At 44.8% G+C, this 142,187-nt stretch overlaps 6 protein-coding genes across 7 annotated transcripts; 3 read left to right on the top strand and 3 right to left on the bottom strand.

Annotated features, from left to right (window-relative positions):
- The first annotated feature begins 4,734 nt into the window (after positions 1-4,734).
- MAPK1IP1L (mitogen-activated protein kinase 1 interacting protein 1 like) lies at positions 4,735-16,378 on the top strand. Its single transcript, XM_082485380.1, has 4 exons — positions 4,735-4,833; positions 11,856-11,883; positions 12,427-13,140; positions 13,603-16,378. Exons 2-4 carry the CDS (start codon positions 11,860-11,862, stop codon positions 13,612-13,614), a joined length of 750 nt encoding a protein of 249 aa, XP_082341506.1. The 5' UTR covers positions 4,735-4,833; positions 11,856-11,859; the 3' UTR covers positions 13,615-16,378.
- An 11,699-nt stretch (positions 16,379-28,077) lies between these two features.
- LGALS3 (galectin 3) lies at positions 28,078-34,422 on the top strand. The gene is made up of 7 exons (XM_082484738.1): positions 28,078-28,143; positions 30,751-30,804; positions 30,934-30,956; positions 31,289-31,669; positions 33,025-33,113; positions 33,305-33,473; positions 34,167-34,422. Exons 3-7 carry the CDS (start codon positions 30,939-30,941, stop codon positions 34,320-34,322), a joined length of 813 nt encoding a protein of 270 aa, XP_082340864.1. The 5' UTR covers positions 28,078-28,143; positions 30,751-30,804; positions 30,934-30,938; the 3' UTR covers positions 34,323-34,422.
- A 1,980-nt stretch (positions 34,423-36,402) lies between these two features.
- On the bottom strand, positions 36,403-55,579 carry DLGAP5 (DLG associated protein 5; the record flags this gene model as incomplete). The annotated part of the gene is made up of 18 exons (XM_082485846.1): positions 36,403-36,905; positions 37,963-38,012; positions 38,422-38,590; positions 39,954-40,002; positions 40,356-40,605; positions 41,775-41,994; positions 43,191-43,283; positions 44,789-44,949; positions 45,557-45,642; positions 46,036-46,165; positions 46,247-46,368; positions 46,779-47,074; positions 48,737-48,807; positions 49,993-50,100; positions 52,178-52,262; positions 53,238-53,330; positions 53,815-54,023; positions 55,339-55,579. The coding sequence occupies 18 exons, from the start codon at positions 55,577-55,579 to the stop codon at positions 36,783-36,785; spliced, it is 2,556 nt and encodes an 851-aa protein (XP_082341972.1). The 3' UTR covers positions 36,403-36,782.
- A 9,509-nt stretch (positions 55,580-65,088) lies between these two features.
- Positions 65,089-104,716, top strand: FBXO34 (F-box protein 34). 2 transcript variants are annotated; one of them, XM_082485151.1, is made up of 4 exons: positions 65,120-65,149; positions 78,821-78,899; positions 92,958-93,157; positions 101,990-104,716. In XM_082485151.1, the coding sequence occupies exons 3-4, from the start codon at positions 93,081-93,083 to the stop codon at positions 104,175-104,177; spliced, it is 2,265 nt and encodes a 754-aa protein (XP_082341277.1). In that variant the 5' UTR covers positions 65,120-65,149; positions 78,821-78,899; positions 92,958-93,080; the 3' UTR covers positions 104,178-104,716. The 2 variants fall into 2 exon arrangements, with proteins under 2 accessions (XP_082341278.1, XP_082341277.1); XM_082485152.1 differs by lacking the exon at positions 78,821-78,899 and having other exon boundaries at positions 65,089-65,149.
- A 5,351-nt stretch (positions 104,717-110,067) lies between these two features.
- ATG14 (autophagy related 14) lies at positions 110,068-128,728 on the bottom strand (the record flags this gene model as incomplete). The annotated part of the gene is made up of 10 exons (XM_082485722.1): positions 110,068-111,533; positions 114,138-114,223; positions 114,333-114,419; positions 115,521-115,642; positions 116,103-116,332; positions 116,737-116,974; positions 122,455-122,536; positions 122,948-122,990; positions 123,126-123,188; positions 128,457-128,728. 10 exons carry the CDS (start codon positions 128,726-128,728, stop codon positions 111,227-111,229), a joined length of 1,530 nt encoding a protein of 509 aa, XP_082341848.1. The 3' UTR covers positions 110,068-111,226.
- Positions 128,729-131,965: 3,237 nt separating this feature from the next.
- On the bottom strand, positions 131,966-141,758 carry TBPL2 (TATA-box binding protein like 2; the record flags this gene model as incomplete). Its single annotated transcript, XM_082484948.1, has 7 exons — positions 131,966-132,045; positions 133,837-133,931; positions 135,381-135,548; positions 136,453-136,544; positions 137,235-137,322; positions 138,355-138,758; positions 141,708-141,758. The coding sequence occupies 7 exons, from the start codon at positions 141,756-141,758 to the stop codon at positions 131,966-131,968; spliced, it is 978 nt and encodes a 325-aa protein (XP_082341074.1).
- Positions 141,759-142,187: the final 429 nt, after the last annotated feature.

Genomic DNA, 142,187 nt, shown 5'->3' with positions numbered 1-142,187 from the left:
GGGCTGTGTGTGTGCCTGTGCGTGTTTAAATGCGTTAGAGAATCTGGGCTACAGGAAAATCAACTCTGCCCTCATTGCCAGGCCAAAGCCTCCACAAGCCAGCTACTCCTCACCTCCTTCTCCAGACAAAGAGCTTCATCTACAATTGCAAAATAAGAGTGAAATAAAATAAGGGGTCCTTTTATTTGCCTTTTGCTCTTCGAGCTTTTGAAAAAAAAAAAAAAAGACATTTTCCAGCTTGTCTCCACAGCAGTGAGCACTTGAAAACATGATCCTTCAGAGAACTAAGGGCCATAATTTCATATTATCATCTGCCCGTTGGAGCTGTGGCTGTAAGCCAAACAGCAAATGTCACAAAACTCATTGAGAGGCTGTGAGGATTGCAACACTGCACCAGGAGCCACAGTTTGGGACCGGGCATGTGGAGGAAGGGGGAAGGGGAGGGCAGAAAGGGGGCTATAAAGGTTTGGATCCCTCAGGGGAACCGTGGTTCTCTCGTTGGGGATGGAGAGAAGGTGGGCGCCTCTCTTGAAAGGACAGATGATGAGGTGGGTTTCACTGGTGGTACACAGAGAGGAATTTTCTGCTTCTTATTCACGAAAGAACAAGTGAAGCGAGCTCTGCCTTCTGCTGCCAGACATAATCACTAGCTCCAAAACCTGAAAACAAACTCGCGCAGTAGCTTGACACAAGATCAAGGCTCTACATATCCACCGCCATGGAAAGAAAATGTACCCAAAAAATTCACTCCTTGTCACAGAAAACCTGTGTATTAGTACCTAAGTGACTGTCAAAGTGTCTTTAATGACAGCTCACCTGCTCATAGTTTCACAACAAGCAGACAGCCATGCTTCCTTCCCAGTTCAATCCAGTTTATCTCATCTCCTCGATAGGGCGCATTTGCCATCCCAATGCACTTTGAACCAGTTTTATGATTTTATCTTCACGGCAACAAGCCTCTGCCTTGAGAAAGAGCACTTATTAACTAGAGACAGCGTCATTTGCAAAGTGATTTATTTTATGAGGGTTTTGAAATAAATTATCAGTCAGTGATTGGCCATAGGGGAAAAGCATATAAAAGCTTGCCACATGCATCGAACATACCATCTGGTATGCTTTAAAATCTAGCTTCAGGGTGGCTCAGCTAATTCTTCCGAGCGCATGATGTTCACAGTGCACAGTGAAGCATGAACATAAAAGCTGAGTGACATCGCCCAGTAAGAATCAACACTGTAACTGAAAATATCTTATACCTCACTGTTCTAGCCCATTGTCAGACTGGCATTTTCTTAACTAAAACTGACATTACATTCCACAATTTTAATCTTGTTAAAAAAAAATAAACCCTAATCCTTTTATTTTCCGGTTGGATAGAAAAGGGATGCCTCCACTGTGTCTCAGATTTTCTTCTTCTCACTAGCTGATGTAAATGCGGGAGGTGCAAAAAAAGACAGTGGTATTGTTCCTCTGAATTTATTGTTTGTGGCATGCACAGCCCTCTGGGTGTGATAAAGTTTCCTGACTCTGATGCATGTCACATTTCAAGATCTGTGTTATTGTCCCTGAAAAGTACTAAATCGGACAATTTAAGTATTGTCTTGTCCTGGTTTGAGCAACACAGGACTAATTTCTCTTTCAGTAATTTTACTTTGCACTAAGGTCTCTTCTAATACTTGGGAAAATTGCACTTTCAGAAGACTCTAGTGTCTGAATTGGTGAAAATATTTGCTTTACAGCCAGCTATGGTGTGCGGGTTTCAAGGTCTCAGTGTTTTCGAGCTCGCCAGGTGCGGGGACGAGGAGGAGCGAGACCCGGGCACTTGACCCACGCTGGCCAGCAGGGTTATTTCATACCGTCAACGTCACATTCAACATAAATTAGAAAGTTTGCTGGGGAGTGCTCTCTCTCCCGTGACGGCTGCCATCCTGAGAACTCCTTGCCCCGGTGCCGGAGCCCTGAGCCCTTCCCGTCCTCCCGAAGCCGCAGCGCTGGCAGTGTCCCACACTGGCTGTCCCCCGCTGGGAGTGCACAGCCTCCTGCTGATGGCATGGGCTGAGTGTAATCCTCATGTATTTCATATTGCTATCGGGGTCGATACTGGTTCTTTAGTGTTATTAATTATCTAGTCTTATTCTATGAAATCTGTTTATATTTCAACCCCTGGGTTTCCTTGTCTTTTCCCGATTCCCCTTCGCGGGTGGGGAGGGGTCATCAGGCGAGAGAATAATTGTCTAAACGACAACAAATTGTTGTGGGTTCCTCAAACCATAACATGTCTGTTGGTGTTTTAACCCCAAATAAAGGCTAAGGCAGGCAATTATGCCAAATTTTGCCACCAAAAGGCAAGAGAGATGTTGACGAACTGGAGGGATTCAGAGGGGGGCCACCGGCATGGCTGGGCGGCTGGAGCACATGGCGTATGAAGAGAGGCTGTGGAAATGGTGTTTTGGGGCTAGGAAAGAGGGGAGGAGGAATCTCACTGAAGCCTCCAGATGCCCAGAGTGGGGTCACAGAGCAGGCAGATGCTTCACAGAGGTACGTGGCGAAAGGACAAGCAGCAACAGTCGCTAGTCACAGCAAAGGCAAGTCTGACGAGACACAAGGAATAATGGTAGTATTGACAGTGACCATATTTAGGGACTGGACTGAATGTCCAGAGAGGTTGTGCAATCTCCGTCTTTGGAGACACTCAAAAATCAGCCAGACAAGGTTCAAAGCTAGCCCTGTTTTGAGCCGGAGGTTAGACCAGAGCTTCTGTCCAACCCAAATATTTCTATGATGCTCCAGAAAAGACAAAGTGGCCTATACTTGAAACATAGAGGCAACGGCACAGCCCCTGCAAGGTGGACCTGTAATGAAGAATTGTCTTCACATTATCACACCAAACAGCCTTACTGAATAATTTAAACAATACCATCGCAGGTCCTACAATGGAGGCATGGAAAATAATGCCTCTTACTAATTGGAAGCCAAATTTCTTTCACACAGCTTCCCTTGTCTTCCTTAAGAGCTGCACACAAGCTCTAGATTTGCCATTTCATCCCAACTTTTTTTTCCATTACATAATTTAGAGTGCAAAATAATGTCTTCCAATAGGATGTGGCCAGGGCTCGGTGTTAGGGCCCTCGAGCCCTATTCCTGGCACTAAGATGGATCAATTGCACAAAAATTATATAAAGTCTGCAGCTCTTTTTACAACCTTCAGCATATATATATACACACAGATGAAGAGCTACGTGTGCCTAAAGCAGGGGAAGGCTGTGTATACAAATAAATATTTGTACAAAACCTCATCATCCTTTCTGCTTCTGCAGAAAGGGGGGTATATTTATTACACATCGGGGGATCCTAATGTCAAGGTTGGCGAGGTTGGCTGGTAAGGATGTGGATTAAAAATGCTATCGCAGCCCCAGTTTGGTATTTAAGATGAGACACCATCACTGTCATCGGCCACATGTGTGCTCATCAATTAAGGTTTTTAACCACCAGATTGCTCAGGAAGAAACGTCACGCTCTGGGGACTCCTGCTGTCACCCCTGGCAGTCCAGGACGCAGCAGCAACGGCCCACGGCGAGGCTTTTCGAGCGTGGAAACGCGAAGGTGAACTGAACCGTTGCGCCCGGCTGGGAGGAAGATTGATTTCACTCTTACTTGCCCATTTCTCCCAAGGAGGCCACGCCAGAAGCGCCGTTTCTACACCAACTCCCAGCGACTGCCGTACTTGGAAAGGCAATTGTGAAAGAACCGTGAAGTCAGCCTAAATTTTCCCTGGAGTTTAATGAAATTCAGAGCGAGCAGATTAACCGAGTCATCGTGCCACGACGGGACTGGGTCTGTAGCAAATACCTTTTTTGTTTTGGTAGCAATGATTTGCGCAAATCAGTAAAAATATTGTGGGTTTATGCCTGTTGCAGCTACCGTAGCGCCTGTGGCCTGCTCCTGCCGCTGTTTTTTTCCCAGTCGCTCCAAAAAACGCCCAAATAACGACCGTGAAAAGTGCAAATAGATGGGGCACTCGCCAGGGGAAGGGGCAGGACCATCGGCATGTGCGCGCCATCGCCCGCCCCCGCCTTTCTGCTGAGTTTAACGGAATTATCTGTGTAGGCAAATACTTGCAGGATTAGTGCCATAGCTCGGAGGGGCAGGGCAGGAAAATGGCGCTATATATTTAGTCCTCCTTACCGCGAGGACAGATGAAGGTACGCGGGGGAGACGGAGCTCTCCCTTCTGAGAAAAGCCTGCCAAGTTTTCAGGCGTTCCGCCCATCCTTTAGCTGGGGACGGTGGCAACTGGCCGGTTTGGGTAACTCTGAAGTAAAATTTGGTGGGATTTTGTGCTGGTTGAGAGGGAAAACCAGCGCGGCAAGACGGCAAAGGTCTACGGGTCACCCTCCCGCTGCTGAAAAACACCCTTCGGGTGGGCGGCGGGTCGAACGTTCCCGAGTATTCGCGGCGGGCCCGGCACAAGGCCCCGGGCCCGGCACAAGGCCCCGGGCCCGGCGGATCCTGTCAGCGCCGCCACCGCCCCCCGCGCGCGGGGCGGGAAAGTACCACGTAACCACGCGGCGGCGGCGGCGGCGAAGGGAGGGGAGAAGGACGCCACACGCTGTCACGTGGCTGGCAGCAGTGTGGGCGGGGAGAGGGGCGTGGCGTTCCTCCTCGGTGAGGGTGGAGCCAAGCGCGTGACCTTCCGGGAGAGTGCGGGAGAGGGGAAGGTGGGGTTGTGTGACGCAGTTCCGCTTCCGCCTTGGGCGTCGGGGTGGCGGTGGTGCTGCGGGCCGCCGCCTCGCTCCGGGCCTGCGCCGCGCCGGGCCGCGCTCCTCCTCCCACCCAGGTACCCGGTCTGCCGCCCGGCCGGCCCGTCAGCCACAGGGAGGGAAGGAGGGCGGGCGGGCGGGCCTGACCGCTGCGGGGTTGGGGGGAAAGGGAGGGAAGGAGGGGTTCCATCCCCCACCGCCCCCGGGGACCGCCGGGCCGCAGCTGGCTTTTCCCCCTTCAGACCTCCGGGAGAGGCGCCGCCGGGCTCTGCCAGCACCCCATCAGCGGAGGAGTGGTACCGGGGGTCGCTGGCCTCGAGTGAGTGGTGGGCGGCGGCCTGCCTCCACCCGGAGACCCGCCGCCTGGGGAGGGGCGTGTGGCTTCGGGGTGCCGGGGGCGGCCTGATGGCTGGTGCCGCTTTGGGTTACTGGGGGGGAAGGGGGCGGCTTTGCTGATATCCGTAGAGCGAAGAGGGCTCGTTTGTCGTGGATCCCGTTTGACTTGGTGTAACGGTGGTAGCTGCTGTGTCTTGACTGGGTAAAACCTTTTGTCGGCTTACGTATGTGCTATATGGCTGTAATGTATAAATGGCTGTATAAATGAACAAGGATTTGGTATAAGTGGCTGTTTAACTCGAATATCCTTCACTAAGAAGGCCTCGGGCAAGTCAATCTTTCATGGTTTATGAGAAGTTGATTCATTTTATCAAATGTTAGTATGCTTGAGGTAGCTGACTTACTGGGAACGCCAGCACTGTGTGGTATCAAAGGGCACGTTTTCTGGAGAAAGAACCTACTTATCTGACAGGTTTTATGACTGAGAGAGAACTTGTTCCTAGGTGGATTCTGTGAAAAACTCTGTTAATCTGATGCTGTTCAACCTTATTGTCAGTGGACGTAAGAACAAAGGTAGCTTGCTTTTTTTTTTTTAAATAAAACTGACACACCCTGAAACTGCCCTCCCCAAGACCTGTGGCTGATCCAAAAATTTGTCATATTTGTCATAAATATCAAGCCAGTCCTAGAAAACACTTTTGATATTCTTGAAGTTTGAGTTTATTCAAGTACATCTTAACAGTGCCAAATGTGAAAGATGCCAGCTGTATCCGTGCAGTGAGACTGTATCCCGAAAAGCAGTTATCCTGGAAAAGTGCCTTTGTAAAGGATCGGAAAGGCGTGTGGTTTTGTTTGTCACTGATGAGGCCAGGACTGGAATATGACACATGGTTTTGATGTTTTTACTGTGGTGGAGGGAACCCAAAAACCTCCAGTGAAGATGTTTGATAGTTGCTCATGCTCAGGGTTAGTATGTTTATTTTGTCCAAAACAAATAAAAATAACTAAGCTGATAATTTCTGAGTATATAGCTTTGCTAGGAGGAGAACACAGGTATTCTTCAAATAGCTTTTACAGCTAGTTGCGGAAGACTTCTGAAGAATTGATAATTAGAACCTAAAGTTGTAATGAGAAACAAAGCACGCTTTTAAAAATGAGGGTAACATGATGAAAGCTCCATAGCTCTTAAGAAAGTTCAGAGGCAACTATGGAAGATATGTCTTAATTATTTGGAGCTGCTGGACTAATGTATCTTTTGCCAGATTCACAGGGTAGGATGGTGTGGAGAGGACTAATCTTTGGCAGTGGAGGCTCGCTGATCTCGACTGGGTTTGCATCACAGCTGGCACACAAACAAGCCACCTCAGAAGTGATATATGTCTGCTGTGTTTGGAACCATCTGCTTGTGATGTGCTGACCATCTGAAGTGATTAGGTCTGGTCTTGCTGGGGAGGCAGCTGTGAAACTGAATGGCCTGTCATGGGTGGAAAACTGGAACAGATTACAGTTCCTTAGGGCTTTATTTTACAGGTCTTGGAAACTGATACGACCTCTATTTTGAAGAATTATTTTTTTCTGGTAGTTATTACCTTATAGCAAATGCAATGTTTGATTGCCAGTCTTAATTAAATCTGTCCTGAAAATCTGAAAACTAAAAATCTGACTTCTATCCTTTCTGTCAGTCAAAACAGACATGGGAAGGGGCAAAAAGATCACCAGTTCTCAAGTAGGTATTAATGATGTAACTGTGGGGTTTTTCCCTTCAGTCTGTTTACCAATTGTTTTTATTCTCCCAATGAATAAACACGCAGGTCAGCCTAAACAATTGCAGGGTACGCAAGTGCATCAGTGTGACTTTTGAGAAGGAATTAAAGATGGGGAAAGGCCAGCTATAAAATGTTGATGCTTAATGCCTGTAGGTAGAAGCTGCAGAAATTTGCATATTTTAGAAAACATTTAGAAGCTGTCAGAGATTTGGTCTCTCTTCCATTTTATCTGTATAGCTATGTTGGGTAGTTATACTTATGTGGGCAGAAATCTTGTTGTAGATGAGGTTATGCTGGTAGGTATTAGTCATGTTACAGTGACAAAAGAACCTCTTTGCTGATAGAGCCATGCCACCCAGTGGAAATGCAGCAGAGTCTGTTGCGCATCTAGAAAGCGTTTTTCTTGTTTGAAAGATGATCTTGGAGACAGGAACTAAATCTGGCACATCAAGTGTTTGAAAAATGTCATACAACTAAAAAAAATATGAAAGCAGTTGATGCTTAGTTTTGGATAGCTTTAGTCAAAGAAAGAAAAAGCGTTTTGGACAGCTCTTTCTAATGGGGGTCCCTAGGGACTGGTGATGAATAAAAGCCAGGGAAGGCAAGAGCATGGGAAAAGAATGCTACTACATCCATCAGTTTCACTTGGGCTGGATGTGGTCAGAGAGGGTCTGGAGCATAAAAAACACTGTGGAGCTGTTTTCTTGTGGAAGCTGATGGATTTAATATGCCACACGTCGTACCACGCTTCCAGAAACAGGGTTTTCACAGACTTCTCTGAAAATCGCCGCTTGGTCTTGAACGCTGTGGATAGAATTAGCCTACCAGTGCTGTGTGATAGTGCTTCTCTACCTTCTTCCAGGCTGCCATGTGGAGCCCAGCAGGATTGCTTGTCTCACCTACCTGCTGTTAATTTTTGGGAGCAGCTCGTGGGTGTCTGGGAAGCCTTGGACCGTGGTCTGAAGATTTTGCTGCGTATGGTTTCTGAGTAGGTGTGATGGAAGTCCTCCATGCCCTCCCATCACTCTTCAGGATAAAGGATGAGAAAGAGCTCCTCCTGGGTGCTTTTTTTGTTTGGTTTTGTTTTTTTTTTCAGGTATTGGTCATCTCTCTCTTTCCCTCTCTAGTTTTGCACTTCTGGCCATGTGTGCTCTCAGAGGTGGCTGAGAAACAATGCCCTGACCAACAGATCTGGATCTGGTAGGCTCTGTGCTTCTGGGAAAGCAGGGGACGTTTCGAGGTTTGGCAGCCTTCAGAAAACAAATGAAATCTTACTTTACAGCACAGTGGATACAAGCAGGACTTCAGTTTGAATGCTGCCTGTTCTGTAATCTTTCTACTCCCCGCCAAATTGCTTAAATTCCTGAACTTTTCTTCTTCCATTCACTCTTTCTTCCTCCCAACTCCAGGAAAGAATAATTTGAATTATAGTTTAAGTGTGGCAAAATGGACCTCTGTTACATGAATCGGCTTTTCTCTACTTGTATCAGTGCTTGTGCCGTGCTCTTCTAGGAAAGCTTCAAGAGAAAATGAGAGTCCATTTGTTAACTCTACCGACTCTAAAAATCTAGTCAAGGCACCATTCAGTACATTTTTTCTAAAATCTTGAGCCCACGCCTGACCAGTGGGGACTTTAATTGAATTACTTGGAGGTCTTCTGTCTGACAGTGTCTCTGGCTCTAATCTGTGAGCGTGTGAGTGCCTCGGGCAATGCTCTTAAAAATATAATTGATATTTCTGTAAGGTTTTGATTGAAATTCTTTATGCCAGTGTTGAATGACTTGAATGGAATATAGATTCTAGATTTAAGTACAGATTAGTTCATATGTTGTCTGAATGTGTCTAACAGTAATTTCGATTTCTTTTTTATTAAATGAAGGTGGCAGTACCCAGATTAAACGTATGTTTAAAAAACGTCCCTGAAGTAGGCCATCCTGTCTGCAAGAGGATCCTTGACATCCTTGGCATTGACTCAGTTATGCCAAATGTTGCCAACAAATGTGCTCTAGTCTGCTTGCCAAAGTAAAAAAGCCACTAAATCTCATTATAAGCTGTGCTTAGCTACACTTTTTTTTTTTCATAAGTCATGCAGCAGAATTGTTTCCATAATTTTCATGGCACAGAAATATTTTGAAATTATTTGCTGACAAATATTGGGGATATTTGTTGATATTTTGTAAGCAGGCCTGTTTCAACTGTATTCATCCGGTGCTTTGACTTGAATTTCCTACTCCGTCACTTTTTTGACACATCATGGGATTTTCTTCTGAGTTCTCCTTTAGGGCTCTTTCCTTTCTTCCTTCTCTTGCTTGTAGCATATGTTCTAACTTCTTCTGTGGGCTTTTTTCAATCTCTTGTAGATCTGTTTTGGTTGGTCTTATCCCATCTCTCCATCTGCCTAAAGAAAGGATGGTTCTCTTGGCCTGTTTTGGTGTTGTTTTTTGTAACGTGGTTGGTTGGGTTTTTTTTTGCTTATGAGTACATTACAAGTGCACTTATGTAAAAAGTTATTTTTGTCCTTTTGTCTATATTAATGATTGATTTCCTGTATTTTGTTGGTTGTGTCAAATAGTTTCTGTGTCTTTATAGGTAAATGGCACTGCAGTGCCAGTAAAAAGCACATATCAACTTCTGATTATTATTGAACATGGTTCATTGCAAAAACTAACAACTCTTTTAACAGAAGAGCTATCTACTGAAGACCAATTAAGATTTTTCTGGTAGATGTCTCTTGAACAGCTGAGCTGTTAATAATGAGAGCGAAAACCGCTTTCCTGATGTAGCTCAGTTGGTTTTTTCAACTTTAAACAAATTGATGAGGTGCACTGTTCAGATCAATGACTGATACAAGGATTCAGGTATTTGTACTTACTTGAAAGAGCTACTGCTGTTACAAGCTAATGTTGGAGGTTTAACAAACCTTCAGATTCATGCAGATAGGCACTGACTTCCACCTGGTGCTAACTTTGTAGACAGGTTTATTTAAATTATTAGGTATCTCTTAAAGGGTTTATTTAAATTATTAGGTGTAACTTGAGAAGTTCACTGTGATTCCACAGGGGTCTGGGTTGCTCGGTGTGGTCATTAATAACTTGGGAAACGAGATGAACAGCATCTTGTTGATATGAAGCCATTCTGGAAAGTAAGGATTAGGTAATAAAATGGCAGATATAATTCAATGTCGATAAATCTGATGTCATTCAGAGTAGGTGGATGTAGAGTGGTGCATATAATTTCGTATATAAAATGATGGGCTGACCCTTAACACTGAGGAGTGAAATATTGCTGCAAAAGTGTCAGCTCTGTAGTGATCAAAGTGCAGATGAAACATTAAGAAGTATTAGGAAGGAAATAGAGGACAAACCAGAACATAATTATGAAACTGTATAAATCAGTGGTTATCCCGCATCTTGAATTCTGTGTGTTTCTTTTTTGTCTTTCATCTGAAAAGATACAAAAGACTTGGCAAAGCCTGAAAGAGAGGCAGTGAGAATAATCAAAGGTATGGAATAGCTGTTGCACAAGGGTCAAGGAAATAAGCTAGAGCTCAGCCTGGAGAAGGAACAGCTAAAAGAAAATGGTAAAAATCTGTAGAATAATGAGCAGCATAGGCAGAGTGGATAAGAATAGATTTGCTGGTTTCCTCAGGTGCAAGAATGGAGGAACAACAACTGAATCTAGTAAGAAGGTGCTTTTTTGTGTAACAAATAGCAGTCCTGTGGAGTTCCTTGCCAATGGATGTTGTAGGTACAAGCAGGGAAACTAGATGTGTTTGTGAAAAAATAAATTCTTTTGAGGGTTGTTATTCCATAGAAATTGCCTACAACTTAGGAAATCTCAGAGCTTGGAATCATTGAAGTATTGGTGTGAGCATCATCCCTGTTCTTATTCTTCCCTGCTGTCACAGCTGAAGATAAAATGGGATGGTGAGCTAAACGGCCCCTTGTTCTGATCAGTACTGTCTTGAGATTAGGAAATTGTGTAGCTAGTAATAAACTTACAATACAGCTTCAGAGAAGACCCTAGTTTATATGTGCATTATTTGCATTACGTAATTTATAATCTTAATGGAGTTCATAAACCGATTTGTTGGAGGCTACCTATACAAACCTCCATCCTCAAGACCAGTCTCTGTGTTAGAACTCAGGTCTTCACCATCAACAAGGAAAAACAAGGATTGGTTTTTGTGGGGGTCAACTTGGCAGTAGTATTTGTACTCTTGACTTCTATTTTGCATTTTTCCTCCTCTTATCTTCCTCTCTGTCTCCTACTCTCTCCCCTAAAACCTGGTTGCGCTGAGGCATGATATCCACCTATCTCCCCTGCTCTTGGACATCCTTTCAAGAGTAACTCTTCACTTCTAGTCAAGTGTTTGTTGTCAGTCAGTCAAACTGAATATAATTTCAGGTTTGTGACAGCTGCCCTTTTGTATGGCTAATAAAGATTGACAAAGCCAGTCAGTTTTCATTGTGGTGAAGCTCTGGAATAATTGGACGATAAAGCATCAGTAAACTATATTCTTTTATTTCTGACAATAGGATCTGCGTGGGGTTTTAATCATGTTTTGTTTTAGAAGCATTAACTTCACCTGCAAACAGCCTGCCATAACTTTTCTGAGTCCCAGTTTAGAAAAGACCTTGAATACTTTACAGGCATCACTGTCTGGGTAGGCTGCCTGCTCGCCATGAATATCTGAAGTATTTCTTTCTTAGCATAATGTGACCCATTTACACTATGTGTTGGTCCTGTCTGAGATGTGGCAGGTAGAGGCTGAAGGCTTTCCTTTTCACGCAAACTTTATCAAGACAAGAGTATTTGGGCAGCACGTGTCTTTATGGGCCAGAGTCATTAAAACAAAGCCGTTCCTAAGAAGTGCTACCAGTTCAACGCTTACTGTGGTTTGCATGAGGCAAGCGTAGAATTTGTCTCATGAACTCTTGCTTGAAATACTTTTATTATTTTCAACAAATTTCACTTTATCTTACCTTACTTTTCAGCAAAATGTCTGGAACTGATGATTTTTCGGTAAGTAACAGTTTTTCTTTCCTGAAGATCAGCCAGTTGTTACTTCATTCTAAAAGCTGACATACTTTTTCAAGAAGAAGGGGAGCTTACAGTTGAGAGGCGACTTCCTCTGTATTGCAGTTGTGCTGTTTTCCTTTTGGGTGGATGTAGCAATCTGTGGACTAAACGTATGAAGCCGCTAGGTGCCTTGTGGGTTCTCTTCTGCTGTGATAGTAACAAAGGAGTTGTGTTTTAATAGTGTCAGAATACCTATAATGGAAACCTACGAAAAGCTTTTCTTTTCGGATTTGCGCTGAAATTGCTTATTGCTATGTGTGGTAGGTCGCCTTTTATCTTTGGTTTTCTAACTGCAGCATGTCAGAATGCCTCTTCTACCTTAATGATAGAAGCTGCACAAAAATGAATGTAATCATCTCTGTGCAGCAACAAAGAGCTCTCTTCCTCCCTTTTTGGCAACTGAAACGTGTATGTGTAGCGGGTGAATGTCTGCAACTAGTGAGTCCAGTAGGCATTTTACATTCTCACTGATGCTTTATCTTTTAGTTGGCAGATGCTTTACCAGATCAGTCGCCTGCTAAAACCTCCAAAGTGAGCAGTACAAAACCCGGTCAACAGCCTGGTCAGCCACCGCAGGGTTGGCCAGCTTCCAATCCTTGGAACAACCCAAGCGCTCCCCCTACGGCGCCAACCGGACTGCCACCAAATACGTCCGCTTCCAGCGTGCCATTCGGACCTCCACCAACAGGAATGTATCCTTCAATGCCCCCTGGACCGCCTGCTCCATTTCCTCCTCCTCCTACTGGACCCTCTTGCCCTCCTCCTGGTGGTCCATATCCACCCCCAACTGTGCCAGGTCCTGTCCCACCAGGGCAATATCCTCCACCAAATATGCCCTTTCCAGAGCTTCCAAGACCTTATGGTGGTCCAACAGAGCCAGCTGCACCTCCTGCTCCTGTTGGGCCATGGGGATCCATGCCCTCTGGAGCATGGGGACCAACAATGGGAGGGCAGTATCCTGCACCTAGCATGCCATATCCACCCCCAGGGCCATATTCCACTCCTACCCAGACTCCAGGGGCTGCGCCAACAGTACCATGGGGTACGGTTCCACCTGGAACATGGGGACCTTCACCGCCAGGTCCATTTCCTCCACCCACAGGATCATATCCAGCTCCAGGACTATATCCTACGCCCCCTAATCCTTTTCAAGTGCCATCTGGTCCTGCTGGTGCTCCATCAATGCCTGGTGGTCCCCATGTGAGTATTTGATTTTGGTCTTGAATTAGTCTAAAATGTTATACTCTTAAGCACGGAAATTCAGTAGCATAAGACTGAAGCATAAGCATAGTGCACGTAAGGAATTTCAGCACATCGGTCTTATTTCTGTAGTAAGTGAATAACAGCCAACTTCTTCTTAAATGCTTAACTAATACTAGGACAGTGAAATTGTATCAAGTTGGAGTGTGTCTGAGCATCACATTGTAATGAGCTTCTGCTACTTGGAAGGCCTTCTCTAAAAGGCAAAAAAGGAAAGTCTGGTAATTTCTGAAAGAGAAAATATTCTAGTCTCTGTAATCTAGAGAAATTGCTTCTAGTGCACATAGGGAGGGAATAACAAATTATAAGGATGATCTTGTTTTTTAATTAAGAATTTTTGTGACTGTGAATTAACTGCTTTGTGAAAAGCCTGTATTGACCATGAATTATTGTCTTTTGCAGCCTTACCGTTGAATACGTTCTGGGCAACAAAATACTGTAGCTTTCCACCTTCATCCACTACTTACAGAGATTTTTAAAGTTTTTGTTTCAGTAATGTTTGGGGCTATGAAGAATACTCGCCTCTCTTGTATGTGCATTTGAGGTATGAAGGAGCAGTTTGCATAAATATACCTTGCTCATACGCTGGCATAATTGTTTGGTTTAATAAAACGAATTACAAAGAGCAGAAATAAAACTAACATCTGTGGTTCTTACTTTGGCAAGTATTCCTTGGAAAAATGGGAGTTGCCAAGTAAGGATTGTAAAGAATCAGGCCCAAGGACTAGAAAAACAGAAGTTAGTTCTTAAATTTCCATGAATGCTTTAAGTCTTGTTGCCAGACTTGCGCTGGTCACTGAATGGATGAATAGTCATATTTTGTCTATTTTCAGGTTATTCTAAAATGTCAATAAAAAGTGTTTCAAGATATTTGTCAAGAAACCTAATTTTTGAACATGCTACAGTAACTCAAACTAAAGAGACAGAGCATGTGAACTTGAAGGTTTTCTCAGCGTTTTGTATATACTCAAAACAATTGCTCAGTCTGGGACTACGGAAGAGAAGATACGCGTTTGAAACACTCGGTCTGACTTGTCAGCACACTGTTTGTGTTCACAAACAGGCATTTGTGTGCAAATTAAATAACCTGGATGTGCAGTTAACTTTGGATCAACAAATGTGAGTTTTATGCATGCAAATGAGGACATCATTTTGCCAGTTCTCATTCTGTGGTGGTTGGAAGTTTGGCTTGGTCTATGTAAAGAGAAACTGATTCCCACTTAGGTAAGGTACTTCCCTATTTCGAACCTGGATTCTAGTCATTTGAAATTTGACTTTGCTGCTGGGTTGTGTAAACTCGGCGGACTTTTTCCAGGGACCCTGGAAACTGAACTTGAGCTTAAAAGATCAAAAAAAAAAAAAAACCCAACCTGACAAATCCCTTCCCAGCAGTTTTTGGCATGGCATTTAGTTCTATCAGCTACAAAGATCCTTTGTATCATCCCTATTGTCACAGTTGAGAATGAGGAGGTCTCATCAGGGCTCCGCTGAATATTGTGATGGGGAGAAGTCCTCTGTTCTCGGCTAGGCGAATGCATACCTCACTGAGTAAGTGTAATTGGGATTAATTGAATGTCTAGAAGCCTGTGCGCTGCTGTGTAGCTGTCCCTTCTCTGAAGGGCCACTGCAGTAAGTTTTCACATTCTTGCCATATCTGCGCAAAGAGCATGCAAGGGGTTTGCTGCACTGCTGGTTTAGCATTACCGAGGCACGCAGCCGCGTGTCAGTGAGGAGTTCTGGCGCTCTTTCTGGTACTTCGTAGCCTAGGCTGTGACTGCGGACAGTTTGTTTCATCCCCAGCTGGCGATGTCCCAACTTAGCCTCTGTAGGTAGAATGGGGAACAAATTTTGCTTAACATGGTAGCTCGTTAGGGAGTCTTTGTATCACGGAACTGTGAAAGTGATTTAATTCTCTTCCAGTACCTTATTGTGGCGTCCTGCATGCATGTGATGGACTTCTTAAAAACAAGTGGGGTGACCTGGTGCTGATGCTTGCTAGTAGTCTTAGCCTTTATGGCAAAGTCTTGCGATATTTTTTGCAGAAGAAAGCGGTCAGCTTAGCCGTGGCCGTTTTACTCTAACGTCATGAAAGCTGATAGCAAAGGTACATGTATTTTTTTGTTTCAGGAAGGCAATACTGGAGGTGAACAAAAATATGTAACACTTAATCTTAAATATGTAACATTTAATCTTAAAACCTAACAAAAACATGTCGCACTTCAGCTTAAAACCTAGCATCTGTAACCCTAGAAATAGGAGCCAAAAGTGCACCTCTTACTAACTTTAAACAAGCCTCAGCTGCCCCTCCAAATGACAGACTTGGCTTAGATCTTGGCAAGACCCATTAAAAATAAACATAGGAGAAAACTGACTACATTTGCTCAAGTGCTTTTTTTTTTTTTTTGATACCTGCAGCCTTAGATTATAAATTGATGTAATGGAAAAAAAAAAAAAAAAAACACAACATTTATTTCAAATGAACAGATCATGCAGTAGCAGCACTCCAATTTGAAATTGCACTGGCCGTATGTCTTTGCGGGGAACGGGAAGAGGTAGGAAAGGATAAAGCAAACGTAGCAAGTGATGATTTTTGGAAAGGGGATTTGTAAAAGTAACTAGACTTCTAGGTTCTTCCGGAAATAGGCAGGATTTATTACTGGAACATTTAGGCTAAAATTCAGTATATATGGGATGTTTTTCAATGTATATTCGTATTTCTTGAGGTCATGAAAACTGTTTCATAACCCCTTTGTTTTTGTGAGCAAAGTTCTTTGCATAGCAGTGAAAAGGGTATACCTGTTAATCTATTGTGTAAAAACTCAAGTTGTCACTATATACCGTGTAGTAACTTTATCACATGTTATGTCAAGTGTGAGCAACTTCTGGCCTGAAGCTTTTGCAATGGAATTTGTACATTTCTATGCATCATTTGAGTTAAATTGCTGAGAAGTTCGTTTTGACTTGTGCTTCGAGATTGACATACTGCATTTGTTTACAATATGAAATATAAGCAATCACATCTTTAAAGTATAGATTATCACCTGCTGCTGTATTTTCTTTAGATGAAACAAATATTGCTGTATGATAGTGAGAAGCTATAAATACAGGATTTGATATTTTTTTGAAAATGCTGTCACTTTTGTATAAGATTAGACATTAAACGTATTTTCAAGACTGTCGTGTTTACTGTTTTTCAATTACTGCTTTTGACATGCTTGTGTAGACTTTTGCCTTGAATGAATAGTGAAAATAGGACATCCTTGATTTGCAAAGACTGAATATAAAATCAGAATTGTTTGACTTCTGTGAGTGTTTTTCCTCTTCCTTTTGTGATTTTTGCAGCCTGTGCATAAGGCATATTAAGTGTGGATGCGACCTTTGCCATATTGTAGCACATCAGTCTCGGGTATTGCCTGTTTGCAAACGGCCTTTTTAATTAGGGGGAAAAAGATCTGATCTTGCTTATTCTAGAGGAGGAGTGGGACTTACTTTTTACCTGTGCGGAGTGTGGTGTGGGTTTTTTCCTGGCTCTGAACAATTCCAGTGCTAGATTGACACAAGTGGATGTGGTAAGTGACCCACAAACCAATGTTTTTATATGTTTATCAGGAGTTTGATGGGATAGGGGGTTTAATGAGAAACTCCAGGGCTTGGCAGTGGTGTGAACTACAAAATTTGGGCCTCGCTCGTCACCATATTTAGATTCTGCCTATATAGTGGCTTGCAGAACAGCTCACACTGAGCTGGCCAATGCTGCTGCCTTTGTTCACACCTTCACCCTTTCAGGAAGGTAAAAAAAAAAATGGCAGCAGCGAAGAGTGGAAACAAAAATATACTTATCCGCTTTAAGGCTTAGAAAACACTCTTTTCTCAGACCATGCATCAAATGTAATCCTTACATCTGTTAATAAAACAATACAATGTGTGGCCAATGCTTTGTCTTGACAGAGTTCAGCTCTGGGATTGTCCGCTCCTCTGGATTCCTCAGATGAATTGTCTCTTGTAACTTTTTCTTTTTGCATTGGTAGAGATGAAGACATGGGTATGCTGATCCAATTATGCTAATTGCTGACTTCCCTCCAGGCCCAGAAAACTTTAATTGCTTTTTTGGGGAGCATCTGGCCAGTGATGCTTACCCTACATAACTCTTAGGGGAGTGTAGTTAGTTTGGGAAAAAAACTATGCTAGGGGTCTTGCAAAGTGCTGAGTATGTGCCTGGTTGGATCCGCGATGTAGGATGTGTTAGTTCGGGTCTACAGTTGTGAAGGCAAACGGCTGAACTCTCTCCAGGCAAGTTCAGACCCGTTTCTGTGCACGGGCATTGATTCACTGACTGGCCTGTGTAAAAACTGCCTCCGGGCTGGCCCAAGGCTGGGATGTTGATGTGAAGCTTCTCTTTAGCCTCTGTCTAGCAAGAGCCTCTTGACGTTTAAGTAAGGACAAAACCTTTCATACCTATTTTTCTTAATAGTGGCTTTCCTATTTCTGAAGTTAAGCACACAATTGCATTCTAGTAATTGGAATTTTATACACTTCAAACAGCCGTTACTCACCAGGCGTGTAATAGTTATGTTACAGGTATGTTAAGTGTCATCTGGCAAATCAAGAAATGCAAGTTTCAACTTCTGATCATCTAGTACGTGCTGCGAGCTTAACTGTCACCGCATTACGCAATGTATTGCGCTTACCCCTGGGACGTCAGGAGCGGACTTGGATCGGGCCGTGCTCCGTGGGTGGATATCGGTATTTGTGACGCGGGGAGCAGCGAGCTGTGCGCTGCCTGGGCTGCGCCTGGCAGTCACGGGCGCTTCTGCACGGGCAGAGGTTGCACTACTAAAGGCGGTGGTCCAAAGAGGGATGACGGCTTGATAGATGTGGCGTTTGCATACTTCATCGTGGGTCTCGTTTTCCCAAATATATTTTCAAGGTGATTGTAGTTGGAGGATCAACTATAACTTTTCCTCTGCCCCTCACAGTTCAGCAGAATTTGAGTCAACTTGGTCTAAAAATGTGCGCACACCTGCTAAGCTCATAACAGCAAAGTACAATTTTCTTTTTTTTGGTTACTTTTGCCTGCGGAATCTCTCAGGTATGTGGGAAATCTGTGTGCACCAAGACGGTGTGCTGTTGAAAGCAGGTACTCATTTTGGAGATCTGCTGATGAGGTCGACCCAGTTGATGACAGTGAAGACAGAAGAATGGGGACTTTGCATCCCTGTGCAGCAGCTCTTAAGTCACGGTAAAGTTACAAGTTACACCTAGCTAAATAAAAAGGGGTAGTCAATGTAATAGTGCAAGTCGCATCACTTTCTAAAGGGTACCCTCCCTGTTAAATGAGAGATTGAGAGATAAAATAGCCATGACCGTGTTTCTGTCCTCTTCCCAGTTTTCTCATGACGCTCAGCAGGGAAAGGCTGTGCTGTGCAGCCCCTTGACACGCCTTCGGGTTTAATTTCAGGCCCTGGTTCTGTTGTCTGCACAAGATCTTACCTGCTCTTGCAGGTTCCTGTTCTTGTGGTGGAGATTAGGGGAGGGATCTCCTGGAGCCCTTAACCCTGAAACTCCTGCATCAAGCTGTCCCATCAACCACTCAACTCGTTTCACTTGGCAGTAATGATGGCTTAATAGGCATCTCTCCATCTCTTCCCTCTGCCACCACCCCAGTTATCTTTAAACCAGTTAATTCGCTGGTAGAATCCCACGTACATCCCACAGGCTCCTCTACTGAATGGGGCAGAGCAGTGGAAATGGGGCTGTGGCCTCAGTGAGGAGACACTTGTGTTGGGCTGTTTGTCAGGGGGAGGAAGCTCATCCAGAAGAGGAGCTGGAGCACATGTCCACTGCATGCATAAGTCTCTTCTCTTTCATCCTTTTCTTCCTGGAGGGAGATGCTCTCCCTTCTCTGAAGGAGAGAGAAGTAAAAGAGAACATGTCCTTCATTTTAGTGGCCAGTCCAGCCCAAACTGCGGCAGAGAGTCAGACCGCCAGCAACAAGGAGAAACTTTTTCACCATGAGGGCAGTCACGTGTTGAAGCGGGTTGTCCAAATTCTCTATCCTTGGAAGTGTTGAAAACCAGCCTGGATGAAGCCCTGGGCAGCCTGGGCTGAGCTCGGAGCTGGCCCCGTTCTGAGCATAGAGTAGGAACCTCCTGATGTCCCTTCCCACCAGAGTCACCCCATGATTCATAAGAAATTTGTGCTGTTCCGTGTCTGATAAAAAGCAAACATGGAATTTATCCCTTATTTAAACAAATTCCGAAGGTGAGAAATGTCAGCAGATTTCATTTGTGACTTCGTGGGCTTATTCTGGCTCACTAACACAGTGTAGTTCTGGGGTAGATCTGTGGCTTCTGGTGGGAACCCAGTACGTGCTAACCAGGGGTGATCTGTCAGGATGCTCCATTTTACCAAGCTGTAAGTGGATAATGAAAAGTAAAACTGTATTATGGTGCCTTTTCACAAGAATGTGCTTAATTTGCATGACGTGAAAAGCTTTATATAGTGCTTTGTAGGATAGGAATTGTTCAGAGGGGGTTTGAATCCCGTGCTTTCCCATTTTGCCTGTATTCTCCTCAGTTACAGGGCAACACCCTCTGGCACAGAGAAGGTGGCAGGATAACCTATTTTAAGTTTGCTTAGAAGTGGGAAGAATGGATGCTTTAATATCCCGGTGCTGCTTCTCTCTGCGTGTGGGGCTGCGTAACGCTGGAATTTGTCACTGCTCCTCAAGGAGACAACATCAGAGTTGAAAGATCTTGAAAGCTTATCAACGCAGGCGCTTCAGCTTCCACTTCACGCTTTCACGTCTGCAGTTCAACCTTGATGCTCTCCCTGTTTTCTCACTCGGAAAGCCGAGCGTGAGCAACGCCGGGTCACCTGGAACATGGGGATGATCCCATGAGTAGGTCTGAGCTGACGCTGCCATCGTCCTCGCCTTGGTGCTCTCCTGTTGGTCTCTACTGGCTGTCAGAGTAAGTAGTTGCTAAGAATAGCGGCACCGAGCAAAAACCGCTCCGAGTCGGTCAAAGAAAAGTCATGTGCTGGAAAAAAACGAGCTCATGGCTGGTGTGTGTACAAGCAAAGCCTGGTGGGTCCCTCTGGTTTGCTGCTCTGTGCGCTGGTGGCTGCAGCTCCAGTGTCCTGCTGCCATCAGCAGAGGGCAGCGGTGCTGCTCTGAGTCCCCCTGGCTGCTCTCTCCTCGCCAATCCTCCCTGGCAGGGAAGGCCGAGTCTGGTTTGATTATTTTTAACATTGAACTTGATAAAAAAATGGGGAAAAGCAACAACATTTGAGTGACTTACAGTGCTGTTTGGGAGACGGCGTTATCACTTGCATCCTTGCACCGACTGCGTTAGGTTTGACTTCTACAGGAAGAACACAAACACATACATGAGATTTAATTCTGTTTAGTGTACGGTTTCACAGGAGAATGTGCTCGGCACAAATCTAGTCTCAAAAGCGGTGCAGCAGAGAAGGGAATTCTGCTAACCTGCCTGGGACTTTCCCACCTCCTCTGGTTTCCTGCGCTCTGGTAAAAGCCACCCACTGCGGTTGGACTCGATGATTTTCAAGGTCTTTTCCAACCTAAACGATTCTATGATTGCTATTGCAATAAAGTTATTTTGAAGTGAACTCTTCAGCGTGGTTGGCATTGCAGCTGCCTTTCTGCTGGATCAGGCTGAACTGTCCTGTCTTTCTTTGGCCTTCACCTTCCCTTTCCACATGTTCGGTGTGGTGGTGTCACACGGGGCTTTTACTCTCCTTACCGAGCATCTTTCCCGTGGCAAACCTGTGCCTGGGCCAGCTAGGGGCAAGAAGCCCCCAGGGTCAGGTTGGCTACCTGAGTCCTCCACCTGCCTCCTCCTGGATCTCCTGGTGACACCAGGTGTCCCACCCTGGCTTTGGTGGGGGTGGGCTTGGACTGATTCAACCCACTCCTGCAAGACAACACTCTCCCTTTCGGCTTTTTAGGCTGGATTAGCTTTCTGTAAGGTTGAATGAGTTGGCTGCATGTTTGGGCAAGCACAGAACAGGGCCAAGAAAAGCACCAGGACCTCATCTTTTTGATGGCAAGAAGCCATGGGGGTCTTTCACCCCATCTGCACAGGCGTTTGGGATCCCTGTAGGGATTTCCAACCCAGTTATTTCATAACGTTGGGACAAAGGACCAAGGCGTGCTGCGCAGCGCTTGGTGCGGCAGAGGAGGTAGTTACTATTAAGTTTGAAGCCAGGGGAGGTTTGAGGACTTCTGTAAATCTCTATTGACACAAATTGCTACGGGACTCGTTTAAGGATCAGAAAGCAACTTCGTGCTCAGACCGGCCCGTTAAGTGCAAAGTGCTTCTCATTTATTCATCTTCAATAATATAAAAGCTTCAAACTAGCGCGGTTTCGCTCATCTACAGCACTGGTGGTAGAAGCTGTGCGAAGCTTTCTGGAGGTGGACTTACCGCTCTCCCGGCACTGTCGGAGCAGGAGGGAACCGGAGGAGCTGCGCTTTCGCACCAGTGCTGTCTTTTCTGAGGTTCAACAAGGCCAAGTGTCGGGTCCTGCACTTGGGTCACAACAACCCCATGCAGCGCTACAGACTGGGGGCGGAGTGGCTGGAAAGCTGCCTGGCAGAAAAGGACCTGGGGGTGTTGGTGGACAGCCGGCTGAGCATGAGCCAGCAGTGTGCCCAGGCAGCCAAGAAGGCCAACAGCATCCTGGCCTGCATCAGGAATAGTGTGGTGAGCCGGACTAGGGAAGTAATCATCCCCCTGTACTCGGCACTGGTGAGGCCTCACCTCGAGTACTGTGTTCAGTTTTGGGCCCCTCACTACAAGAAGGACATTGAGGTGTTGGAGCGTGTCCAGAGAAGGGCTACAAAGCTGGTGAAGGGTCTGGAGGACAAACCTTATGAGGAACGACTGAGGGATCTGGGGTTGTTTAGCCTGGAGAAGAGGAGGCTGAGGGGAGACCTTATCACCCTCTACAACTACCTGAAAGGAGGTTTTAGAGAGATGGGAGCTGACCTCTTCTCCCTGGTGACAAGTGATAGGACAAGAGGAAATGGGTTCAAGTTATGTCAGGGCAGGTTTAGATTGGATATTAGGAAGCATTTTTTCACTGAAAGGGTTATTAAACATTGGAATAAGCTGCCCAGAGAGGTGGTGGATTCACCATCCCTGGAGGTGTTTAAGAAAAGGGTAGATGAGGTGCTTAGGGACATGGTTTAGGAGTGGTGGTGTTTTTATCAGGGTAGGTTAATGGTTGGACTTGATGATCTTAAAGGTCCCTTCCAACCTCACTGATTCTATGATTCTATGATTCTAGGAGAAGGAAGGTGCAAAGGCGGGGGTTTTGCTTTGTGCTTTATAAAGAGAGAATAAAAGGGAGCTGCTACAGGACAAAGACAGCGAGTCCAGTCTTGCTGGTGCTTGTGAAGGTACACGAGAGCAGCAGGGATGGTGCTGCGAGCATCCGTGCTCTGTGTCCGCTGCTTTTGCTTGCTTTACCATCCAACTGGAGTTGTTGAAGTTCTCAACGTTCCTCTGCATTGAATTTTCCACCAGCGCTAGAGTGGGGTGATGGGGGTGGTGGTGGTGAGTAATGCGGCCAAGGGAGCTCTTGAGTGAGCCATCTCCCCAAAAAGGGCTGGATGAGGATGGAGGAGGAGGAGCGGGGCTGGCTGATTCTCCGCAGGAGGCGGTTTTTCTGAAGTCCTGGGAGGACACCGCAGAAGCCTGAAAGGCTGTGGAAGGCAGTCCCGTTGCCTGCTTTCGCTGCGCTGCCCTTTTTTATTGCATTGCAGGGCTGCAACGGCAGTGACACCTCGGGGGAGGCGCAGCCGGGGGCTCCGCAAAGGCGGCTGTGGCACTCAGGATCCCATTCCTGTGACTTGAGGAAGGAGGTGACGTTGCGGCGGTTCCCGTTCCCCAGCCTGGGAGGTTGCACGGAGGAGGAAGGAGAGATGAGGGTTGAATTTAGCCCCTTGGGATTGAGCCGAGCACGGCCCCGGGGGTAGATCTGCAGCCCAAACGTTGCACGTGGTGGTTGCTGCCCACTCCACGCACCAGTCGGGCTACAGAAATCACGAGACTGATAAAATCACCGCGTGAGTGTGCGCTGTTCTCCTTTGCAAAGGGGAGCGGATGCCTCATGCCATCAACCTTCTTGCCCTCTAGATTCATTTCCTTCCCGTTAATTTACTGTCAAGAAGACAAGAGGGAAGCAGCTTTCTGTTAATTTCCAATAAGCGGTTTGAAATTACTGCTTTAAAGTTATTGGACTTTGTAGAGAGAGATCACCCATTGGGGTGGGGTCTTTTGCCTCTGGGAGACTCAGTATCCACAAGAACAGAAGATGCAGAGGACTTAAACTCCTGATGTAAGTCAGCGTAGAGTAAAGGATACTGGGTTGACAATTCTGAGTTGTAATTGCAAACTGTAATTTCTCTCTATATTTTTTTTTTATGTGTGTGTATCATAGAATCATAGAATGGTTTAGGTTGGAAGGGACCTTCAAGATCACCCAGTTCCAACCCCCCTGCCCCGGGCAGGGACACCTCCCCCCAGCCCAGGTTGCTCCAAGCCCCGTCCAACCTGGCCTTGAACACCTCCAGGGATGGGGCAGCCACAGCTTCTCTGGGCAACCTGCGCCAGGGGCTCACCGCCCGCACAGTGAAACATTTCTTCCTCATATCTCATCTAAATCTCCCCTTTTCCAGTTTAAAACCGTTCCCCCTCGTCCTGTCGCTCCCCTCCCTGATCCAGAGTCCCTCCCCAGCTCTCCTGGAGCCCCTTTAGGCACTGGAAGGGGCTCTAAGGTCTCCCCAGAGCCTTCTCTTCTCCAGGCTGAACACCCCCAACTCTCTCAGCCTGTCCTCCCAGCAGAGGGGCTTCAGCCCTTGGGTCATCTTCATGGCCTCCTCTGGCCCTGCTCCAACAAGTCCAGCAGATAAATATTTACATGTATGTATTTATATTATGTATAAAAAGGTATACATATATTTTTTAAACTGTTCTTCAAAACAAACCAACCCTCAAGCCTTATTAAGCAGCTGAATTCGGCATCCTCCTGCCTCTCTCCAGCAGAGGACAGGGGCTGCCTGAGCCGCTGGTGCGACACAGCCGGCCACCTCCTCCGGTCCCTGCCCTGTGGTGGCACGAGGTGGCCGCCGCTCCAGCCTCCTGCTCTCCCATCGCCTCTGCTCACTCTCCTGGCTTCTGGCAGCCAGTCTCCATTAATTACATTTTTTTATCTGCTCAGTCTTGTGCTGTTCTTCAGCTGAAATGGCTTCTTTTAAACTACTGTAGTATGTAGTTAATTAACCCAATGATAAACATGGCTGTGACACAATGGCAGGCAATCACCAGCACTCGGTGGCACTTGGGAATTATTGCAGAGCAGCCTGTCAAAGGTTATTGCTAGAGGAAAAGGTTTAGTAATGTACAGTGCCTGAGTGTCTTGGGAACCCACAGTTGGTGGGTGAGTTCCTCCCCGTCCTGGACCGACCCTGAGCCCGTTGTGGAACTGAGCTGGGGAAAGGCAGGGTGCTGCTACTGGGGAGGAATAACCCCCTGCACCAGCACAGGTTGGGGGCTGACCTCCTGGAGAGCAGCTCTGTGGAAAGGGACCTGGGAGTCCTGGGGGACAACAGGATGACCATGAGCCAGCAATGTGCCCTGGCGGCCAAGAGGGCCAATGGCATCCTGGGGTGCATCAAGAAGAGTGTGGCCAGCAGGTGGAGGGAGGTCATCCTTCCCCTCTACTCTGCCCTGGTGAGGCCACATCTGGAGTACTGTGTCCGGTTCTGGGCTCCCCAGTTCAAGAAGGACAGGGAACTGCTGGAGAGGGGCCAGCAAAGGGCTACAAAGATGATGAGGGGATTGGAACATCTCTCTTATGAGGAAAGGCTGAGGAACTTGGGGCTCTTTAGTCTAGAGAAAAGAAGACAGGGGGGATCTTATCAATGCTTACAAATACTTAAAGGGAAGGTGCCAGGGGGATGGGAACAGTCTTTTTTCAGTGGTGCCCAGTGATAGGACAAGAGGTAACGGGCACAAACTTGGCCATAGGAAGTTCCATCTAAACATGAGGAGGAACTTCTTTCCTGTGCGGGCGGCAGAGCACTGGCACAGCTGCCCAGAGGTGGGGCAGTCTCCCACTCTGGAACCATTCCAAACCCGCCTGGACACCATCCTGTGCCACTGCTGTAGGTGACCCTACTCTGGCGGGGGGGTTGGACGTGATGATCTCCAAAGGTCACTTCCAACCCTGAGCATTCTGTGATTCTGTGATTCTGTCTCTCCCACCCCTTGGGTTTGCACTTCGGGGCTTTAAATTGCACCCTGTACCTGTTACATTAAGAGTCTCTAAAGCAAATTGGATGTGTATGAGAGCTGAAAGAAAAAAAAAAAAAAAAAAAAACCAACAAATCTGTGCCTACTTTTGGGAGACAACTATTTTTTCATCCGCTCTTGCCCGGCCACGCATCACCGGGCGTTGCAACGCTGCGGGCAAGAGACCGTGATGGCTCCGACGAGAGACGTGAGGTCTCCTGCAGAGCCGGTGCCTTCCTGCGCTGCCCTCCTGGCTTGGTGCTCCGGCAGGAAACCCAGCCGCTCTCTGCTCTCCATTGCCAGGAGACAAAGCTCCGAACCCGCAGCCACCGCTCCTGCGTGCGTGACCGTGTGAGTCACAACGCCGTGACTCAGACGGAGCAAAGAAGAATGTGGCCGTTTAGTGGCTCTGCGTGCAAAGGGCTCTCGGCACCCACCCCGTGAGCGCTGGAGGGATGCTCAGTCATCGTCCTCGCTTGCTCCTTGGTTTACTGAAGTGAAGAAATTCGCTCGGGTTTTGATTTGTATTTTCCATTTTGGTCAAGCATTTTTTTTAACACCGTGCTGGAAGCACAAAGCTGGTGGCACTGGAGCTGGAAAAAACCAGGCAGACCTCTTCGGTAAATGTTTGGAGCCTTCGAGTGTAATCCTGAGAATGGCAATACAGGTTTTTAATGAAAATAGGTCTTGCCAAAGACATTTTGGGAGGAGTCTTAGGGAGGAAGGGAAAAAGCGGTGCACAAATGAGTTCATACAGCCTTATCTGGGAAGGCAGAAGTCACCGGTACCTGCTTAGAAAACACTTAGTGCATGTCACTTTAATCAGCTTTATGAACATGTGCACCTATTCATTAATACACTCCCAGAAAGGCCGTGTTTTAGAACAACGCTGGAGGAAGGACTTGAAGTGTTATGAAAAGCAGCGATCTCTTTCCACTTGTGTCACAGACCCGGGAAGCTGCAGATACTCACGCAACGTGCCAGGGATTCTTTACCTTTACTGGTTTAAATCTTCTCCAGGTCCCTTTGCCCTAAAACATCCCCAAAGGTACAGCAGTGTCTATTTAGTGCGGTGAGGTTTGGATGCTGTGAAACACAAGTGAAGCTGCACTCCCAGTTTAGAGAAGCAGAGATGAACTGGAAGGAATTATACTAAAATTCATTCAAACCTAACTCAACAGATTTTGCCTTTTTTTTCAGTATCAGCGGCACCCTTTAGTTCAGCCACTGCCCTAAAGAAGTAGTTTATGTCTTTAATGATACCAATTAAAATGTGTGTCCCTTTGGTCAGCCCTGAAGTGGTTAGGCATTTGGAAGAGATGATCCAATAGAAGATAGGACAAGGGGGAATAGCTTCAAACTGGAAGAAGACAGATTTAGATGAGATATTAGGAAGAAATTTTTCATTCTGAGGGTGGTGAGCCCCTGGTGCAGGTTGCCCAGAGAAGCTGTGGCTGCCCCATCCCTGGAGGTGTTCAAGGCCAGGTTGGACGGGGCTTGGAGCTGGTGGGAGGTGTCTCTGCCCATGGCAGGGTGCTGGAACTGGGTGATCTTTAAGGTCTCTTCCAACCTAAACCATTCCATGGTTCTATGATTCTATGATCATTGTTGGTTCCTTCCAACTGAAATAATCTCTTCTCTTCTCTTCTCTTCTCTTCTCTTCTCTTCTCTTCTCTTCTCTTCTCTTCTCTTCTCTTCTCTTCTCTTCTCTTCTCTTCTCTTCTCTTCTCTTCTCTTCTCTTCTCTTCTCTTCTCTCCTCTCCTCTCCTCTCCTCTCCTCTCCTCTCCTCTCCTCTCCTCTCCTCTCCTCTCCTCTCCTCTCCTCTCCTCTCCTCTCCTCTCCTCTCCTCTCCTCTCCTCTCCTCTCCTCTCCTCTCTCCTCTCCTCTCCCAGCAGCACCATACAGCAGATCAGACTTTCAGCCTTAAATCTTGCCTTTTTCTTCTCTGTTGCTTTAAGCTGTGAAGCCAGCTGAGCATCAGGAGATGATTCACCCTTAACCTGCATTAGTACTGCGCTTGTTGAAATTGTAGCTGCCGCTAACAGCTTTCCAGCGCCAGTCCTTGCTGCAGCGGGTGGAAACCAAAGTTTTCAGCTTTTTTTTTTTTTTTTTCTTGGCAGCCTCCGGACAGAAGCAGAAGACGTTTAAAATTTAAAAGCAAATTTGTATTTTACTGAGCTTCTGGGGAAAAAGAAAACCTCTGAAGCGTGGAAAAAGCCCCAGAGCGTGGACATAGACCCAACTCGAGACATAAAACATGAGAAGCCCAAATTTTTCCCCGTGTAGTTTTGCCCCTGGGTGGCGTCACCACTTAATAAAGGGAAAGAAAATGATGTTCTTTGTGCTGCTAGTGACTTTTCCAGCCGAGGGGGGATCCCCCCGGGAATCCCCCCGAGCTGCATCTCCCGCAGCATCCCCGAGGTCCGTCCCCGCCCCCCCCCGCTGCCTCTCCCGGAGCATCCCCCGGGATCCCCGTGGGCGGCAGCTCCCGGAGCATCCTCGAAGTTCCCGCCCCGTCCCCGCCCCGAGCAGGCGGGGTCCCCGCTGCCGTGTCCGGGCCACCCTGTTCCCGTGGGTTCCCAGTCCCAGGAGCCGCCGTCGAGAGCCGCCGCACCGTAGGTGAGTGGATGCAGCCACCCACGAGGGTCCCGAGTGGGAGCAGGGGGAGCAACAGTGGGGTTAGGGCACGTATTGCCTCGCCAAGAAAGGGTTAATTAAGGGTGGGCTCGTCCCCACAGCGCATCACCCGTGGGGGGTCCCGAGTGGGAGCAGGGGGGGATAAGGCCCATATTTCCTTGCAAAGGGAAGGTTAAGGCTGCGCTCATCCCCTTCTGGGTGGGAGCGGGAGGTGGGACGCACTCCCAGGGCAGCTGTGCCGCGGGCTCTGCGGTTAATAACAGCAGCCGGACCGTATATAAGGCACTCGCTGGCTTTAGGGTGAATATTCAGGAGCTATAAGGCTGTTTGTAACTCGCAGGGTGCCAGGGTAGCCCTGCCCGTGCCCCAAAAACCACGCGGAGGGCTGGGAGTGAGCGTCGGTGCGCGGGAGGCTGGAGACGTCCCGGAAAGTCACTGCAGAAATAGCGCCGAGGGGAAGAAAACTTCTATTTCTTTACCGAACAGAAGTTTTTCCACTTTGCGTGAATGTAGGAAATACTTGGGGTGCTTTATAGACGTCTGCCCTGGGGTGTTCCCCGCAGCCGATCCTCCGTCGGGTCGGTGAGAGCTCGGAGAGCTGCCGGGGAGAGATGAAGGGAGTTCAAGTTTGGCAGCCCAAATGGGGTTGGCAATGCCCCGTGGAGGTGCCACTGAAGAGCAGAGCTGCCCGGGGCTGTGGGTGGGAGAAAACCCCTTCCCACGCCCGTGACAGCCCGGCACCCGGCAGGTCACCCACTGGAGCATTTCCAGAGGGGGACATGTCCCAGAGCTACAACACTGCAGTGACAGAGAGAGGACGGGGTGACCACCAGGCTCCAAGCTTGGTGACACCAGGAATAGTGGGGTTTTTTTCAAGACTTTGGTTACAAATATCAAGTCAGTCATCGCAGTACCCGCGGGGAGACTCCGGCCACACTGTCCCACCGGGGCTGAGGCACTAAAAAAACCCGTGCAAGGGAGCAAAATTACTCCAGGGTGAAGATTCGGGGTTGTCCCTTGGCTGTGCCTTGTGGGAGCAGACGTTGCCCCTCGCCGGAGCACCACAAGCCGTCGGCAGCCACTTACCTGTGGCTCCACCAAAGCCGACCCGGCTGGACGTGGCCCCGGGGAAGCTGCAGGAGCTGCGTGCGCACCCTCGGCTTCACCCTGCAAACAAACGGCAAAGCCTTAAAAATACCCCAGAAGGCAAATAAAAGCTTTGCGAAACGCAGGCTGCTCACCCAATCTGGGCTTTTGGATGCTGGTTGAGAGATTGGCTTAAAAATCACGCGGGCGCAGGTGGATGAAGGTTTGTTGCTTGTGAAAACTTCTGGGGGGGGGGGGGTGTTGTTATTCCTTAAGGCAGCCAGGTTTGCCGTGACCTTTGTGCATTCGAATATTTCTTTCAAAGACAATTTTCCTTCTCTGTTTTCAATTTGGAATTTTCCTTTTCTTTCCTCGTTTCTGCCTCTCTCCCTTTTTTTTGGGGTTTTTTTTTTTTTGTTTTTTTTTTTCCTTTCCCTCTTTTATGAATGCTCTCATTGATGGGAGGAATCCAGCTCCGGGCCGCGGCTATTCCTGCACGCCGGCGGGTCTGCGGCGTTTGGCCCTGCCTCAGCAGAGCCGCTCGCTGTGGACTCATAAAACTTGCAAAGCAGCTTTTATCCGCTGGCCCGGGGTGGCCGGTGGCACCGGCATCCCTCCGGCGGTGCCCTCCGGCCCACGTGGGGCGAGCAGGGACGTGTCGGGGGGGAGAAAAGGGACCTCCACCCACGGGTGCCACCCTTCTCCCACCTTTCCAGGCTCGCTGCAAGCGTCCGTCCTACGTGTCGTGGGGTGGCCGCGTGTCCCCCGACGTGCTCTGATGGTTTTGTGGCCCCCTTGTGCAGCTCGTGTTCGCTGCTGCGACCCCCCCCCCCGAAACTCAGGGATTTTATTTGTTTGTGGTTTTTTGGGTTTTTTTTTATTGAAATCTTCTCGGGGATAGGGAAGTGAGTAACGCCAGCCGGCGTGTGGGACAGAACCGCTGCGTGGGTGTGGGTGTCACCCGGAACCCCGCAGCCGGGGCAGGGAGGTGGCTGTGTGTGTGCTGCAGGCAGAAAGAAGAGCTCACCGCGCTGTTCTTATAGTTGGTTTTGGGTTTTTTTTTCCTTTGTAAAAAGTGTTTTGAGGCTGGAATAAATCTTCCTGACGCCTGAGCACAGCAGACCTGTCACAGGCATTTTTTTTTGGGGGGGGGGGGAGGGTATATGAAGTGCAGAGCTCCACACTGAGCCGTGCTTCTCGGAGGATGAGGGTGCTCACATGGTTGGTGATGACATGCGGTGCTTCCCTGTGAGCAAAAAGAGCAAAAACCCGCTGAAAACCCATCGAGAGGCTGTAGGGAGCCCAGAGCTCTTGGGGCAGAGCAGCACCAGGTCCCCGCGGTCCGGTGTCCCCTCTCCACTTGGCACCAGGAATGTTGTAAGGTCAACGCTGGCATTGCACCAACATGAACCCCACAGCGGCCGATTTCACCCGGGGGGTGTTTGGGCTGGATTCCCACTTGGCGCCATTCGGGCTGTTCGTGACCCTCAATTTCTCCCGCAGGTATCAGACGAGGGTTTGTTCTGCCGTACCGGAGCTGTCGGCTCTGCCTGGCAGGTACGTGACGGGGACTTACCGATTTCCAGCCCGTTGCCACTGTAAACTGTAACTTTTCTCAAAAATCTCTATTTTTTGGATGGTGTACGTTCAAAAATGACTTAAGCATCCTTTGTCTTTTTGTTTTAGGAAAAATGTCAAACGGTTTCTCTGTAAGTATGGCTTTATTTAAAAAAAAAAAAAAAAACAAACCATGGGGGCTGTGATTGTTCGATTGTCTTAGAGCGGGGACCTTCGGTGGGGGTGGGAGCACGGCTTCGCCAACCTGCGTAACTCCCCAAATCCACTCCAGTTGCATCGGCACTTACTGATTTTCTGGAAACTTCAGCCCGGGCACTCATACCTCCCCACCCCCCCGCTGCTGGGGAGCAGTTGAGCTCTCGGCACACGCTGTAGGCGACCAAAGATGGGTGTTGGGGGACTCAGCCTGACCCCAGGATCAATGCCACCCACCTAACCCTCCTCTTCTCCCCTCTCTCCCCAGTTATCCGATGCACTGCCCGCCAGCAACAACCCCAACCCCTCTGCCCCCCCACCCCAAGGCTGGCCCTCCTGGGGGAACCAGCCGCCGGCTCCTGGGGCGTTCCCGGCGTACCCCGGTCCTCCGGGGACCTATCCTGGCTCACCACCGGCACCGGGCACCTATCCTGGAGCACCGGGACCATACCCTGGAGCACCGGGGCCATACCCTGGAGCACCGGGACCATATCCTGGAGCACCAGGGACGTTTCCTGGAGGACCAGCAGGACAGGGACCGTATCCGGGAGCACCAGCAGGACCAGGGCCGTATCCTGCCCCAGGACAACCTCCCAGTGGCCCTGGATTTGGGCCCCCCCCTCCGCAGGGGGGACCGGCTGCTCCCTTGGTAAGGGCTCCATCATAGAATCATAGAATAGTTTAGGTTGGAAGGGACCTTGAAGATCATCGAGTTCCAACCCCCCTGCCATGGGCAGGGACACCTCCCACCAGGCCAGGTTGCCCAAGGCCACGTCCAGCCTGGCCTTGAACACCTCCAGGGATGGGGCCTCAACAACCTCTCTGGGCAACCTGGGCCAGTGCCTCACCACCCTCACAGTGAAAAACTTCTTCCTAATGTTCAATCTGAACCTGCCCTCTTCCAGTTTAAAGCCATTCCCCCTCGTCCGATCGCTACATGCCCCAGTAAAAAGCCCTTCCCCAGCTCTCCTGTAGGTTCCCTTTAGGTACTGGAAGGCCACAATAAGATCTCCCCGGAGCCTTCTCTTCTCCAGGCTGAACAGCCCCAACTCTCTCAGCCTCTCCTCATAGGAGAGGTGCTCCAGCCCTTCGATTATCCTCATGGCTCTCCTCTGGACATGCTCCAGTAGGTCTACGTCCTTCTTATGTTGGGGACTCCAGAGCTGGATGCAGTGCTCCAGGTGGGGTCTCAGGAGAGTGGAGTAGAGGGGCAGAATCCCCTCCTTTGACCTGCTGGCCACACATCATATTGTAAGGGTTTCTGTGTCTCCACTGCCTGACTTTGCTTGGCCACAGGAGGGACCTGGGGCTGGTTGTCCTTGGGGGGGGTTGGGGGTGTTGGCATGGGTGTCACTGTGTCACGGGGCTGTTGTCACACTGAGACCCAGCCCACGTCTGTTTACCCCTGTACTCGGCACTGGTGAGGCCCCATCTTGAGTACTGTGTTCAGTTTTGGGCCCCTCACCACAAGAAGGACGTTGAGGCGCTGGAGCGTGGCCAAAGAAGGACAATGAAACTGGTGAAGGGTCTGGAGCACATGTCTTATGAGGAGCGGCTGAGGGAACTGGGGTTGCTCAGCCTGGAGAAAAGGAGGCTGAAGGGAGACCTTATCGCTCTCTACAACTACCTGAAAGGAGGTTGCAGAGAGGTGGGAGTTGACCTCTTCTGTCAAGTAACGGGATAGAACAAGAGAAAATGGCTTCAGGTTGTGCCAAGGGAAGTTCAGATTGGGTATCAGGAAGAATTTCTTTACTGAAGGGGTCATCAGGCATTGGAACGCGTTACCCAGGGTAGTGGTGGAGTCCCCATCCCTGGAGGTGTTTAAGGGTCATGTAGATAGAGTGCTGAGGGACATGGTTTAGTGGTGAGCTTGTCAGTGTTAGGTTAATCATTGGACTAGATGATCTTACAGGGCTTTTCCAGTCTATGAGATTCTGTGATTCCGTGTCCATATGGCTTTTGACCTGCTTTTTTTGCTAACACCAAATCCCTGTCATCTTCCAGAAAGTTCCCTTTGAGCTGCCCCTGCAGGCAGGACTCATCCCGCGGATGCTCATAACCATCACGGGGACTGTCAACCCCAACCCCAACAGGTACCGGGGGCATCCAGCACAGAGGGAGGGTGGGTGGGGGGTCCACAGGGTTCGGGATCTGCTGGATAGCAGCCTGGAATTTGCTTTCCATTCCTGAATAACACCTGCCTGGTGTAAAATCAAATATTACACTAAATAAGTGTGTAAATGCCCTATCTTTGCCTAACAGGGTCTGTGGGGTATTTTTGCAGGTTTTCATTGGATTTCAAGAAAGGGAATGACATCGCCTTCCACTTCAATCCCCGCTTCAAGGAAGAGAACAGGAAAGTCATCGTGTGTAATTCGATGTTCCAGAATAACTGGGGAAAGGAGGAGAGGACAGCTCCTCGGTTTCCATTTGAAGCTGGAAAACCCTTCAAGGTAACAACCCCCCCTCCCCCCCCCCAAAACTCAGTCCTAATGTGCCAACAGCACCTGCACTGCGGGGGGTCGGTCAGGGCTGCGTAACGAGACTCGCTATTAGGACCTTGATGCTTTTACACAGGAATCGGGTCCCGGAGGTGCTTTTGGGGCTTCCAGCACAGCAGGTCCTACCGCACCTTCCCCGCGCTTCTCACCCCTTCCCGCAGGTCCAGCTGCCCGGGCTATGACATCTCTCCACTTCTGTTATTCCCGTTTATTATTAAACCCTCCTTATTTACACCGCAAGTGCAGTGGTTGGGCAGGTTTCTATACCGCATTTTCCCCGTTAGCAGCCACGTTCTCTCCACAAGCTTTTTTCTTCCCCTGCAAAATATGTTCACGTTTGGTGGGAACGACGGTCTCGCTGCGTGAACCGGGGGGCACTGCTTCTTGAAAGCGCTGTCACAGTCACGAGGAAGCAGAAACCGTGGGCTAAAAGACGAAGGAGAAAGAGTAGAGCCGGGCTTTGGGGAAGGCAGAGGTCACCCGTGTGTTTGCAGCTGGGAGTTGCTGCGCCAGCTTGTCCACATGCCACCGGGCTGGACTCAGCTGGAGGCAGCCTTTGGCCAGTGCCAGCCTGCTCGAACGCGGGGCTTAAAACGTCTTCCCAGAACAAATCCGATGGTTATCTTCTGGGGGTTTGTATTCCAGCTCCAGATCCTTTGTGAGGTGGATCACTTCAAGGTAGCGGTCGACGACGCTCACTTGCTGCAGTACAGCTTCCGCGAGAAGAAGCTGAATGAGATCACCAAACTGTGCGTTGCTGGGGACGTCACCCTCACCAGCGTCACACCGACCATGATCTAACGATGGCCGTGTCATTTTAATGCAAACTGCACGCTCTTAATGTGGCTGTAACAGAAGTGCGTTCTCACAGGAGTACTTTGAGGTAATAAAACATACTTTCAACAAGACAAATTTGTTTTCAGTAAGATCTCAAAAGCCACGACATCCTCCAGCAAGCTGAGTTCACATGCGGACTTGGCTGAATTCTTGCTGTAGAGAATCTCCTTGTCGAAGGATGATGACTAGGAGCCGTTGGATTTGCACGGAGAGGCGCACTGGGCAAAGCAGCCTGTGGCGTACTGCTGCCGGTACTGCGAACTAGGGCAGCAACCTTCAACCCCATCTTCTCGAAGTAGCAGTCAGGAACTTGGCATTTTTAGCCTCGGTTGCTCTGCTAGGTAGAGCAGTTATTCCTTTTTCACTAAGAGAATCAAAATAGCACAAGCAAAGGACTTAAGTTCACCCCCCCGGGGAGGAGAAGGAGCACGGTCAGGCTGCGAATTGGTTGTGCATAACTCACAGAAGCGTCACCGCACTGGAGTTGTCCTCTAGGAAACACTGGATAACAGGGAAAACAAGAGCCTGTGAGAAGCTGGAGGAAGTAAAACCTCTTCCCCCAGACCGTGGCTAGAAAAGTCACCCCTCTCCTTTATTTCAAAGGCCCTTTCTGCCCATTTGGTGGCCCAAATCAGCATGTCCTGAACACACTTCCCCTCCTGAGGGAGATCCAATTTATACAGGTGTTACATACTCCATGGAACAGGTCACGAGCCTTGTGCTTCTCTCCGCTTATCGCTCCTGTGTGAGTCAAGACCGGTTTCAAGGGTGGGGAGGTTTATTGGCAAGTTCACCTCATGAGTCAGGCTGGTAAAAAAGTAAAAAAAAAAATAAAAGTATGTTCCCTTCGCTGTGAGTCATTCTCCTGGTCTTGTCTGCAAAACAAGAACAGCGCAACAGCATCTCTTTGACGTGGCTCATACTCTTTTATAACAGTCGCTTCATTTATACTGGGGGATGCCAAGTTCCAACAAGCAGAGTGTTGAAATTTCCAGCAGATGCAGTAGCTTAGATCAGCACACCGCTGACATAAATATTTAAACCCATGTTACATGTCAGAAATCCCTCGTTAACTATTATTTATCGCACAGAGTTGAAGGCTGAACAGAGCAGGCGAGTCACTAAGAGCTATCGGTTTGAAACTATCCATGTAACTGGAGTTTGGTAACGAAGAAAGTTGATTCCAGCACAAGTAACACCAAGTCACATTAGCTTCCTCTATTTATTTCAGTGTAACCAGTACACAGTTTCCAGGTTAAAACTTAAGTCTGATGAGCTCCCCCAGCTGTAGTGACAACGCCTTCTGCTGAGGGATTTGAATTACCTTTGCCTGGTTTAAAATAAAGGGTAGTGGAAGAATGTGCCCGTTACACGAAGGTCACCATTACAAGAAGCCGCCCAGTCAGGTACTTGTTAAAAATATAACAACTGGAGGTACTCTAATACCACTACTCAAATATAGAGTATATATATAATAACTGGCATGCTCCATACGCTGAAATATATTACAGTTCCAGTAAGAGAATGCAGAGGAACAAGATGCGAGAAGAGGCTGAGGTTAACGCGTCAAGTGGTCAGAGAAAGAGGGTGAGAGATTCTCGCATGAAAAAGCAATGAGAAAATAGGTTTTTGGCTTGAAGGTACTTAAGGTATTCAATAGATAACTGTGTCCTTAAAGGAAATAATAACCAATGCCTATTTTAATACACTGCCAGGAAAAGACAGCATCCGACTCCGAAATCCTTGTTCGGAGATAGCTTCTGCTATTACAAAGCAAGTGGTTGTTAAAGACAGGGAAGGCTCCCACGGGAAAGAATTTGCACGCATCAAACCCTGCTGCAGCTGCGCACCACGCAGAGTTGTTAATGCACAGAACACTGGAGCCCAAGGGGGGGTGTAACAGTCCCCTCCCAACAGCGACGGAGTATGGAACAGCGCTTCGGGGGGGGGGGGGCAACAGGCTGAGTCTCCCCCCCCACCCCGAAGGTGCCCTCGCATCAGAAATAGGGCAGAGGTAAAGCTAGTCTGATAGGCATCTCGTTATAGTAATCATAATTCACGAGGTAAGTAAGGCCAGGACAGAAAAGCTTAAAGATTAATAGTTTTACAACTCAAAGTAGACAGGAAGTACATGAAATTATACAAAAATAAAAATATTTCAGGTTGTAGTAAGAACATGCAATCATCAGATACAGCAGGTAAAACCAAACACTCCACTACTAATATAGAGCGGTACTTACAGTGCATAATGAATGACTGCACCGTAAAACCTTACAAAATATTTTAATAAGTTCTACTACAAAATACTACAGGTATTCATTCACTCAGAACACAGTTCAAAAGTAGCAGAGCGTATTCCAGATATTCTCTCTGGGCTTTTTTTTTTTGTTAATATATTACACACTTTGAATTTCCAGTCACTCTTCATTTTTCCCCAGAGGGTGAAAGGGGAGAAAATACAATAAGGTCACTGAATGCTTCAGCTGCTGCAAACTTCTGGGCTTGGCTCTTGACGGGAGTGAAGGGAAGCTCAGCATCCAGCATTGGCTGCGGGAGAAAACAGAGCAGGAAGTAAGTGTCTGAGGAACAATTAACTGCTCTGCAAAACACCACTGCAATGAGACAAGAAATAAGCTAAGAAGCAAATTCCCCTTTCTCTAATGACATCTGTATAAACACCAGACCAACAGCGGTTACTGACATGCTCACCCATGTATGTCAGGCGCCTGCCTACTTCAGAGGCCGCTGAAATATCATGGGACAAAAAACTAGCAGAAAATGCTTTTGACAAGGGAACCGGAGGAGCACGCCATTCTCTTGCCTCTCACTCAGCACTGTGGGCACATGGCGGCATTGGAATAAGCAAAGCACCACTCTGTCAGGCAGATCTGAAACCTGCAGAGATTCCGTAGATGTACAGAGTATGTTAAGATGTGCTTGCCTATACACGACACTGTTGCAAAGCAAGAGCCGCTGTTCAAAATCATGTACTGCTGTGAGTACCATGACTTTCCTACAAGAAATTTTGCAAGCTTGTTTCCAAACATAAAATAAGAAGTGAATCTGTGGTCCATTTCAAGCAGTAATCCATATTTTAAAGACGACTTTTCACATGAGACCAAAGAAACTGCACACCCCAGTTCTTTTAACAATTTGCAAGTTCTTGCACACCTGCTTCTCCCTGTTGAATCTTACTTCCAGCTCTGAAAGATACAGCTGTAAGAACAAAGGGATGGGACAGACCTAGAAAACTCCAAGGAAGTGGAAGGAGAAGACCGGGCCATTCATTATGTCAGTAAATATTTACTAAGAAATCCACCAGAAACATAATTTAAAGGATCAATCTGATACGAATCAGACATTCTTCTGTTACAAAATGTCTTGATTGATCCTACACTCATCATGTGCAATAAGGAATAACAGCATGAGCCCGAGCAGGGAGAAGGGAATTTGGGCTTGTATTTAGAGTAAGCTATAGGAACTGTCTTGGTAACATCTTACAGAGTTTAATTTACTTTTTGCAGTAACTGATTCTGTAGGAAAGGTTAACAGTACCGGAACACATAGATTGGTCTTAGTCAAATAAACCTGAAGGTCAACTTACCGTATCAACAGGATTTTTGCCCGTGGGTGTCAAATCACTACATGAAACATCTGAAAAATAAGAATATTTCATTTTTTAAAGGTTAGTCTGATGCTGCCAAAGCTGAAAAACAGTATTGCTTTCTGCATTTATTGGGGGAAAAAAAAAAAAAACACACAAAAAACCACCCAAACCAAACACTAAACTGTCTGTATTTACTTCTATTTCAAGCCTTTTATATTAGCTTTCTCCTTCACATATAACATGGAAACTATACAGAAAAATCTGAGGGGCACTGTTTGCTCATGGGCAACGTGCCATACCAGCTGAAGCAGGTTTCGTTAACAGCATACACAGATTAACCAAGCTACAATGACAGCGATTTCAAAGAGCAATATTTAGATTATCATAAAACTTAGAATAATTGTAAGACTGCAGCAATACCACACAAACAATACGAAGCAGCTTCAAGGTGTTCACCTGTCTGATGTATCTGTGGTTTTCCTGAATGAGCAAAGTCAGTCTCTGTGCAGGTCTCCTTTTCTGGACTGCACATGACAATATCTTGTCCTTGCTGTTCTACAGCAGATAATTCCATCTCTTCCATGCCTTCCATTACTTTTAATTCACTGCTAGAATTTTCCAGCACCTGAAAAAGAGGAATTTTCACTGTTCCTAGTCCTCTGAGAAGCTAAAATTTCTGCATTTGCTTCCCAGAGAGCCAAAAGGAAAGCATCAAGTGAAATCAGGCAGACATGAGGCAGCGCCAACGATGCTAAGAACCTTTCTTATTTTCTGTTTTGCCTGCAATAAAAGGAAGTTTGTCAGCTTTTGATGCAGAAAGCACAAAGGTGAAAAGGCAGCCGGGACATCGAAGGGATGCGAGTTTACGGAAACTTGTTATGTCAAACCGAACCCCTACATCTGCAGTTTTTATAGACAATCCAGGAGAGGTGGGGTTTGAACTCCAGACACTGCCCAAAGGACAGGCAGGACAAGGCTCGCAGCTTAACACAGTGATCCATTTCACATTAAGTATTTCCCAAACACCCTTGTAAGCTTGATAATCTCTTAAGAGAGCAATAAAGGAAGTTCTTCCACATGAAAGAAGATTTATAACTTAAAGTGCCAAAAACGTTCTGAGGATGTTCTCTAATGAGACTTTACCTCAAGGAAAACCTATCAGCAATACTGAAAGTTAAAGATTATGACAGTTTTCTCCAGAGAGCAACATCACCAACAAGCAATTTCTCACTTGATAGGGAAAGGATGAAGTAAAAGGCATAAGAAGAAATTAGTAACCAAGATTATTATTATTTTTTAAATATATATAATATATATGGGGAGGCGGGGGGAGGAAACGACTGCTGTGGTCACGCACAGATCCAAGCAGTAACAAATAAAATTAAGATACTCCATTTGCAGTGAAAGGCACTAAAGGGTGATTAACTACAAAGCACTAGCTTTCCCTGAGTAGCGCAGTACCATCTAAACTATGGAGGCCACATTCCTGTTTTTTAAGGCTTCTCAAACATAGGGATGTCACCAAGTCCTCAGACATTTCAGGGCATGGATTTCTGAACTCCGATACTTGTATTAACAAGACTGCTCTTGCTGTACCTTTAAACAGTAGCATGAGGACTCAGAGAGCTAAATACTACTGTTGCCTTTTGTCATGGTACCCAACTGCAAGAGTATTTAAAAAAAATTCACACCAGAAAACAGGTAGTGGACTTTAAAGAAACATTGCTTGTCCAAGTGACAAGTGTTGGCATACAGCAGCCAACAAAAGATAGCCCCTAAAGAGCTAGACAAGGTCCCCAAACTGCAGCAGTCCCTATCTGTGTTACTACTGAGAAGGAAAGAGCACCAGCCTGAGGAATACAGAAGACACCTCAATGAGGACTTTATCAGAAATCCAAGTGTCTGGGGCTACCAAAAAGAACTTTTTTTTTTTTTGTTAAGAATAAATAAAATATTTAAAGCACATAAATGAACCACGCATGACTCACGTTAGCTCCCTCTGCTGTGCCAGAAACAGGACTGTGTTCTACAGAAATGCTGAAAGAGAGAAAGAGAGATCAAAATGTTTCCATTCTTCTCAATCACCTTCAATCATCTTTTGACTTACCCAATGATCTTATAATTTGTTCTGCAATTACGCTTGCTTGTTTGGCACTGATGAGTTATATCGAATTTTCTGGGTGCAAACAAACTTCTACCCCAGCAGCAAAATTACATTTGGGCAAAGCTCTTAATATTTGATTGAGGGAATGAAAAGACACAAGGACTCAGCAACCTTTATCACAGTCAAATTGGAAGGTACGTTTAATGGGTATTAATATTAATTCTTTCAGTTAAAACTATAAAATTCTTTGTACAGAGTTAATTAAAAGCTGCCTTAACATGTCTACCTTTGTTCAAGAAAATCACCAGGGAGTTCTTCCAGTGGGGGAGTTTTTCCAGTGGGAGATGGATGCATTTTCAAATTCTGTGCTGGGTGGAAGCCTTTGAGCACTGGTGTTGCTTGTTTTGCAGCTGTATCCTCAGGGTTACGAAGCAAAGAAGGAATGCTCTGAAGCAAAGCTCTACTGGATGATCTTGGAGTGGCCTGTTTTTCAGAAGTCCGCTGGGAAGATCTGCGAGGTGTCTTTGAAAGCAAGCCTGAAAAAAGCGTATTTAATGTTTCATTACTACAGCCGTTTCCAGAAGATGAAATGAACAGTTTGTTTGGATTCTAGCTAGGAACACTATTGCTTTCCACTTGCGGAATTGTTTTATAAATATATTATATTGAAATCTTCTATACACTGCAAGGAGAAATTGAAAAAAGGTGACAAGAGTAGGTCAATAAGTTACAAAAATACCATAACTCCAGCTAAACAATTTAGTAATGGCTATCCCTTCACAAAGAACCTGAAATAGAGAGACTTGCTGTTCTTATTAAAAAGTTCATCTGGTGAAAGCTGTCACTAATTTTCATCTTCCACACTAGATAATCTTAATAGAATTAATATTACACAGATTCAGAATTGATTCTTATAAGAGATTCTCTGCTAGAACTTGCTTAAACCCAGTGTTGCTCAAAGCTTTACAAACTCTCCTCCGCTAACAAGAGGCATATGAAAAATTGCTGGTCTTGTGATAAGGAAAGAGATCTACGTAAAGAAAAACACAAACTGGGAAATTCAAAGTCAACTTAGGAGCTAGAAATAGGAGAGAAACCAAATGGCTCCCAAAGAATCGTGGACTACTGAAAATACCGATTTCACATAGATTACAATAAGATAGATACTGAAAATAAAGTTGTATTTTGAGCATCTGCTCAAAAAACCCTAAGAAACAGCTTTTCCAGCTGACTGAAATTACATTACAAACTTGTTGAACATGAATACAGATTACAGGCATACTTTATTTGCAGCTTTGAAGATGGCAGTGCAAGAGACTTAGTTTTTTAAAAAAAAATAAAAAATTGCAATTCCTGTCTTACAAGGAGAGGATATTAGCCTGCACTGACATTGAACGGGTTCGCCAGTTAGGTCTGGGAACTCTCAGATTAAAACTTCATTGCTAAACACATGCTGAAAAATCACAAACCAGCCACTTTTACCTCTCTAAGCAGAGATTTCATGCTGCCATAATCAATCAAATCAGTACATTCACATAGAACAGTTTACTTTGGAGCCCTGACGTAATTAACCACGAGTTGAAATACTGTGTCCAGTACTAAAGTTGTAGCCATTACAAACAGCCTAATTCCTCTCCTCAGCGAGACTGGTTAAACTCTCTTCAATACTTGCAGGTCACAGAAATTGCGATTAAGCTTCACCCACCTGGAAAGGCTTTCACAGGGCTTTCAATTCTGAAAAATCCCGCATCAAAAATCACTTTTTCTACTTCTGGTACTTTCTCCTGATGTGTACACTCAGCTGCTCCGTCCTGCTTCATTTTATCCCTCATAGCTGCTTTTATAGCAGCAAGCCGGTTTCGGGCAGCAGTTCTTCCAGCCGCTCCCAGCTTTGGTTTAGACACTCCATTTGGAAGAGTCTTTTTCTGAAATTGTAAGAAAGTCTAGGTCACATCTGGAAGCTTTGGACAGAAGCAATTGCCCAGAACAGCTGCTGGTCACGCAGAGAGACAGCGATAGGCAAAAGACATGCTGGAGACAATACGTCCATTCATCTCCCGAATCTCTTGGCCTGCCATTCAAGCTATTATGGTTAGTTTGAGATGACAATATTAAGGATTTTTCATATTAAGTCTGCAGTTCAGAAATACTCAGTACAGCTTTTTCTAACAAACCCAGCCAACATTTTTAAAACAGTGGGATACAGGGACTCCTAGTGGCACGGAGATAAAGTAACCGCAGAACCGACACCAGTCAGCCAGTGAAATCTCTCCTGGCATTCAATTTTTCAAAGGAAGTTGTGTGTCTTGTACCATCTGTAGGGTTCTGACATTTATGGACAGCTCACATAGACTACATTCCCTCCAGTTTCCTGTGCCTGGAGTTTCTTTCCGGCCTTCATATCATTTTTATGATTAGTTGAGCAGTCTCAAGGAACCGAATGGAGTTTAGGCAATGTGAATATGAGTTGATATTCAGTCATTGGAAGCAGTTATATATTCCAAACCAAAGAGTAGATAAAACAGCTTACGTTAAAGCTTATTTTGCAATAAGCAATAACTTACTTTGAATAGTGTCAGATCTATTTATGCTTAGAGAATGAGTAGTTTAATGCTACCCACGGTGCTGTCTTAAATGGGACCCCATTATAATTTAGCACTCGACTCAAAACTGGCAGTCGCTGCCAAACTCCTGTGTAGTTTCGTTTTCCATTAAGTCAGCGCCAACACCAGCAGCCCAGTGAAGATATTTTACATCTGACAGGTAAGTCTCTCTCCTAAATTTAACAGATTTGCCTTACTAGCAAAGAATCCAATTACTCCAAAAGCATCATTGTTAATTCTTAGTTATAATCTTCACAGCCGAAAGAAGCAGCTAACGTTACAAACACCAGCTAATACAAGTGCACTTGGGAGATGCGAGGGAGAAGGGTGCATCTTGAGAGGAATTTCACTGAACTTTTAAACGTTAACATCCAAAGAAGCCAGATGAGTAGGGCTTTAGAAGGAACTGCCATTTAAGAACAGTATTCATTACTGCAATAGCAGCTTACTAGTTATTTTAGGTAACACACTGTTGCATTCTGATGCCTTAGTAGACAGGCTTTAGGGGCTATTCATACCTTGACAATTGCTTTGCTTGGGACATCAAGTGGTTGCCATTCATTGTCTTGAAGCTTCTTCAGATTATCAAATTTTTTATTCACATCTTCTATCTATTGGAAATCCCAGAAAAGTCCAGGCTTAATTTTCAAGACTTACCAAATTTACAATAGAACAGCGTTTCATAAAATCAGGTAACAAATTTAAGCATAGTTACGGATTTAAGTACTTCAACCAATATTAAGCATCAAACATTCTCATACAGTTGACATGAAGCTAACATACACAAGCTTCACGTTAAATGACAAGACAGGTCTCATTTCTGTAGTCTAAAGATTAGTAGGGGAGGGATAGAATTCTTCAATAAGACTTAACATCTAAAGCGAAGGAGCTGGTGTACAACCTGTTCTTGTGCTGAACTTCAGCACTTTGACAATGGCTGCATTTAAGGAATGCAAAAGAACACATTGCATAATAGTCTTTATGCCAAAAAAGCATGAGTCTTCCATTGTGTAGGAAACACATCATGCAAGATTGTTTGCTCTTTTAAACCGCTGGCCTGAACAGCTTCCTGATGTAGCCTGTACTCATTCGTGACCAACTAGCTCTGCAGCATTACCTCCTCCCTGACTGACACTCAACGCAACAGCCTTGTTCTCCTCAGGCTTTGTAATGGAGACACTTGCCTCATTTGCTAGTGAGGCCATACAAGGCTTAGTTATGCACAGCAGACCAGCCACTGAAGTGACAAGTCCTTTACATCCTCCCTGAAACTCAGAGGACACAAAAAAAAAACCAAAACCCAACCACAAATGCAAAAAGGGGCAGAGTTAGTAATCCTGCTACTCCAAGTTTATCTAAAGGAAAACGTGGAGATGCTCAGGAGAAACTTGAGCTGCTCCCAGATACATAGTAAGCGTAGGTAAACCCTGTTTTTCAAGTTACTGGTTCTAGCAAAGTTCTCCTCAAATATCTCTAATGTATAAGGAGGTCAAACCCGTACGCTTTCTGGAGGGATTTAAAGACCTATGTCTAGGGCTTTAACAATGAATCTATCTTTGCATACGATTTAACTAGTTGTAGGTCCCTTTGTTGAATGCTGATTTACAAATACTGTCGAGAGCAATTTTGATAATTTAGAATATTATGTTTCGTTCTGAAACCAACAAAAGCACCAACAGGGAGAGATGAAGATTTTCTACCACCTCAGCTCACCCCTAATAAGGTTATTGTAGTTTCTGCATTATTCTCATACTGAAGCCTGGAACCCCTGCTTTTCAGGTGAGGTCCAGGAATTTTGGTCCAGGTAGACATTGCGACTGTATCCTCACTCCAAAACAGAGTAAGACTTGACTACACGCCTTCATTCCAGAGAAAATACAAGATACAGAGGCAACAAGAAGACACGAGATGAACAGGTCCATGAATTATAAATTGTAGCATACCAGCTGGCACTACTCACTATCAGTAAGCATTAAATGAGGACTTGTCTTTTTTATTTAAAAAAAATACAATATCAGAATCTGAATAGTCAAAACCCCAAAGAATAGTTTCAAATCCATTACTCGCAAATAAACTCATCAACTTTATTCTAGTAGGTTAATATGCAAGTACATACCTGAAAATTAACCATGTCCCAAAATCCATCTAAGTCTCCACATGTCGTTTCTTTTTCACCCCGTTTAAATTCACAGTTATCCACCAGCCCTTCAAACTGTTTAAACCTTTCTGCTATGAGCAGTCTTGTCTGACCAATTGTGGTGCGAATAAGATCTTTAGCTGATAGCAACAAGAAAACAATAATGAAAGTACATCTTTGAATAATCCATTGTTTCACAACTTAAATTATTTGAAGAGCCTGGAATTTGTTTATTCGTTGCACCATGTTCATCTATTGGAGATCTGCAATACAATTCAGATGGAGCACACCTATCCGTTGAACTGTTCTAAACTTGCTTCTTTCAAAAAAACAAATGTTACTATCTCTTTAAGTCTTTAAGATAAGCATTGATGAGTCATCTTCCCAGCTAAGGACACTTATTCTACATTAAAATCTAATTTTATTTTTTCAAATCAGCTTGGTTAAAGGTCATACATTTAAATACACTTAAAACTGACAGCAGAAAAACTATTTCTATATGCACTTAGTTCACTTTAGTGTCAATCACTATCGTGTCAAGTACTGCACCTAAGTTTTTAGTATTAGGAGATGAAGCACGCCTTTTTGTCTTGAGTCAGGTATAATTCTAAACTTCTTCTAATACAATTTTCTAATAAGTGCTGTACACAGTGCTAATTTGCAAACATATTCAGATACACCTACTTCCCTCTGACCCCTTCAGTTACCATAACACCCCTTACAGTGCTTATTACAGTTTAGTCTTACCATCCTCTGGGATGTCCAGCTCAAATTTTCCATCCCACTGGAGGCACTGAGACATCAGCCTCTCTGTTTCAGACTGAAGAATATTTCTAAAAATAAAGGGAGAGTGAAAAAATAAGTTTTTGGAGAATATTCTAATTGCTGTCACTGCTTGTGACTGTTAATGATTATCCTCTTGCTTTCAGAGAAGGTACACTGTCTTTGAGGGGAAGCCATTAGACTTAAGTTTGCTGACTAGCTGAGATGCAATTTCTTTTCTACTGCTTTCAAGCTTGTGTTCCTTAGGATAAGGTGTTAGTCTCCAAAAACTTTATATTTTTTACTTGCACTAAAAATACAAAAGGGAAGATAGGAATGTGTGCCTACTCAGGTCACTGCTGACAGACACCAACCATCATAAGTTAATCTTTACAAGATGTCTCATAACTCGTGTTAAGGACCTCTGAACAGACAACAGGGAAGTGAAACAAACGAACACAAACCTGAAATAAGGCACATCATGCTCTTCCTCTCTTACATCATCTGACCTCATTTCAAGCTCTGTTAAATCTGTAGAGACAGGAATTGTTTCATTTGATCTCTGAATGGAGGTTTTCTCATCTGCTTCACTTGCTGAAAAATAGGAAAGGCATTTGTTCAGAATCTGGTGAAACTAAAAACAGTAGAACCTTAAATTAGATGTGACCTTCCTACCTTTTTCTCCTTTCAGATTTGTAGTGCTTTGCTGTTCTTGAATGCCTTTACCAGCAGGTGAAACTTGACTTTTAAAATTAGGCTCTTGTGCCTTAGTTTCAATGGACTTTTCAGTTATATTACTGGAAACAAACAAAATGTACATTTAGAGTTAAAACACATTGAGACACTGACAGCAAATACAGCCAGATACACAAAAATGCCCCATTTGGTAGGCTCTCTTACATTCAACACTACAGAACGCAAGCAATTCGTATTAAAATTAATAATTCTGTGTATAGATATATATGGCAAAAGTCCCCGATATATGGAGCTGCTTTACTTTAAAGCATAGACAGGATTATATAGATTATACAGCTTGCTTTGCTGTTGTATTAAGTCCACATTTGATTAAGGAATGATAACCACATTCAGGTGTTTCAATGTCACAACAGTTTGTTACAAAGGGAATCTCTCTATAGAAAGATGATGTTTTCTGTATCATCACAGAGAGTTTTCACTTGCATTTTAGGCCATTAAAAGAAAATCTTACACTGGAGATTTCGAAAAATCCCAGAAGGCATCAGGTGTCAAAAATGCATTTGCCCTAGAAGGAGTCATGGGTGTAACTTTATAAGTTGCTAATCCGTTTAATGGCTGAAATACAAAGTTTTGAGGTGCAAAAGAGCGTGTTCTGGGTCTCCCTGGAACAGAATTGGTTTTTTCTTCCACTGAGGTTTGTTCCTGTTGAAGTTCTACCAACACTGAATGTTTAGAATCAGCTGCAGAATCTTCCATCGCTGGGTCCAGTTGAGCATTTTCACCCACTTCATGTCTAGAAGGAATTACCTGCAACAGCACAAATAGACAAAGCAAACGCTACATTATCATACCAGTGTTTACTACAACATGAACTACAACATGACTGTCCGAAAACCATCAGGAAGGGAACAGTTTCAGGTTCCATATATGGCACAGAAGTCCATGATTTACCAATAAGCCCAACTGGGTTTGACATCTGTGAATCATTCTAGCAACAGGGAAAGCACTTCACTGTGAGGAATGCAACAACCCACTGAAGGGGATAAAGTAGCAGAACACCTCACCTACCAAAACAGTAATTAAAATCAGCAAACGTTTGCTCACACTGCTAGAAAAAAAAAAGCTCTAAGGTGATAAGAGCAGAGTTGCTGGCTCCAAATCGAACTCAGCCTGTTGAATAATTAGTTTATACACATACTGTAATCCAAAAACAGAAGAACAAGCAAAAATAAGCTGATAACTGAGGAATGTGGCCCAAGACAAGGAGAATACAAGTGCAGTTAGGACAACAGAATGTTGTTCAAAGAGGAGAAAAAGTTAATCAATACATTGAGTCCACATTCTTATGAGATGAGTTACTAGATAGGAGTTCTGTAGGACTTTCTGAGATACCTGTATAGAGATACTGTTAGCTCAAACCAGCCAAAAGAGCTTAGAATGTTTTTCCAGAAAATATGCATCTTCAGTCCACTGAAAGTCTTGTTAAAGTTTAGATATCCCTGCTTGGAATGCAACCCTTGAATTCAACTTTTAACACAGTTGGAATGAGATGACTGGGGTTACAGCAAGAGTTCAGCAACTGGCAGCACAAAGCAACTCCTGCCTGTGAAGAGGTACTTATCTAAGCGAAGATAAAGTGCCTCTTACCTCCTGTCAGTGTTCATGTGACTGCACCAGTTTTGAGAGAACACTAGAGCACCGCTGCAGTTATGGAAACAGGAGTGGAGATGGAAGGTGTGAGGGAGACATGAGGTGAGAGGGAATAGTGGAATGCAAAGAAGGAGAAAAATCATCGATGGTTCTTGCACAGGACCGTCAGCACACGAATGCATACGCAAATCGTTTAGGAACCTGGGTTGGAGGGCTACAAGGAGTTCACATACTGCTGTCTCTATATAGAGGTAGAAAAGTTTTGTAACAGCAGTGACACTAACAAGCCCAATGACTGGCTTTAATTATGAGAAATCATGTCTACCTTTGCAGAGAGAATATTGCCAGCTTTATTTTTTGGTGGTTCAAAACCTAAAAATGCATTTATTTCTTAGCTTCTAGAGTCTCATATCATTATCTCAGCAGGAAAAGGACACTTTCAGAGGAAGTTTCAAAAAGGAACAAACCACACAAAGTTTACAAACACTAGATAAAACCAGCAAACTAAGCAGGCCTTTTAACTAGTTGAACATCAGACATAAGATACATCGCCTAACAACTTCTTGTCTAATATAAGTCATTATCCAGATCTTGAGAAGTAATCATCATCCATATAAGCAAACTAAATTTGATCTTAATTTTAAAAATATGGGAATATAAATACATACAATTTCTTCCCCAAAATTCTAGCTTATTAGCGAACTCTTATTACTTCTACGCTTGAACACAACTATATTTGAGCTACAATTACACTACCATTTGGTTTTGGCTCTTAAATCAGTTTTATTACTTTTCCATTTCAAACATTAAGTGACCCACCTCCATGACATCAGGTTTGACTGCTTTCTTCTGCTTTCCTGTATTCGCCATCTTTCTCTGTGACTGGTTACCTAGAATGACAGAAACTCCCAAAGGTCAAAAAGGCATCTTTTAAGACGATCTTTCACCAAAAGATTGCCATAAAAGCCCAGTGGCTAAAGACAGGGAGAGACTGTTTTGTTTCTTGAGTGGGAGGTGGCTAGAGGGCAGACACCAAATTGCAAAAGTTCATTCAAAAGAAAACCTGGCCTAGGATTTAACATCCTATTAACATATCTATCACCAAGAAAAGAAAACAGATTCATGAAGTCATTAATCTTTAGATGTTGTTATATACTAAAAATAAAAGTAATCTTACTTCCTTAAAGGCTTAAAGAGATAAGCGCAAAGCCAAATTGAGTTCAGATTTTCAATTTCTGCATGGCATAGGATTTCTATGGGCGAGTTGAAACCAATACTAATGCAGCTGTGCTTTCAGCCTAGTGGTTAAATTCTGTCACATATAATAAAAGGGAGACTGTAAAACATTCTAGAGAATCCCGAGAACAAGAATATATACTAAAAATCTCCCTTTCAGTATCCATTCCCCTATTCTAGTAAATTCTAGCAAACAGAGAAACATGGATGAAGAGAAATTCTGGACCTGAAGAACATAGGCTCTCATCTCCTCCAGAGGTATCTGTTCCTGATCACAGACTTAATAATCATTTGTCCTCAAACAGTGGTACACCAAACTGGCAAATCTTTACCAGTTCTGGTTTTGTTCTCTCAGTTTATAATTACCATATGGATATTGATGCTCCACACTGATGGATTTTGTGGGAAGCCGTCCAATATCGTTTTCAACATCTTGATTTAAATATTGCAATAGAGTTCCAGATGACAGTCTAAGTGATACAGTGTTTAGTCCTTTTCTTACATGACAATTTGGCATCATTTACATACAGTCTATCTATCCGAAGGAAATAGTTACACAGCAGTACGTAGTGTGCTAAGACAGTTCAGAACAAGCTGATCGGTATCTCTACAGCACAACAGAGTGCCTGAGATACAATCAAGATCCTAAAGACAACAGAGCTGTCTCAGTGTATCGTTTGACAGTGGGTCTCACAGCAGCAGCATATAAATGTATACGTGTTGTTTCGAGTGCTCCTTTATCCAGTACCAGACCATATCTCTTTACAGCACACTATTCCAAATACTTACATATGAGGCTTGAGCTACACAAGCAGGACTATATTCACTGCCTCACTTACCAGGAAGAGCAGCAGCAGCAGCTGTTGTTTTCAGCATCTGCCTAGCTGCAGAGGCGGCTGCTCTGGTGGTTCTGACATTTGAAGTTGTCTGGACTACAGTCTGCAACACTGTAAGAAATGTTAATTCCCGAGATCTCAAAGCCCAATAAGAAGCTGTATTCAAATAATATAATTGAAAGTTTAGGTTTTGTAGAAAGCAGAAGGTGCACTAGCAATTATTAGTTGGATTAGCTGCCCAGAATCAATGTTTGTTGGGTTTTTTTTGTCAGTTCAGTGCAAGCAGTGCTAAACATGGACAGCACAGCTCAGCCTTGGCATCCAGGCAGTGCTCTGAAGGACTGTGATTGAAGACGGTTTTGTTGTACAGTAGTACCTCCAGGACCTAATAACGTCAAGGTACCAGTGTGCTAGACACCACGTACAAAGCTTAAGGGACCTTTCTCAACATCCCCTGCAGAGTCAACATCATCCCCATCTTGCAGATGAAGCTTTCTGGAGTAAAAACTTGCCATGGTTATTTGCACAGCTGGAAGGTTAAGCAAACCATCTGTATAACAGTGATATCATAATCATCATATTAAAGTATTCTAAGGTCTGAATATAATGTAATCTAATAAAGTGTAATTAAGAGGAATCCCACCTGACATATTTTATAAAATTACTCAAGTCCATGCACTGTATTACACACCTTAATAATTTTCATCTTTGTATTTTAGTACTGTTTTTAATTTCCTTCAGAAAATGATAGCATTCTCCTGCACAGAAAAATTTAACAAAAGCTCTTTATTTCATACCCTCCCTTTCTATATCTGCCTGAAATCTATTATCCCCACTTAGTTACTGTTAATGCCATTTGTGCTTTTAATGTCATTCTAGCTTCCCCAGAAATGCAGATTGACAAGTTGGGAAAAAATTACTAAATAAATAACATTTGATTTATCCAAACATTCACTTCCCTAACATTTTTATATGACTGTTAAAATACATACAACATATATTCTTGATTCAGCAAAAAGTCTTATCAAGTTTTGTTTTATCAAACATCAATAATAGATCTTTTCAGTATTCATTGAAGGTATGACAGAAATTGATTTAAATAAAGGTCTACTGCTTGCTGGTTTAATTAAGTTAGCAATGCAAGAATCATTTCACTCTGAATTACTAAATATCTTCCATTAACATCAGTATTTCACCTCACTTAGCCTTATCTGGTTAAGGCATGGACATCACTGTGCTATCAGCAAGAATTTCTAGTCAGAGGTAATTTACTCCCTTAAACAAAGGTGGCATGGGTCGTGTTTTTTGTATGTTTTGTTTTCTTAAGAAACATATACAATTGTCACATAGAAAGTCCAATAACTGGACAGATACAGATGGGGCTGTTGTGAAATATGAGAGTATAAGATTGTACTTGTCATTTATTAAAGACAATCACACATTTGCTCAGTTGCATCAGAAGTTCAGGGTCCTATCTCCCATATTAAATATATATGCTAATGTGCTTTACCAGAAGGCTATTCTGTTCCAAACCTTTTTCAATGCTGAATTACACAAGCAGTTTTATTTAGAGACCACAGATATCGTATCTGCTGATAGACAGAAGAAAGACTTCAGTGAAAATATTTACAGCTGATTCAGTCAGCTGTTTTCCAGGTTACCCACAACACCACGGAAAATCCATATTTTACTTATATCACCTATTCTTCATCATTCCAGGTGAAGTCGCATGCTCTTCTGTAATAGCAGCAGCTACTACACATGATATTCTTCTTAGAGATGAACACGCAGTTCTGCACAGCTCCAAATGCTGAAGCAGCAGCCATGCAATTCTGCTTACTGACTTTTTTCTTTTCCCCTCTTCTAGGGTGAATAACCAGTAACCAGGACGGCATTAAGTATCCTGCATTCCATTTTCCCAGCCTATAAAGGCAACAAGTACATGCAAAACCCAGAGAATTGATAACCTGCCAGATGCTGCCCTTGTCATAGTTGGTAGGAATGGCCATCCTAAAACCTCCTCTTTGTTTCCTAAACCCAGAAGTATACTGCGGATCTCTCCCCAAGATGTTCCTTGCCTCCCTCCCATAATGTTCCAACCACTGACTCAGGAAAAAAAAAAAAAACAAAAAAACAAACCAGCAGCATCCTTTCAGTTTCAGATGTAGGAATCGTACTACTTTCATACCTTTCTTCTTTTCAGTCGCTTTGTCTGTATTCATCTGTTTACTTCCTGCTTGTGTAGGGCGCATGCTATGACCGTTGGCACAGACCTACAAGAGAATACTTTTTTGTGACGTATCAGATTTCCAGAAACAAAGCAGCCTAATTTCTTCCCTCATCTTTCTAGCCTAGGCTTCAGTAAAACAAATGGTCAAATAATTTGGCACAAAAGGCTTTAAAAAGCAAAGAGAAATTAAGGATAACTTAAATAGCTCATTTTGGGCATGTATTAACATGCATTATCCAACTAATTAAGAATTTGTCAGAAAAAGAATGAAGAAAAATACTTAAGAAACAGTTTCAGTTTACTATGAAACTAGGTGTCAACTACTGCTGCATCTCAGTACATATTACATGTTTTAAAAATCAGATTTCAGAAAAAAAAAAATCAATATTAACTTAGTAAAGTTATGACTGGAAATCCTTTAAATGCATTTAAGTTCTGTAAGGCAAGATTGCTAGATTCGAAATATAGCTTCTTTTACAGATTACTGCTAGTAAAATTCCTCAAAAAAGCCCACTTTATTCAAGTAATAGCAGAAGGAACTGCCAAGATTCACAGTAAAAAATATGCCAACATTGACGTGATTTTTGAGTGAAGGAACCAACACTTTATAATCTGCATTCATGACAGACTTTCTGCATTCAAGGTTCTCCAAGCCAAAACCAAAGTATGTAAAATTCAATCTCACTACTACCTCTACTCTACTACAGTGTACTCTACAGTCCTTGCTAACTACAATTATTTTGTATTGAAAAATTGACCCGGAAGATCTGTGTTTTTTCTGTTTGTACTGACCTAATCAAAGTCTCTGTAGTTCAGTTCAGCACACTGTTCAAACCAGCGTAATAAGGTCTACGAGCTTGCTGAAAGCTTTTCTTATCTAATTTGTCTTTCTCACCAGGAAAACCTCCTTCGAGGCAGCACTCAACTTGTTGGCATACAACCCTGAGTCATGGTCTGAAGGATAATTTCATCGTTTTCTCTAAATTTACACGCTGAAGTTTTATATAAAAAAACAAACCGTAGCATGCTTGGATGCAGTTGGTATCACAGTTTTTTCTTCTTGGTTCTTGGCCTTTGATCGAGTAATCCTCCCAGAGTAAGCAGGAGCTGCCTGGAAACATCCCCAATGAAAGAAGAGTTAAGATATTCCTTTTCCCTGCCCTGTCACTGTTAAGAGTGAGCAAGAAGCCTAAGTGTTAAAAGCAACACGCCCATGCAAAATGGGTCAAGTGTGGAATTTGAAAAACTTTCATAGTCAAGTGGCCCAAATAGGAACAAGTTACCAGTTCTGAAAAAACTTAGCTGCTTCGTTTGTGGCTGAATCATTCCAGTTTTTGAACTGAGAACATAGTCATAAATACAGAAATCAACATATCATTACTACGTATAGTACTATTTGCAGCTTTGTTTAAAAAAAAAAAAAAGAGCCAATTTACTACCTTATTGTTCCTTATTATAAAACAAATATTTGTAAAATGTTTACAAAATAAACTGTTTATTTGGAGTAACAGACACATAATTTTGTATACAAATAGACATTTTAATATCATACACTACATATTCTTCATTGAGAGATTTAATATTACTCTTATTACCTTCTCTCTTGGCTTCACTATCACAGGTTCTTCAGGTACAAGTGAAAGAAATCCAGGTGCAGTCGGTCTATATAACCCAACTTTAAACACACCCTTTTTTGCTTTCTCTCTCTGCTCTCTCAGTTTTCGAAGTTCCTTTTCTTCTTTATAGCGCTGGAGCATTTCCTTGCGTTCATTAATTCTCTTGGTGGCTGCATCTGTAGATTGTTCTGAAGCAAAGATGGCAGACAGACATGTCATAAAACATTAAAGATATTTTTCAGCCAACAAAAAGCAAGTCAGAAAATTTAAAAAAATCTTTTTGACGATAGAAGGGGAACATACTATGTCAAAGAGCAAAAGACTGTCTGAAATCTGTGCCTGCAAGTTTCAAATAAAATCTTACAATGTAAATACATGTAATATATTAGCTTGCTAAAAGCTTAAATTCTCTTAATTGTTTTAACCCTGACCACTAAAAGACTATTCAATGGTAAATTTCAACTTGCAAATACACCTCCCCAAATCTGCACCTGAGGAATACTGTAAATTCATATCCATTTTACAGCATACAAGCTGTTCCTGCAAGGTTACTAATATTAAAGTTAACACTTTAACTACTTAGTTTATTTATATCAGTTTCTCTAATCAAACACATGTAATGTCATTGAAAGCTGAAGTCTAGGTGAGCTTTCGATACCAAAGTCTGCCTCAGGCTGAGAATAAATGAGGCAGAAGTTATATGAAGGAATAAAACCGTAAGATGACGCCAAACTTGAATGACATGTCTATCTGAAAAATTAGTATCTACTTAAAGTAAAAATTTATAGAAAATAATCAAGATATAAATTTCTCAAATTTAATATTTTATGATTACATAGGGATTGCACTCCTTCCTCCAATAGTCTTCTGCTATCAAAATACTGAAGCTGAAAATATTTCTAAAAAAATAATCTGTTAATGTTTTAAAAGATTAACTTAATTCCCCAGGCCATAAGAATCCAGGAGAGCCAGGGTAGCACAATTCAGTACATATGCAGGCCCTATTTTCTGGAAGGAAATACAAGTCATTAAAAACTAGCAACTTAATAAATAAAATTATACCATGCACTTACCCATTTATATAATTAGACGCCATTTTAATATACAATTACCCCTTTCTAAGCGTACTTTAAACACATGACAGATACCAGTTATATGCTAGATGAGATTTTAGATCAGGGTTTTTCACTTTTTGAATGACAAAGATATTAAGAGATTTCCCATTGAATATTAATAGCAAAATGCATTCTTCCTTTAGCTGCTGCAGACAAATCAGAGCAAAGCCTCATTCATACCACCGCAGCAGTAAGGAGGATAAAGCTGTAATAAGACTTCATTTTCTCAATTTTCTTAACAGTTAGAACTAGTAGTCATTGTTTTTTAAATCTTAAACCTTTTCTTCAAATTAAAACGTTGATCAAAATTAGGTTCCTGTAATGCTGTTACTAAACCTAAAGACATTTTAAAAAATTTTAAAAAGCTTTATAACCAGACTTTACTTACTCTGTTTCACACTGCTGTTCTCCCGAGAGCACATTTCACTTGTCTCATTTAGCTGAGAAATTCCCCTCTCTTTTGGGAGCTGAACGTTGACATCTGCCAATCCAAACTGTCTGCCCTTTTCAAATAACTTGTGTCTGTTCTCCTTCTGAAGCATTGATTTTCTCCGAGCAACTTTCGCTCTGAGGGTTTCTGTACTCAAATCCTTTTTGTATCGACTGGCAAACTGGGAGGTAGCAGCCATCTTGATGACCCTAGACAAAAATCATCATGATTAGGCAAAAAGCTGTCATGTTTTGTTTTGCCCTTTTCATTACAGTTTATGTGGTAGGAACAAAGAAAGCTCTAGCTTCTTCATTTCTGTATGTGTACCTGAGAAAATGCAAATGACAACTTCACTAATAAGTTTTCATTATTTCTCTTTATTTTATGCATTCAAGGGGATAGTTTGCTTGTTAATGGTCAACAAGTCTGACACAGAATTAAGTAGGGGACGCTGCGTCACTGCCAGGGATTGTCCTGCTGGTCTGTTTTCAACACAGATGTTTTTCTTGTTAAGACAAGCAAGTAAACGACAAGGTTGTAGGACAATACTTGGAAGCGACATTGCCACTGAGCATTTAGATTATACCCTATCTGATGGCAAGGCATTTTTGTCCTGCATCAGAGTACTTGGCACCATTTCCCAACTGAGTTTCCAGGATGCAACTGCAATACAATAGCATTTATTTCAAGCAGGATTTCTCCCTATTTTTTTACCCTGAGGAAGACCTAGTACAAACGTCAGTTGGTCTGTACGTGCTGTGCTAACCGCAATGTAAAAAGCTCCATCCTTTGCATCCCACTGAAACCGGTCTTGTCCGGGGTTTTCATGCTTTCTTCCCAGAGAGAGGTCAGGACCAATTCTTGCAATTGGCCTTACTCTCTCTGCCACCTCAACTCGGGTCTTTTAGAAATCTCATCTTCCATTACTCATAGAAAACAGCTTTACGGTAAGGAGGGTAATAGAGCTAAACTGGTCATTTACTGAGGTTCTTAATTTCAAGACAGCAAGCTTTGATCAAGGTAAAGGAATCATCAGTAAACTGGACTGCAAAGATCAGCCTTGACTAGCGGTGTAGAGGATTTCTTAAAGTCTATCTCCTCTCCTTCCATTTACTACTGAAAGCCAAAAACAACACAGCAGCCTAGCAGAAAACCCCAAATGTCAGAAGAAAAGACTACCAAAATAAACAGAAAGAGTACAGAAATAAATATCAATGTACTCTTAAGCTGGATATACTTATGGAAAAAGCAAGCAAGAACCTGAGCTACCATAAGAAGGAATACAAAGTCTGTTCAGATACCACCACTGCTGTCAGTGGCAGCTCCTTGAATCCCAGTTCACAGCAGTATTCATGTACTGAGTAACTTGCACAGCACCAACAGTACCTGCACAACCATCTGGAAGTGCTTGGAATAGATACTGGAGATAGCATATGCGTCAGAAATCTAAATGGGTATATGTCACTTCTTTTTCCCCCAATACGTTCTGTGCTGCAGGAGAGCAAAGCGATCAATGGAAGCGTAAATGAGCAAATGGGAATCAAAAGCTAAACTCAGCTTAAAGCACTCAAATCAGAGACTGGGTCTCTTCCACAGAATCCAGGAAGAGCTGGTGCGTATCAGCACCACCTGATTTGTGAACATCTTGTCTTTCATTCTGCACCTCACATTCCAACTTTCAGAAATCGATTAAAGATGCCAGTTAATTAGTAATGATTGCAAATGATTAGACTAACTCTACCGTAGTTCATAGGTCATATTTGCCTTGCTTTACATTTAAGTGATTAAGGAAGCTTAATTCATTAGCATCTCCAATAATCACCTTTGAACTGATCTTGCCAATAATTCCCACAGTATTACAGAAAGCCATGGAAAAAAACAGTTAGTGGAAAAAGATCTATACTATTTAGCTCCTAGAAGTAGGCTTTTTTGAGTCCAGTGGATGAAAATAATTCCCAAAAGCAGCAGCTAGCATCAAGTCTCTATACCCATCCTTTGTGGACTTGCAAGACAAATTCCCAAAATTTACCTTAAATGTGTTTTTTAAACACAGCAATGGTCCTTTCAGAGTACATGCACAATTTTTCAGTCAGTGCCTTGATGGAAAGTAACATATCCTATATCCGCCGAATATATATTGTTATCTATTAGGCAAGCTTACAGAAAGCTGCATTTGCCTTACACTGATAAAGATTTAACACATTTAAAGGATTTTTATGCTCTACCTTCTACTTTGAACAGTATTTTCCAGTTATTGCAGTATAAGTCCACTTAAGGCCTCCTCCCATGAACAAGCCTCAAGAGCAAGTGGTCTACCTTTCAATAAGTAATCCTACAGCAGAATTTGTCTGAAACTTGAAGAAGGCACATAAAATGTAAGCAAAGATACAGAGAGAGCTTCCCACAAAGGTATTATCAACTCATATTCCAGCTCAGCAAAAGCAATGCAACAGATTACCCACGATCTCTTTGGGCTCATTAAAAATGTATGGCATGCTCAATGTCCTAAGCATCTCTGTGGGACAAAAATACCTGTGTCCTTTTCTTTCTGGGTTCTGGTTTCTGAGTAGTACTTTGCACACACAGGAATCTAGAAGATTGACTGAAATTTAAATTCGCATAAATTCAAGTAAAGTCTAACAGCAGGAAAGGCACAAAGGGCTTAAATTAAAGACTGGGACAGGGTAATATATACTACCAAAATTAACGTTGTAAACGTATAGGATTATTTTTTATTAAAAAAAAATCAACCAGAAACAATGATGGAAAAGAACCACTTTTGACCAGCAACGCCACAAGAACCAAAGGAATAACATGGACAGGAAAAACATTTAGGTGCACAGTTCGCATTTTTAGCCCGAATAGTGACAAAGCACAGCAGGAACTGCAAACACCGCTGTTTTTAAGGCGGGAACCCGGCAAGTTTAGGGCCTGAGTAAGGCCTAGACTCGCTGGTTCCGCGCCGGGGCCCAGACGATAAGCTGAACCCCACATTCCAGTCCCCCCCTTCCCATGGTGGCTCTGAAGGGCCGCCACAGGCGCGGCCCCGCGGCCCCTTCTCCGCCAGCGCACAGAGGAGGCCCCGCTGCCACGGCCGCAGGACCAGACCGCCGTTACCGGGCCCCCAAGCCCCCCGGGCGCCGCCAGCCCCGCCATACCTGTACCGACACTACCGTCTCCTCAAGCCACTCAGCGCGGCCCGCCTCGGCTGACTTTCAAATCTCACCCGCCAACGCTCATTGGCCACTCGCGGCCCGCCCGCAGGCTCTCATTGGTCCGCTCCCGGCCGATCGTTGATGGCCAGAGCCGAAATCGCGGAGAGGGCTGTTTATTGGTCGCCCATGTCGCCACGCTTGATTCCTATTGGCTGCGCTGAGCGTTTTCCCCCTTCTCATTGGCCGGCGGGGTGCGGAAGGTGAGGTTCGCCGGGCGTGGAGGACTGTGCGGGGGCGAGGCTATGCCCTGGCGTCCTGGCCGCCGTTGGGGCGCCGCTCTAAGATGGCGGCGGGGGGACCTCCTCTAGCCGCGGCCCGGCCTACACCTCAGACCGCGGAGCCCTCACGGCCCACGGGGACTCTGGAGCAGGGCGAGAGGACCACGGGCCCCCCGGCGCCCAGGCAGGCCTATGTCTGTACCTCAGTGACAGCCCAGTGCCGCCTCCTGAGGAACCGAAGCCGGGTTTACACAGGACTGGGGTTATGGCGAGGTTTGCTGCCCATATGTTCCCGCCTCTGTTTGCATCGTAGCGACCCTCCGGTTTGCTGGGGGGGGTGGTGTTTAATGCGATTCTCATCTGCAAATCAGTTCGTTCTGCGTTTGTTTATAAAAAAAAAAATCTGCAAAATTAAAATGCAAAAAATGCTAATGAAGAGCCCAGCCGCTTGGTGGCACTGCAAAAATGTAGACGGCTTTTGAAAAAAAGAGTGTTGCCACCCAGGAAACGGCTGAGCGGCAGGCATGATGGTAAACGGCGGAGGACAACCATACCTTGCAAACAACCTAAAAATGCAGGACCTCCGTGCGGCATTATGGTAAAAAGTCGGTACGTTTTTATATAAACGGGATAACAGTGGATGAAGACAGCAATAAATGGGTTAAATGCCCTTCGTGCAGAGCGGTTGCCCACAGCAATGATCAGTGTTGCGTCATTGGAGATGAAGCAGTCAGAAAAACATCACCCCCCAGTTCCCTGCGCAGACTGCCAGGGGTTACAGCAAAGACTGGCAAACTTCGAACAGCTGGACTAATCCTAAAATCATTGATTTACTATAAGATAATAAAAAATTTGTGTGGAGGTTATCGACTGCTGCCAGGTTCCCCAATGGTATGAAAAAGATCCAGTTAAACAGCAAAGCTGTAGGAGTTTGCGTTTGTCGACTCTGCCCACAGAGTGCAATCCAATGCAGTCCTCAGTGTTTGCTGATTTTGGCTACTCCTGTTTTCCTCCCAAATCAGTGGAATTTGAGGGCATTCAGCAGTTCTACCTTGTGATACCACGTTATAGCGCAATGAGGTGAGCCATGCTGAACTACTGAAGGGAAAAAAATAAGTTTAGGAGTGTCTTCCTTCCAATCAAAAATCATTTTTTCTTCCTGTATACTTGCATCTGAAGGATCCCTTCATGCTGAAACAATACTCGTTTGCTCCTTGGAGCAGCTAGACTGGCGCATTTGCTAATTCCCACTCATGGATATTGATACTGAATTTAGGAAGCGAGGCTGCACTTCAGCCGGGGCTTTAATCTCATTAGTTCAAATAACATCATCAGTGATAACGCAGCGATATGTGCTTCAAGGCCGATCAGTAAACCGAGTACCTAACTCGAGTCCTTGGCAGGCTCAGGCTCTGCCATGCACCTTTGCTGGCTGTTACCTGAGCTAGCTAGGTTAAAGCCAGAATGGGTTTCCTTAACGCGCTGCGGTGACACCTTCCACCGACAGTATCTAGGTCACCGCAAGGGTCTTGATGGATTTGAATAATGCCACGATCTGAAAGTATTGCAATGTGGCGTTAAGATAAAACAGTAATATTTTTTTTTCAGCCGAATTCCTAATTGCTGCTAATTTTATTGTGTTAAGAGGAATAAATGTAGCACCTTTTAATAGAGAGAAACAAGAAATACGAATACATAAACTCATTATCCTTTACAGATATTATACATGCCTGAAGGATTAACTGTGTCATTCTCATACAGATTTTATGATAATGTGCCTACATTTTAGTCACTGAAGCTTTGAAAACCAATTTGAATTTATCTATTTCTTGACAACACAACTGTCATTATTTGATACGCTTTGTACTGAGGAGACCATTATGTGGAAATCTGCTAACTTGCTCTTTCTACTTTTCATTTGTTCATGTGGGATAGTGCTCTTTGTGAGGGTAATTCTTCCCACCCTTGCATAAATGCACCTTACTGAAGAGCAATATGGAGCACGTAGGGAAATCTATCTCCAAATTTAGCCCTGAAATAATTACAATTTCTGAGTCTATTTTTGGTGAAAGTTCAGGCAAATGGGGTTATAAGGCTGTAGCCCACAACGCCACATACTTGCCATTTGCATGGAATCAAAGAAAAGCCTCTGTAGGCAAACCACTGTATGGGGAGCCCAGCACAATGCTGCAGAGGGCAGAGAGTAGTCCTCCTGCCAAATTTAATTGATAACCTCTTAAACAAGTGTTGCGCAGCAAAACAATTACAGCGCATTGGCTGTCGTTCCCACTTCTGCTTACACTTTTCATCTGCTAGTTTGAAAACCAGAACAAATTATAGGAGCAGAAAATAGAAGCTAAATTCCCGCCTTACAACAATGAGGAAACGGAAACACAGTTAACACCTTCTGCTACATTTTCTGCCTCTATTCTTTGCATTTCGTTTTGCACAGCAGCACGTTTTTAACAGGGGTGTGAGACAGCCATCAACCAAACCGTAATGCCCCAGCCTGTAACCTGGGAGGAGGGTATGGTCCGAGCAGGTAGGAGAGAGAGACATTTGGACACCAGGATGAGCTTGGAGAGCGTCTTCCCTTTCCTGGGTATTTGCTCTACCACCTAGGTTAGCACATACAACCAAAGACACGCAACAGCCCACGGTGTTAAAAAGAAATTGGTCACCTTGCTCTGTTCCTTCAGACTCCTAAACCCCAGATGTGTGGGCCTGGGATCCTGAGCTGACCGAAACACCTACACGCCGGCCATGCAAAGCAAGTCTCACAACCCGTGTTTGATGTTTCCTGCCAGCAGGTCCCTCTGCTCAGGAGGTGGGAGGTTCCACTCGCCCTTGGGAAGTGTCTAACACTCTCCAGGCTATAAATAGAAAGACGAGGTACCGGACTCTGGGTCTTATGTTGCACTCTGGCAGCCTGATACCTAATAGCTGCATGCAGTAGCACATTTATAAGCTCCCAACTTTCACTGGAGCTAGTCTAAAATGCAAACTAGCAATCTTCTAATGCAAGGTGCAGTTGGAAACAAAACCTGAGTAGTTTTCCTCACAGCATATCTTTACATCCTCTGTTATTTACGGTGCGTTTACACTAAATGTTCCTTGCTGTTACAGATTTCAGTCAAAAACCCGCTCTAGCAGTACAGGTGAAAGCATCCTGCAGCTGATTTTGTCCTCCAAGGCCCAAAGCCATGTTCTTAAGGAAATCACATTTCTTTCCAAACAGACTCAAACCTTGTTGGTTTTCTTCCATGGGGAAGAGGGAAGCGGGAAATAACCCAAGAACAAATGCTGGATTCAACCATAAGCCACTGCTGAGTTGAGACCAAACGTTTTGTTGTTTCCAGGGACTTTGGAGTGAGTTACTTTGGGTGAAGTGCACTTTTATCCCCTTTAGCAAAAGCAGATGAAGAAACCACTTAGTGTGGTGGTATTAGACAATGCTTCAGCAGCATTAAGTAGGCTTCTAGTTGAGTCAGGCCAGGACCATTGCGTTTTCATTTGAAAAGAGCATTCTTTTCCCTAGCTTAGACAAGACTTCTGGTAATTTTTTTTTATTCGGGGGGGGGGGGGGAGGGGGAGTGGGTTAAAACCTGTCTGTATTTTTTTCTCAGCATGTGTCTCTTTTGTGTCTCCGTTGCCCAGAAGCAGAACATCTCATAGAATCATAGAATCATTTAGGTTGGAAGGGACCTTTAAGATCATCGAGTCCAACCATCAACCTAACACTGCCAAAACCACCACTAAACCATGTCCCTCAGCACCATGTCTATCCATCTTTTAAATACCTCAGGGATGGCGACTCCACCACCTCCCTGGGCAGCCTGTTCCAATGCTTGACAACCCTTTTGGTGAAGAACTTTTTCCTAATATCCAATCTCGTATGGAAGTTGGATGTGAATGCTGGAGTTAAACGTTTCACAGCTAAAGCAAATATAAAGGCGATAAGGAACAGCCTGGTTTAGAGAGTACAACGCAAAGCTTTGAGGACTATGACTGTTAATTAAGATGGAAACAATAAAAGAGCTATAACGACTTGGTTAATCCAATGTATTCTGACAGAGTTAAACTTCTCCAGGTCTCCGATAAGATAGGACTGGTTTCTTTATCTATTGTTTTCTTAATGTTCAAGGCTACTGAAATGCAAAAGTGCCAGATGGCCATGTAAGCTAAACAATGTGCAAAATCTTTCTTATATTATCACTAAATGCCCTGTGGGGGGGGTGGGGGGGGCAGGGGGAGAAAGGTTATTTAATCATTAGAAGTCACTTAGCAGCAAATGGCATTTAGCCATCTTTATCAACTTAAAACAAAAGATCGGGTCTGTACCCTTGTGGGGCCTTTTTCTAATATGACAGAGCACATATTTCAGTCCCCTTTAAGTCATCTGGTGATATCTTGTGTGTCAGTGTGTGGTACCAAGCTAATAAACAGGGTCGTTTTTTTTCCACGTGCACAAAAAAAAATCACCATGGTCCTATACCAAAACAGAGACTTTTACCCTGGAACACAAGAAACTACTGTGTCAGCAGCAGCTAAATCCCGGTGTTGTTCTGGGGTTTTGTTACAGTCCAGAGGAGAAAGTACTGGAGGGATGAGGAACTGTAGGTTCTGCTTGCTGTCCTGTCACTGATCTGATATTTGACCTTCAGCAACTCATTTTAAATCTATCTTCCCTCCCGTCCTGGCTTTGTCTTTGTATACAGTGGCCGTAGTCAACAGGGACTCCAGAGACTTTGGGAGATTCATCTCAGCCATCTGAGACACCATGTTAATGTGATCCTGTGCCTTGGCTAATTGGCTCTGCCCCTCCTCAGGACTACTGCGGCACAGTGCAGTGCTGACACACTTATATTGGTTTTTAGCTTGAGAACGGTCTCAAGGATCTTCTCACAGTATTGCGTTACACAGAATAAGTGGTGTCTCCACTGCTGTCCTCCTGCAGGTCAGAAAAAACAAGGCCTTTTCGGTTTGCTAGCCCTGCTGTCACCCTGGGTCATCTGTGGTCCCCTGCGGGGACCCGCATCCCTCTAAGCAGAAACAAACTGCCGAAATCTTCTTTTGAGGAGGGGGGAGGCTCTTTCTTGCAGGAATCCCTTAGGCTCGAGCTACCATCTGGTGCCACCACTTAATTCCCCTTTTCCCACTGCCTTCCTTTTGCATTTCACTCTTGTTCTCAATACCTTTGGTTTCAGAAGGCTTCTCCGGTGCCTGTCTCTCTCTCCCTGCAGGCTGAGGGCTTCATGAGGATGGCACAGAGAAGATGTCTGGGGTGATGCTCGCGTGACAAACCACCACCCAGGCTCTGCGGAGCCGTGCATCCTAGGATACATCTACACCGGGAACAGCAGCTCGTGTTTTCCTCTGCGAGGGCAGCGACTGCACAGATGATGGCAAAGGGTTTTATTTAGCGATTGTGCCGGGGAGACAACGTTGGCGAAACAAGCTGGCTGGTAAGGCTGGCACCACGCTGGTGGGGCTACAGTACCCTGCGGGACCACCCCTTCACCGTCCCAGTAACCTCCCAGCAGCTCCTTTGGCCCTGCAGTCAGGAGTTAAGTCGATTTTAAAGTCAGGTCTATCAAATGGGTTTCTTTGGCCTCCTGCAGAGGTTTTTAGCTTGTTATCACCCTGTTAAATCCACCCCCTAAGCTGCCGGTGCCAGGCAGTGGGCTGGGTGCCGGCACCCCCGTGGCTTTCAGTGCCACGTTGATCGTTAAACCTCACAGCAACCGGCACAGCGACATGAAGCTCCCAGCCTGGAGACGCCATGGCGAGCCAGGCTGTAGGTGCCACACGCCTGCCAGCGCCGGGGACAACGAGGGGGGGGGCCCGACCCTGCCGCTCCCCAGCCTTGAAACAGCCCTGGCCTTGAACCTGCCGGCCGGGACCCCACGGGCCCGGCCCGGCTCTGAGGCGACCGCTGAGGCCCTGAGGAGAGCTCTGGTGGCGGGAAGAGAGCTCCGGGACCCTAAGGAGAGCTGCGGGCCCTGAGGAGACCCGAGAGGCCCCGAGACGCCCCCCCCCGGTGCCCGCCCGGCGCTGCCTGGCGGGGCGGCCGGTGCCTGGCACGGCGCGGGGGGCGGTCGGCGGTGCCGCGGCCCTTCCCCGGCGGCCCCGGGCCCGTCCCGCCCCGTCCCGCCCCGGGCGCCGATTGGCGCGGCCGCCGCGGCCCCTCCCGCCGCCGCGGCTGAGGCGCAGGGGGGGGATCCGGCCGCGCCGCACCGAGCCCAGCACGGCGGCTCCGCGCAGCTCGCCGCCACCGGGACTCACCGTTTCCCCCCCCTCCCGCCCCGCCACCTCCTCCGGCCGGCCCCGCTCCGGGTAGGCTTCTCGCGGGGCGGTGGGGCCGCGACACCGGGGGCGGGGGCGGGTGAGTGGGGCGGCCGCTGGGTTCGGCGCGGGGCCGCGGGCAGGTGGGCGGCGAGCAAGGCCCCGCACGCACCGCCCGCTCTCCCGGCCGGCCATGGCGGCTGCGGGGGCCGCCGAGGGGCCGCTGGCCGCCCGCCGCACCGGGGCTGCGCCGCGCCGGGCCCTGCGCGGAGGGCAGCGGGCCTTCACGCTCCCTCGCCGCCTCCTCCTCTCGGGTTTATTTTATTTTATTTCATTTCTTTTCATTTCATTGCCGGTGCTCTCCTCGGTGCCGTCTCTGGGGCCGGGGGGGGGGCCTCCCTGGGGATGGGGGGGGGTGGGGTGGGTTTATCGCGGTTCCCCCCGATGTGCCGCCTCCGCTGGCAGCGCTCCCGTGGCCTTCCCGCCTCCGGCCCGTCTGACAGCGGGGGCGGGGGGGGGGGGGAGCGGGGCTCCTCCGCACCGTACCCCCCCCCCCCCCCCCCCCCCGCCGCCTGCGGGGCTCCTCGTGGGCCCGCGGGCACCCGCGCAGGGGTCTTCTTAAAGGAAAAAAAAAAACCACAACAAACCACCACCCAAAATAACCAACAAAACAAAATCCCTACGTGTTTTTTTTTTTTTTTTCTCCCAAATTTTGATCTTCCGAGTACTGTCACTTCCTGATGGTGTTTTTCTGCACGGCTTACCCCGCGCTTCGTGCACCTCTTGGCCCTTCGGAGGAAAGGTTGTGGGGTTAGGTAGGCAGTGATCCGAAAAGAAAGCTTTAATCGTTATTAGATATTGTAGGTAATACTTCTAATAATGTGTTCACGTGGGGATGGTGTAAGAAGCTAAGGGAAGGTTAAAAGTACAGTGACGGTGGAAGTGATTTCTTCGCAAAATTACTTCCTCCGAGGCCTTATGCGAAACAATAAGCGTAGCTTTTAATTCCTTTGGTAAACTGAGGTTACTGACTTGCACCGTGTAGCTTCCAATTGGAAAAAAACTCTCCTTGTATTGGCCAGAAAAGTGGGTCTGACACTTGTCCTGCGAGGTGCTTTGTACAACGCCCAACAGCAGCGTCCGTCTCTCTGCTCTGCTTTTAAATAACCGGCTTGGATGGGGCTGTAAAGCACAGCCACAGCAGCTCAGGGTTCGTTGCGGGCTGTAAAACCCGCCTGCGAAGCTGTGTAAATACTCAAGTGGTTAACCCTGCTGCGCTGCATGCTATCTTGGCTGTGCCATAGCTCTCAGTATCCAGTTTTGGTAGCTTGAGATATCCAGGCTAGCTTTGAAACTGGCTAACATGCAGCACAGACTCGAGTCGCAAGTCTTAATGAGTGTTTGCGTAGTGCTTCGCGTTTTCTCGGATGAAGGGTTTTACATAATTGGCCATTATAATTGTCTGTCACCCCTACAGAAGAGCCCCCAAAAAATAATAAGCGTGGAGGTAGGCAGTTGTTTTGGAAGTCTGAAGTCCAAACCCCTAAATGCCTGTAGGTTGTTAATGTTGTTACTACTTAATGTGGATGCAGCAAAATGACTAAAAAAAAAATAATAATCTAGTTCTCTTCTCCTTTTGAGCCATTTGATCAGCATCGTCCGGACAAATGACATACTGCTTATGTTTCAGCTATTTGTTCTTCAGTGCCCACAAGAATTCCTAATGCGACTTCAGTTGTACCAGAGTTGCGGGTTTTTTTTTTACCCTTGAAATCTTAACTGGAAGCCTTTTACAGTGTTTTGATTCCTTTTTAATAAATGGCTAATCCCTTGCTGCAGGGGATGGGAGTGTTTTCAATGAGGCGTTTTTGGGTCCTGAGGGGAGGGGGAAGGGAGCGACTTGTATTGCTTTCCAGCAGCCACCCGCCTTCCCCGGCCCGAGTGAAAGAGCCTTATTGACTGGTTTTGAAGGTAACGTGTCCAATTCTCCTCTTACATGCTAAAACCATAAATTTTGCTGTAGCGCAGAGCCTTTGAGGGAAAGAAATGGAATGTCAAGGAGCCTGGGCTTCATCAGGAGCAGCCTGGTAACAAAGGCAATGTCTGTTAATTGCATCATGCTTATCAAAATCTCCCCTTCTAATGACAAAGTTCCATTTTAATAGGTGTGAGAAATTGTGGGATTTTATTTAATGCCAGTGTCTTAAAATCATCTTGCACACTCTGTATGACTAAGTTGTCTCTTTCGTATTTAATTGGAGAACGAGCAGAGATTGAGGAGGAAGCTGTGTACGTTTCACTTGCACTAAATGCTCTTTAAAATCTTTTCTCCACTTAGTTAAGGATTGTGAAGAAGCGTGAGTGACTTGTCAAGCGCTAAGCTGCAACTAATTTTCTTATAGGCGTATGAAACATCTTTCTGTGTCCCTTAAAATCGAAGCTTATCTTGTAGCATGCTGAGGACGTGTACCACGGCATTGGTGAGCTCTCCGCTGGCTTGAATAGCAGTGAAAACGTGTGTCCATAGAGACCGGCCTGTAGTCCCTGTGCCAGGAAGGGCTGTGGTTTTAGGGTACAGAGGTGCCAAGGTGGAATTCTGGTGCTGTGAAGTTGAATACTGTGTAGTAGATGCATGAATACTACCTACCAACTGTCCCTGAGGTTCCAGGTGTCAACATACTCATCATAACATGTTATTTTAGCTTCTCGTTGCCCTGTAGCATAAAAAACCAAGCAATTCAGTATAATCCTCAAGCACCGGTTGCTTTATTACCAGTGGATATGGCATATTTCAGTATTCCTCTTGCAGGCTTGATACCTGGTTTCAGAGAAGATAGCAGCTTTTCTTGTACACGGTAGTCGAGTCTGTAAGGAAAACATAGGACTGGTCTTAAGCCTATTATTAAAGAGAATGTAGCTTTGGAAGCATACGTCCCTGTCTGCTGCTTTTTTTGGCTCTTGTGGGTTATTTGGTCATTGGATGTGTTACTAGATGTTCCTATCTGTACATTTAAGCTTTTGAAGGATCTTAGTTTGGTGAAAGTTACTGGTTGGAGGTCAACTTCCCAGTTTTGTAAGCTCTGCAGTAAGGAGGGCACAGGGATGCTGCTTTGGTACGCGTGGCTGCTCGTTTTTTATTTGTACCATGCTTTACTGGGTTTGTTGTTTAAGCTATTTTGATTCTATTAGCTTATTAAAGTTAGAATCTGTTAAAGTCAGTATGATGGACTTTTTTTGATGTGTGAATGTTGTGGTTTTTTTTTTTTTTTTTAAATGTCATCCGCCCCCCCCCCCCCCCCCCAATATGAATCGGGATAACTGCCCATAGTGCAGATACAAATCCCACAACTACAGCCAATATTTGGAATTTGTAGTTGTGGAATTTGTGTTTGTTCCCCAAATGACTAAATAACTTTTCCTTTTTGTCTTGTTGTGGAAGGGGAATATCTGCTGTATCAGTTGCTAATCCTGCTGTTGCAGTCTTGCGCCTAGAGTATAACTGGAGATGTATTTATCACTGTAGCCATGGTGGTTAGTTTTAATCTAGCTATTTTGGGTATCAAACAGAGAAATCACAGCAGGAGTGGCTTTGGTATGGGGTAGGCTTGTGCGACACCCTTAGATGGTACTCGCTTGGACAGCCAGTTCGTGGTAAAACCTAGGTGTCTGCAGCGTCGTTGCAATGAGTATGAGAGGCAGATAGATTAAATATAGCTCAGGTATGCCTAAACATCCTGCAGTTGCACCTCCTGTTGCAGTACAGGCGTAATATGAATGTTTACATAGATCACCCTCCTACACATCGGAGGTTCAACTACATCTGATAGTGAGTTCCTGCTGGGCAACCACATGACTGCTTGATACTGTTTTGAGAGTAAAAATATACTACAGAGGGGTGCATAAATGGCTGTTAAGAAAATGTCAGCTTTTAAAAAAAATAAATATATCATTAAGAAATGGCTGACTGGTATCTCGGGGTGCAGAAAGTTGTGTTACTTTCTGTGTGATTTAAAAAAAAAAAAATCCTTGCTATGTCTGCAGTTCATAGCAAGGTAATGGCATTTAGGTAGCATGGAGGCTGAATTTCTGCCGGTTAAAATCTTGCTGTCCTAATGTGCCATTCTGTACAGTGCTTGGAAGCTAAGATACAATGTTCTTCTGCCTTGCAGCAAAACAACTAGTGATTAAAAATTCAGCAGATGTTGTGGTTCACTTAACTACTTGTTCTTGCATCATTCAGGTCATATCACACAATTAATGTTGCTAATGTTCAATCTAGCTTTTTTTGTTCTAAGAATGGAAATTATCTGAACTACCATGGGATTTACGGAACTGTTTTGGCAGGAACTGGGCTATGCAAAGTAAATTATTCAGAACTGTTTTTTTATCCTTCCCCTAACTTGGAGAATCTCATTTTGATTTCTCAGATATTATTTGTTCGTGCCAGACAGGGCTTTCTTTTTTTGGAGCTTTTCTCACTGTAAAAATTGAAGTGTTTTCTTTTGATTGCTTTGAGATAAATGAGACTCCCTGGTTGGGGGGGGGGGAGAACATGATAGGTATAAGTGCTTCCTTTCTTACTTAAACTCACTATTTTGTTTGGCCACAGAAGTATTTTTGTATGAGAATTCTCATTTTGTTTTGGGCAAGGTTTCTACTGTTTTCCATACATCTACTTTTAATTTGCACAATTTTGGTTAATAGTATTCAGTCCAGTGTGTCACTTACTTGATTTTTAAATTAGAGTTAAACTTTACTTTCCCCTTCCTATGCTTCTTTAATTATTTAGGTTTTTGGTTCTTTTTGTAGCACGTGCAGGTTCTGGAAACCTTACTTGGAGCTACAAAGGAATGTCCATATAGCAAGACTTGTGTCTTATTTTCAGTTCTTTCACCAGTTTTCTGTTTGGAAGCTGGTGCCTGTACGACACAAGAAGAAGCCTATCCTCTCTGCATGATCAGTACAGTGACTGGTTTTGGTTGACCTCCCTGCACCTTCTCAAGACTCGTCTGCTGGTGCTCGCAGTAGGAGATTGAACGCTCCTAGGTGGGTGCCCCCTGAACTGGATGCATGCATTGGCGTACATCTTTATGGATCGTGCTGTTATAAGCACAGTAAAGGCAGGCTAACAATGGAGAAAAGTTGCCGGGTCTTTCAACATCTTTGGGAGTAACTTGCTGTACTGGGGCAGCTCTTGGCTCGAGCGCTTAAGAGAAACTAAATTCAGAATGTAGAACGCAGGTGGAGTATTTTGGTCAAGGGCACACGCGAGGTTCAGCCATTGCTCAGTGCATTGCTGCAGGTAGCTTGAGAATGACAGGGCTTAGGAGAAGGCTGTGTCTTTTTAAGCATGAAGTAAGTGACAAATCGGTAATAGTAATGGAAAAGTTGGATTTCTGCATTACAGTATATGATATACAATATATGATGGAAGTGCCTGTAAACCAGGTTTTGGAGAAGTAATGGGCAGAAACTGGAGACTTTCAGTTTATGCATGTTGTTTGAACTTGCAATTTGGATGACTTTTTGTGATATGTCAATTAGCACTTCAAGAGGATGTATTTTTAGTCAAGGCAGACATTTTTCTTTGGAAAAACCTGTTTGGACTATTAATGCTAATGTACTTTTGGAGAACTTGTTTCAGCTAAATTGTCAGCAGATAGTCAATCGGTTTGAAAAATGAAGTCTTGAATATGTAAACCCTCCCCCAGCCTCCTTAGTGTCCTGTTTAGAATGATGGAAAAGAAGGATTCAAATTGGATTTTGCATACTCCTGATGGCATGTATGCATGTACCCAATATGCTGTACTCGCAGAACTGATATTCAGGATAAAGTGTTTAATCTCCAATTGCAAAAAATAACTTCACACGCAGCTAATTCCATCTGCTGGAAAAATAAGAGCGAGGCTAACTTCATCACTTATTTGGGACCTGCTTTTTGCTGTGCTAATTACTATGTATGAACTTTGGAAATTTACATAATTTTTTGGCAAACCTAAGCGGCAGCCATTTAATTTAGAATTTTATTAACTTTAAACATCCCTAGCAACTCCTAAGCTACTTCTGGTTCATTTTGTGCTTTTGGTGTTTTACAAGCTTTGATTTAGTAAGCTTCAGTTACTTTTTTTTTTCTCCTTGCAATGACTTTATATATATATCAGCATCTTGCTGCCATTTCCAGTAACTTTCAACCTGCAATCTAATGCAAAATTCCTTCTGTCATTCAAATATAAAAAGTGTTGAAATTAAATTCTCATAAAGCGAATGCTAAAACAGTAAAATTAGAAGTTGGGTTTTGGTTGTTCTTCTGCAGTGTAAGAGGAGCACTTGAAATATTTCAAGTGTAGATGGTTTTCAAAAAGTAACCTTGGGGAAACTGGGGCATGTCAAGTCTGGTCCTAATTCTGCTAAAAGCTGGTCTCATGATGTGAATTCTTAAGCTCCCAAAAGTTTGGATATAAAATCATCGTTGCAGATAGCTACTAAATATTCTGTCTTACTAAAATGCTGGGGTTTGACACATTTGCAGCTTCTCAAGGTATCTAGCAATGCCTTTTCCACTTGGCTTGGTTTTGTTCTTGTGACCTCCTCCTCTTACTGATTTTGCTGGTTGGCAGTTAGTGGAGGAGTATAATCTGTAAAATATTAAAATGGTTGGAATTTTATAGTAAAAATATTGTCTGCTGTTATTTACTGGCTAGTTTTCTTTTGGATGCATGGACTGAATTAATTTTAAAGTTTGAACTATTTTTTTCTGTGTTACGGTCTTAGCCCGCTTTCTGTCTCAGTACTGGAAGAAACTTCCTATATTGCTATGTGGAGCTGCAGTCCCGTGTCTTTGTCCCTCTTTCCTCCTCCCTCTTACTCTGTTGATCGCTTAAGAATGCAGTTTCTTCCTTGGGATGAACAGGGTTATATTGCTAGGCTCTTTAATTCCTCTCTAATTGGCAGAAAGCCAAGCATAAAATCTTGTTCATAAGTCCCTCTAGAGATTTCTTTGTACATGCTATTATTTTCTTTGCATGCTAACATCAACATCACTGAAAAGATTTCTTTTTTTTTTTTTTTTTTCCCAAGTCTAGACCAGGCATAATTATGTTCGTGTGTATGTGTAGGCTTGGGTGTTGCCGCTCTGCAGCCCAGTGAGCAATTTGAAGTCCTTGGGCAGTTTAGAACAAAATTTCTTGTAGCATCAAAGGCAGCAACTATCCCTTTGCATCTAGGTAGGTGAAATAATTTTCTGCTGTATCTAAACTTCAAAGACTAACTCATGGCTTGTGCCTGTGGTTTTGCTTTCTGCAATGTGTCATACTGGAGGCTATATTTTAAAAAAGAGTTTGGACACTAGGTTCAAACAAGACTTGCTGTGTATTGAGGGGCAGGAGCTAGTGTTAAACTGGGGTTTGTGTTTACTGGCTCATGTACTTCCAGAGGCAACCCTGTTCCCTTTTGATTTATAAGGCTTTTAATTGAGGTCTTTGTCCTGAACTTTGCCTCACCTAAGTCTTTATTGCAAAGTGTAAAAATCCTTTCCATCATGAAGCGTCTGCTCCGGCATTGGGACTGCAGTCTTAATGTATTTATGTCTTCAAACATTTTGTGCTTCCTCCTGCCCTGACTGCTGAGGTTGAGAGAAGCTCCCTGTAAACACGTATGCAGAGCTGCCCCTTAGCCTTCTGCTGCTGCTAGGCTGCTCTTGCTTTGGTATGGTGCTGCCTGTCGCCGTGACTGCGATTTTCTCATTCAGTTGCTTTCCTGACCGCCTGCACGCGTCCCTGTCCTGGGGAGAGGAGGGCTGTCCCTGCGCAGGGTGCTTGCACCCCCGGCAGTCCACTGCTGAACAGCCAGGGCGTGCAAGGCAAACCAAAACCCAACCTTTAAGGAAAGCGTGTCCTGAGGAAATGGGTTTCTAGACCTCGGTTTAACCATCAGGGCACCAGAGCTTGCCATCAAGTGTGGGACAGGCTATTGGTTTCTCACTTCTTTTCATTTAATTTCCTTTCTAAATCAGGATGGTACTCTACTGTAATTTTAGTGAGGTAACTTTATCTTAATAAACACGTGAATGAAGCAATGCAAAGAGTGCTTGTTTATGCATCTGAAATGTAAGTAAATCTGTTACCGATTCTGAAATTTGGGCTGTGGGAAGCTTACTGATAGCAATGTGTCCATTTAAGAAAAAATCCCTGTGTTTCTCGTAAAATGCATATGATTATTTTTTTTTTTTTTTAGATGCAGTATGACTGCAGATGTAGTCAAAATATATAATAACTTGATTTGAATTGGTGTCGCAGCAGAAGTAGTTGGAGATGTGGCTTTGGTACAATTTACTGGGAATTCTCTACTAACGCAGCTTTACAGTCTGTCCTGCGAACAGGAGCTCAGAGCTCTTTGGGTCACGCTCCTTCCACGGACGGTGCATGGGATGCCAACAACAGTGGACTAAACCAGTTTTCCTAATGATTGCTTTGTTGGGCTTTAACAGCTTATGGGATTGTTAAAATGGTGTCCGATGATGTGTCAGCTGTAGGCTTGAGGGTAGATTGTAGGATAAGTAGTAGTAGTTTACATACCTTTGTAGCAAATGTCTTTGCAGCATTCTGCATATTCTTCTTGCCTTAAAAGGTTGATTTTTTTTTTTTTTTTTTTTTTCCACCCCTCCCCTTTTTCCTCTTTTAGATCAGTAGATGTAGCCAGTAAGGAAAGGGTTGTATATGAATTTTGTGAAGTTAACACAACTTCATCCCTGGCCTGACTGAATCCAAGGAAGTGAAGGCACCAGAGTATCCTGCAGGGATGGCCCATTCGTCTTTGGGAAAACATTTTTAAGAGGGTGGGAAGAACTTAATTTGGAAAAAAGTCAAGGAACTTAATCTGAGTGTAAAATTGTTGCCTCCATAGTGGAGCTATACAGAGTAAGTTCATTGATGTTGCTAGTTGCACTAATACTGGTTGTAAATTTTTGTTTGTTTTAAATTATTTTTTTAGGGCTGAGGGAATCCCTCCTGTCCCCCAGCCCTCCCTTCTGTTTCTTGGGTCACAGTGCACCAGCAAGGAATTGTTTTTCATCAGGTGGCTGTCCAAGCAGAACGAAGGCAGTTAAGGACCGAGGAGTCTGTCAAACAGCTTTCCATTTGAAGAAGCGTGGAGATATTTTTTTTTTTTAAAAAAAAAAAAAAAAGTAAATGTAGAAGTCGGTGATCACAGAGAAACTTTACTGGGGAATACGTGAGGCAGGGGCTGTTGGGAGAAGGCATGTCTTTAATTAGACCAACTGGTATTGCTGGGGTGGAGGGGAGGATGGATGAGCTTTTGAGCATGAATAAATGTCGACATATATTTTATCAAAATTGCAGTTTGGCAGGGATTTACTGTGAGTTGCCATTTGGCTTTGGGGTGTCTGGGGCCTCTCTGCCTCTTCCATATATTAGCTGCAGTTATGGAAGAAGCGGTGTATGTCACTTTACAAACATAAAGCACGACTCTTTAAGGGGAGGTAGGGTGCAAATTGCCCAGGTAAAATGAGCCAGCGTTTTCGGGCTGCAGTCAGTAAAGCTAGACAGAGTGCCAGCAAGCGATACCTGTGTCCCGAGTTTAACATATTCACTTCACAGTGGTTGTGCCCAGGAGGATTAGCGAGAAATGCTTTAACTTAAAGCTAGTAGGAACAGCAGTGCTTTTTTTCCCTCTGAAAAGTGGTGTGCTTTCACTGGAATAGCTAAATGCAGGCATGTTAAGCTTAAATGTGTGCGTCTGGGGCTACCTGAGAAAACATCCCATTAAGTAAACCAGTAGCTTTCTTCTGGGGAGATGCTGAGAATATCACCTTTGCTGCCAGTCAGGGCCAAGCCAGGCTTGTTAGCAGCTTGTAAGCGACAGCTCTGCTTTGCTTTATAGGTATTTTAAGTGATGAGGGTATCCGAGCCAGAGGGAGAGGTGATAACGTCTGTGCTGGGGTTTGTTTTTTTGTTTTTCTTTTTAGGGGGAGGAGGAGGAGGAGATGGGACTAATTGCATACCTTCCAATTCCAGTTACTTCATTACTGAATAATCATTGGAGCAGCCCAGCAATCTGCTCTGATAGCAGACAAGTGGCGTGGCTTGCAGCACTTTAATCTGAATAAAACTTAAATGCTTTTTCTTTTTTCCCTGGAGTGAAACTGTAATTTTGGTATGTGAATGTTAGCCAGGACAAAGTTGTTTTTGCAGCTGTCATGATGCGTCTCAGGGCTACGTGCGTGTTAAAGGTGTGTCCCCAGTCTATGTTGCAAAAATATCTGAAAATACTGCATTCCCTTACCTGGCAGCTTCAGCTGAAGGTTCTCCAAGTAGTTTGCCAGGTGAAGATCTGTTTAGCTTTGACGTTAGATGTCTCAAAGGGTTTAGATATAAACCAATGAACATTTAAGACTATATTTCCTTCCCGTAGCGATACATGTTAATTAGTTTCTCGGTATGCATTAAGCCCTGAATAGGCAAGTAAAACAGCCCAAGCGCACCTCTGCTACCAAGTCTGCTGCTTCAGAATACAAATCCCTATGGTGAGAGTGGTCACATTGATGAGGCTGTAGCAGAATTGCGTAGTTTTGGTTCCCCGGTGTAGAAATGGTGTTCTATGCAACCCATATGATGCAAAAGAAAATTACTGGGCAGAGCTTCAGAGAGGTGTTCTGTCTCTCTTTGAAAGAGGATAAAAGTGCATTTGTGCATCAAGTTCAATCCTGATAAAATGCCTTCTTGGAGCTGATATTTCTGAAAGATGATGATTTTGAGGTACTGGCTTAAGGCCGTGAGAATACCACAGATGAGTGCCTGGATTTTGCATAGTGTAATGCTGGGCAAAGCTTAAACTTGTCAGGCTGACTTTCTCTGGTCTGCCATAGAACTGTTAAATCTGATCTGTTCCTAAAAAGACAGCTGACTGTGCAGTCTGAGCTGCATACATTGTCTCTGCTTTTCACTTGAATGAAAAAGTAGTTTGTTTTCGCATTAAATCGAACTCGACTGTCGCTGCCCCAGAGGGGGTCTGCTCTTGCAGGCTGGGCTTGGACTCCAGGCAGAGTGCTCTTGGCTCTCGCAGCTTGTTGCTGTAAGCACAGTAACTCAAGGCAGGGTGACGGGAGCATGGTAACCCACTAAGAGAGATGGATGTTGACAGGTGAAACACCTTGGGAGAGAAAACTTGGGGTCTTGCGTTTATAGAGTGGTTTTCAGAAGGAAAGACCCAAACACGCTTTGCGAACTAGCCTGTGCATCATGCACTGGAGTGGATCCATGCTTTGATAAGAACAATATGGGTTCTTTTAATGAGATGAACTGCATCACCTTTTTTAAGGAGGTACTTATTTATTCATACAGAGGGAAAATATTTTATTCTTGTGAAAATCTGTAGCTGATCAGAGGAAGGGTCTACAGGGCACAGCTCCTTCCTATGAGTAGGCAGAACTCCTCCACCTGTATGCCTATGGTGAAGGTAACCACTGCTGCTTAGAGCAAGAGCTTTGCATCTCCTGTGCTGGGGTGGACTGCCGGCTGATGAAATGGGGTCTCTCACAGATGTCTCAAACCCACAGTGATGGATTCTGCTTTGTTGTTGAATGGTTGTGTGTGGTTGTATTCTTTTTCTCCAGCAAAAAAGCTAATCCTATATCTCAAAATGGTCTGTTTGCCTTTTCAGCGCTGTTGTTTTGGAATTGCCTCGGTGTCTGTGCAGGTTGACAAGGCTCTTGTGGCCATTTGGGATGGTGAAGTTGCCTTCCCCGTGCTCCGCTTCTCCTCTTGAAGTTTGTTAGCCAAGCTTCCGCGACAGCCACCCAGCCTTGGCTCTTTTCCAGGCTTTATTTACCTCTTAATGCTTGAAGTGTGCCTCAGTACTTCCTTCCTCTCTTTCTTATGTTTGGCTTGGGGGTTTGATCATCCCTCTGAAGCAACGTACGGTTTCTTGAATTGGCACATGTGACTGGGAGGGTTGATGAGTGTCTGCAGGTCTTCACATTGGTGTGTTCATGAGCTGGGATGGGTGCACTGGGGCTACTGGTGTGCTTCAATATCCAGTACTTAGTTACGATCCATCTTGACTGTAGAAAATGAATTGAAGGCAAATTATCCAGTATTGGAGACTTATTCTGGGAAAAAAGTTTAATGAGTACCTCAAGGGCCACAATCCTGTAGATTGTGTGGTGTCATGTAGCTGTGAACAAGTTTTCCTTATTGCAGAAGCTGGATTGATTCTTCAGGGCTGGATAGCGTCTGATCTTTATGCGGAGGGAGGGGGGGAAAAAGCTGTCTGACTTTAATCTGAATTTACTAGGTAGTTAATAAGAAAGACCTCTGCCCTGAGTAACTTGTTCAGCCTATGTTATGTTGCAGGAGCTCCATGGAGATGAAGCCTGCTGGCTTTATTTGGCTCTGAAATCCATTTGGCTTAAAGTTGCCTCCAGAATCACAGCCCCTGGGGTACTTCAGACTTGCAACCAGGTCACCTGCTGGGTGTTTCAAGGGCTGAGGTTGGGGTAAAGCCAGGATGCTTTGGTGGTTGAGAGGTGACATTGGCACGTGGAACTTGTCATTCAGTTGTCCTCATGCTGAGAGCAGTGTGCCTCTTGCCTGTTTCTTCTTCCCTTTATAATTTGCAATTTGTATTTAAAAGTAGAGGGATGTAATTTTTGTTTTCTGTGCAGTTGTGGTCCATAGAAGCAATTAGCTGTCGTGATGTTTGGCACTGGAGCTGCCTATGGTGGCTGATTGCGTAAGTTGGTATTGCTAAAGCGACCAGGGAGCAAGTGGAGGTATTTGCACTAGTCATTTAGAAACTGGTATAATTCAGGTCTCAATCAAGCTCAGGCTCAAACAGGTTGTGGAATTTATTTATACAACGCCATTGGGGTGTGTGGCAATGCAGAGACAAATAAACAATGGTTCCCAGCCCCAAGGCTTGTGTTCGGTATTAGATAACGAGGCATGGGATAATTATAGCCAGGGACCTGGGTGGAGGGGTTAGGAGAGGGTGAGGGTAACATCCGCGTAGAGAACATGAAATGTTCCTTGTTGTGCCTGCAGCTTGTTAATGGCACTGTTAAGAAATTGTGGGTGCGTCTGGGGTTATAGGAAGGATGAAGGTCAGCTTTGCAGAAGGAAGTGTTGAGTGAGTTATAGGAGACGCGTGGATTAATAAGAGAAAGCGGAAGGAGATGAACTGAAACTAGTCAAGCGTACAGGGAGTGGCTGGGTTTACTGGAGGCTGAACATGTAGAAGCAATGGCACTCAAGGGTCTTGAGGAGTCCAGGTGTTAGAGCAGCAACTGGGAATCCTCACCCAGACCCCTAAGCACGTGTGTTTGATGAGAATGGAGGAACAGGTAAAGAAAGGGGTCCAGCGTGACTACTGAGAGCTTTGTGGTCTTTGCTCTTTGCTGTCCCTGCAGCCTGGGCTCCCACGATGTCAAAGCAGATTCTGCTCAGTCACCCAGCAGCAGGACTTCTCCTTGTGGCAGGGCAGCCACCTTCGACTGTAGTTGCTGGACTCTTTTTAAGGTGTACTCGGTCAGTCAGCACTGAAGATCTGCTCGAATTGGTGGTGCACCGCATGTCAGCTATGCATTGATTGTTCCCGCATATGCTTTGCACTGGGCAAACCGGATCTTTTGGGTTTTAAGAGCTGATTAGTAGTTGTAACACCGTTACTGTGTCACTAATTCCTTTTTCCTTCCCTTTTGCTCTTCAGAAATGCCATTCTCGTGAGTGTGCAAGGAACCCACAGAACTGTAATGTCTAACCCTACTTGGAATAACAACTCTTTGAAGGTACTACCCTTTTTTAACTACGTGGCTTTGTTATAGGTTGGGTTAATGATGCACTGATCTTTGCTTCAAAGCTTGAAATGGAAGAACTGTGTCTTATGTAATGCTGTCTCTTCCAAAGGGGTGACAGTGCTGTGACATTCCGGTCTCTGATTTCCAGAAAAACTGTGTGCAACCCAGCACTTGATCCAGGGTGCCAAGGGGCCATCCCTGTTCCTTTGTGAACGATCCCTTTAGGCAGGTCTGGTGTTGCCTTAGGAACAGATGGTGGTTTCTATTCAGAGAGCTGAGCTAAGCTTTCTTCATACTTGGTGGCCATCCTTGGAAACATATTGCCCGTCTTTTTAGTGATGCATGATGGCTTGCCTGTTTGTCTTCAACTTAATGACCTTCTGGATCGTCTTTCCTGACGAGAGGCTTCTAGCCGTATTTATGAAGAATATAATGATAAAGTGCAGTTACACTTTAACATTTAGATTGAAATGTCTTAGCTGTTTGTGCTGCATTAGCCAGCTCTCAGGCGTTGGCTTGCTCTGCTGTCTGATCCTGCAGTGATGCCATAATACTGAATTTTGGACTGCCCTGTACATTACCATGGCAACAGACTGATGTCACAGACTCAAGGACATGACTTCAGTGTATGATCATGCGGAGGCACGATCAGATTTGTGAAGGAGAAAGCTGACTAATGCACATCTCAAAAGCAAACAAGGGGAATGCAGGTTACAGCTGACCAAGCAAGGTGCTTCAGTATGAAAATTGCCCTCTTAGAGGAGGGGCCGATCATGTCTTTAAGACAAGAGCAGTTGACGTGATGAGCTTCTCTTTACCGTGGATAAACAGACATCTTGCAGGTATCCTCTGTCTTTTAAGCAGGTGGTGTTTTGGGGTGGGGAAACTTGCTCTCTGTTTTCAGAGCTTTGAAAGGGCACTTTCTTGTTTTAATTTTAAAGAACTTCTCAGTGGTCTTGTAAGCACACTGAGAACACTTCGACTTGCTTAATGTTGTTCAAACAGTTTAATTGGTTTTCCAAAGCTTTTATTTTATCCATAACATTGGAAGGTGAAAGGGGAACTCTGCATCTGCATTATGGTCACATTTTCCTATATCCTATTAGCAGATTCCAAGATTGTTTAATGTGATCTCCACCCATTTCATTTGGCTGCAACCTTTGCTCCCATGAAAACAAGGCTGATTGTTCTGAATTGCTGTGTGTATGTGCTTTGGCACGGCATGAAGGTACCTATAATAACACAACCATTGTCTGGAAAAAAAAAAAAGGCAGTTTGCAGTAATAACTACAAATAAAAGGGTGCAGTACTGGGGCAAGACAGATAATGTTCGTTTTCCCACCCATTATGTAGAGCAGATTCTCAACATGGTGACCCCTCGGCATGACAGGGATGCGGGCTTTAGCGTTGTATGTGAATATTGGGAATAAGGGACTGAAATACTTGCATTTTGTTCCAAGTTTGTCTTTCCTGGATGCAGTTCCATTGCTCATATCTATGGATGGGGAAACTGAATGACTTTTGCACAATGCGGTATTTTATTTGCATGCTGTGAGCAGTTTAACAAGTGTGTGTGCGCTAAATGAAGCATTCCCGCTTTCAGTTAGCAGCTGACGTGCCCTTAAAATAAAAAAAAAAAAAGTGCCTTTAGGTTGAACAGTGGGGTTTTGAGGGGTGACATTGTGCTGTGTGTTTGAGCGGATGGTCGGTTGTGCCAAGCCTGAATGTTAACTTGAAATGCTGTGGGATTCAGCAAATAACCAAGTAAAACTCCTTCATGCTGAAGTAATTTTTGCTCATCTCTGCACTTTGTGGAATAAAAGCTTTTACAGCTCAAGATTTGGAAGTAACGTAATTGTTTTAAATGTTCAGTGTCACAGGAATCGAGGATATTTAACAGAAACTGGCATTTCTTGTAGCAGTTTGGTTGCCTCCCAGGACAGGAAGCTGTAGAGTGTTAAAAAAAGAGGCAGGGAAGGAGTTTAACAACCCTCTCTCTAAATCAGGATGCTTGAATTGGGTTCCTGGCCTTGAGCTGAAAGGGCTGGAAGCTTTGCAAGATTCAGTGATTCACACTGCTCTGCATCGAACAAGATGATAATGGTGATGGACTATCAAGAAGGCAGCCTTGCTAAAAAGAGAGGCTTTGTGATATGGTAAAGGGGAAGGAAGTCTGGAGAACTTAGAAAAGGAACAGATGTTTTTGGAGGTAGGGAAAAACTTAACTATCCATGTAGTTTGCTCTTGCAGCAGAGCCAGAAGGAGGAACTTGATACCAAACAAAAGTAGGCACACCCAGTATTTAGCACAGGGATCCTGGAAAGCTGCTCTTCGGTACCGCGATGTTTTTCTGTTGGACAACTATGCTGTACAGTGACATCTCACGGAGGCAGAAGTGAATAATATAAGCACCTGTGAGTTTGTGCAAGGGTATGTATAAAGAGGCTGGAGGTGTTTGATGCTTCTCTTTAACAACAATAAAAAAAAAAGCCATAATGGATGTATAAAATGATACTGAAAGCAAGAAGCCAAGAGGAATGCTGTTCCCTGAGAAGGAAACAATGACAGAAGATGCATTAAAAAAGAGGGAGAGGTTGCTTGTAGGGTGTGTTTATGGATTGCGATGACTGGAAGTGTGATAAAACAGATTGCTGATCCTGTATATCAAAGTACAAATGGCAATGATTTTTCAAGTTGTTGAAACTTGCACCCCAAAAAAATATATTTTGCTCTTATTAATAGGTTAATCCACTGTAATTGACTGTGAAATAAACCTGGGGGAATTTTCCCATCTCTATGTGATGCACAGCCTCTTTCCTGTTTATTTGGCAGCTGTACCTTCAGATAATTAAAAGCTGTTTTTTAAATCCACTCTTCTTTCAACTGTTTTGTGGTGGGGTGTTTTTTTTTTTTTGTGGGGTTTTCTTTTTTTTTTTTTTTAAATCGTGCTACTTCTGTGGGAGCCATCAGTCACTCTTCTGGCTAAGGTGTAAAAAAACAAGATACTGTGGTTTTAGGAAAGGAAAACTGCAGGTGAATCTTTTTACTTTTTTTTTTTTAAAAACAAACAAACAAACAAACAAAACCACAACAGAACACACAACCTACAAAACTAGGTGAATGTGTGAGGCTTTTTAACATGCACGTCACTGCTACATTTCTAAAAATAACTGAACTTGTCCAGAATGGAAATCTGTAAGTTCACTTTGGCTTTCTAAGATCTCATGCCACTTGCCCCTCTAAAATCAAACCTCCATGGCTGCCTTTGCTGAGGAAGCAGTTGTAATTACCCAGAAATTACAGGAGTTGTTCAGCACAGGGATCCTCTGGTTTCAGCACATAGTTTCATCGCTCTGTAGTGTTTTGAGAGGCCGAAGGGTGGGATGCAGCTACAATGAGTTTCCAGATTCCTAACAGTGTGAGGGACTGTTTTTAATAGTGATGATAAAAACAGCTATTCCCAGTTGGAGGTTAGTCAGTGGTACAATTATCAGAGCTATGAAATAGTGCAGGGATGGCTCAGAATGGAAAAAACAAGGCTTGAAACTTATTTTCTTGAGGGAGTTGTTTGAAACTATTTCCTGCGAGCTCGTGGAGAATTAGTAAGAGATGTTAAATGGTGAGAGATCAAGCTGATGGGGCTTGGTTGTTACTTCGGTAATTTAGTTTTCAGGCTGGAAACTTCAGCTGGCTTTTGGGAGAGGGATTTGGTAGCAATTTGTTGATGAAAACCAGCATGGTGAGTAGGAGCTCTGGAGCTGGCGTGTTTGATTTGTAAGGTTATGGTCTTCTGCTGTATGGTGTGGTCACACCAGCTGCTCCGCTGAGGAGCCTAAAAACATGCTGAGTATTTTCACAGTAAAGTAGCAATCTCCAGCTCAAAATCTGGTTCGCCTAAACCATCCTTTTTAAAACACCGTTGTGGGTACCTTATTTTCTGCTTAGTTTCCTGCTGATTTGGTTCTTCTCATTCATATTTTTCTCTGTTTTGTCCAAGAGGAAGAAACCCTGAAAAGAGTATATTGATAGTACTGGGGGTGGGCGGCAGGGAATGCTGAGTTAAATAGCAATATATATTTTTTTTCCTTGTCTGTCTTGCTTATAAAGCTGTTTTTGCATTAATAAGTGTAAAAGTAGTGTGAAACAAACCCGAATCTGATGTTTTCATATGAACTATTAGGAAAGTTCATACTTCTAAAGCAGTCATTAACCTGGAAGGAATTGCACCAGAATTATTTCTAATGCCCTGTTGTAGGTCTATGCTACTGAATTTTGAAGATGAAATGTGAAAAGGTAAAGATTTGCAGCAAAAGTTCTCACAGTTAACAAGGCGCTTGAGCATGTAGAACCTATCCTTTACTGAAATTTAGATGCTATTTTGGTGCCTTTCTTTTTTCTTTTAAGAATGAATTACAGCAGAATTCGTGCTATGCTTGCAATTTCTGAAAATTTAATTGTGTTAGCTGCTAGGCGTATCAAATACAAAGCTCTCAAAACATAGAACTATTTTTTACTTCAAGTAACTCTGAGTTATTAATGGAAAAAAATCTTTAAAAATGTAGCCAGAAAAAGATTAAAGAGCCGAATTGGTAGGTTTCAAAATTAGCTTATTTTTTAAACAGTCTTTTGAAACAGTCATGCAAAAAGATACTGTATTAAATGTGGGTCTGTACAGCAGTTTACCTGCCAAAAACCGAAGCTTATCTCTAGCTGAGTTAGTTCAGCAGAAGACGTTCTGTGTATGTTCTTCTTTTAAGAAATTGTATAAAACCAAGCAGATACTTTGGCTGGGAAAGATTTTTAGCATGTACTTCTGCCTTCTATCGTCATCTTAAGCAATTTAGCCTTAGCATGTTGCTGGTCACACGCCTGTGATTTGAGTGTCCCAAAGCCTTTCTGGTCTCTTTGAGCAGGTTCTGTGGTTTGCAGGCTGCAAAGCAGTTTAGTGGTGAGAAACATCCTCCCTATCCAGATGCTGTTTCCTGGGTCGTTCACCTGCATTTGTGTGGCCCCAGCTCCGCTCACCGATGCGCTGTTTCCTCCCTCTGCCTGCTCCTGCTGAGCTGGATGTGCTTGGACGAGCTCTGCCGTGTGATGGCTGCAAGTGCCTAGTTTTATATGACGGATAAGTAGGGGATCCACTTTGGTTGCGGCGTCGTGCCAAGTGCCGTTATGAGCCTCATCTGCATTGCTGTGTTATTCCTTCTGTCACTGGTTTGGATTACATCTTTATTTTGCTGGTTTTGACACCCTGCTGTCCTGTTTCCTTGCCACGCACGTGTATGACTTCATGCTGCAGGCCTGGAGCTGTTGGAGCGATGCTCGCACAATGCACGACGGTAGGCAAAAAATATGCTGCTGGATTGAAATGACGGGGCCTCATCCTGCCTGTAGTGAGCAAATGTCTCCGTCACCGTGACAGATTAATCTTCTAATGAAGAGTGAAGATGGGCAGCCTTTGATGTGCAGTCTAATTGAAAACGTACGATTCTTGGGTGTAGTGTCAGTTAAACAGCACCAGCACTTAACAGCAGTCTCGGAATAACTTTAATTTCTTTAGATTTTGTGAAAAGCTGTATGGTGGGTTAGCCTCGGCCAACAGCCGAATACCCACCCAGCTGCTCGCTCGCTCCTCAGCCACACAGGTGGGAATAGGCTTTGAGATCTTAAGGGTCGAGATAAAGTCAGGGAGATTACCGATTACGGTTGTGGGTAGAACAGAAAAATTGGTTTATTGCCAGTTAGAATAGATTTGGGTAGTGAGAAATAAAAAGATAAACATTAAACCAAGACCTTTCCTCTACCCTTTTGCTGCAGGGGAATACCTGCCCTGCCGCGGAGCACCACCTCCCTGTCTGTCTCTGACCTTGGCGGGTTTTTCCCCCCTTCCTCTCTCTGTGGAGTGTTTTTTGCCCTTTCTTAAATATGTTTCTGCAGTAGTGCCAATCGCTTGGCTGATGGGTTCAGCTGTGTCCTGCGATGGGTCATAGTGGAGCTGAATGGAAAGGGCCCAGGGCAGCCATGACCACCTCCTGCAGAAACCACTAATCACTAAATTAGTGATTTAGGGGTTGGCTTTTTTTGGTCTTAGACTGTAACCTGTTCTTCGGGGGCTTTTCGTTTTGTTTTGTAAGATACCACTGGAAAGACCAGTGAATCCAAAGCTTGTTGAGAGGGTGTGGGTGGTGGTGTGTCTTGTTTGTTTGTGGGTGTGTGTGTGTTGTTTTTAGATGCTCCTAATGAATGTCTTCTGTTGGAAGTTTTCTGTCCTCAGCTGATGTAATGATGCACTTTGTAAAATGTTCTGTGGAAAATAGTTTGAGCTTCCTTTCACATGAAGCCTGTCCTGAAGTTGGGTATACTTAGTATAACACTTTTCCTAAGTTTGCAGAGCAGATTTTTTTTTGTAAACTGCTGACCTATAAATTTGAAATTTCGGAGTTCAGCATTTTTACATTATCCTCGCAAGATGCAAGATCGTTTTCTGTGAAAGCATGACATTGGGGGACCAGCAGTGTCCTAGTTTAAACAAAAATTTGAAAGGATTTAAGATTTCATGACAAATCATGACACATTGATGCAAAAACCTGTGGAAGATGCTAGTATGTGAAAACAGGGTGGATTCCGGAGTATGATAGAAGAATTCGGGCGTTTTGAACTACAGCAGTACTTGCAACTAATGGCACAGTTACTTCTAAAACTTTTTTTTTTTTTTTTTGCATACTGTTATATTTAATCAAGTGTTTGTGTTTCTGAGCAAGGTTTCTGTTTGTTGAGTTTGGTTTTGGAGACCGTTAGGAAAAATTTGGATGCTTTAGAGGTGCACAGTGAATATTGTGTGTCAACTCTGCAATAGATTGGTGGAATGAATCCATGTGGACAAAATTACGTTGTTCTGCTTTGAGTCTTTTTGTGTGTTGGCTTTTGTTTGTGTTTTTTTTTTGGGGGTGTGTGTGTGTTATTTTTTGTGCCTGTGTTTTGTTGAGAAGGTATATACAGTGTTATAGGACAGAGAAATCCACAACATAACCTTTTGGTTAAAGGGTGAGATTCCACAGAAATAAAAAAAAATTAATTACCCCTTATTCTGCTAAACTATTTAGGGCTGAACCTGTGATCAGGGTGGATGGGACAATCTCTTGTGAAAACAGAACTATCAGCCCAAAGGCTGATCCAAACCAGTTGGAGCCATATAAACCAGTTAAAGCCATATTTATTTCAATGAATTCAGTTTCAAAGCTGATAAATTTAGTGTTTAACACTGAGTCACTTGCTGTGGGGTTTTCCTTATCGGCAAAGTTCTAAAGAAGGAACTGTATTTATTTATTTATTTACTGGATATTTAGAAGTTAGCTGTAGTTTTGCTCTTCTACTTCAGAAGCCATTTAATACTCTATGGAGAGATGTATAGAAACAATTATTACTGTGCATTGTGTGCCATGGTGCAGGGGGACTTCTTGCCTATATAGTGTCAAGTATAAGATTTTTGGTTTTCTGCTGGCATTTTACTTTGTCAGTACATGCCAATAAAATGGCCAGTCCTGTGCTGAAGTACATAGATTCAAAGATACACTTGTAATCCGAGGAATATTGCAAAAGGTTTATTTTCACTGTGTTATAAGAGCTGCCACAAAACGGGCCAAGGGAACGTTAATTTTAAGAACTCGAGTGGGTTGTTATGCCATACTGCCGGATCACTAACACACTTTTACAGGCAAACTAGTGAACAATTACTGTCAGGCAGGCCATGTGACGGTCAGTTTATTAGCTGTCGCAGCAAAACTGAATTTACCAAATGTGTGCCAAAATGAGTCAAGTGGACCTCTCCAGCCAGGATCCCTAACATCCACAGGCGAAACAGGGTGATGAAATTATTGTTGACAATCCTAATCTGCCACACCAGTGTTGTAATAATAATCAGGATCTTCTTTAGCAAACTAACGTTGTGTTCTTGAAAAAGATGGGGTTCTTCTTCTTGCTGGTTTTAAATGGCTTTCTCTAAAGGGTGGCAGGTTGGCTTTCTGTTGGCATTCAAGCTGATTTCTTCCATGTAGCCTGTCTGGACTTCTGTCTGTGGTGTTTGTCCTAAAACTCCCCTTTAAGGTCAGTTCTGCATCTTGCAGTCGTTTCTGCCGTTCTTTGCATGTACAGGAGCAATCCGGCGAGACCTCAGACTTACAAAAACGGGGGCACAATGTCTCCAGAGCTCTGGGAGTGCTTCTCTACTATTTTTGGAACCAGCTCTATTGCTTCTATAATAGGAAGGCTTCTGGAAGCTTTCTCCTTCCCCTCGCCCCAAGAAAGTAGCCTTTCAGCTGAGCTTTCATTAATGCAGAATCTGCATGGCAAAACAAATCTAGTTTTATACGCTAAATAATTCAGCCATGGCTCATGGATCACGTGGCCTCGCGTGTGCCGCGTTACAGCGAGTGTCTTTGCCCATACCTCGTAACCCGAGGACGTGGCAGCTGTAGCCCCGCTCAGGGGTGTTTAGCTACCCCCTATTTATCATTCGGGGCACAGGGTAGATTATGTGGTGACAAGGAGTGCCAAAGTAGGTGGTAGCTTTCTAGAAAGCAGAGTAATGTGTGATCTGGGTGCGTTTGTCACCAGCGCTGCAGCAGCATTGGCAAGTAAGGGATTTACTGGTTTTGTTTTCCTCTTGGATCGGGCAGAACAAATCTAATGAGCCAGTTCTTAACTTCTTCCCAGTTGAGCAACGGATAATGTCCTTACCCAAATTGTGCAAGACAGCTGAAACCTTTCAGGAATAGTTGAACAAGGGAAACAGTTGTGGTATTTTTTTCCCCAATATTAAAATACAAGGTTAACAAGGTGCAGCAGAGCTTCTCTTTTCTTTCTTTTCTTTTTCCCTTCTGAGATTTTCCTTTGGGGAGGGGAGAGGGGACCACTTAGTCCTTCCAACACTAACCACACCTAGAGGAGAGAAAGAGTGAGAGCTGCAAATTTGAAGCCTTTCATTCTTTATTGACGTGATCTTGGAAGGAAGACAGGTTCTCCCTGTAGTGCTTCATTAGAATAAGCATTTTGTATGCTTATCGGTACAGCAAGTAGCGCTGTTTGACAGCAGTGAAGAGTCAAACGTTGCCTTGGAGCCCTACACGCTTGTTTCCCCACTTTTGAAACACTCTGTATTTTGCACACTGTGCATTCAAAAATGTTCCTTTACACCAACTTGAAAGAAGCTAAAAATCACTTTGTGGCAGACACCTTTCCCAGCACAATTCAAGGTGCAGCTTTGAGACAGCGCAGTCCAGACTGAGTTGCTGAGAACTTTGTCCTGCTGGGCTTTGCTAGCTCCTGCCAGGTCCGAGGGTAAGTGAGTTCAGGGAGCTGACCTCTTCTGGGTTAATTTTCTCCTAGTTCAGCTCCTTGAGCTCCTTCAGGTGAGAAATGAGACAGCAGTCAGTGCTGATGGGGGTGGGAAAGGGTTGGGAGGAAGAGAGGGGTGAGACCCCAGCGCAGCAGGAGTTACACTGACAGAAACAGCTGTGGGGCTGCGCAGTGTTTCGGAGCATCCGCGTGCTCCCTGCTGACATGGATGCCCAAGCGCAAATTTATGTGGGAATTTTCAGATTTCAGTTAAGTAACTGCTCCATCTGGTGTTATGCAGGGTACAGAGTATAGGTGGGAGCTTGGTGGAGCTTTGGGAAGGGCTGGAGTGAATTTGGTGGGGAAATGAGCCAAGGGCAGTGGTAATGAGGTGCTGCAGCTTGGCCAGCTCTGATTCCCGGTGCCTAGAAGAAGTGTCAGCACGTTCTGGTGTGTAAGTACACACAGGAAGCTCCCCCTGTTTATTCCAGCTGGAGCTCCTGTAGCAGTTTTATTGCTTTTAGATTAGATAACAGGTCTATGCAAAGTTAGACCTTTTGACCGTCAAACAGAGGGGAAGCTGAGCACGCACAGTTTCACAAGTGGAATGATATCTGGTGGCTCCCGTAGCCTCCTGCTGCAAGTGAAAAGACCAAACTGCAGTTCAGCAGGACTTGGAGAATCTCATCGGATTGTAGGTGTTAATCTTTGCATCTCTTAATGCTCGTAAGTTGGATACAGTGTCTTTACTAAATACCTAATTTCATGTGAGGGTTTGTTGCCAGCTGCAGGTGGATGGAAACAAAAATGCGAGGTCACTCGGGAACTCTTTGTAAGATAGCTTGAGTTAGAACGTGCTTGTTTTCTCTTCTTTTGCCTAACACCGTTCTACTACATAAAGAAGCAAAACCTAGCTGGTGAACTTAGTCTTAAAATGTAGTTCTTTAAGGCGTTTAAAATAGGTAGATATTACATGAAGAACAGTTAAAAAGAAAGGGTTGTGTTCCTGTAGGTGTCTAAGAGGCTGAGTATGAGGACCCGGTGTGTCCTCTCACTGTCCTACCTAGTCTGGGAGCTGCTGCGGATCGCTGGTTGTTACCATGAAATGTGAATGTTGGGATTAGGGAAAGCTTTCTGGGAAAGCCTCTCTGGTGCTGTTATAGGTGTCTCGGGGTGGGTGTTTGGGGAGGGAGGGGGAGAGGGCTGGAGGGATGGCTAGGCTGGGAAATGGCAGAATTGCATGTCTGGTAGAATATGCTTTTAGAAACAAGTATCATGTAACAACCTAAACTTGAGCTGAGTGGTGGGGGGATGGATGTGCAACTCTGTTCATGCAAGAAAACAAATAAAAACCCACGTGGTGTTCTCTGTTATAAGGCCTCAGCACTGGCATTTTCTTATTTTTAAAAGATTAACCTCTCCTTCGTAGTGACTGGTTTTTGGTACTAACTCTTCTGAGTTCCCCTCTGAAATACTTGCCGCTGTTTTCTTCTGTGTCCTGGGTGTGCTGGTGCTCTTTGCCCAGCTGATGCCGCGCGATGGCCCTGCAGAGCATCCTAAAGCTAGCCCTGCGTGGAGGTGGGCTGGTCAGATGTGTTTTTACCAACAGTGTGATTGCTGCTCAGACCCAGTCCTGAGGCCACGGCCTCCTTCCTAGAAAGCAAATTTTCTGAAAGGATGAGCCCATCCTTTGGACCCATTCGTTTATCAGTTACTGTTGCTACTGTTTAAAACACACTTGCTCCTGTGGTAAAGCTTCGGCTATCAAAATATCAAAAGCTGTAGAGTATTGCTGCATAGATGAAGAGACCTTGACCCCACATCATCCACACTAGTTGAGTTAAAACATTTGTTTTCCTAAACAGCAGCACTGTTCAAAACCACTGATAAGATGGAGAGTTTTTGTGGGACTGTTCAGTGAACTGCTGTCCATTGCTGAGAGGACGCGATGCTTACTGCTGCCAAAATCTGAGTCCTTCCCACATCGTATGCGTAAAGGCATATGTTTAGGGGTGGTTTCAGAAAGGGAGAAAAACAGGATTAGGTCTTTAACTTTCTCTTTTGTTTCTCTGTGCATCTGTATTTCAGTTCTTGGGCTCTACCCAACTCTGTGCAAAACTAACACATTGGCTGAAGCACCTACTGATAAGGATCAGCCTTGGTAAAGAACCTCACTGTGGTAGTTAAAAGGCAGTAAGTACCTCTGTTGCTAGCTTGGATGCTGATTTTTTCTTCTTTTTTTTTTTTTTAAATTCGCAAGCACAGCTTTTTACTAGTTACACAGTAGGAATTTGTCAGTAGCTTGCTGGCATTAATAGTCTATTTCAGCTCTTTTCTATAGCCCAGCAGCTCTAGAGGAGGGGAAAAAGCGTGCTTTGTATGGAGCTGTGTTTGAATCTGTGCTGCAGTGCCCATCTGAACTTGTCTGTGTCTATTTTGTCAGCTTTTGCTTTCCTCTAGTAGGTGCTAGTCCCTTCTTAAACACATGACATTCCACCATGGGATGCCTGTGCTTGGATTGGGGTTGTGGCTGACCCTGACCTGAATGAGTTTGCTTGATGGTTTTGCTTCTCAAGCTCTTTTACTGCAAACAAACTGCCCTTTTTTTTTTTTTTTTTTTTTTTGTCTGGCTTTTTATCATTTACTTCTCAATTAATCTGCAAAAGAGTAGGACTAGGACAAAACATCTGGTGTTCCTAACCAGGAATACATGGAGAGACTTTTAGCTATTGAAAAAGTGATGGGCATTCTTAAAATGGTATGGTTGCATTTATTTGGGTGTGGATATAATCATATTTCTGTGATACAGTTCCTGCTGAGTCTAAAATGCTAGTGTCAGTAAAGCCAGAAGGAGAAGCCAGACAAAAGATTGGATAAAAGTCAGGATTTCAGTGCCTCTTACTGATGGTTCATGGGAAAGTAATGATTTTGTGTTTAACTTTTGATTTTCATAAAGCATTAGGCATATGCTTTTTTTTCTCTGAATTGCTGTTTGTGAATATGTATTTTGCAGCCCGCAAAACATCAGAAATGGCTGATTTTTGTGCCTAGGTTTCACTCTTGCAGGTAGATCCTTGTTATACTCTGGGCAGTCTAACGAAAATGGTGTTTAACTACAAAGCTCTTCTTTTTTCTGCTGCTGTTAACCACGGCAGCCTAACTCCTTGTCTTTCTGAGCTCATGGAGCAGAGGGCATCCTCTCATCCTCCAGCTCTGCCAGTATAATGCTTCCGTCTTCTCCATCCAACACATTTCTTTGCCTTGTGTAGAGCTCAGCGGAGATTTCTTCATGGAGACTGGAATGTGTTTATATAATATTTTATATATTATTTTAGGCTCCTGCTTACTCAAATGTAGGCAAATGATTAACCTCTCATTCACCATCACTACAGGAATTGTGAAATTGCTATAGCAGATATCAAGTCAGCTGGATCTGAACCAGTTTCTGTTTTCCCTGCCTGGAAAGTTATCCTTTGTTACTTTCTTGGTGAGTGTGGCTACCAAGTTAGGGTGGGCTTTCCAGGCCAGGATTGTTTAGTGGCAGCGTTGAGTTGTAAACCACATTGGTCAAGCACTGATTGGTTAACTGAGATGTGCATAGGTAAGAGACTCTTTTGCATCGGAGTTTTTTCCTCTGGCAGGCGTTACAAACGGGGTGATGTGAGAGGCTCCATCCCTGCGAGAGCTTGGGTGCCGGCAAGCAGAAACCGCCAGCGAGTGCCTCTGCCAGGCTGCACTGTGGAAATGCCCCTGTAGGAATAGGGCAGTGGTAGGAACACTGGACAAAGCTGCTGAAAAGGAGAGAACAACCTGCTGCGCTAAATCACAAATCCCCTGGGGACGCAGTAGTAGTAGCAGTAGTAGTTAGCATCTTCAAATGGCATTCCTTTATTACGGCATCATTGTGCATGGTCCTCTAGAGAGGAAGAAAACGATCTTTAAAACAATCTGCTGGCAACTCGGGCTTGAGTATTTGAGCTTTTCCAGGGCTCTTTTGCTGTGTCACTCTTTCCTTTTATGTTCCAACTGGAAGGTGGTTGTTCTTTCACCATTGAAGTACGTTAAAGCGTTGGTAATAGTGTCTGCTCCAAGGACAAGGCAGCAGCCTAGTGCGAATGAGAGATAGTGCAGAACAGTGTTGTTTTGGTGAAATCTGCTGTCTTATCTGTCTGTGATGCAAAGACGGGGCAGTTTTCACAAGGCTTGGAGGCTGCGTGGTGGCATGTTTTTTGTCCTTTTTGAAATACGCCACGTTATTTTGATTAGAATGCTAACGTAACTCCTGGCAGCATCAAATCTTACTGCTAGCAGCGATTTCCCTCCAAAGCTTGATGTGGTGCTAACAAGCAGAAAGGTCTTGTGCGTCCTGTTTGCACGGAGCTTGGAGGACAGCGTGTTCCACGGGAGGTGCCAAGGTAGTGCTGCAATCGTATATAAGGTGAAAAAACATTGTGTGTGCAGGCAGGCTGTTGTGGGGGGCATTAATTTGTATTTTAATGCTGTTCAGAAACTCCAGCTGCAATAATGGCATGATGATGTTAAGTTATTTTATATTTTTATAGATAACTTATATATAATATGTATGTGTATGCATATATGTATGTGTGTATGTATGTATTTTCTCTCTCTTGGGAAAGAGTCCTTGTCCCGATCATCTGTGCTGCAGTCACTGCTGTACTTGAACGCGATCTTATTATGTACCTCTTGTTTGTTCAGTTTCTAGGTGGCAGAGACAGAGTGAAGCTCCGTGTGGGGCGAGGAAAGCTGATGGGGGAGCCTTGTGCGTAACCCAGGATGGACTGGCTGTGACGGCGTGCCTTAGCTGGAGAGGTAGTTACGATGAAGAGTTCCTGCAGAGCTGGCCTCCACAGGGAACCGCTCAATTCCACATCCTCCACCTTCCATCAAGTCAAACGGTATGAACAGACCAGCTGGTCTGCCTATAGTTAAGTATTTAGCACCAATTTAGCCCTCTCCTTACTCTCCCTATTGTCTTGCGTGTCACTCAAATGTGTGGTCTAAATTCTTACTTTTGGATAGTGTTTAAGTGAAATGTTGTAATGGCTTAAGGGTAGAAATGTTCTTTGACGCTTTTATTTGATAATGACAATTACAAATTCACTACAGTTGCTACTGTACTTGGAGAAATCTTTGGGTTTTTTAGCAACAGCTGTAAATTAATTTGGGAACATGGCTTTGAAGTAAAACTTTATTGGAGAACGGCTTGTCATAGTAGGCTTTAAAACATGCAGTCAGCTTAAAGCAAGTAGAAATACTGGCAATCATTGTTGCGGTTTGTCTTACTATGCAGTAAGTAATTAGATTAGTTTAAGCTCAGATTTTGTATTGCTCACTCTCCTGTGTCTCTTATTAAGAAGAAATGCACGATTGATTTCAAACACTTGTGCTTATGTGACAATTAAGTGAACGCCTCTCACTGTGTCTCGTTATAGGAACACCGTACAGAACAACTTGTCCTTATGCAAATGCAAGAACATGCCAGTTTGTTCGAGTTCAAGCTACTTGAAAATATATGTATCTCTTTCTTTTTTTTTTCTTTTTCTGAAACCAAGACTCTTAAACTTCCTTAATCTGGAGGAAGAGAGCCAGCTTTCTGGTTTCCAAAAGCTGTGTGGGTTTAAAGCAAACTTAAACCTTTGTTCTTTGTGGTTGTGTAGACAGCATATACTTGCTATGTTAGTCTCATGGTAATTTATCGCTGGAAAAGACTTCCTGGGTCATCTGGCTCCTTGCTTTCCCAAGCAGTGTCTTATAATCCCTTTTGTAAATTTAGAAGTCCAGCCTAAGAACAATTACATCTTTTCTTCTTTTCCTCCTGTAGATTAATCCATTACTGAAGATGACACATTTATCTGTGTGATTAGGAACTTTCTTTTGATTCCGAGCTTATATACTTGTTTGAGCTTGTGTTCCTTTTTTTTTTTTTTTTTTTTTTGCATAAGGGATGCTGCTTATTTTCAGCAGTTTACCTCTTTTGCTGTATTCTGTAAGATGGGGTTGTGTACCCTCACCTCTGGTTTCGCTATGCTAAATGACCCAAGTGTTACCTAGTAGCTTTTTTGAATAACTGCTGTTGCCATCGTTCTGAGTCTTGTTGAATCTCTTCTGAAGAGTCGTGACAAAAAGTGTATGCTGCACTCCAGAGCAGATCTGGCAGGAGGGCTTTTCACTGCTGCCTTGATTATATCACAGAATCGCCTCCACTTGCCTCTTTTTCATAGATGTGTTTGTAGTGGCCAATGCACCTTTCTTTGTTACCTCCAAAACCTCTTGGTGTTCAGCTTGCTGGTGCATCACCATCTGTACTTCAGAACTCTCCTCCATTTCTGTTACTTGGTGCTTTGTGCCTCGGCTGTTTTGGAAATGCCTTCAGTTGTGAGTGCACCTGTAGGATTTGTGCTGAGGTCATTCCTAACAAAATCGGAGTGTTCCCAAGGCTGATTCTTGAGGCATGTCTGTGGTTTCCAGGCTGGTATATTCTTATTTGGCATCACCTGGGGCTGTCTGCTGCTAAGCCAACTTCTTTGTCTATTTTCCCATTCCTCTGTCAATCTGTCTTCACCAGTAAATCTCCTTGTGCCTTCTGAAATCTGTGTGAGTAAGATACAGTACATTTGTCTACAAAGATCGCTTTTTTGAGAACTTTTAGGTTAGTCTGGTTTATTGAACTATTCCCTCTTCTCCCTTTTTCTCTGTGTCACCTTAATCCTCTTTGCTTGCAAAATACTTTTATATTGAACTCAGACTACCAGGTCTGTAGAGGCTGTGATCTCTCTCCCTTCTCTTTCTCCCCTGCAGTGCCATCTCTGATGTGCCACATGTTTTATTAACTCGTATTGTTGCCTTTCAAGAGGTTTATAAATCTTGCTTCTTGGCCTGCAGTTTATGAGCCTATCTATTTTGGATTCTAAAACCGAGATGAGCTACTCCTTGCAATTTTCATGAAGTTTGTTAATCCTCCCTCTGCTGGTGTTCCTGTTCAAATTAACCCCTGGGCTTTTGCCCTTGTGATCACCCTTATCACCCCTTTTTAAAAACGATGCAAAGTCAAATTTAGTATTTTGTGCTGTACCTAGTGTACTCTTAATCTCTGCCCTGACCTTGCTTGCAGCCATGTTTCTCTCCCTTCCTTTCTCACAAACTGAAGAACCTTTTACTATTTCTGTGTTCTAAATATCTTTGTAGGGACTTAATGCTGCACCAGTTTATTCCTAGAGTTTTTGATCTCTAAAATACAACTTTCCAAGTGACTTGAAACCTGTACCTGCTTCTTGTATCCTTCCTGAAGAAGGAACGTGTTCAGTTGGAGTTTCTTCTGTTCTTGTTTGGGATGTGTTCTTGATAATGAAAACACCTTTTGACTCCTGGAGAATGCCTGCTGGGTTGTGCTGTCTGCAGCGAAATCCTCTACGCCGCAGTGCAGCTGACTTTGTGAACCAGTTCCTTTCAGTCTTGAGTTTCAAAAGAACAACCTGGTGACTTGCCTTCAGATCTACTTTTGCTTATTCTTTCTTTTGAACTCTGAGTCTCTTAATGATAGTGCGGTCCAAGGTTAATTTCTACAGCCTTTCATGTGTTCTCATTATGTATGCACAAAAATGAAGACTAAATAGCATCACTTTGTGTTGGTTCATTACCTGTTTGAAGAAATTTGTTGCACCATGATATCCAGAACGATCTCGGTCCTCTTGCAGTTAATAAATTGGAAAACAAATGTTAAGGAAGATAAAACATTTCCAGAAGGAAACCTGTCACCGTCTCTGTGCTGCTCTGAGCAGCTTTCAGCAGAAGCCCTTAAAACCACCACTTTTTTTTTTTCTTACTGTCCTTCTCCCAAATGACTTATGTGATTCCTTCTCATCTTAGCCTGTTCCACCACAGGCATGCGTGCTATCCCATCATCTTTGAGCTACATGTTTTTTGGAGCAGCTTAACCTTGAGTATCAAATCTTTCAGTTGATTTTGTTCTCCTCTGCTTTATGTCATCCCTGTGTCATCTGTAGTGTGGCTGGGAAGTAGGGAACGTGGGTTTGAGCTTCCTCAGGCTCAACAAGAATTGCTTCTACGTCACTGACTTCACGGTAAGTGCTTTTATACAAAAGGCTGGCAAAGCAATGACACTTCTTCCTGCCCAAGAATTAGAAAGTAGCTGAGACTACTCTGCTTTATGCTGAAGGGCGTGTGTGTGTGTTAACTTTGAAATGTGTTCGAAACTTATTAAAGGGTGGGAGCCCTCAAGCTGGAGTAGTCTGAGCGTGTTGTGCTTGGACGTGCAATCTGTCACCTGAAACCTCTGCTTGGTGAAGATGATGGATTTTATAGCTGCTCCTGTATGCAGCTATATTTGGGTGTTGTCTCCCTTAAAGTCAGGTTATTTGAACACCTGACATGGGTGAACAAGCGGTGGGGGATCCAAAGTTAAAAGTTAGGCACCTACTTTGCGTTTAGCTCTGCCTCATGCTTCTACTTCCCCCCAGGCTGGCCGCTGGAGCAGAGCGCGCTGCTTCGGCAGTGTGATACCTTCTGATTACCTTCAAAGCCCACGATAGTCCTCGCTCACTCTCCAGTTGGTGCAAGAGGCAGTTTCACAGGCGTCGGGAGGTGGGTCAGGAGCAGTTGCTTTAATCTGAAGTTACTGCTGCAAGGGAGTGGGTTTTCTAGAAATCGGATGCCTCTGCAGCTGCTGAAGTCGAACCCGCCCCTTGTCTGGAGCATCGTGCTTCCCAACCTGCCTTTCTGCGAGCTTGGAAACTTGCCACGCGCCAGAACAAGCTCCAGAGAGTAGCAGAGCGTGGTCCATCCCGGCTGCTTCGGCTGGGACTTTCCCGCCCCGGCAGAATCCATGGAATGCCTTTGAAGCAGCTCTCTGTCTGCTTTGCCTTGCCCCGGCAGTGCAAAGGGGATGGAAATGGTACTGGAGATTGAGCCCAAAGGACTCACCAAGTCCTTCCAGAAAAAACAAGTGGTTGACCATAGTTTAACTTGCATGCAGTACTCAGTCCTTCATAATTGTCAGTGTCCTTTACAGAGCAGCTAAGCTCTATAGACAGAGAAATGGGGTGCCAGGGAAGAGAAATGCCTTGCCAGAGGTTATGCTTGGTGTGGGTTTTTATTGTTGTTGGGTTTTTTCTTTCTTTTTTTTTTTTTTTTTGGCTTCTGCCTTTTGTTAGTATGTCCTGAGGCTTTTTTCAAAGTTGTAGTTGGCACTGTGTGTGCAGTCAGCAACGCTAGGAACTTCTGTTGACTGGAGTTAGTGTTTACAAAAAGAAATCCACAGGAAACTTTGGGGTTTTGATTGAAATTTTCACCTTAATAAAACCTTCCGGTGCTTTGCCCAGAAAACTTGCAGTGTGAATGTGCTGTTTGAGCAGATTACACTTCTGTGTTTGTTTGGGTTTTTTTTTGTTGCTGTTTTTGCTGGCCAGAGGGAAATCTCTTGGCTTCACGGGGCATCATGAGAGTCCCTGACCCAGGTGCAGTGAGGGTCATCTAGATTCTCTCTGGACCCTAGAAAGGATATGTGAGAACTGAGCCTTTTCTACCAGGTTTTTTTTTTCTCCAACTTTGAGGCTTCCACTAAAGCAAATACATTATTCTTTTAGGCTGCTGTGATTTAGAAGATGTATAAATACAAAAGGATGCAGAAAGAGTCTGGGCCAGGATGGCACAGTAGCTTATGGGCCTTCCCTTCAGTAGGGAGAGGAGGGATGCGTGCGTGTCTGCAGGTTTATGAAGGCATATATTTCTATATCAATCCCGTGTAGTAACTAACATGATAAAACAGTAGCAGAAACAAGCTGTAGTTACGACTTGAAAAAACAGCAGTGTAATTTCAGAAGTTTAAGTATCCTGCTTTTCAGACATGGCTGATTAGAAATAGAAAAACTGGCCCTTTTATTTCATCAGTTTTAAGGATGGAAAAACAGTATAAAGGCAGCACTGCTAGTTGTTTCAGTGCTGATCATTTCTGGCAGAATTATCTCTTATCAGCAATTCAAAACCCACACGTTTGGGATTGAAAACCTTTTATGCTTACTCCATGAACTTCTGAAGAGTTGTTTCTAAAGATAAAATTAGAAAGCTTGATAACTCAAAGGGTGGAGGAAAGCAAACACAATTATTCTGGAATTAAGCATCGTAGGGAATTGTCAGTGACTTCACCTTTTAACAACTATTTTTGGTGTTTTTAAATATTTAAAAAGTTACCTGCAGCTGCCACAATTCTTTGCTTGCCAGCACTGAAATGTTGCAGAAATAAGGTAGTCTGTGGGTGGGGACTGGGCTCTGGTTCATCTTCAAAGCAATTTCTGCTGGGAAGCCTTATTCTAATTCTAGGAGCTAGGAATGAAATGTGCTGCTGACGTGCAGGGAAGACACTGTCTTTGCCTAAAAGTTCTTATTTTTTAGTGTTCACAGCAAAGCGTGTGTGGGGCCGGGGGCTTTTTTTCCTCCTTGTCAGGTAAGCTCCATTACTAACATCCCTTTTAAAATGGGAATTCTCTTCCCTGCTGCCCAGAACCTGGGAGGCAGGTGGCACTGTGATTCAGCTGGTCAGGTGGAGTTAGCAGGACTCCTTTATAGCTGTCTGAAGTTATTAAATGAAGGTTGTCTTTAAATCTGGATCCATTAAACCAGTGCGATGAACTGAATGCTGAATTCAAATGAGGCAATTATTCTGGCAGTAAAACTTCTGACTAAGGCATAATTTTGTTATGTAAATTATAACTTTTCAACCTTAAATGGTATTGTTGGCTGAGACAGAGACTAACCGAAACACAGGAGGAAATATAACCTTAAACGAGAAATCTGTAATAGGTGAGGCATAACTCTACTCTTTGTCTTTCTCCATAGACCAGAAATAGCTGGGAGCAGCTGAACCAACTTTGCTGGCTAAACATGTCCTCTAAGCATGTTGGGGTAACCAGTTTGGTCCTGTTTTCATTCATATAATACTTGGTCTCACCTTCGTTGCAGCTTCTCTTAATGAAGGGTGTTGAACTGATTGTCCTGCTGGATTCCTGAAAACTGCTCGAAGAAAGCCTTTTAAAAACACACTCAGCTCATCTTTCAAACACCCTGGCATGAAAACTCATGAGTGAAATTCAATCTTCTGCTCCTAGCCCATGAGATTTCAACATGCAAAGCCGTGTATTTAATTGTATTCACCTCTTCTCCCTGGGGTACGGTGGCAGGCAGCCATCGGAGCTTTTCTCTCTCTAGTCTGAAAAGCACAGCTCCCAAATGCCCTTCTGGATGGCAAAGCGAGAGCTGCGGGCGCCGTTCACTGCAGCAAGTTGCTGTAGAGGTTCACCTGCTGCTCTTCTGGGCTGGGCTCTGGCCCGAGCACGTTGGTGGCCTGACCCTGCTTAGCTATAAAATGCAACCGAGATGAGGCAGACCCTATGGAAAATGAGGCTGAAACAAACTATGGCAGCCTTGATTTCCCGTACTCTCTTTATTCATCTATTTTAGCACCCTGATGTTCTATTTTTATCAGATTATTTTAGTTTTTTAGCATCCAACTGAGAAAGCAAACAAAATAGCTCAGTTGCATTTTGCAGAGGAGACTAAATTGGGTGGTGACCCAGTTCCAACAAGAGCTGGAATCAGCAGGCAGAAGGCATGGGGAGAGAATTAGCCCAGGAACTAGGTAGGCGTATCTGCAGTAACGGGAGCTCCCTTATCGCCATAGTCTGCAGGTAAAGTGCAGATGGTTTTAGCACCGTCTGGTTGCAAGAATGAGGTGATCATCTTCCTTATAAAATCAGGAGGGGAGAGAATGTAACGGTATCCTTTTCAGTATCTGCCTCCTGGCCTTCAAAGCACTGCAGGGGACCAAAGGGGACCCCTGGGCTTTATGCACACTTGAAGGGCTTAGGTCACCTTTCTACGTCTTGATGTACTTCCCCAAAACCTCTCTGCCCGCACTTGTCACCCATCCCCTTATCACTAGGGCCAGAACGAGGAACCAAAGCCTCAGGGGAAAGCAATGGTTAAGCAGCATGGCTGCTTCTAGTGCTTCCTCTGCTTGGACAGGCGCAGGTGGTGCCTGGCCAAGGTGTTGCCCTCGTGTACTCATGTGTGTTGTGTTAGCAGCTGGAAGTGGAGCATCTTGCTTTCAAAGCCTTTCCTCAGCTGGCTCTGGTGCTCTCTGGCTCAGCTCTCTGTCTGCCATCGGTTACTCTGGAGGGTCTCTACATCCCTGGCTCATCCCTGGGGCAGGGCTGGAAGGTCCCCAAGCTGCACTCCAGGTTGCTTGTCCAGCACATCCATGTGTGTTCTTGGTCAGCATCTGCTGTTACAACTTCCCTCTTACAGCTGTCCTGTGCACTCTGGTGGGTCTGCCCGAGAGGTGGGTGAGCTGGGGTCCCTCCTCCTCGTGTCCCGACCCCACGGGTACCCTGCGTAGCATCAGTGAGGGCATCTCGAGGTGGGTGTGTGTCCTGCTCGCACTGCGGGTAGGGGAGAGCCCAGCGCGACTCTGGCTGCATCTGTCCGATACAAACCTATCGTGTGTGTTAACTGCAGGTGTTAGAGCTATAAATTTGTCTGACTTTATAGATGTTATGGCTTGAGGCTTTTAATTAAAAGCTGGTTTTAGGCTAGAAACGCAACACCAACTGTTTTGGTGGTGGCTGTCAAGGGAAACATTCAGTGTCTGAATGTGTCCGTATCAGCTCATTATAAATGTGGCATTGAACCTGCTGTTATTAATCTAGAAAGCATGGATTATCCCCGTTTCAAACAGGAGGCTTTTTAATGTAACAATTCAAAGATTACCATGGAAACATAATCTATAGTTAGTTCTGTAATATGCTTATGCGATACTCCTGGGAGAAGAGCCCGAAGTCTCCTGATAATTGCATCCTATGTGGCAGTGCCCTGGGCTTCTGCGTTTTTTGAGCTTTGCCTTGAAGATTACTGTGAAGGTGTAAGAGAAGGGAGGAGTGGAGTGCCTGGGACTGTCGCAGGAGTGGCGCTGCTGCTGCTGTAACGTCGGCAGCATCCAAGTGTCTCCTTCACAGCCCTTAAATTCTTAACCGTAAAAACACGTCCTTGAAAGTGGTTTTGTTCAGCTTTACATGATGCTTCTGTCACTTCAGGAGCGGGGGGTGGCATCTGATGTATAGCATAAGGACCCATATGGGAAAGTATATGAAATTTGCCATTATTGATATACTAAAGGATAGAGGCTTCATTTTGGGTGGTATTAGGAGAATAGATAGCTGCTGGGATCTCTGAATATAATACACTTGCTAATTTCCCTTCTCAGCTTTAACTGTACTTTATATACTGAAAAGAATATATATATATATATATGGTAGCTAATGTCAAGGTAAAACCACATGTACCTTAGAACTGGATGTATGAATGAACAGACATAAGGACAGCTCCACAGCTCCTAACTCCAGAATGAAGCTCTAGCTATGTTTGTACAACGGGTAGAACTTAGCTGTTAGGATTTCTCCTTGCAACTCCCTGAAAGCAGATTTCTCTACTGGGAAGATACCTGCTATCCTTAAGATCACAGTCCTATTGCAAGAAGTTCTCCAAGGGTGGATGTTGCAGCCTTGGTTGCTGCTTTTCCTTTCTCATGTGGTTCCTTTTGAGGTGTGGGCTGCTTGACGGAGAGTAGGAGGCATGCTGGTGCCTACTCTGGGCCACCTCCTCTAATTCCAGGCAGGCATATTTTGCAACTATAACTTCTCCCCTTTCTGTTTTTCTAGGGTTTCTGGTATGCACTTAAAGCCATATCTCAAGTTACAGAAGAAAGAGCGATCTCCAGAAATAAGCCAGGATTCCCTAAGAGCCCAACCTATGAGCCATCAGAGATCAGCACAAGAAGAAAAATACACCAACTGCACCAAACTGAGCGTTTTCCCAAAACCTTCCCTTGTGACTCCATCTCAAAAGCTTCTGGGGATTATTTATCCAAATACTATGTGCAATATGAATGGGAAAGGTCCAGCGGATGGTCCGAGTGCAAGGGAAAAGAAGAACGCCCTGTCTGCAACCATCCACCAGGGAGAAGAAGGGGAAGGGCCTCTGGATGTCTGGGCTGTGGTGAAACCTGGCAATACAAAGGAGAAGATCGCGTTCTTCGCAGCCCAGCAATGCAGCAGCAGCAGCCGGCTCGGCTCTATGAAAATTAAAAGCACGTGGGATATCGATGGAAGAACAGCTAAACGCAGGAAAAAATCGGTTGATCTTAAAAAAGCCAAAATTCAACTGGAAAGAATGAGGGAGGCAAACGCCAGGTGCTCCCAGCCGGAACCTTTTGCCTGCGGCATCGAGCACTGTTCGGTGCATTACGTGAACGATAACGGTGAGGGTGTGTTCCCAGGCCGATCCCTCTCGGTGATAGAGATGGTAGCCTTTCTGGAGCAACGAGCAAGGGCTTTACTGGTGGACTGTGCTAAAACCTGCACGCCTGCTTCTACTACGAGGCTGAGCGCTCAGCCTAAAGGTGCACTTCCCAGCTCAGACCCTTTCTCCTCCGCTGGGGCGTGCGAGGTACACGTGGAGAGGGGACCTTGCGGCAGTAGCGAGCAGCAGCAGAGCGAACCCGTGCGCGTGCTGGACATGGTGGCCAAGCTGGAGTCAGAGTGTCTGAAGCGCCAGAGCGAGCGGGAGGCCGGGAGCCTCTCGCGGAACAACAGCTTCCGCAGAAATGTTGGGAGGGTGCTCCTGGCGAATGGCACCCAGCCCGAGGGAGAGGCGGGGAAGGTCTCCTCGGGGGTCCTGGCTCCAGGGGATGGCTTGGAGGAGGTGGCACTAGCAGAGGCCGGGTACAGAGGACGGTGCGGTCCTCTGGGTGACACTGAGTTGTGGGATGGCGCTGCCTCTGCTCGGCAGCCTTTTCCTTCTGGGCTGGATACTCGGATGGGGAATGTGAATTCGGGACTTGCTCATGCAGTGTTGGGGATAAGCACTGGCAGGAGTGATTCTGAAATGCGAATTGAGCCTCCCAGACCTCTGCTGTCTGTGTGTCCAGCTGCTGCCAGCTTGCCACCAGATTCCTTGCAGAGCAAGAACACGACTGTTGATTGTATGTCGAAAGAGCCTGTAATTTTCCCGAAGCAGAGTCTGCACCCTGCTAGGAAGGAGCCCTTATGCATCAGTATATCGGTCGCCAAGACGGAGAAAGGATGCAGGAAAGAGCAGCTCTCTAACTCCAGTTCTAGTGAAGATCCGCTCCCAGGGAGGCTGTTTTTTCTCCAGGCTGACCAGCCTGCTGCTCACGAGCAGCAGCCACTACGGGAAAGTACCCAAGAAAAGCCAGGAGAGGTAGCCCAAAATGAGGATGAGGATGCTTTGGCATCTGACAGATCATGCGTCAGAACCAGCGTCCCTACAGAGCCATCTGCCCTTTCTGTTCCTCCGACAGAAGGGGCTTTGCAAGTACTTGATGCTTCCTGCTTAAAAAGGCAGGTTTCACATGACTTTCTGGAGACCAGGTTTAAAATTCAGCAGCTTTTGGAGCCTCAGCAGTATATGGCCTTCCTGCCTCACCACATTATAGTGAAGATTTTTGGATTGCTTCCTACTAGGAGTCTGGTTGCCCTAAAATGCACTTGCTACTACTTCAAATTTATCATTGAATACTACAACATCAGGCCGGCAGACTCCCGCTGGGTCCGCGATCCCCGCTACAGAGAAGACCCTTGCAAGCAGTGCAAGAAGAAGTACGTGAAAGGGGACGTATCACTGTGCCGGTGGCATCCCAAACCATACTGTCAAGCTTTACCCTACGGGCCTGGGTACTGGATGTGCTGTCACCGGTCTCAGAAGGGCATCCCGGGCTGTAAGTTAGGTCTTCATGACAATCATTGGGTTCCTGCCTGCCACAGCTTTAACCGTGCTATTCACAAGAAAACCAGAGGAGCAGGAGCCGAAGTGGAAGAGGAATATTAGTGCACATACACTTTCCTGCGAGATTGTTTGGGGTAGGAGGAGATTCTCATGCCTTGTGCTGTTTACAGTGTATATAATTGTCGTGTTTTGTTTTTTTGTTTTGGTTTTTTTTTTTTTTTTTTTTCCACAGGGCTATGAAACTGCACATACTTAAACACAAGAGCCTTTACCTTTTAGATTAAAGATAGCTTTTAGTCCATCGATGTAAATAACACTATAAAAACTAATTGTACATACAGAGTCTACAGCTGGCTGAACAACGTAATCACTACAATGCAGCTATGATAGTGTTGCGGCTATAGTTGTGTGTGTTTTTAAGTGTCTTGTTTCAAAATCTGTATATCCTGTATAATATATGAATGTTTCTGAGAAGAAACACTAAATAGGTAAAGGTCAACTTGTTTAAAGAATCTTCAGACAACTTAACTGGACAACCTTAAAATTAGACTAGACCAGATCCATTATAGTAGTGTGGCAGTGGATAAAAAGAGAGGAATATTATTGTATAGTCAGAATATAAAAAGATCTTGGTTACCTTACCCGTGTTGTCTGGTTGTCTTTCTTTTTACTTAAATAAAATGTGCATTCTAGATCTGCCTTACCCCATTTTCTCTTGTAAAACTCTTGCCCCAAAATAAAAATACTGTAAAACTTGTGGCAGAAACTTGGTACTGTGATGTAGTTCAGACTTGCAGCGCGCTTCCTCGAGAGAACTAGTCCTCCTACTAAAAAAGAAACAAACAAACAAAAAAAGCCCCAAACCTCTATTACTCTAATTCCCTGCTGTAACACTCCCAAATTCCAGCTTTTCCTTTCCCTCCCATCAGCTGTGCTTGCAGCAGAGCCTCGGCAGAGGCTCCTGGTGTCCGGAAGGCTGGTGCTAGGTGTGTAAGACTTGCAAAAATAGGGACTTTCTGGTTTGAGTCCTCCTCCTCAGCTCTTGCGCTGGCCCCTCAGCCGGGCACCACATGCCGGAGGATGGAGTGTGGGTCCAGCGGGATGAAAGCGGAGTTGCCTTGGCTCAGCGATGTGCTGGAAGCTTTGTCGTCTGCTGTGTATGGATTTTTTTCCCGTGCGAGAGGAATCCTTGCAGCGCTTCGCCCTGCTCTGGCATCTTGTTTCTGAGGTGTGAGTTGGTGATTTCCGAGGGGACTTGTGAAAGTTTGTGTCAGAAGTGCGGGCGAAGGGTAATTCCTCGAACTCTGACTGGGAGCTGAGCATGGCATCTATCCCAGTATGTCCTCGAATGTGTTCCTCTCCTGCAGTGCTGTGTTCCAGAGTGCGGCCTCCAGTTACAGCCCTCCTTGTGCCCAGCTCGCTGCCTGAGAGCGAGCAGTTTGGAAGCCTGGGAATGTTCCCAGGACAACCCAGCGGCCGCGAGCAGGAGCTGCGGGCATTTTGCAGCCACATAGAGAGCAGCAGTTGTGTCTGCGTTGTCCGAGTCCTTCCTCTCTCTGCACTTCATGCTGTGGCCCTTCTCAGAACGAGGATGGACCCCTGGCAATCATCACCGCAGCTGAAGCAGAGATCATCTGTGACCTGGTGGAAGAAAAGGTGGTGCCACTGTTCCTTTTCTGCCCTGCAGCCCCCAAGGGAGCAGCTGGGATGGGGTGAGGACTTCTCACAGGAACAGCATCCGGATGGGACGGCCGTGCACACAGCTCCACTGCTTCTCTGACCTGCGGTGGAAGATGCGCCGAGGTGTGGGCAGGCGAGCAAAGCTGCGGGCTGGGGGTGGCCCGGCTGAACCACCCACCTCCCTCTGCTTCGCCTGTGTGCGTGTGCCTAAAACTGTGGTGGGATCGCATGGAGTGACTCATGTTGTTTTCGAGCGTGAGGACAGAGAGGGTTTGAAGGCACATGCTTTTAGTCTTTTCATTAGCAGCGAGAGAAGGAAAACAGCCCTTCCAGCCTGCAGGGTGGGTTCGGTGAGCCCGGGGTCAGCACGGTAGATTTAAAAGGGATGCTATTTGTTATTTCCCTGGTCCCTGCTCTACCTGCTGCCCGAGCCCCTGGGGGTCGGGCACCCCTCCCGGGTGCTGCTCCGCGCCTCTGCAACGGCAGCAGACGTTATGACAACCAGGAGGAATGAAATTAGGAATCTAAAAGGAGGGTGGGGTTGCCTTGTAATCAGCTGTGAAGAGGGAGAGGAAAAGCAGGATCCCTCATTAATTCGTGACTTCATTCTCTAACGGGGCGCAGGCTTCACCCGAACTTCAGTCCGCTGTGCTGGGACGAGCAGCAAAACAACTTTCAGGCAGGAGTTGTCTTGCCAAAGCCATCAGCATCAAAGGATTTCAGCTTAATTTCAATTAAGGAAGAGGGGGAAGAAACTGCTTTCCTGCCCCCCGCCCAAGACTCTGGAAAACTCGAGATAACCCGTGCCGGGCTGACAGCAGCGAGGGAAGTCCTTGCGAGGCTGAAATAGAAGCAGAGGAGGAAAATATTTTGTAACTAGATAAGGGGCCAGTGAGGTCATTTTTTTTGGAACAGGGTGTGAGATTTTGGTCACCTTTGTTGAACGAGGGGGGGGGAAGAATAAAATAATAGCACTGGGCTGTTTTGTTCCTTGGAGCAGTTAAATCCCGAGGACAAGTACTCTCTGCCCCAGCCCATCCCTGCCCTCCCCCCAAGCTGGAAGGAACACGGGCTGGTTTAGACATCATTTGTTACGGTTGTTGCCGGAACTATCCCTGTTGCACAGCATTGCTGTTAAAAATTGTTTTACAGAACAAACTTTTGCATCCAGAAGGTAGCCACGCTGAGCTGCCCCCAAGCTTTTTTCCCCCAGAAAGTAGTAAAGTGCGGATTTCTGTTTCCATAAGGGTCAGTGGAAGGGAGAACCCAAGAGCTGATGATTTTTGTTTTTTTTAATTGCCTCTTAGGAAAAAAAAAAAGTAGTCGAGTGTTGGATTTAGAAAATTCCACGTTGAGAAGAACTGAGGACTAAAGCCTGCGCTGTGTGCTTGACTTCCCTGCCTGGGAGCAGTTGGAGTGTCTGGACTGAATTTCCAAATCTGCCTGTGAAGAAATTGTAATAACATTTCCATTGTTCCTAAGCTTCCAGTTTTCATCAAGCTCCGGGGGGGGAGGTCCCCTGGCGTGGCCGCCACTGAAAAAGCCACCCATGGCTGAGGCTTGTGGTTGGGCTCTCCATCCATCCTACCCGCTCCTACCGCAGCTTTTCCCCCCTTTGCTGCATCCCTGCTGCTGTAGTGAGGGTCTATACCACACTGTCGGCATTCGGCTCCCTTGCGCTGCCCCCAGTTCACCCCCTGCATTGTCTGCCCCCCTGCCAGCCCGCAGAACCCTCATTTCATGCCTCCATCACGAGTCCCACTTCTTGCAAGGTGGGAACGGTGCTGAAGCCTCAGCCTGGGCTGTTTCTCCTCCCCAGCCTGCAGTGGGCTGCTCTGAGCAACCCGGGAGTAGGGACGGGACTGAGGGCATTGCAGGGCTGCTCTCCTGCCACAAACCAGTGTTGGCAGAGGACGAAACCTTCTGCTGGTGGCACTGCTTGAGCACAAGTGACATGGAACCCATAGGCATGAGCTGAGCTCGGAGGCAGGCTTGGCTTTGCACCCAGGCTGCTCTCCTGCATGGCCACGACCACCGCGGTGGCAAACTGCCCCAGCTCCGCATGCAGGAGCCCCAGGCTGCTCCTGAGCGTGCAGAAACGAGCAGACAGAAATCACGGGGCATCAGTCCTCCCCGCCAGGTAGCTGCCACAAAAAATTAAGAGGGATGGGTTTTTTTCTGCTCCATCGTTCCGCAGCCAGTAAAGCGTGACCTGCCAGGTCCCGCGGGCAGAGCCTGCCTCTTGCCAGGCATGGCTCTTTCCCATCCCTGTCGCTCAGACACACAACGGTCCGCTTTAATAGTTACCGCCTTCAAAAGACACGGGCTTGCGTCCTCCTGAAAGGCCCTTGGAACGAGGAGGGCCCTGCCTTGCCTGCAGAAGTCTTTCAGGCTCTCCACCCGCAGAAACAAACGTCACCCGGCAGAGGAGCGGTTCAAAGCCCGGCTCACACGAGGGATTTACCCGTTTACATGTACATATAGGGACGCGCGCGCATGTTTTGCAGGACTCCTCTACCCGCTCCGATGGAGATGCAGTTATTTTATGTGAGAGTATTTTTTTAGAATGGGTATTGCTTATTCCACCGCTGTACGGTTGCACTGTAACAGGTCCGGTCCCTGTGATGCTTCGAAGGCTGGAAATCCTCGTGTACTTTCCCAGTATGGTTCAAAACAAACCACACAGAAGTAACAATTATAAATATACAACTTAAAAAAAAAATTATTGTTAAAAGATTTATTGCAATAATACAATAAAATTTAGAAAAAAAAAAAACCCCAAACCATTTGTGTTTAGTTACATCTAGTTCGGAAGCTGCAGAGAGAGGCCCCGAGTTTTTGCAGGTGACGCGTGACCCTTGGCTGTCCCACCCGAGCAAAGGCACCTGATTTTCAGCAGAGGGCTGAGCTCTGGAGATCAGGTTCTTCCTTGGCAGGTGGGATCGCCCCCCCCAAGACCGCTGCTCACGGACAAAAGTCCCGGCCTGAACCGAAATTCCCGCATTCCCGCCATGCAAAGTGTTTTGTAAACTCTCAGCCGTCTGTCTTCAAATATCTATAATTACAGATATCCCTGCCCTCCCTCCCCCGCCCCCAAAACAACCTGGAAAACTAATCCTGGTGATTGCACCCAAGGGTTGGACACACACAATTCTTCCTTAGCTACACATGTGCAAAACACTTTTAAAAAAACCCAAACAAACAAACAAACCACAATCTGTATTCTGTTACAAAAAAACGTTTCGTGAAAAGACCTATCCCAATGCATTTTAACACCCTCGCAGTGCTGCTGTGCACTGTCAGAATACGACATGGTCACAAATAAATTATTTGGAAAACAGGATGGTTATAAAGTATATGGCTTAAAAAGGTTTTGGGGTTGGTGTTGTGTGTCCCGTCCCCCCCCCTTCAAGTAAAAGACAGTGTAAAAAGCAGAATCATGGCCTGACCTTTCGGGGTAGCACAAAGGCAGCGATGAGAGAGTGACTGAAATGCGTATTAACATTAAAAAAAAAAAAAAAAGACAAAGGAAGAGAAGATAATTTATATGGTGGGGGCCAGTGCAAAATAAACGGGGAACCAGCAGGAGCTGTGCGATGCGAAGAGCGCAGTGTACAGTACTGGTGTGTGCTGGTTGCTCAGAGCTGCGAAGGACCCGATAGCCGCGAGGGAGTAAAGTGCTGTGAGCGGAACAGTGGCCGAACCCTCCCGGCCCCCTTCGGGCTGCAGTAGTCACGGGAGTCTTGGCTGTTCTCCTCAAACCAACCCAACTGTTGGATTTAGACACAAAGAACGGTAGGACCGAGGGTGTCTTTATCTAAAAACGTGCGTGATGTTAGTGCGGAGTCTTTGGTTTAAAAAAAAAAAATATATAAAAAATTAAAAGAAACTACAGAGAAGAGATGCTCATCCCAAGGCCGAAGAGAAAGAGCTGTGGGGGGCTGGGGGATGCGATCCTCAGGCGGTACCGCCGGCGCGGAGCTCGCTGGGGCGCGCAGGTATCGGCACCAAAACTGCTTTCCCATCCGCTCCTGGGTGGAGACGGGAGGCAGCGCTGAGCTGGCCCGGAGAGGAACGGAGCAAAGCCACCACAAACCGCTCCGGGAGGTGGCCGGGAGAGCCAGCCCCACGGCTGGGACTGCCGACACGCAGGAGGACGCTGCCTGATGGCAGGGACGTGGCTCGCACATCGCTCCTGCAGCCTCGCCACGAGCTGCCTCGCCACGGGGAAGCGTGGCCGAAACCTTCCCTCCTGCAGGGATGGGAGGATGCTTTGATGTTCCTTTACCCCGCAGAGAAGTACAACGTCCCAACTATCTAAAATGTAAACCGTACGTTGGAAGCCTCACCGAGCGAACCCATCGTTAAGTAATACATACCGCAAGGCAGAGGAAGCGGAGGAGCACTTGTTAACGAACGCATCTGTCAGCGTCGCACCTCCTGTAGTTTTACAAGCGAGCCAGCTGCGCTGGGAGCATTTCTGCAGTGAAATGAAATCAACTTCTTGGCATTGAGTAAACAAGAAAAACCCCGAAACCAACCCCACCATGAACATAAATTAGAATAGGGTTTAAAATGCATGTAGTGTGGAGACGGCGTGACTTCATTAAACTAGTTCGAAATGAGGTTTTTCTACTGTTAAAAAGTGGCAACATGGTGGTGTAACTGATGAATATTATTGCAACAACGGAATCCTGTATCAGCGTCAAATGTGGGTTTAGCTAAGAGAACGTCCAGTGTTTCTTTGGTGTATGATATTAAGAGTAAAGAGCCTGTGTGCTTCGGACAGCGCAACACGAGACTACCAACCGGTGGAAACAGCATGAAACAGGCCAGTTTTCTACGGCAAAACTGGGTAAAGATTCACAACCAAATCTAAAATAAGAGCAATTTGCTGTGTGAATTCCTGTCCACGCTGATTCTTTGTATTAAAAATATGGCAACAGAGATTAGAAAACATGTTAAAAATGCATAATTTTCATGTCCTGAATGAAAAAAATTTAGAAAGATGCATTTTTGCATTATGCAAGACAGATTTCAAACACACACGAACGAAAACCCTGTAAGGAGAGTTAAGAAAATGTGAACTGCATTTGCACCACTGTCCAGACTGCACACAGAGCAGCCTTCTCTCCGTACTCGTCCCGATCCAAATACTCCAAAATCTGTTTCTTCTTTAGAAAGTAGAGCTGGAGGCTACCGGGTCCTTTTTCTTCGATACTCAACAATGCAGACAGAACCGAGACACAAAGTGCCGTCACAGAATCCGTCAGAAGTACGTAGCTAGCTAATTTACAAAATGGTACCGTCACAGTCATCTTGGGTAAATAAAAAGGTTTTTCTGGTTTACAAAATGAAAGTCTGACCTTTTCTTTGTTCCAGGCACTACTTAACTGAATATGTAAGGTTTACTACAGCATTGTCGGGGAGGGATTCCTTCCACAAATCCTACGATCCTTTTCCCATGCTCGTTAGCGATGTCCAGTGTACGCCTTCAACCACGAGGTGACCGAGGCGGCAGCGGACGAGATCATTCCGCCGGCGCTGCTGCTGGCAATGGGCTGAGACACCTGGGTGCTCTGGCTCTGCAGCATCTCCGCCGGCTGGGAGGGGATATCGCAGAACCTGGGGCTCGGCAGATTCTCCCAGTCCGTCCCTAGGTCTGTCTCTTCATCGCTGACGTGCTCATCTCCGCTCTCATCTGTTTCTCCGGTGGCACTGGGATCCACGAACTCCATGGAGTCTTCGAGATCGGCGCTGATTTCGAAAGGCCCAGACCTGCGAACACGGACACAGCGCCGTCAGCCCGTTTGGGACCATGCAGGAGAGGGACTGTCACTCGGCTGCTGCGAGTCCTAGGCACGCCGAGGCACCCGACCCTGTCACGTGCATGGCAGAGAAATTAAAACACCTCTGGGTTTATCAGCTGGCAGAGAGAGAAACTCGCTGGCTACGGAGATAACTCTGTTATGACAATGGCGAAACGAAACCAGTTGGCCAAGGAAGCGGTAGCTGGGTTCCGATCCAGGGAGCCGGGACGGCGGAAGAGCTGTTCTGCTTTGGCAGCGGACAGTGAAACACGCACAAACAAAAGGAAACGCTATTGCTAATAACTCACAGCTCCACTGGTGGGAATCTCAGCTTGATGTGGAACGGCTTTTATTTTTAACACCAGCCCCGGCCAGGCCAAGACGGTTGCAGCTCTGTCAGCGAGGGGAAGCGCGTCGTTTACAACTCTCACCCTCGGGCTGGCACAACTCACTAGCGGAGATTTCCCAGAACATCACTTCGCCCTCAGCAACATCTCAAGATCTCTTTTTACTTATGGGGCTGGTCAAACACTGAAACAGGTTGGGCCGGGGAGGCTGTGGAGTCTCCATCACTGGAGATATTCAAAACCCCACTGGTCCCGAGGAACTGGCTCTAGTTGGCTCTGCTTTTGAGTGGAGCGATGGGCTGGATCTCCAGAGGTCCCAGCCAAACCCAGCCTGCGCTGGGACTCCGAGTTCCTTGCTGCCGCTGCCTGGTGGGAGAAGCAATTGCATCCCACCCCGTCCCAGTGCTTTGCACTGGAGTACCGGGGCAGCCAAAACCAGAAACATCTTTGCTGAGCCAGAGCAGGCTCAGTGCCTATCGGGCAACTATAGGCCTGGATATCGAAAGGAAAATAGAGAGCCGGTTGCTGCAAACTTTGCAGACAGCTGAGAAATTAAAGGTAAACACTCCTCTTTCATAATCTGGAAAGGAATGGGAGCGCTGCCTTCTGGCAAAGCATTTTGCTTAACAAGGCAACATAAGAGGAGAGTCATCAGGTTTAAGGCCAGAAGGGACCATAAGATCATCTCGAGTGACCTCCTCTGTGACAAAGGCCATTACGTTCCACCTGTTCCCCCTGTCCCGAGCCCAGGAACTTCTGCCTGATGAAAGCATCCATTCCAGAAACTCACCCAGCCTTGACAGGACGACATAAGGAAAGAGAATCCTCACGTTCATTCTTGCAGGTAATTAATCTCTGTGTTAAGCACATGTGCCTCATTTCAACCTATCTCAGACTCTTTGCTTCCAATGGTGTCTGCAAGGACATTCAGTAGCCGGTATTTTCTCCCCATGAAGGCGTGGAAATCGGGTCATCTCTCAAATCTCACCTCTAGCGAGCTAAAGACAGTTTTACACAGACTAAACTATTCCCCTCACTGGTAGGTATTTTCTCCGACTCTTTCCTGTAACCTTTTCTTTTACTACATGGACCCGACTGATGTGCGTGGCGCTCTGTAACATCTGCCCAGAGAAGCGAGACCCATCCCTCTGCTCAGACCTTCTACATCACATCGTGGGGATCCATCAGGCTTCGCTTTTTGTCCACTGTGGCATTCGGATCCCAGTTCTTTGTTCTCTGGGTATTTCTTGCACCCTCCTCATTTTCAGACAAGCAGCAGCAAGCACATAGTTTTTTTCCAAACTGAGCTTCGTTACAAAGATTTGGCTCCCCATATCTTCGGGCTGAATCAATAGGGATATACCCAAAGAACATGAGGGAAGCGATTAGAGGAATGCGTTCAGTTCCTCTTAGTGGCACTGCAGGTTTTTAAATAAAACTAGATCTGTACATGAGAACAAAGTGGAAATGCAGATTTCAGAATGTTACTGTGTTTAAGCAGTAATAAAGCAGTAGTCAGATTAAACAAATATTTGCAGACTGTCTCAGGCACAAGTGACTTGTGACTGGATTATCCCAACAGGAAATCAATGTTGTTTGCTTTCTTATATTTAAGATGTTAAAAAAAAAAAAGGGAAGATTATTAAACCTGGTGCGTGCAGCCCACAGGAACTGATGTTCTTTTCATCACATACTAGGTTAACAGAAAAGTTGTCTTTAATCTTGATTTACATAGAAATTAAGATTATTTGAAGTGTTGACTTTGGTCTAGGGTTTTTACTGACTGGGAGTATTTTGGGAAAGGTTTACCTAAGATTTGTTTTAGGGTGCTCTTAGGCATTTACATGTTGGCAAGACGTGGGTAGGGTCATATTTGGAGCACAGTGAGACTGCCTGGCATATGTGCTGCTGTCCCCTGGAGGGAAGGAGTTCCTGCTTCTGGGCATAGGAAAAACAAGTCTCTAATCAGCGACGAAGGCTCCAGCTGAGCCTCCACATACGCAGAAGCACAGCACACACATATCTCTCAAATCTAATTTCCTACTCAGGACACCCTTTTTCTGTCCTCTCCTGTCTCCTCCTTGTAACTACCCTGATTTCTGATGTGCTGAGGACTGATCTATAGGTACAGCAGAAGAGAACAACTTCCCTTATAATTAACAAGGCAAACGCGTAACTTCAAAAGGGATTCAGTCACAGGTGAGCTGAGATACTGCTTTTCTTACCTGCCCAAGTTCTCAGTGTCTGGGCTGACCAGGTACATAAGGTTCCTGAGCGTATGCAGCGGGTGCAACAGATCTAAATTTACGTGCTACCACGGGGAAGGTAAGAAAAAGACACGATCAGTACCGGAGGAAACCTGCAGACACAGTTGATATTTTAAAAGCTATTTAAAGAATCCAACTGTCCATTCCCCCTACCTGAGAGAAGCAAAGGTGAAGGATATTAGCATTCAGCTTCTTCACTGCCCGTGTGAACCTGTGTCTGCTGAGATTCTCTCCACAGAACTCGCTGTTGAAACACCACACACACACAGATATATACACACCAAGCAAAATGCTGTGAAAATCCACCTACTGGAGACGCCAGCGTTCTGTGCACTGGCTTCCTAACAAATCCCAGAGTAAACATCCTCGCAGTGAGCACTTGCTTAAACTGCACAGCCAGTTTTGGACTGCTCGGAAGATTAATAGTTCACCGTGCAAGACTGTTAGCATTTCATCAGCAAGCACGGCTTGCCCTGATCTCACCGGTTTCAACAGGACAGGTGATGCAAGCTGTGCGAAACTCGAAGATCTGCTGCAGCCAAGCTATTTCGGCTCTCCTTTTAAATCTTGCCTCATTTCCTGTTCCTGACCTTTTCCTTCTGGGAAACCTGAGCACCCAAATAATAGTATAGAAAAACTGCAGAGATCCTACACAACTTTTGTGCTCTCGCTTCGGCAACCACTATTTTAAACACTGAAAAGAATTTCAGCAGCATATTTGAGACTTCTGGAAGACCGGCCAGGTCTCCAGCTTCCTCAGTACAGATCCCATCTGCTCCACACAGACATTAAAAAGCCAACAGGGCTTTTCATCACAAATGGGGTTTACACAAGACACTCCCAGACGTCTGGCAGCCAGGTACGCTCCCCATAGGTGTTTTATCCTAAAGAGAATTCTGCTGCTGTCATGCCGCTGCATGTAAGGCCTTGTTCTACGGCACTTAACGTAGCGGAGCTATTCAGGATGATTAAGAGCTGCTGAATATTGGGGCAGGATTTTGTAAAGCACAGTAGGGTCTCGTAAAATGAAAAGCGCTATTCACGCACTGTCATATTTCGTTTCTGATTTCTGGATGCTGAATACATCAATTAGAAAGCTGTTATTTTCAACTATGATGGTTGGTCTACACTCTCAGGAGGTTAAAGGGAGGGAGGGACTATTAACTGTGGTCTAAAATCCTACTAGCCCTCCATCCAGAATTAAAACAGCACAAAAATCCACAAGCCATCGACCGTTACCATAAAAGCTGTTCCAAGCAACGACTTTGTTCACAAAACCAAACGGAATTAAGATCAGTCAAAACCGGTCACTGATTCACCTCCTCGGAGGCTTGCATTTACTTGCCTGTTGCAGAGCTTCTTGGGAAGATTCACATCAAGTATGAGAGACAAAGTGTTAACAAGCTGAGTTGCATAGCACAATGCAGCACTGATGGTATAAGCGGGGTTATTATGCTCCATATCTAAAAGAAATAAAAACATCATGAAAGTCTCATTTTAAATGAAGCCTCAGTGGGTGTGTTAATGTGCTACTGAAGTCTACTCTGGAAAATGTCATTTGTAAGTACTGAGAACAGCCTGGATCCAGCAATCATTTACAGTGAAATCTGTCAGAAGTTGGTAGAAAATAGTAATTCCCGGAATTCCTGTTAAAATGACGGTATGTGAACCGTGTCAAAACTGTGAATAATTAACTTTATCTCTCTATTACATTGTGCTGTGTCCCAGTGAGCATTTCCTGCAAAAGAGGATTTCAGAGGACTAATCCCCATACTGGTATTTATTTCTGACTCAGGTTCATCTGGGCGAGAACAAAGGGACCAGGCTCCCACTCCTCGTCGCCTTCTACTGGCATCCAAGGCTGCAAGTTCTATGGCTTCTGGAGCATCCCAGATGCCTAATCAGACCTTGCTTGCTCCTTACCTGGTCCTTGTGTAGTCTTCTTCTCTTCCACCCAGTTGTAATACGCTGAATAGTCTCCGTTATTAGGAAGGGTTATCCAAGGCCCTGTGATACTGATGCTGGTGTCCCCGTTATGATCATCACACACCCATCTCCCAGAGAGATACGTGGTTCTCCTGGCTTCCGCGAGCTTGCTCACAGTGCTAGAGGTCATAGCATTGTCACTCTCAGAAGACACATCTGCAGGATCTCTGTAGCACCCAAAGAGGAACAGAGCGTTTTTAAAGAAGTTTTAAAAATATAATCAGCGATGTACTTGACAGGCGCTCAGCCAGATTTCACAGAGAACAAAATGCTTATGGAAACACTCCTGCAAAACTCCTTATTGCCAGAACTACTTTCCTTTGTTCTGGGATTTTTAATTATCTACTTTAAGAAAGTTTAACGTTGGACACATAGCTCAGATCTCTCAGCAGGGAGATACTAGCACCTCCAGATTCTTCTGTTCTGGACCTCAGATGCCTTGCCTTTGGGAAACATCTCCTTCTCCCCACAGATGCTACGGGAGCCAGAGAGTCTAGCTTAGACTTAGGTGACTCACTTCTAGGTGTCTAAAGCTAAGCAAAATGAGCCCAAAAGGATAAGCCTTCTGTACCTCATGCTTGTCTTTACTTCTTCAATGGGAAATATGACTGATGTTAGCTCCAGGATATGCGTCCGACGAAGATTTGCCAGATGCTCGTACTGGGTTTTCAAGTCATACATTTTTTTCTCTACCAAGTCTCCCAGCTTGTGGTTATGCTTCTGGATCTTCTCTTTCTTCTCCTGATGCCGCTGAGCTCTGCGGTAATGCTTCTGGTTCTCCTCTTTGATTCTCAGAAGCCCCTCCGCATCTGTGAAAACAGCAGCAGATGTTAGCCTTGGAAAAGGAGCTGTGAGGTACTTGTAGTAAGCTGGAGAAAAGCATTATTAATATTTATAGAAAACAAGCTCTACAGCAGCTTAAAACAGAAAACCCTGCTTCACTATTAACATTTTCCAGCTGCTAAGTGGTACGGCTTTTTTTAATCTTTTCTGAAGATCTCCAAAGAGACTGAAATCAGGATTAATCTTTCCCTATCTTTTACCCGGCTATTTTTGGATTTGCAGCACAAAAGCCAAGATTTCGCAGTTTAATTAAACTTCTGAGGTAATCGTCATGACAGAAATAGCCTGACTGTACATGTTTGCACAGCGCTGGCCAAAAAGACATGCATTGCTTGCAGCCAAAATCAAGTGCAGAAAGCATCTTCATTCACCACTGCTTATATTAGCATATGCTATTTGGGCTTCACACTCTTAAAGCACGTGGATCCCAACAGTGCAGACTTCTCGTTACCACAAGGGAACACTACTACTGGTCACCCTTTCCAGTCGCAAAATGAGAAATGCGCTTATGTGCTGAAGTGCTGCAACCGCCTGAATTTACTCCACGCTTCAGGCACGCTGAGGCTTGGAAAAATACACTTCGAGAACATCTGTTGATTCTCCTATAAAATAACTGACTGCAGTAGTGCTTCCACAAACATATGCTGCTAGAGACAGTGAGTTAGCCACCTCTGTCTTCCAAAAGACCAGGCAAATATTTCTTATACACACTCTCCAAATACATGCGCCCAGAGAGGTTGTTGAGGCCCCATCCCTGGAGGTGTTCAAGGCCAGGCTGGATGTGGCCTTGGGCAACCTGGTCTAGTGGAGGTGTCCCTGCCTACGGCAGGGGGGCTGGAACTTGATAATCTTCAAGGTCCTTCCCAACCTAAACCATTCTATGATTCTATGTCTAAAACCCTTAACGTGGTATAGTTTGAACAAGAGCCCTCATCTACTAGACACTCACTTTCCATTTTTATGGCTGAGAAGAATGAGTGTTAGTCAGGTTCTCTTACAGCATCACTTCGCTTCGCATCGTTTTCCTGTAATCAAGAAGTGGGATAACTGTCCCTTGCATGGAAGGGAAGCACTAAACCCTGACATCGTTTTACTGGTATATTTTTTACTTCAAGGCACAGATGAGACCGAAGCTACAGTAAGAATGCTCCGCAGCATCTGCTACTCAAAGAAGCTGCATTATATCACAGTACGGCAAGGGTTGGAACAGGCCTTTGGAGGTCATCTAGTCCAACCCCCCTGCCAGAGCAGGGTCACCCAGAGCAGGTTGCACAAGAATGCATCCAGGCAGGTTTTGAATATCTCCGGAGCAAGAGACTCTACAACCTCTCTGGGCAGCCTGTTCCAGCACTCTGTCACCCTCAAAGTAAAGAAGTTTTTCCTCGTGTTGAGACAAAATTTCCTGTGTTCCAGTTTGTGCCCGTTGCCCCTTGTCCTGTCACTGGGCACCACTGAAAAGAATCTGGCCCCATCCTCTCGACAGCCGCCCTTTAGAGATTGATAAGTGTTCATGAGATCCCCTCTCTGCCTTCTCTTCTCCAGCCTAAACAGCCCCAGGTCTCTCAGCCTTTCCTCATCGGAGCGATGCTCCAGTCCCCTGACTGTCTTCGTAGCCATCCGCTGGACTCTCTCCAGTAGTTCCTTGCCTTTCTTGAACTGGGGAGCCTAGAACTGGACACAGTACTGCAGATGTGGCCTCACCAGGGCAGTGACGAGGGAGGATGGCCTCCCTCAACCCACTGACCATGCTCTTTTTCTTGCACACCAGGAGACTGATGGCCTTCTTGGCCAAAAGAGCACACTGCAGGCTGATGGTCGACCTGTTGCCCACCAAGACTCCCAGGTCCTTCTCTGCAGAGCTGAAACCAAGAAAACTTCTGAGCAGCTACAGCTACCTCAAACAATACATTCAGACTGTCAGTCTTCCCAACAAGAGAGCACAAAAATTAAAGGCTACATCCAAAGAACAGGACCCAAGACCGATTCCCACCCATGGGTCTGTGCCCAGCCATCCCTGGCCAGCACATGATACCCCACTAGTCCTGGTCTGCACCCACAGAGCTGGAACTGCACAGAGCTCTGGCCGGTCCCCGGTCTGGCAGGGTGGGAGCCCAGGACCGCTGCTAGCTAGCCCTCCGAGCGTGCCTGGCCCCGCAGACACAGCGTGTGCTTTCTCTGAACGTCAGGAATTATTTCTAATCATCTAAATGATCTATTGCGATCCACCATGTGTTTGGTAGGAAGGAAGATCTGATACGTGGGAGATGCAAAGTCCCAGATTAAAGAAGACGAGAATAGTTTCTCTATGCAGATAAGAACTAATAATCCTCAGGTTTATAAAATAAGTGACCTCCTGTTAGAGGAACCATAGAAAAATTGACTTTTCGCTGAGTGATACCAAGAATCCCTGTGTGCCAGCTAGCAATTCAGTTTCCTTTAAGCATTCCTGTAACATCAACAGAAAATCAATTAATGCTTGCATTCATATTCCCAAATTCTGCCTTTGCATAAAGAATAAGAGACAGAAGAGGAGTAAAACGTCCATCTGTTCCATTTTCACATTCATGTTGTACTTGAAAGGCTCCTTTTTCACAGAACGAACTCCCTTTCCTGCAGGGCCAACAGCAATTATTTGAGAAGCAGGGGAGAACACTGCACACGCGTTTCCTCTTTAGCAGTCCCGTTGCAGAAACAACTGTCCTTTTTTTTTTGGCTTAGCACCTCTGTTTTATGACCCAGTTTATGAGGTGATTAAAATTTGTCCCCAGAAGTATTTCAGGACACCGCTATGTCCCACACATCTACATTGCCTGATAAATGCAAGCACAGGCACAACAGAGAGCTACACCAGATACTTGCAAGATTTTCTCCTTGAACTGTTTTCTATAGACAGAAGGCATACACACATATTTTAAAATCTTATTTTAAGAAGCGCCAATTATTGAGGTATCCAGTCAACTGCAAAAACAGGGGCTCAATGTTCTAGAAATTGTTCTTATTTCAGAAAACTAAACTATGCCACATCCAAGAGAAGAGAAACAACCTATTTACATTTTCTAAAGTGGTCCAAGAGCGAACCAAGTTGAGTTCCTGGTCTGCTGGCTAGCCATGGCAAGAGCTCATTTTGAGTCTATCTGCAAGAGCAGTTTTGGGGTAATTGAGCTAACAACAGGTCGGCTGGGCAATAGTTAGGTCAGTTCATGGGTTAAATCTCATCAAGTTCACTGTGAATCAGAGATGCTGCAAAAGCTGTGGATAATACGCTTCACAGAAGAGTAGAAAAGTGGAGGAACTCCCCTTCCCAGTTGGTCCTAACTTTTTGCCACCTTCAGAGCTGTGTTTTGAGAAAAGGTGACTAAGTTCCTCAAAGTCACATTGACTTTCTCTTCCCTCTTCCCAGGCTAGAGAGAGAAAGTAGTTATTGTCTCCTTCATAATGATCTTCTACCTACTGAAAAACTGCTTTTCTTCACCTTCCTCTCCTCTAAACCAAACCAAATATCAATTTTCTTAGCCATTCCTTGTGTTTTATTCTTAATATTCTCTTCCAGACTTTCTCCAGTTGATTTCTGTTTTTCCTAAATTCCTCAAATCGGACTCCAGACTTCCACTGAGGCAACACCAACGCCGGGCACAGCAGGATAATGGCTTCCATCTTAAATACAATGCTTATATTAGCATAACCCAGAATGAGGTCTGAACTTTTCTGGAGCAGCATTAGATTGATAAATTTTTATTTAATTTGCAATTTCCCTCATCCTTTCCTGTCAAATCTCACCACCGCCCCCCACTTTGGGTTTATATGTTTCTCTTTCCTAAACAACGTGCACTCGACTGTCCTCTTCGGGCGATGTTGTTAATTTATCTGCATGATTTTGAATTTGATCCCGTTCTCCACAGCATCCACCTTGGTCTCCTCCGTTCTACCATGCAAGCTATTATGGAAAATATTGAACAAAACTGGGCCAGGAAGTGGTTCCTGCTGAGCTCCACCTGTCTCATCTCCTTGGTTTGACAAGTATCACCACTTTCTGAATGCAGCCTTTCTTCATACCTTGCAGGGATGACACCCAGAGCAACCATCTTTGCTTGCTCGTGAACCAGTTTGGGGTACTGCCCAATGGCAAGGTACGCTGCATCTTCTGCTTCATCCTCTGCTAGACCACTTGACCCCCAGGAGAAGAGGTTGATTTGATATGGCCTATTCTTAACAAAGTGATGCCTATTCAAAGCGATGCCTGTTTTTAATTTCCTACCTACAAAGCGGTCAGAGGTTTATAACAGGATGACCGTGTCATCAGTTCTTGCTCCACCCTTCAAAGAAAAATGCTGTTTTCACCCCGTTTCCTGGGACATCCACTCTCCCTCATGCGTTCTCAAGTGCTCCACAGACTACTTCAGCTCATTCCTTAAGTTCCACAAGGTGAATCTCATATGGCCTTGCTGACATAAAATAATATTTAGCGGGTTGTTTTCTTTCTTTAGCCTCCAGTCCTCTCATGATGTAAAATTTAATCTGGCTAATCACATTTTCTTTGTGAGCAGATGAAGCAAAGGTGGCGCTGAATGCTTCAGACTTCTCTGCACTGTTAGTTGCTTTCCTTCCTGTTAACTAACAGGTTTGCCTACTCCCTCATCTTCTTCTTATTACACATTTCTTGTTGTTACTATCCATCTTCCTTATTAATTGAAATAATTTTGCATCTCAGCCTTTTTGATGTTATCACTGCAAGCTCGTGCTGTTCCTTTATACCTATTCTCAGGTATACGACTGCTTCCACTCTCTGTATGGCTCCTCTTGAATTTTAAGTCATCAAAATGTTTCTGATTCAATCAATAGGCATGTGAATACTCTTCCTATCTTGCCTTTGCGTGCAGGTTGTAAGGAGTGCTGCGTATTCTCTTCTGAAAAATGACCCTAAAAATCTGCGTAAAATATTTAATGAGTTTCAAAACTGAAGCTGCTGAATAGTAGCAACTCACCAGCCTACAAACAGTAGCAATTCACCTATGCCATATTTCAGTGACTCTTGCTCAAGTAGGATTTTAGGATTCCGAGACAGGTATGGGTTAAAATTCATCAGTTACATGAAATTCATAACAGCTGCAGAGCTGTTTGCTCCTTTTTATCAAGAGGAAGTGATCAGAAACACTACACTGAATAAAGCCATCTCTAGGGACAAAGCCAAAGTCATAGGCTGCTAAGCATTTACTTTTAAAGCTGTTGCAAAATGATCTCCATCCAGCTGAATAATGTCTACTGTTCGCTAATTAAAACCCAAGCATAAAAAGGCTAAAATCCAGTCACCGATTTGCCTTCCAGTTGATTTAAGAAAGGATGGTTTGGAAATTCACCATTTTAAAAAACTAACACTCAAATTCACATCAATTGATTTGGCACTCTAAGGCACAGTTTTCCACATCACAAAAGCACAGGCATTACTCACGTCTTGTCATTTCATCATTTTCTTTGCAAATGGTCTGTTTCAGCTGCTCAATCCTCATCTTGCAAGACATTATTTTCCATCTCTGAAAAAGAACGTTCAGCAACTCTAGGGCACAAAAGACTTCAAACACACCGACTAATGATTAACAACAAAGCCAGCAGCTTTAGTGCAGCAGTAGCAGGATGTTCTTAATTGGATCAGACAAACAAATAAATATTTCATATACTGTTTTGTGCACAAAAGAATGCCACAAGCAAACCGGATGCTTAGTATAAAGTCAATCAGTATAGTAAGTTATTGAACAAATATCTAGTAAGAAATGAAAAATATTGACTGTTTGGAGTGCTGTGCTTGCAGAGCCACTTTCAGTTTTGCTTACAACAGGCTTTTTGGGGAAGCAACACAATGCCCTCAAGGTAAATTGTAACTTTTAAACTATGAGATCTAGGAATTCGGAGAGTTTAAAAACTATGGGGCACTTTGAACAACTCACCAGCTGATCAGTTATCTCCTTCCCTTCCATGGCCTTCAAAACACTAGAGGAAAAAAAATGATTGAAAGTTTTATGATTATCTGGACTACATCTGTCTCCAGCAACAGTGTGTTAGAGAGACGGTTTTGTTTTTCTGAGAGTTCTTACAGTTTATTTTCATTTAATAACTACAACTTACTGTTTTTGGAATTCTCTCTGTTTGGTTTTAAGATGCATCAGCCTTTCTTTCTTGTCTGAAAACCTGGAAGAGATTAAATGGTTTTATTGATACTTTGCACAATATGGCACTGTAAGTTGTCTGAAACAATAAAAAGACTGAAGCTTGTGGGAGTCTTTAAACCTCAACTATCTGTCTTAATCTTTGGAAGTAATGGCTAAATGTATAAACTCTTGCAGAATTCTAGAGCATGTGTCTCACAGGAATTGCAACAGAACCTCTAAGCTGAGGAAACATCAGCTTGTCGCGTTATCGAACTTGTAAGCAAATTACTTGCTATTTCTAGAAGATTTATCGCTTAGCAATATCAATACTTTGTGTATTAAGGAAAACATATAGTACTCCAAAAACCTTTAGTCACTGGAGAAATTAACAGTACTGTCTCAGATACTGTAGTGAGTCTGAACTGTGTTATTTCCCAAGCTGTGGTGGTATTGCTGCGTCCACTCTGGCAGTGGGAAATGCAGGATTTCACACCCTACACTCTGCATTTTCTCCCTTCTAACGCGGAAACATCTCACACTTTATTCATTAATGGGTCCAAATAGAACAGCACTCTCTCAAGGCTTTTACGTGACATCCAAATCTTTCTTCTGTTAGTAACAGCAATAAGTTGCATTGTCTTCCACTTATTTCTACGAGGCACTTGTAACCATCACAAGTCCATGACCCAAATGTCTGCTTGCGTTCACAGCTTCACCGGATGGCTGAGCTATGGGAACCGCAAAGCACTGATCAGAAGGGAATTTTTTTAGGATTCACCATCCTGTGTTTTCACCCGTTGAATACGCAGCAGCCACGTACTGCTCCCCTCCGTGCTCCACAATGTATTGAGAAACACATTTAAAGAAAACAGCATACAAACGACGCATACCGAGAAATTACAATGAAGCATGAAGTGACAAAGTTAACAGTAAGAGCAAACAGCAAGAGAGACAGCCAAGAGATTTAGATGGCATAAAAAATAGCAAATGCGCTTTGTCTTCTGCCAGCGTGTGGCTTTTCAACTTCCCTTTGTGCTTCCCATGTTACAGCACCATCCTGATCCACTCCTCCAAAGTGTGTCTCAGGTCAAGTCCACGTACAGAAAAACAATTCATTAGTTTCCCTCTGGAACATGTAGAACGGACAATTTCATCCTAACAGAGGTCTAATATTTCGCGTACAACCCATCAAGTCCTTTATTTCAGGGATATCTAAGCTTTGTTTAGTAAGAATTACACAGTAACCCTTGACAGGATGGCATCTTGGGCCTCTCTCTCTGCTCAACTCTGTAGGTTTGATTTCAGGTAAAACTTGAAAATGTTTCATTTCTTTCCTTGAAGTGCTGAACTCTGCAAGCTTGGTGACTAACTTTGGGTTCAGAAAGTGCGTAATCACCCTTCCAGATGACGTTAGCATTAAAACAACAACAAAACTACTGGTTGCTGCCTTATTAGTCAACCAAAGTACCTGTTTTCCTTCCAAAACAAACCCAAACTAAATGTGGGTACTTGGCATAAAAGTCAGAGGCCACGTGTGAGCCGGAGGAATGTGGTGCAACTGGAGCCCGGCTGCTCAACCCAGCGCGTTCGTTCTTCCTCCGTGTCCTCACCCCACCAGTCATCATGGAAATTACAAAAGCGCACTGTACTAGACTGCTGCTAACCACAGAGTAATGCACACCTACTGTACCCCCGACCTTTGGCTGCAACTAAAAATAACTTGGCCCAGAAACACACCGTCACACTGGGAGACAGAGCCGGGGTAATTGGGCAATTCTTGTTTTCAAAGCTGGATTAATGGGCACAGAGTCTGACTAAAGGCAATTACCCAAATGACGTCCATCACATCAGCGAAAAGTTGAATGATCTGTCAAGAACCTGGGACTAAATTAAATTCTTACTGGGGAGGGAAGATAGAAATATTTGTGAAAGCCTGCAAAAATTACAGCTCACCACGCACTTCAGCAACTATGTCAAACAGCTCCTACAAACTTCTTTAGCAGGTTTCTCCTGAGCAAACATTTCCATTTCCTTATATAGCCCTGATTTTAATTGCATCACATCATGTAACTAATTTTTCTCTGTATATCTACAGCCTTTCCATTTGGCAAAGAAACAAAACTTTAGATGAACTATTATAGGAACTCCCATAAAATGTAAATTGAGAGGAGAAGACTCAACATCTCAAATTATGCATTAGATGTTTCTCTTCCCTCAAGTCTTATCACATTAAACGGAGATTTTCTATGGCTACCTGGCTTATTTCCACATGTTCATCATTAGAGGAACCAGAAAGGAAGACTTTCTAATCAATAGGAACTGATTAATGCCGAAGGAGTTGAGGACAGCAATAGGTGCATCCATTACTGTACCTATTCACCATAATAAAACTCCACTGCTGCAAAAAGTCACTATTCCTAATCATAACCCACAGATTAGAGAAGTCAGGCGGGCTTAGACGTCACAATTATATTGTCTTTGGCTTTTGCCATCTGCAGACATATAAAGCAAAGCAAATTCAGCACGCTTGTAAAATACACTCTGAGAATTTATGCATATGACAGGCTGGAGTAAACTCCCAGGAGCAAGAAGAGTCTCCGAGCTGAAACCAGCATCAAGACGCTGTCTTAGCTTTTGAATACACAACACATTACTAACGAAAAGAAGAATGTCAGTGATTATTTTACTGGAGGACTTCCGGACTACTCATCCTTAATTGTAGCTGTACTTCAATAATTAATCTTAACAGCTCCTCAATCTCTCCCCTGCACAGATCCAGGGTGTGATTTTTGCCAGACATATGAACAACTTCAATCTTACTGCAGCTCTTATAAAAATAAGCACACAAAACAGTCCAATGAAAAGAAATCTGAAGTAATTCTTACTGTTAGAACATGAAATCCTTTATCTTCTTATAAGGAAAATTCTAAAAATAAACCACCACTGGATACAAGGGGTAATGCTCGCTCTCTTTACTTTTCACAAGAGAGAGAACAACCTTTTCCCTCCATCTGTTAACACTTCAAAAAGACAAACGGGAGGTCCAAGTGACCCCATACACTTCCACACTCTGAATTTCTCACACCGCGCTTACAACCGAGTCACACAGAAAAGCCCTTGTCATGACCCTGTCCGCCTCCCCCAGCACCGGCCATAAGGTTGATCTAAAATTAACCCAGGTACTACTAGAAGGCATAAGATAAACAAATAAATAACGATGACAGTAAACACAACTTGAAACCCAGCCAGTTAACTGCACCTGTCCCTGCATGACTTTGCCATGGTGCGTGGTCACCGTGTAAGAAGTCGCTCCTTCTCCCTGTGCTCACATCGCAAGAAATTCATAGAAACCCGCTCCCTGCTTACAAAGAGGAAACAAAGAAAACTGACCTCTGAAGCGACAGGCTCGCTCTCACTTTTTTATCAGTCATTCTAAGCATTAATTATAGAATGCAGACAAAATATTTCAAGCACAGTGTTTAAAAATAAGCAATTCCATTATCTTCAAAAGAACTAGAAGAAACCCAAGCTTTACGGGGCTTCGTCCCTACACTGAGCGTTCCTACTGCAATCAAGCATGCTTATGGTATTCACATTGTGTTGTTCCTTTAATTCATTAATGTGAAGTTGCTCTTTCCAATGAATTGCACTACTGCTTGGGAAAGCTGTGAGCAGCAGGAGAAACAAAGCCAGGGAGGCGCCCCAGAATGAAGGCTCCAGGAGAACAACAGCAGCGATCGCCACAGATGGAACCGTGATGTCCAGGTGTGGGGGAGGGGGGAGACAAAAAAACCCCAATACCTGAGACTAATTCCTGCAGTTAAGACACACAGTGTAAATATACAGATTTCCTACCCACAGAGGAATGGGATAGTTAAAGCACCTTAGGAGGCTGTAGTGAAAACTGTCAGATGAAAAAGTTGATCTTGCCTCATGTGAGAAGATACGAGGAATATAAAAGGTTATTTTTCCAAAAAGCTGTTGCCTCTGGTAGTTTGGCTAAGACTGCTTCTTTAGGGTTTCATTTTTATAATGGGTGGAGGAAATTCTTAAGCATTGATTAATACAGAACGACAGTGGTTCCACTATAACGAAGGCTACAACTGAATTTCTATAATTAAGCCTGATGTTTGGCCAAAATCTTACGGCTACAAAAGGGGCAGGAAAAAATAACAAACAACTTGGTTTATGTTCCAAACTCCAAATCTAACTTTTTCATGGAAGTTGCAGATAAACCCAAGTGGTCTCACACAAATACAAGTTTTCCATCTTTTTTAGAAAGAATAAATACAGTTTGTGGTTCCACGATGTAAAAAAAAAAAATACAGAAAAGCTGTCCAGTGGTAGACTAAGGTCTCAATTTTGCAGGTGGATTCACGCCGGACGACACCCTGTGGACACTCCCACCGCTGCTCATGGAAGAAAGACAGCACCGTCCCTGTGGTCATGCTTGTGTTTGGCAGAAGGATGAGAAGAGCCATTGGGGCGAGGACCATACCGCACCACAGGCTGCTTACCACCTTCCCAAAATAGTTCAAGAAATCACTCCCAACAGCTGCTAACAAAGCTACAAATGAAGGACCAAGAATGCGGCGTCAGCCAGAAACCAGAGTTGTTCCGGAGAGGGCGCTGAGCAAACTTTTTAAGAACCTGGGATGGACGTGCTGTGGAGGGGCGACCTGCTCTGAGTCATGTAATGAGAATATTTGCTTATTGATGTAGCGATCACTCAGCTGCTCTCCCGTAGAGCCGCTGCTTCGCAAAAAAAGGAGCGGGAAGGTGCGCGATTAACTCAAGCAGAGTATTTTTTTTTTTGTAATTCTAAAGGCAGACCCATCATTAGGATTATTTATATAGGCAATAAATAAATAAATAAATAAATAGAAAGGTGCCGTTTTCTCGCACACTCTCCTGATTTTGTTTAATGATGCAGAAGACTACTGGTTTAACGCGAGGTGCTGAAAATAGATAGGCATTTACCAATATCCTACCGCACAGCTCTCTTTTTGCCCTGAACTGCCTGGAGCTTCCGTCGGCTACATCGACAGGGGCGCGCCGGCTGACCGCTGCACCTGACTAAGTGAAAGTCGGGGCGCTATGTTATTAATTATTATTACTATTAGCGGACAAACCGCACCCCCACCCCCCCCTTCCACCAACACCTCCCCCGGCCCTGAGGGGAGTGGGGGAGGGGCAACCCAACGGCCGCAGCGCGAGGCGGGGCGGCCCCCCCCTCACCCGCCGGCGGGGCAGGGGAGCGTGTCCCGTTCCCCCCCCCGTCTCCCCGTCCCCTCAGGGCCGCCGGTACCTCTCGGAGTCGCGGCCGTCGAAGAAGACGAAGTCGCCGCTCTGGACGCACTTGGCGCAGGTGAGGCGGCGGCGCGTAGTGTTGCAGAGGGGGCACCGCTCCACCGCCACGTACAACCCCTCGGCGTCTTCCTCGGCCCCCCGCAGAGCCGCCGGCCCGGCCCCGGCCCCGCCGCCCTGCCCGCCGGGCTGCGGCCGGCAGCCGCTGGGAGACGCCATGATGGGCTCCCCGCGCCGCCGGTCACGTGGGACTTTGTTTTCGGACAGGGGCATTGTGGGAAGCGGGCGCTGAGGCGGCGGCGGGGCCCGGCCCCGGCTAGGGGAGGGGGGGGAACCGGCCTCCCCCGACCCCCCTGCCCAGCTCTGAGGAGGAGGGGGGACACCCCCCCTCCTTGGTGAAGGGGGAGTGCAATTTTGTTTTATTTGCAAAAGCTGAAGTGGAAAAAGCGCACAGACGGCATCCACGGGCAGCTCTGCCATCATCCATACAGCCACACTGCAGGCTTCAGCATTCTGCTTCCAGGGGTGCTGGGTGTTCACATGAACATATTACAGGCACCACTGGTCTGTAATCGTGGAATGATTTGGGTTGGAAGGGACCTTCAAAATCATCGAGTTCCAACCCCCCTGCCCTGGGCGGGGACACCTCCCACCAGCCCAGGTTGCTCCAAGCCCCGTCCAACCTGGCCTTGAACACCTCCAGGGATGGGGCAGCCACAGCTTCTCTGGGAAACCTGCGCCAGGGGCTCACCACCCTCACAGGGAAAAATTTCTACCCTCTTCCAGTTTGAAGCCATGACCCCTCACCCTGTGGTTAAATGCCCTTGTAAACAGTCCCTCCCCAGCTCTCCTGCTGGCCAACTGTAGGTACTGGAAGGAGCTATAAGGTCTCCCTGGAGCCTTCTCTTCTCCAGACTGAACCACCCCAACTCTCTCAGCCTGTTCTCATAGGAGAGGTGCTCCAGCCCTCTGATCATCTTCATGGCCTGCTCTGGACCCACTCCAATGGGTCCACATCCTTCTTGTGCTGAGTAACCTTGTCCTTATAACCCAGGGGAAGAAGCATTTGACTTCCCAGGGTAGGACACCCTAAGCAGCAGCAGGGCAGTGGTGGGGCTCCAACTGCAGTTAACCTCACTGGGGTCCCAAGGGAGACCATAGCCAGCCCGTAACACAGCCCCATGGACTATGTGTACCTACCAAAGTCAGTCCCTTGGGGTTATATTTACAATAATACCAAGAACAATTTGTATAAGGAAAGGGGCAAATATTGATACACATCCTCAAAAGCCACAGGCTAGTAGGTTTGCTCACACCAGCCTCAAGAGTGGAGCCAGAATCAGGGGTTAAATAGGTATGATATGTTCAGCTAGTATCTAAAAGCAGAGAGCCAGTCCCCTGTGTCAGGATATAGTGGGAAACACCAGGTAATTAGAAGAGAGAGAGTCCACACAAACCACAATAACTTAAAGCAATACCCTACTCCAAACCCCCCCCCCGATACTGCAGTTAAAAACAAAACAAAACAAAACACCACCACACAAAAAAATCCCAGCCCATGTTATTTCCCCTTCCTAGTGTATTTAAGTGCTACAAAACACTAGCATGAACAGCACTGTGTAGGTAGAACCAAGATAGTTGTTTTTAAGACAACAGTTACCATAGCAAACATTAAGTTATCAGCAGCTCAGTGAAAAGGCACAGAGCCCATTTCTTATCTTTAGGACTTTATCCATGCTTTTAAAGAGCATTAACTTTACTAGTGAAATTATGTGGCAAGCTCTTAATTAAAACACAATTTCTTGAAGAGGGCTCATTTTAGATAAACTTTTTCCAGCATCCCAATAAGAACAGGTTGTTTTTCACTTGTGAGAGATTTTTGTAGCTCAAAGCTTATCAGCTTTTACAGCTACAGTGCAAATAAACGTCCAGCCCATAGCTGTGGAAAGTCTACAGTGTTAGAAAACAAACAGAAAAGTAAGCCTCTGTTTAGAAGAGATTTGAGTGTGGAAATCCACAGTTTGACTGCGACAAAGAAACTGATAACATAGTTAAGACCAGTTTATCATAAGGAAGTGCATGAAGTTTTTCAAACTTTTTTTTTCCAGAGGAGCAGACAGTTGTAAAAGCACTTGTGAGACATATTACAGACACAGAAGTTGAAATCACATCCTCACCGAATCAGAAATAAACTTGCGACAACAAAACTAAGCCCAGGAAGACTATGATGACCTGTCCTGTATTACACCATTGCCCATATTGTGTATTTCCATCAAGAAGGACAGCCGTAGCTTTTGGGCAGCTAGGTCTTTTGACTTAAGTCATCTAACAGCAACCTCTAGTGGCTCAGGGAGTTTCCTGACAGATCTGTCCCATCTTCAGCAGGAAACAAGGGGAGGACCCAAGACAAACACCAGCAGCACCAAAGCCCTGTTCCAGTAAAAAACCCACTTGCTTCCAGGGAATCATAGAAGGTACCAGAACAGTGAGGGTATATAGTCTTCACACTGTTCCTATTCACATCACCAGTCTGAGCATGACACCTTTTGCAAAGGAAGCCTTGAGTTCACTTGGCGATAAAATACAAGAACCCCATTGTTTTAGCTGCAAAATTACCAAATTTTACATAGTGCCATTGGCTGAACTCTGCTTAAATAACACAGATAATTAAACCTTGAGCATCCAAGACTCCTTGTATTTTCCTCAAGTCCATTTTAAAGGCAGTTCCTAACCAACATGTTTTTGTCTGGGCCAAGCAACAAACTCCCATCATCTGAGGGAACTTGAGCAATACAAGTGGGTACCATTTGGTTAAAATCCAATTTGTGTCGTGACAAATTAGATAATTTGCTTAGTTACCCCTCCACCCACAGATTTTCTAGGTATGTCCCAGCACTGTCAGGGAGCTGTGAATGAATATCTTTTCTATAAAAGGAGTACCGACAACATAACACACAAGCGTTTATCCAACCAGTAGGATCAGAGGAATTCAACAGATGTCCTCTGCAATCACTGTCTTCAAAACACTGAAATCAAGTCATGCTGGATTTTGTAAGCTATGTTGTAGACAAAAATATATTTTGAGTTTAAACATGAAAACGCAACATTGCAAGAGCTAGGTTTCAGTGCACTTAAAGCGGAGGATTTTGATAAAGCTAATTTGAAGTGCGGTGTTGATTCACCTTTTCAACAGGGGAAAAGAGACACGTGGTTTCTATTACAAAATACTTAAGTGCCACCTTAATATGCATTCTATTAAAATTAATATTAATTTGGCAATTTTTTCAGCTTGTCAGAACAAGTGGATTACAGACAGCTAATGTGAAAGCAAAAAAAAAACCCAACACATTTCACAAACTATAGAAAGGCATCAGCTTTTATAGCATTCAGAATAGTATCATTTGCTTAATAATCCACAATGGTGCAATTGGGTCCAGGAATACCCTTGCTTGTGTTCCGTGGATAGAAACACAAACCCATGTATTATTCTTAGTTGCTTTATGGGCCATGTTATGATGCTTTCTTGAAACCTTTTAGAATAGGGTAGATGTTCTCAAATGCCTCATAGATTTCGGAACGCTCTTTTGCTCCTAGAAAGACATTTAGGAAAAAAAAAAACAAAAAAACAGGTTAAGAATTAACAGAGTGTTGAGAATAACTGAATGCAACTCAAACCTAATGATAAGGTTACAAACCACAAAGCAACACAGGAGTTTAAAAGGAGCTTACTATTAGTTTAAGCCAGAATTTCCATCATACTTCTGCCACCTCAACAGAGAACAATTTCTAGCTTGGTTTGCTTTAAGACAAGACTAGTTTTGTTTAATCTGTGGAACCAAAACAAGAGTTGGCTACTCTTGACAGGTGCGAAACATTGGCTTTGAAAGAGAAAAAAAAAAAAAAAAAGAGCAACTGAGAACAACCATGGTGTTATCTGCTTAACAGTAATGGCTGTGTTTGTTGATAAAGAAGAAAGATAGCAACAAGAAATGAAGGGCATTTATTTCAATACTGGAAGTTGATCCACAGTTTGAGAACTCCCATCCTCCAGTTCTGAGGACCTTTTTTTATTTTTAAGCTTTGTTCGGGCACCTGCAATTTCAAAGCCAGCCTTTTCCACCTTACTGCGGGCAAATCTTTAATACCAAGTCTTGTACACTAACTGTACTGCAGTAGGCAGGAACGCTCCTTGACAGTGACACTACTCTACCATGTTAGCACAACAAACATTAGCTACAAAAAGCTCTGTTTAAATAAACTAGCAGTTGGATTAAGTGGCACTCCGGAAGAATATGTAAACCTTTCCCTCAGAACACTCTTCGACATGACTAATTCATCTGCATTACTACAACTTTTACTTTCAAAAGTAAAGTCACTTTCTTGATAAGGAAAAAATAAAAACAACTTGCAACTCAGCAAATTCAGTTTTATTCTCACAGTTGGGCCCAGCGTTCACAGGCAAGGACTTACCTTTATGCTTCTGGGCTTACTGCACGCTCTAGAGGATGTTGCAATTAAGAGTACCCAAAAATACAAGTATCAGTGGAATGGAACTGGCCAGTGTGATTTTACTGGACCTAAGAAGGAGGTCAGGGGACATTGGAGGGGGAATCATTTAAGCTTTGTACTGAGTGCCCCATGCTTTGGTTAGCTGAGCTCATTCATGATTTATGATGGTGAGAATCTCTGGCTAAAGGCTTCTCTTTTGTCTTTCACATACCTCAAAGCAAATATACATACAGCATTCAGGTCCTCTGGGAACAGGTACCATTTACCTTTCAGTACATCTGAATAAAAGTATTTTCATGATTTTTACAAAAGAATGTGTTAGGAAATTCGACTTTTTTGACATGGGATCTGAGGTACCGATATCTGCCGAGCACACTTACTCAGCAAGGCTTTTGCCTTGTGAGCGTTTTGTGAAACAGTCTGGAACAAGTTCTTAGATCTCCACCCTTTCCTCTAATAATCCCTACTAAATGTTGTCAGTAAAGTGTTTTAAGAAGTTTGCTTCCTGTCCAAGCAATTTTAAATTGCTTATTGTTATATTAATGTTTAAGTGACAGTGTAGTTACTAGCATGTCAGCATCCTGTTGGGATTCTGTACATTGACACATGGCATTATGCTTTGAATAAAATACTCAAGTTTAACGTTGTGGAAGTCCGAGACGCTATATGAAGCCATATGAGATTCTAGTGCAACAATACTGATACTGTCACCTGCAGAAAACACAGACAAGCAGCAGTAGGCATTAAAAAAAATAAATTCACCAAGTGGCTTTACTGTGGCAAGATCCTAATTGAGCTAATATTCAATTTGAATGCTTTCACAGAAGATGCGGTAGCACTTTGTTACAGATATACAGAGGGAGACCACTTACCAGTCAGTACAACTTTTCCAGACACAAAGATAAGCAGCACTATCCTCGGTTTCACCATCCTATAAATAAGGCCAGGAAATAGTTCAGGTTCATAGCTGTTTCAAAGCAAGCAGGCAAGATTAGTAAAAGACAAATACTGTTTCAGTGTTGTGTGTGTAAAGTGCTCTTTAATTATACTAACAATAGAGTAATTAAACCCACAGATTTTAGCTAGCTACCCAGAGAAAGGCAGATCAGGTTTTAGACATGATCAAGAGAAATCTGGTAGTCCCAGCTGGAGCTGGTAAGAGTTCTTCATGCTTACTTTTAAAGACTTCTGAGCCACTTCTGGATGTGATTTTTCCATACATTGAAACTGTTATTGTAATCTTCAGAAGCACTCAAATCCTTCTTAGTCTGCAAAGAGTCCTTATCAGGAAACATCTTGTACAACTAAGACAAGATGACAGCCAAGTGAATCTTTAATATATATTTAGTCCCCAAATTAAATACAAAATATTAAATGCAGTGCCAATAAAAGACAACTGAATTTTCATTTTGTCAGTGCCAAAATCTTCATCTTTTCCTCAGTGATGGCAATAACTAGTTCTGAACAAGCCCATCTTGAAGGCACAGCATGCCCATCGCTTAACTACGGGTTTAAATTAGTAGCTAATAGACATCCAGACCTGCTTAGTATTAAAGGTTTGCAATAGAGCAAAGGCATAGATGAGGTTCAAGTAGCTTAAGAGCTGCTCCAATTAAACCTGAAGTAGTTCATCAAGGGTGGTTAGTTTCCTATTGACATGGTCTGCAGTGAAAAGAAATGCCCACTAAGGTTTGATATTGCACTTGGCAATAACAGGAGACTAGTAAAATTGTGATCAAAAGCACTGCTCAGATTAATGAAAATCTCTGGTGCGCAGCAGCAATGCCGAAGGTTGCGCCAACAATATTCACGGTTAAAGAAAGCTTTTACAAAAGATAATATCTACCTTAACCAAGTGAGCAAAGAACCCAGGAGCTTCTTGCCATTCTTCAGCCCTTCATCTTCACCAGATCTAACGTACATCCAGTTTACCCCAGAAGCGACCGAACGCTTGTGTACTACGCTCTCAGTTGCAAGGTTTCTAAAGCTGGTGTGTATGGTGTCCTTGCGAGGAGAAAGCCATGAACAGCACACAGGAGGGCAATTTAGAAGAGCCCTTCACTGTGGAATTGTGTCAGTCATGGTTTCAAGCACTGGAAGCTTTACTGCTAGCTGCTGTACATCAGCCTGCCAATTAAGCAGAGAATCATTTTGGCCTGTGCCCTGCTCAGAAGTTATTGTAGAACATAAACCTTACTATCTTTATTGTAACACATGGCATCTACAGCCACTTCGTGCTTGCTGGACCAGCGAGCACATCTTTTGCTCACCAAAAGACATGCTTGATATTCAGCATCCAATTAATTATTGCTCTGCTTTCCCCAGGCTTGTACGGCCTCAGAATTTGAGTCTGTTTGCAGCTTACAAAGTCGCTGCCTCAAGTTGCATGGGGTTGTAACTCTTAACTTCCACATACCTGCTGAACTGCTGGTGAGTGAGAACCAAGCCTTCCAGCCGGATGGGGAACCTCACGTCACAGCTCCCAACCATATTCTGTATCTTGAAGTCCAGGAACTTGGCAGGGAACCCAAGCTTCTGCACCACGCGTGCGTACTTCCTAGCCGCAAGCCGCGATTGCTCTTCACTGAAGGGTGAGCAGAAGGGGAAAGCAGCTTTGATTTGTGCTTTCTTCTGCTCTCAAGCTGGAAGTCAGTTTAGAGCCATCACCATGCTAATCTGTCCTCCAGGAAAAGATACGCTACTGCTTAAAATAGCACACCTCCATGTCTAGAACTACTTTGGTAAGCTAAAAGGAAAAAGACACTTTGTCATTCACTTTCCTGTGGTCTGTTTGAGCACAGTGGAGCACGTTGTATCACCCAGGAGCTTCCCCTCTCTTCAGAGGTTTCTTTCTCAGTTCCTTAAAACAGCTTCTCAGGGCTGACCCAAGAGGTAGACTGCAGACACCAGTACAATCACCTAGCTAGTTTGTGAGGGTGGTAGGGGTTGGAGAAGAGGTCTCAAGCTGTAAGTTTATGCATTATTTCATTGGCAGTTTAGGGACATTAAAAAAAATAAAAAAAAAAATCAAGGCAGCTGCTGAACCTGAGGAAAAGAGCTTCAAAGTGCAGAAATAATCTTTGCTTTTCTCCAGTTCCCATTTTCTCTAGAGGCAGATGTGTTAACTAGTGAACACAGACACTGAAGAGACTTGACAGACACAAGTTATATCCTAACTCACTTTAAAGTCAGTGAGAAATGCAAATAACACCTTAACAATTCCTGGGCATTTTAGCAGCTTTTCTGCTCAGCCCAATCTATATTCTATATTCAGGGACAGAAGCATGCACTTCAGTAATTACTAAACTGCCATCATGAAGAAAGCTAGACATTCTTCAAAACCAGTGCTTATTATTTTTTTTTCCCAATTATGACAGCCCTTTGCTGGATATTTTAAACAAGGTTTTCTGACATTCTTCATCAGAATGTAGGTATAGCTACAAGACCCAGACCTATAGAGGGAAGGAAAAACAAACAAAAAAAATTACCTTTTTGCTCCTGTACAGACCATTTTTCCTGAACTGAAGATGAGAGCTGTTGTTCGTGGTTCCCTGATTCTCATGATCACAGCAGCAAACCTCTACAAATTCAAAGGAAGACCTCTCAGTCCAGCTGAGGGATTTAGCTGGTACCATACCACTGTTCATTCTTTCAAGAATTGTCACTTTCAAAGCTCAACACAGCACGCTTTTGCTTTGTATAAGTGTTTATTTACCACCTTGAAGTTATTTTCCACCCCACCCCCCCCCAGGACCAGGGGGCTTAAGAGTACAGTCACAGGACCGCTGCCTTGTCCCTTACACATTGTTGGAGTCATTTACGGAAACCCAATCTATTCCCAGTAAGTTTCTGCAATCTAGGCCGCTTGCTAGAAGTATCATGTAATACCAGTCTGACTCCAGTAATTCTGTTTAGTTCAGACACCAGTTTTAAACCCACCCCCCCCAGTGAGGGCTGCTTGAGCCCTTTCACCTGGAGGTAGCTGGCCCCAGGTGGGACAGTTTGTCTCCTTTCTTAAACAGCTTGGTAACATCTCATTCCTAGGGTTTTATTCAAAGGAAAAAACAAAACAAAACAAAACCAAATCCTTGTGGTCTCCTGTATTTCTCTTAATTTAACAGGCTCAAGTTGCAGAATTTTATGACTTTCCCCTGTGGGTCAAGACAGTGCTATTAGAAAAGGGACAAAGCTCACGATGAATTTGTGTATTAGAATCCAGCAGCACCGAGAAAGGGGAGCGCAGCTGAAGCTTTGAGTTCTTAAGACGTACCTTTGGGTTATACTCTGCATTTCTGGCATGCAGAGCTATGTTCTTCAGATCTAGTTTACACGCCAAGTTTACAGTCGACACTATATTCCTGAGGAATGAGAGAGGAATTTTCTGATTGCAAAAGCAAGCCACTGCAGAGCCAACCCCCAACATTATTAGCTAAAGGTGAAGTCACAGTCCAATTAATAACTGCCATCAACTAATTTCCTGCCTACCTCTTTCCCACTCTAGCATCAAGCTGCTTTTGGCAAAACTTAAGTAATTCAGTACCAAAATTACAGTTTCTCGCAGGAGGAGATATAACAAGGTATGGAATTATTAGTCCCCGAATACAAAGTTTGTGAGTCCTGCAAGAACTACATCACTGAAGTCTTTTACAGCTTTGAATTGAACCGCTACTGCGTGTTTACAGAGTTACTACAGCACTCAAAGTAGGTAAGGGTATGTTATATTGTCGTATAAACGACTCCATCGTTGCTGTGGTCTAGACAGAACAGGATCTTTTAGCAAGGCCAGAAGTTCTCTCACTTCTTTTCATGCCCCTTTCCCTTGCTCAGTTCAGACTGTTCCTGTGCTCAGGATAGCAGACCGACATCTTTAAACCCCTGCACTCTGGTGTGATCCTTAACATTCTCTGTGCTGGAAGCAATCCTCCTTTTCAAATGTTTTTGTCTTTTCGCCCTGCAGCCTGAAGTAACTAGCAGTGCACACTATATATAAAAAATTTCTACCAAACACTTCTCCCTTTGAGAGACTTCATCTCCTGGCTCCCTGAAGAGACTTTTCCCCCTTAACAAGCCAGAGGCATTTCGGATGCTCACTCACCCAGCTTGTTTATCAAATCCACTCTCCCCTGTTTCGCTAAGCTGGGTGCTGTTCTGTGCCACTTCCATTTGCGTGTTGCGCCGATCTGCACAGGATCCAGTTGCCTTCTAATAATGGCAGTTCCTTTGCTCCACCTCTCCTCAAAGAGGAATAGCTGCCTCTCTAGTTTTTTGGGTGGGCTTATTTCAGACCAAACTGTGCTTGCTACATTCTCTAAGTGAGAAGTCAGAGCAGTACCTTGCAGTTTAAGCAAAACTATGACTATATATGCTACATATCTAATACATAAACTTACTGTAACTGAGGAACTATGCCAGAGCTTTCTGATGCAGGTGTCACTGGGGTCATAGGTGTCAGATGAGGACACGCACCAGATGCTTCAGGGGATGGTTGAGTTGCATCTGGATATGACAATCTGCTTTCATCCATGATGATACCACTGTCCTCATTTCTTGATATTGAGCCATCAAGCTCTTTTTGCATTTCATTACCATCTTCAGCTAGATTTTGTTCCTTGTTATCTTGGCTAATATCTGGAAGAAAGCTGAGATCCACAGAGGAGAAGTCTGTAGGAAGCTCTTTGGGCTGGTTAAATTGAGAACCGAACAACACATCTTCAGTTGTTTGAATCTGAAGGTCTGGATCATAAGGGCTCATGGGAGTAAACAGCTGAGGACTAGTTGAGAGGTCATCCTTGAATCAAGAAAAGGCATTGTTAAGGATCTTGTATTAAAACATTTACTTTAACAGTGGGACTAAATTAAGATTAATCTTCTATTCAATGTGGACGTCAACAATTTTTTCCCCTGTACATATTATAGCAAAGAATAGTCTTAAGATTTCAAAGCGTGTCCTTTGCTTGTCTATCGGCATATAAAAATCCAGATAACTTCTGTAGTGGAAATACACATTTTCCCACCACGCTTTAAAGGCAGCCTGGAATACTCCTGTAATACTACAAACTGAGAAATACTGTATACCTTCGGCTGTGACTGAAGGAACAATGTCGGCACTTTGCCCTTCACGTGTCTCAGTTATACACTTAACCAACATAATCGCTCAGGAGTTTTTTCCCCCCGAGGAAGACAGCTGGCATTTTCTGGCTGGCTTTAACTCCCACTCAGTGTATTCCTAATTCTTCTCCCTACTACCAGGAGATAGTGTCAGTGTTGTGTTGGATTTGTGCAACAGAGGGCAGCAGTTCACAGAATCACGAGCGGTTTATTCTTTTCGGCTGCTGGAGGTCACCAGACTAATTTACGTGAGAGACAGTCAGCAAAGCCAGCATCTACTCCCAGATCAAGCATGCAACATAGCTGCAAGCAAGTTCTTGCATACTAATGTCCTTCTTTATCAGCTATTTATTATGAAAAGCTATTTCAAAGGCATCATAACACGAGGAGGCTGGAGTTTAGGAGAGGATTTATTCCCTTCTCCATTAGGGCGTAAATCTCTAGTTAGCGGAATGCTTCTCCCAAGAAGGTGGTTTCTGCCAACACCCACAGCAGGTGACAGCTCGGACTAGATGATCCATGCAAGAGTTTTTGTGTTCATTTAGGCATTTTTGGGCTGGAGAGCCAAAAGGACTTGAAAAGTCCAAGCACAAATCAGAATGGAGAACGGCGCACAAGCCTCAGGCCCTCGAGCTGGCAGCAGCTGCCTGCGCTCCGGCGGGAGCGTGGTTTCCGGATCAATGCTTCGCAGCCCAGAGCTGGGGCTGCTCTATGTTCTGCGCTAATCAGCTCACGTAGCAACGCAACTGTGCGCGCGGGGAGATCCCTGCTCCCGCTTACTTTGCAGTGTATTTGCCCATAGACACTTGGAAAAGTTTTACTCGGTGACAAATCCTCCCAGAGAACCCTTCCTAGCATGAATAAAGATGTGATCAGGTCTAGCTTTGAAAGCACCATGATCACCTAAGCTCAAAACTGTTTCCAAAACTGACTTCTAGAGGCAGAGCCCTATATGAGATCAGTTGGGGCAGAGTCCTACTGAGAAAGACTAGGTGCTCCTTAACTTCTTGGCTCCTTGGAAAACAGGATCCAAGAGCACTATCTGAGAATTAAGAGGCGAGATACAAATACATTAACAGTTACAAATAACAATATACTATGGAATAACTAAAATACATCTGCTTAAAACAGGTATTTTTAAAGTTAGCAACAGAGGAAGGACGGCACAGTCTCTGCAAGACCTCCAGTGGACTGAGGCTTAGCTGCATGGGAGCTAATTAGGTAAGTTTTATGTGAACCATGATGCAGAGAAGATGTTACAAGGAAAGCCTCATCACTGCGAGCCTGTAGGACTACTCACACATCATACCATGGGGCATCAGAGAATGTGATAAATAGTCAACCTCCTCACCCCCTGGTTTGTGGCATAGCTTAAATAAAGAAGCTGATGGAGAAATGAGTGGTGAATGAGGCTGGAAGTATTACACGGCTGTAAAACAAGTAAAAAAAAAAAAAAAAGTAACAGAAAGTAAACTGCATAGAGTAGGTGGAAACAGAAAAAAAAATAATCTTTGTTTCTTATCAGGTTTCCATATAACTGGTCCAGGAAAAAAGCCTTTACAGGGTTAAGCACTGGGGAAGATTGCCTTCTTGTTAGCCAGCTGCTCAGAGGCTGTGAAAGGGGGCACAAGACCATGTTTAGATTGGGCTAGCTGCCAAGGGTTGTTGCTATAGACTCTAGGTTAATTAACTTCACTGAAGGCCCCATCAACTGCATAGCTTTGGACATCTCCCAGCAGCTCCAGGAAGGAGATTTCACACATAGATCCTGCCTGAGATCACTAAGTTTGGGGCAGCTTGAGGGGAAACGGCCATTTTCACTTCCACTGCAGGAATCCCTGCAACTCAGGTACATGTAAATCAAATCCAGCTGCTTTAAGCAATAGACTTGGATTTTTTTGTTTTTGTTTCCTTTCTGCCATAATATCTCACACATCTGCTATTGTCAAGTATCCCAGCGAGTCTGAAATGCAAGCAGCTCAGTAGCATTTGTAAAACCCTTGGTTATACCTCACCACATTATATATTTTATAGGGCCATATTCAGAGGGCTTTACTGGCTGCCACTAGGTGGTCTCTGGATTTAAGCAGCCCATTTTTCCGAGCTGCAAAAGTAGTTCACAAGAGGATGCCTGTGAAGAAGTTACATTCCCTGGGTGAAGGTGATGCTCAGCTAGGGAGTCCAGCCCTTTCCTAGTCCCTCACCCTGTAGTCTCTGCAACCAACCACCTGAGACCAGGGGGGCTACTCTAAATAACAGGAAAAAAAAAAGAAATTTTTGCAAATATTTGCCGACCAGCACAAAGAGATCCGCCCCCCGCAGTGCCAACGCAACAGCACCCTGCAGCAAGAGTTTGAATGCAAGCAGCGATCCTCTCGCAGCAGTTGAGAGCAACCTTCCCCCCAGCAGAGAGCCCCTCTCCCAGGGTGGCCCAGGGAACATCCATCGTCATCATCATTCCCCCCCCCCACCTCCGGGGGCAACAGACGTGGGGCGCGGGCGGAAAAGGCTTTTCAGCGCAGCGTTGGTGGTATAGTGGTGAGCATAGCTGCCTTCCAAGCAGTTGACCCGGGTTCGATTCCCGGCCAACGCAAGTCTGTTTTTTCCCCTTCCCCCCCCCCCGCTCCTTTTCTACCTGCCCGCCGCAGCGCTCCAGGTACCGCTCCAGCAGCGAGGCGTCGTCCATGGGCACAGCCACCCTCCCCCGACACCCCCTCTCCTACCCCCCCGGCCCCGGCTTTAAGCCCGAGGGGCGGCAGCGGGGGCAGCTGCGGCTCGTTGGGGAGCGGAGCGCAGCGCAGCTGGTGTTAAACGGGAGAGAGCTGCGCTCCCTCCCGGCTCCGTTTTTTACCCCCATCAAACAGCCTCTGAGCGTTTCACCTGCCCTCGGCAGGGCTGTCCGCAGGGGTTTGCTCCATCCTGTGGGAAGCCGAGAGAAATCAGGGTGCTTTAGTGGAGCCTATAAACACAACACAACCCACTCCTGAGCTCCCCTGAGCCCCCACCCCTCCACAGGGCTGAAAATAAATGGGGTGTCAGAGCTGCGGCGTAGACCTTGCAAAGGTAAAGCACCTCTAGCTGGTGCTTTGTAGCCAGCGAGTGTAACGTGCCCTTA

The sequence above is a fragment of the Vanellus vanellus genome (assembly GCF_965231255.1).
Source record: "Vanellus vanellus genome assembly, chromosome: 6".
Lineage (NCBI taxonomy): Eukaryota > Metazoa > Chordata > Aves > Charadriiformes > Charadriidae > Vanellus > Vanellus vanellus.
This window is presented reverse-complemented; position numbering and strand designations above follow the sequence as displayed.

What these genes read in the sequence shown, in the direction of transcription:
- LGALS3 (XM_082484738.1), top strand. An exon ending in GGGGACCGGCTGCTCCCTTG is followed by an intron (nt 31,670 to 33,024) that starts GTAAGGGCTCCA and finishes GTCATCTTCCAG; the next exon opens with AAAGTTCCCTTTGAGCTGCC. An exon ending in AAGCTGGAAAACCCTTCAAG is followed by an intron (nt 33,474 to 34,166) that starts GTAACAACCCCC and finishes TTTGTATTCCAG; the next exon opens with CTCCAGATCCTTTGTGAGGT.
- MAPK1IP1L (XM_082485380.1), top strand. Translation starts at nt 11,860, where the DNA reads ATGTCTGGAACTGATGATTTTTCG. An exon ending in CTGGAACTGATGATTTTTCG is followed by an intron (nt 11,884 to 12,426) that starts GTAAGTAACAGT and finishes TTTATCTTTTAG; the next exon opens with TTGGCAGATGCTTTACCAGA.
- FBXO34 (XM_082485152.1), top strand. Translation starts at nt 93,081, where the DNA reads ATGAAGAGTTCCTGCAGAGCTGGCCTCCACAGGGAACCGCTCAATTCC. An exon ending in ACCTTCCATCAAGTCAAACG is followed by an intron (nt 93,158 to 101,989) that starts GTATGAACAGAC and finishes CTGTTTTTCTAG; the next exon opens with GGTTTCTGGTATGCACTTAA.